The sequence below is a fragment of the Vidua chalybeata genome, chromosome 2 (assembly GCF_026979565.1).
Source record: "Vidua chalybeata isolate OUT-0048 chromosome 2, bVidCha1 merged haplotype, whole genome shotgun sequence".
Classification (NCBI taxonomy): Eukaryota; Metazoa; Chordata; class Aves; order Passeriformes; family Viduidae; genus Vidua; species Vidua chalybeata.
This window is the reverse complement of record NC_071531.1, coordinates 43,172,378-43,316,556: the sequence shown is the minus strand read 5'-3', so window position 1 is coordinate 43,316,556 and position 144,179 is coordinate 43,172,378.

Below are 144,179 nucleotides of genomic sequence, written 5' to 3'. Positions count from 1 at the left end.
TGGAATTTTTATTCTTCTATAGTGCCAAGTTCCTGGTTTTTCACTGTACATTGTTTAGCTTTAGTTGGAACAGTCTGTAACATTTAAAGCGTGAAATGTTCTAAAACATTTTTCATATGATGTCTGTTTTAGAATCACTGGTTGAAGAGGTGAATTGTAGGTAGTAGACAAGCAAATCTTTCAGGTAAATTTACTGCAAGAATCTGGAAGAATTGCAAAATAAAATTCATCAAAAACTGAAAGTACAAATTCCACTAGAAAATGCTACTTAAACTCCTAAATCTCCAGATAAAAATGCATCAGGACTTCGCCTCTAACTGGTCCATATTGGAAAGAACTATGAGGACAAGGAGTCTGATTAATATTATGCTATTATGATAATTAATTTATAATAATTTTAGGTATTTCACTTTATTTTATTATTCACTTTGGAACATTTATATATAATTATTTTCTAAGACAGATATAAGCATATGATTCGTTGGACAGCTCAATTATACAAACATTCCATTCACCTTTAAAAATACTGTCTGAAAACTCATAATTACAACAAAAAACCTGCTAACATCTGTAAGATATCTAATATGAATATACAACCATGACTTGCAGAAGTTAGAAATTCTGACATGTTATTACTAAAAGAATACACATTACTAAAAGAATAAAAGACTTCAGAGTAAACTTTCTCTAAAATCTTGCCTGGCTCTTTGTGGTATTCAAACTTTTAGATTCTCTGCAAAGTATTCTGAAGAAATAAAGGAATCTGGGTTTTTTTAGAAATTAGAAATTTTCCTCTTCATTTTTTCTTAATGTGGTGGGTTGACTCTGGCTGGATGTCAGGTACCCACCAAAGCCTCTCTGTCACTTCCTTCTACAAGTGGACAGGAGACAGAAAATATAACAAACAGTTTATGGGTTCAAGATAAGGACAGAGAGATCACTCACCAGTGTCATGAGCAAAACAAACTCATATTTGGGATATTAATTGAGTCTATTACTAATAAAATCAGAACTCTATAATGAGAAGTAAAATAAATCTTAAAAACACCTTCCCTCCACCCTTCCCTCCCCTGAGGTCTATCTCCACCCCCAGTGGCTCAGGGAGACAGGGTATGGGAGTTATGGTCAGATCATCACATGCTATTCCTTCTGCTGCCCAGGGAGATGAGTCCTTCCCCGATCAAATGTGAGGTGCTTCCCATGGGAGACAGTTTTCCATTAACTTCTCCAGTGTGAGTCCATCTCATGGACAACACTTCTCCACAAACTGTTGCAATGTGGATCACTCTTCCACAGTGTGCTGTGCTTCAAGAACAGGCTGCTCCAGTGTGGGTCCCCCAAAGAATTACAAGTCCTACCAGGGGAACTGCTCCAGTGTGGTCTCCTCTTTTCATGGGTCTGCAGGTCCCTTCTAGGAGCCTGCTCCAGCATGGGTTTCCCATGGGGTCACAGCCTCCTCTCAGGCTCTGAGGAGCATGGGTGTTCTCCATGGGCTGTAGGTGGATCTTTGTATCCTCATGGACTTCCATGGGCTGCAGAGACACAGCTGCCTCACTATGGTTTGCACCATGGGCTGCAAGGGAATTTAGCTCTGACACCTGGAGCACCTCCTGCCCCTCCTTCTGCACTGACCTTGGTGTCTGCAGGGCTCTTCCTCTTACGTATTCTCACTCTGGCCACAATAACAACCATGCAACAACTTTTTTTTATTACTTCTTAATTATGTTATCACAAAGGTATTACTATAATTGATGATTGGCTCAGGCTTGGTCAGCAGTGAGTCCATCCTGGAGTCAGCTGGAATTGGCTCTTCTAGACATGAGGGAAACTTCTGACATCTCACAGAAGCCAGCCCCGTAGTCCCACCTCTACCAAAACCTGGCACACAAACCCAATACACTTAGTAATGACTCAACTAAGATACATTTAATTAAACAAATGTGAAATAAAAAGCAAAGTGACAAAAGACATAATGAACCTAAGATATAATGGTCCTGTGAAAATGAAAAGCAGAGGTTTTTTTTACTACAAAACCTAAAATTTGAAAAGAAAATTCCATATGCTGTGTCTAGTTCTGCCTAGGATTAGGCAGAACATATATATTTTCTTTTTTAAAAATAATTTGTTGCTTAATTATTAAAATATAACAATTCACAGTGCTGTAATACCTGTATCTGTCATCTAACCATAATTTTTTCTAGTTAATAAAGTCTAGCTATTTAAGACTATTATGCAATGTCACGCATATAAAATAAAGAGACTGGGTATTATTGATGATGCATATTAGGCCCTGAGATAATGAATAAAAGACAAATTAAGCTTTTTGCAAATGATAACATATTTCTACTTCAATTTTAGAAAAAATGTTGTTTCCATTTTTTTTGCTATATAAGGTTTAATATATATTCCATTATTAAGTCAGATCACTGTAAATTTTTGAGGTGAAATAAACAGATGATTCAATATGTTCAAGAAAACAGAAAACAAAAGAGACTAACTTCAAAATAAACCATAGTGTAATTGCTGTGTGAGTAAAAGCTCTAGAATGCTGAATCTCTTTATCTACTGAATACATGTTAACTCACAGTATCTCTATGGGAGAATATGTAGGACATACAAGGAAATTAAGATCATGTTAAAGTTTTAAAGAGACACTTCCATAATCAAGCAGTAATGTTAGCAGTTCAAGTTTTTATTTCCTAATTGGTCTGAAACATACAACTTCTGATATTTACTGGAGAATTTTCTCTTTTTTTACATATTATATTGAGATATATTGGGGAATCTATGAGCCATGAATAAAACAATTAAATCAGCCAGCTTACTACAGTGATCTGCTTATAATAAATAAATCAACTCTGTGACTGAGCAAAACTGAAATAGCACTTCTAGGAAAAGTCATAAAAAATATAGAATAAGAATTTGAGTATATCCTTGGAGTCTGTTGACAAGTAACTATATCATAGGAAACATAATTGCACATAAACTTTATTATTTGTTAAAATATGTGAATAGATTGATCATTTAACACTTTCCTTTTTCTTGGATGAAGATGTAAAGAACAGAAACTGAAGCGGAAACTGTGCTTCAGCTTCAGAGATGCAAGATGCCATTAAACCAAACAAGAGTAATATGGAGTGCATGATAAGTTAAACACTGGAAACTCCTTCAGAGATAACCTTGTGCTCTGAGCCTTATTTGCATAGGCTGAATTTGGCTTCCAGGCGGCTGAAGGATAAATACAAGACAGTGTACTTGTGCCTAATATTATCATGTAGAGGGCAAGTTAGAAGACATTTGTATATACCTGTAACTGGTAACTTCATATTTAGTATTTTATAAAAGAAATGCTTCTGAAAACTTCTTGTTCACCTAACATTAATAAGGAGTTATAATTCTTTTAAATTAGGACAGGGAAAAAATCTACTCCATGATTATTTTAATTTTCACTGCTATAATCACAGCAAAAGATCTCTTCTAAGTCTCGTTTTACTACATGAGGATTGTTTTTATTTCCTCTTCCATTTCTCCTTCTCCTTCCTCTCCAATTCTTTATACTTATACTGAATTTCTTTCACATATACCACTAGAACTGGATCAGTTCAAAATATTAGACTGAAATTTTTACTTTTAATATTAAATATTAAGTGAATCACTTGTTTAAGTAAGACTTAATTCTGAATACCAAACAATTGGCTGGAGCGACTATCCCCAGGTTGGCGCAAGGGCAAAATGGTGAATGAACAATGAAAGCATTGGGTTAAATAGGGGGTGGGCGGACAGAGGCAGAAATCCCCCTCGCCCAATAGGGACAGACAACAGGGGAGAGACGTGGATCACAGCAACTTGTGGGAACATAACAGAGATGGGTACAGCGTTCTGGGACAAATAGGATTGTAAAGGTGGGTTGATTGATACAGAACTTTCAAGAAGAACCAGGGAGTGGCTATAAGATTGACACGTAAAAGTTCCCGTGGTAAGTAACTTGGAGCGAACCATTTGTGGGGGAAAATAGGGGTACAGAGGACCAACCTAACTAACATTCATTAAAATCCCTAACTGAACCAACCCGGCATACAACACCCCACCAAGCCAGGCGTACCTCCAGACCTGTCTTGGTTTGGTCTCACCCTGTACCCAGCCCCTGTAAGGAGCCTGATGCCAGGGCTAGACATGCCCTGGTGCTCCCTGGCTGTCCTCCTCCTGGCTGGGTGGTGAAGTGTGAGTCCTGCCTGCCAGTCCCTGCCATGATATTCCAAGGGGACATCCTCACCTCATGGAGCAACCATCCTGTGAGGATTTCTGCAGGTGTGCTTGAGAAGTTGAGTGCTCACAACTGAGGACATAATAAAGCCATCATTTTGTCTCCTTGTGTGCATACCCTGAGGTACTTTCTGTGGAATTATTTCACTACTCAGTACACAGAACGATTTTTTTTCTCAGCATGAATGGAAGGACTGTAGCTGATACACTGCAGAACTTTTCCTAGCATTAAATATAAAAAAGAAGTATTCCATGGTTTTGCTCTAAGGTGATGTCAAGCTGCCTGTTAACAACAGTTTATAAAGTAGCTACTATGTACTTGTCACATTTTAGAAGCTGGATTTAATTCCAGGAAATTTTTCACAAAATGTTAAGTATTACCAGCTGTAAAGAAATTTAAAAGAGCAGGATTTTGAACATGTAAATTACAGTATAATAATACAGACATACCCTAGAGTTATGAAAATCAATGCTTAGAGTTCATGTTATCCATTTGTAACAGATGAATACATATAACTTCTCTTAGATGGGTGTTTCTAATATAAACACATTAATATTTTGAAACATTCTATTAACCATAGGGCAAAGATAACTCTACAAACACATCTGTATGTGGAAATAAGATGTAGATGGTGTGGTAAATGCAACATGGCACTGCATATATTCTATACAATTTATACTTTATATAGACCAAAATGCACATAAGGGATGAGGTATATGTATGTATAAATTGGATATACACAAACTCTTTCTCTCTCTATATATATATATATATATATTCATGTATGAAGAGTTTAGATTGTTTCTCTTTGTGAAAAGTCTGATGCAGATGGGTCCAGAACATGCTAAGAGCATGATTAACCTTTCCCCACAGACCTTTCTCTCTTCCTGCTTCAAATCCACAAGGCTTCTAAATTCGGGAATACATTTGAATAGAAACTTGAAGCAGAAACTTGAACAGAAACTTGAAGCAGTATCTCTCAGCAATACATCAAAATGAAACAGAAATTAAAAATGGCATATAAACAATATCACCACCACTGACCCTTTAGGGTGCAAGACAGTATTCTCTTAGACCTGTTTTCCTAGACTTTTTCATTTGCTCTTAAAAAACAAAAAACAAACAGACAATGTGCATTTGTGAGGATTTTTGTTTTACTGGAATTTCATCTGGCATCTGCCTTAACTTTTTGCTCTTCTTGTCAGAGTTGCTCTCATGTGTTTTACTAAAATCATTATTACATTATAAAGAAAATTAAGAAAATCAGAAGCATATTGAATACATATAATAAAAAGACAGTATTGTATAGATTGATAGATTGATAGATTGCATACAGTTTTATGCAATCATTTTTCTGATTACAAGAGTATTTTACTTTGAAAGATAATGCACAACCTTTAATTCAATTTCTTCTGTCTTTCAAATGGATACATCTTTGCCTCTACAAGACCTATCTCTGTGTAGTATCTTCTAATGATTCCCAACCTTTTCTTTGGAGAAAAGAGATATAATTCTTGGGAATAATTGAGTTGATGTTTTGGCTAGTTGGTCAGAAACAGTAAGCAGATCCTCCATGCCCTACCCATGTCCCTCCTGGCTAGTGCAAAAATTAACCTTCTCCTGGGTGGAAGAAGGATACCTTCATATGATAGATTTTGTCAGTGTTGGAATTCACATCTAAAAAATGAATTAAAATTAATGTCATAATTAAGCATCATTTTTGTTTCACATGAAAAATTTAATTCACATTCAAAAGAATCAAAGAGACCAAGAACTTAACACTATGTGGGAAAAGTGTGGCAAATCTTTTTTCTTAAACAATTTAGAAGCATTAAAAAATCCAGTTCTAATACATTACAGATATTTTCAAATATTCATTGTAATGCCTTTGTTAATATTGTTGTGATGCAGAGAAAATTGTCAGAATTGCAAAATAAAAACAAAAAACTCCAAAAGCTTTGCTGAGGTTTTGAATGTTTCTATAAGTATAAAAGTCCGTGCATAGATGCAGAAAAAAAATAGACATGAGCACAAAAAATAAAAAATAAATAGGAACTTTGATATTCAGTAGTTAAGTTCAGACTACTTTGATCTTTATCAGAAGATTTTTTTAAGTCCTCTGACTCCCATATTTCAGTGATGATGTGACATGTGTTATGATTCCTGGATGGAAGGTGTTGAGTCAATGATCAAAATTTGAGAACACTTGATGTGACTTCTATCATCTTGAGCTGCAGCCTACTAAATAGACTGGAAGAAAAGCTTTTATGTTTTTCACACCTTTTATTCCCCCACTAAGGGGTCAGAAAATGTTTCTGAGTCTGAACAATATGCCAGTGTTTTTTCAGAATCAATCCCAGTTACTGTGTAACAGTCACATCTCCTTTGGGGAATCAATATCTTAAGAGTTACTCAGAGCAAAAGTTAGGTCTATATTATAGGTCAAGCCACGCTGACAGGTTGACAAGGTAGAGAATGTCATTTATCCTTTATGGCAGAACCAGGAACAGAGCTCTGTTCTGATCAATCCACTAACAGGATAAGAAAGTGTCTCAAAGTGACATGCTGTGTCCAATGAACTTAAACAGCACCAATCTGCTGATCATTTAAACCTTGCCTTTGGCAATTTTCTGGAAATGTCTGTTGAACACTTCAGATAATTCTTATATTTCTTTCTGCAAGGGCCTGTCTAGAGTTTTGTCCTTGGAAAAAAGTTTATGTGTCTCACCACTTAAAACGAAGACCCAAATTTTATATCGAAGGACGGTCCAATGGAAAAGCTTTGGTCAAAAAGCAACTGATGCACATCATGTTGTTATATGAATATGATCCTGAAACAGTTCACATTCATTTCAATAACTATTCAAAAGTGTGTGCGTGTGTGTGTCTATGAATGTAGCAATATTTAAATGTGAATTTTCCAGGTAAGTTCAGTATTATTTAATCAGATTTCTTAGTACCAAGTATCTTTAGGATCTAGCATAAGTTACCGTTCTATTTTCATTATTTTATTCCCATTCCTTCATACAAATGTATAAAACATTTGGCAGCATTTACAACACAATAGAATTAGACTTAATTTTCCTGATTCCACAGGTGATGGCTAGACAGAAGAAACTAAAGTACCCCCATTTTAACTTGACATGGTGTCACATGTTTAAAATTATTCCATTATTTTAGGCCATCAACTCCATCTCGATAAATTCAATATTTCAAATACTCCCCTATAGCCAAAAAGTGCATGTATATGTGCAAGTACATGTATGCACACTGGTTTGAGAAGAAAAGAGACTGCAAAAGATAATCATCCTACTTCTCAGGCATGTCTTTGGTTAGTAATTCCTTTTTAAAAACCTTTGGATAACTTGTAAATTACAAATAAATGGTTGGGATAGGAGGATAGAAGGGTGTAAGTGTGCCTACTTGATCTACCTACAGCAAACAAAACCATCTGGAGGGCATTTGTCAAAAACTCATCTTGTTAAAGAGGAAGAAAAACATCAGCCTTAAAATGAATGCTAATCATCAACTGGATTCAACAGTAACCAGGGCATACCAAAGAGACTTTTGAAGCAAAGGAGGAATCAGTCTGGTCAGAAATAGAAAAGATGCATGAACATTTCTAGCACGGAGATAGAGACCTTAGAAAGGAAGAATCTCGGAGCCCTTTCCCTGCTGTCCTGTGTTCCCAGGACATCTGACAACTGTTCAGGCTTGGTAGCACAGCCTTCCCAAGAATCATTGAGAATAGCCTGGTCCCACTTAGCAGAATGATAGGACCCAAGTGTTTCATTGTGCAAAAGCAATGTTATAGTTTGCACGTTTCATTACTAAACTTGAATATATGGTTCACTAACTGTCAGTTAAATAGCCTGTCATTAATAAATTCATTAATCACTTTGGTCAGGAGTTTGCCTTAAAGTATTCTAATTGAGTATTTTCTCCTTGGGATATGAGAAAATTTCTGACATTTTGCTTATCAAGTAATATGGAAATATTGAAAGTCATGTAATTTAATATAGATTGAGAAATGAGATATAAGAGTAGTTCAACTTAAGTCAAAGCAAGGTATGCAAATTAGCACTGATTACCTGAAGTCCCAAATCTTGATGGTAGGAAGCAATAATTAGGGAAGGAGAGTGAATAAAAATTATCCCATGACAGACCATTGTGGGCTGCTTCAATCTTACCTGCTAAACAAGATATCTCTTATTTTAGATCTGGCACATGAAAATGTAATGACCCACTAAAAGTGGAGCAAAAGATGAGGTTTTCCTCCAGATCTATTTGATATATATTCTGTGTCTCAGCAAAGGCAGTGCACGAGATTGGATTGCCCAGAGAAGTGGTGGAGTCACCATCCAATCACCAATGACTGGATGTGGCACTTAACTTTATGGTCTAATTGACAAGGCAGAGGTTGGTGAAAGGCTGGAGTCAGCAATCTTGGACAGGTTTTCCTAACCTCCATGACTCTGGGAATCTGCGATATGAGGAACAACATGTAGCATAAAATCCTAGGGCTGAAATTTTTCTAACTTTAATTCTGTGATAGAACAATGATATTCACAAGATCACCCTACCCAACACCTTTATATGAGAACACACTTTCAGCAGTACATATTCAGAACCCAGTATCCTCTACAAGGCTGCTTTCTCAATGTCTTCACAGACATTGTTCTTTGTCAACCTTCCCATGAAGTAATTATTTGATAGGATATACACTAATGCCAGTTTTAGAGTTAATGCTTTAATGTCTTGTTAAAGCATGTAAAAAAAACAGTAAAAAGCATACACAGGAGAACACAGCATATTTTAAAATATTGATTTATTGATTTAAACATCATGTGGATTTATTCCTATTGACTGTAAAGACAGCCTTAGTGATCTTGTGCCTTTAGTCATACTAATTATTTATGAGTTCTATTTTGAGAATACAGTCTGTTTTAACACTGATTTTTTAATCTGTTATCTCCATCAATCCTTATGTCAATGGCAAGTGTGGGATCAGTAAAAATATTACTGGTAATCACGATAGGAAAAAAAATAAAACAAAATGGAAAACTTTCCTAAGCATCAAAAATATCTATTTAGAATCTGGACAGAAGTTTGTGTTTGTGCTTGTCTGGGCCTGTTACATTCATTTTGAGACTTACTATAGTTTCACTCATCTTCCTTTGAATTCTTGAGCTACTGGATAAAAATGAAGTTGTAAAAGATTATACTTGTTTACATGTGAAAACAGAATATTCCAGGAAAAATATATGTTGCACTACGACACAAAATAATTTACACATGCCTGCTAGATGCAAAAGAGGGAAAATAGAGGAAGTTTATTTCTGACTCCGCAATATATAGAATTCTAAAAGTGATAGTGGATTGGAGGGTGAAATTGCCACCTCTCCAACCACACTGGTTAAACTAACAATTCTATCAATTTTCTTTTCCTACAAAGAAGAATGCAAAACAATCATTGTTTATATGAACAGTGTGTGAGAAACTCTAGTAGAAATATGTAAACATCAGAAGGCATAGAAAACTTTTAGAAGAACTTTAAAACTTTCAAAAGAACAGGATGACAAATACAGAATTTTTTCCCTTCCCTGTATATATGGATAAATATATATATATATATATGTAGCATACTTTAAAAAAGGGTCATGATTTGAGCAAGAACCTACTCTGAACTTAAAACTCCTGTTTCTAATTAATTAAACCATTAAATTAGTGAAATATTTCTTGATAATAATCTGGTATTTTCCCATATTTAACTAGAAGCATGTACAGAATTTACTACTCTTCATTAAAAATATTCAGTTTTCTTTATAAGTGAAATAGTTCTTTTTAAAATTGTATTGCTGGGCTAACTGCTAAGATATCATTAGTTTGCTGTGGGTCACTGTAGTTTTTTCCCTTGATTTCACCATTATATAAGCATTATCACATTAAACGATGAACAGAATAAAGCTCCATTGCTAATATTATTCCTGTTATTTCTTAAATATGCGTATTAACTCCCACAAATTTTATGGATTCGTTTGTGAAGTAAAATTTAAAAACCATTTTGACAAAAAATTACTTCATATAACTCGGTTGCCTGAAATGCTACTTTTCAAATTATACTGGGGAACAGTTTTACTATTAACACTACATGAACAAAAAAGCTAACTTCTTTAGAAAACTTAGTTATCACTTTGTATCTTTGTAAATGGAATTATTTTAAAGGTGAACAAATTAAACTACTGTTTTTTATTCCTCTCTCTTTCTTTTTCTTTCCTGATTTTTATGAATAAAACTGGGAAATTTTTTTTAGGGGAAAATCAATGTGAATTGCATGTCTTTTGTGGTGGAAGGTTTTTCATAGTTTATAATCCGGGACAGTACAGGGCATACATTGACTGTACATTCAAGTATGCATTTTGTATGAACTCTTCAGTGAGTCAGCATTTTCAAAACTAACCAATTAATTGGTCAAGAACATTTGGACAAGATTTTAAAACAACAATTTTTTAAAATTACTAAAAATTGTTGCAAATATTTGTACATTTGAAAATTTGCAATCATAGAAATTATTTTAAAAGCCTATGGATAATCATGTGAAACAGATTAAAACAGCAACTTGGAAAATCTTTGCCAAAAAATGAAGTTTTTCTTTCATAATAGCATAGAGATAATAATTGTGAGAACACAGTAAAGATATTTAAATTTTTAACAAATAAGGGTCGTATGTTCAAGAGCAAATTTGTGTCTTCTAATTCCCAAATGGAGGGACATTTAAAATTCAGTCCCATCAACAATTACAAATCTGGTGTTAACACCCATGAGGGAAAAGCTAATATTTCAATACGCTCAATGTAATTAGGAAAAATTGCCTTTTACTGCAATTCATAGGGAGAAATTGTTCCCTCAAATACAGACAACAGTTTGCCAGATTGCTTGGTATAACTACCACTGTTAATTTCTGGATATTAAGAGACATATGGACTGCACTGTTGAGAAAAGTCAGATGAACTTATAGAAGGGGTCTGGGGCATATTTAAGGACATTAAAAGGGCAAGATATTGCAAGTAAATTCTGCAATAAACATTTACTCGGTTCAACCTCTATTCTTTGTTATCCCAAAATGCTTATTTTATCTTTATTAGGTAGTTAAATATGTAGAAAAATATAAACTATAAATCACCTTGGGAACCATACGTCAAAACATGAGTCATTAAAAAACAGACAGTAGTAGTTTTGAAGCTGATTTTTATGTGTGTGCCTGACTGGAGACACTGCATACCATTCTAAAAATGACATTTCACTGATGTGAGAAAGCATGCTTTGTTTTTCATGAAGCAATTGTGTTTCTTGAACAAATGATGGAGATCTGAGAAAGGTAGAATTCAGTATTAGTTGCTTACAAATATAATATTCAAGTTAATTTAATTGAGTGGTGGAATGCCTCCTATATCCCAGTGTGCAGGACAAGATTCTTTCTCTTCTAAAAAAATTTATCTTAAAAACAATTTTTTCCCTGCTCTGTCAAAGGTGTCATGAAGGATGTGTAAATACATGGTGAAATAGAGTACCAGATTAAAAAGAACTCATAAGGCCTAATTCAGGTTCCCCTGTGTTGTGGTTTGACGTGGAAGTGAATTTTCTCAGGAAGTCGGTAGTCAAACCAATCAGTGGTCGGGACTGGATATTCGCACTTAGAGTGACCACTGAAGATATGGACACGCCTCTGAGAACACAGCGGGTTAAAAGCAGAGAACGACGAGGCGAACTGCCTCTTTGGTTCCAGTCAGAGTGCAATGCAGACCTCCCCTGCCCGGCCACAGAGGGAGAAGGGGGCGGGGGGTGAAGGGAAGGGAATCAGGCTGCTCCCCCGCCTCCCCCTCCCCCCCCCACCACAGGACGGAAGGGTGGAGGAACACTGAGATGTCCCAGGCAGCCCCCCTGGAGAGGAAGAGACAGAGAGCCTGAAGGCACCTGGAAATCGCTGCAGAGAAGACAAGAGAAGACAGAGGTGCGGGGAGAGACAAGTGCCCAGCCGCGGGATTGGCAGCCTGCTGTGAGATCTCAGCTGTCCTGGTCCTGGGAGCCTGAGACTTTTAACCCTTTCCTGGGAAAGGAAAGCTTTGCAAAACACTATTCCTCCTCGATGTGGAAGAGAAAGGAGACAGTCTGGGACTGATGTCAGAAGAAGATGGGGAAAAGAATTCTAGGTGAGAGGAAGGAGATGATGGAGTGGCTTTTAGCTGGACTTTTCTTGTATAGCCATAGACTGAAACAATCTCTCTTGTAACAGAGACACCATTTTTAGGGGGATGCAATGGTTGGAGCCAAGAAAATCCAAAAGTGGCAGTGGCCTACTTCAGCAGCTGCAAGTGCAGGAATGGAGAAGAAGATCTCTGTTCTTGAGACCCTCGGCCCCAGGGGAGGGAAAAATGGGGGGGACTGTGGTCCCAAACCAAGAAACTCAACTTCTGGTTCTTGGCAAAGCTTCCTTAAAGTCTGTCCATGCACAGTGGTGAGAGCCCTGTGACATGGAAAGGAGAGTGTCACACTGGCAGATTTTCTCCGGGCGGTTGCCATGTGTGACATGGAAACACAGGAGATGGCAACTGTGTTTCCTGGGGGGTCTGTGGTGCAAGAGAGACTTCTCTCTCCATGGATGGACTGGGTATTGATTATCTGAAGGGTGGCAACTTGATCAGGAATCCTGGGTAATGTTTCATGGTGGTTGATTTTGGAAATTGGGTGGGGGGGAGGAGGAGTGTTTTGGAGGGTCTTCATCCTGGATTTAGTGTGTGTGTCTTTTATAGTAGTATTAGTAGTTTAATAAAGTTTTGTTTCTTTGTTATTAAGCTTGGGCCTGATCTGCTCTGTTCCTAATAAAATCTTACAGCATTTATGTTGGGAAGGTGTATTTTCATGGGGGCACTGGCATGGTGCCAGTGTCAAACCATGACATCCTGAAATGAGCTGGAAGACAGCCCTACGATATCAGCTGGAAAATGTTTCTGAAGAAGACTAGAATCATTATGACTACATGTTTATAGTGGTTATTTCTAAAGGACTTTTGCTAAAGATCCCCCAAACCTCTACCTGATAGGATTTTCAACTCTTTTAAGAAGATGTTTCATAATGCTAAGCGTTATGTTTAGTGAGGCAAAATAAATATGTCACATTTTAACTCAAAGAAAGTCAGTTCTAACCTAGACCCTTCATGGATAACCTAGAAACCAAGAATAAATAATTTTTATAAAAGCAGGAAAATATAATACTATTGAAATTAAAAATCTAGCTTTTTATTTTTTTTAATTGGACTGTAAATTAATAGCCTAACTATTTTATCCATTTTTTTTTTAACCTGCAGTATAGATTTAGTACAAATGCTAAACTTTGGGGACAAGATCTTATGTTTGTATCCAATCTTTTTTAAATGTGTATTACAAATAATGCCAGGAAAAAAACACAACAAAACAGCCCAACTACAAAGGAATAAAAACCCCAGACAAAACCCACATCACCATAAAAATAAATGTGTAGTAGCTTTGAGGAAAAAGGAAGGATTGTGAACTTAATGAAAATTTGCTATAGTATACTACTCAGAAAGTAGATTTTTCAGTTAATAAGTTACACATCTAAAACCTTAATTACAACTTTCCCTCAATAAGCAAAGAATATTAAAAAGAATTACTGGAAAATGCTCCAAAGGAGTTGTGAAAGGGAACCTAGCTCAAATTCTCCTAAAATAGTCTATCTGCTACAATTACCTTTCTATAAAAAATAGAGAGTCATTCTGAAAACTCTATAAAACTCTTTACTGTCTGTATTTTTATATACTTTTGACTTTCTATACTTCTTGACACTGAACAATGAAAAAGAAACTTACCAAAAAATACTCTGGTAAAACCATTACCACTTTATAATTGAAAATAAATTGATAACTGATGCAATTTTTATGGAAGCGATGACCATTCAACATTCTATGTATTTTTGCTATGGATAGGAAAAAACTATTCTCTAATATGACATATGATATTCTAGAATGCATATGTATGAGCTCCTTTTTCCTAAGAGGCTTTAATTTGATGCAACTTCTTATCTGAAGACACATTGAAGTTGCAATTTTTGTATATTTGTCAATAATTTCTTTTTCTTATCTCCAACCAACCATTTTCTCCTGTCAAAAACTATCGAGATCAAGGTTTTACACTGTGTGAATGTTTGTGTGATATGCCATAAAGTTCTGAAAATGGTCGTACCCTTGATGTTTCACCAGAATATTCTGTTTCCTGGATACTTACTTTAATTTTGACCTCTGTTTCTACTTGTATTGTTTTCTCATCTTTTAAGTGGTGAATAATGTCATTCCTTATCAGGAGACATATAAAAATCTTTCTGATCTCCTTCTCCCCTCTTTCTGATAGATTGAATTGGATGGGTTTGTGAATATAAAAATAGGTGGTCATTATTTCTTATGAGTGAATAAACAAGTGAATACCAACTAAATAATAAAGCACCCTCCATTCCCACTATATTTATACCCAAAACAGAAGCTAGAAATGTGGTATAGCATAAAGAACTATGATGCAGTCATTATTCTCATTTTATAAGTATGGCTCAGAAGTATTTATGGGATCTGAAAGAATATATATGCTAGGGGTACAAATAGTTTTAGGGGATATTCCATTACTCTGGGACTTGAAAAAGTAAAACAGACCTTGGCCTAATGTTTTTCCATTCCTGCTGGCATTTTCCATGCAATTCCTAGGCATGGGTCCATAGTTATTGTGGGTCAGAGACATTTATCAAAATCTAATATTGATGCATTTACTGATGCATCCGTGTCTCAGCATGTTTACCAGTATGGAAATCAGTTATTATGTGACCACACTCAGAGAACAGGCTCAGGGCACTTTTAGTTTAATGGAGCAGGAATAACTCATGCAACCATCTTCTTCTTCAGGCTTCTCCAGGCAGAATCTTAACACTCATTTCACTTTAAAAATGATGCTGTAGCACAGAGGAAATAGATGCAATATTTCATAGAATCATATGCAGCCAAAAGTTATCTTTAGCTCCACTATTTCTAATACAATTGATAATGCAATTTCCTTCCACAACACCAGATGCTTAGTAAGAATTATGTAGCAATTCATATTATTTCCCACTGAAATAAGTCAAATATAGTGGGATTTACCTCATCTACCTTTAAATTTTTATAATGCAGACATCTACATCTGAGCTTGTCAGCTAGAGGTTTTACTCCTTGAATATAAAGGGGCACTTCTAGAACATGTTTTATCACATCTTAGAATAGATACCTAAAAGGGTTAGAAGATCTTTATTTTGGAATTATATAGTGAATCTGGTTAATGAATCAAGATGAAGAGATGTACACAGCTGAAACTGGAAAGATCTTAAAAACAACTTAATGTTACATAAAAATATCCCGACAGAATCCTTACCCCACCTGTCTTATTTGAGTCTTTGCATTTAATTGATCTCATTTTAATTTTAATTTCTCAAAAATAAATACGAAGCCCCAGAATAGCATACTGTCTTTAGCAGAGGCATGTTAGGACTAAATGTAGCAACTTTCTAAATATGTGGTCAATTTATAAGCACTTCTTTTTATCCAGAATGTTGAATCAGCAAAACAACTAATGGAAAATAAAGCTAATATTTATATTGCATAAGTCTTGAATAGAAAAGATTCTTCTATGAATCAAGATTTCAATATACTTAATGTAATATTTTCTCCCCATACTTTTCTTTATTGCATCATGTCAGTTTGAAAAAGCTTCTCTGTTTAATTGATATGGGTTCTTTTAATCCATTCATCTTACAGTGTCTTCTCATACTTGGATGACACAAATTTGTAAAAACCTGTCTGGGAGAAAGGACCAGATAGATGCTCATGTACACATGTAAATCACTGCTGTGTCTGCCAAAAATAATAAAAAAATAAGGTCCATTACCATTTCCATGTATTCTTACATCATCTTAACCTGATTTGCCTTTCTTTTAATACTCATCAGAATCCTCTGCTTTGTGTTAAATAGGATTGAAATTGCAGAGAAGAGAGTTGGCATTTTAAATGAGAATCAGGCCCTCTCTATCCTTGTCATTGTGACAAATATTTATAGGAATGCTATAGTTACAGAACTAGTGATTAGCTCCATTGCTATGCACTCCTGTATCTCTGCAACAGAGAGCGATCATCAAATTCACATTATCTGGGAACTTGGGAGTTAGTAGTAGAAGCTGACCATGCCAGCTGGAAGAGGCTTAAAACATGTGTTATGCTATTAAGTGGTATTACAATGTACCAATAATGGATTACAAAAACACCTCTTACAGACCTTGTTACTCAAAGTATAGATGTGCTGTGCACATTGCATAGCCATGGCAATATAGTTTGCTGAAAGAAAAAGGATGAATTTGTTTTGCATACAATTATGCAGTGGCAAAACTGGATGGAATCGATTTACTCAACAAAAATAAATGCATAAAAACTATAATAACAACAGGACTGTTAAAACCACTACAATTTAAGAATGTGTTTTGGGGGGTTTGTCTCATGTTTTACTGAAAATGAATTTTCACTTCTGGCATTGATGCAGGTCCCACAAATCACTTGTGCATTGTGGCTGCATTTAACACAATTTACTTAAGGACACCCCAGTATGTAATGGGCAGATAGTGGGCAGAAAGAAATCATCATCAAAAATAAAATCTTCCAGTTTAACTTAGGGAACAAGTATGAAAATTATTGAATCTAGAAATTTTGATCTCTTCCATCCCCTAACTGTTTTAAACTACTTTTTGTTGGCATTCTTGTTTCATACCACTATGGAAAACTAAATTTTTAAATCGAAAAAAAAAGTCCTCCTCTCTGGTTAGCATCCATCCAACACTGTTATACTGGTAGAAATAATAAGACTCTTTGCAGTGTAGTTAAATAGCTTTGTAAATGTCACATTTATTCATCTCCCCACAGTTCTAATACACCTGTCATTTTAGTTTTCAGTTTTCATGGGTAGCCAATAACAATAATGAAATTTTCTTCAGGAAAAGCAAGTGTCTCTGCTGTAATTTATGTACATAAATGAACTAGATGTGAGCAGCAAGTGAAGAAATTGCTGATAGTATGGAGTCATTCTACATAATGTGGACATACAGCCAGACCATGCAGAACTGCAGAAAGACCAACAATAGTGTTTATGACATTGCAGCAGCATGGAAAATTAATTTTAATGTAGGCAAGTATAAAGTGGTTGGGAAAAAAATAAACATATAACATGGTCACCCTGAACTGGCTATTATCCCCAAGGTAAAACCTTGCAGGGAAAAACTGGAGCCTGTTGTGTAGTAGTCAAAAAATAAAAGCAAATGAGTAAATTCCTGTTTCAAATGCATCTTGAATATGGCCATGAAGAAAGATGATCAAAGTCACAAAACAATTCTCATTTGAGATATGAATGCTAAAACTTCTCTGATTTGAAAGAGATAAGTGAAGAGAATAAGAAAGAAATCTACAATTCTAAGTCTGATGAAAAGACAATACACATAAGTCAACAGTTCATTCTAATATATTAAATAAGGAACATCAAATTAAAATGGTAGCATCTAAGTGGAGAACTGAAGGCTGATTCTTTCCAGAAAACAAAACTCAATGCCAAAGACTGTAAATGCTTAAAGTTTATATCCACTCAAGGCTTAACAACAAGAAATGGAATCCAGATGGGATAATTGGACTCATAGGTAAATCCATTAAAGCCAACAAAGGTGAAAATAACTCAGACCTAGAAGAGCAATTAAGAAAATCATTGTGTTTGTAGGTAACGTTATCGGTTCTTTGTATGGGTCCTTCCACAACAAAGTAACACTAAGCTGGATTGCAAGTCTAAGACAATATAGATGCCCACATACTTATCTGCATTCACATCTTGCATAAATTCATGGAGGAAAAAATATTCTACTAATATGAAGTCACCACCTCTGAATCACTGAGTGTTTGAAGCACAATTCACAACACCCCGAGAGAGAATGCTGTTCAATACTGGTCCTGATCTTCTCTGTCCTACTGATCTTTCCATCTCTTTATGCTGCTCACCCTCCTAGACAGAATTCTTGTAATTGTGGATCTTTCATCTGAAAGTTCAATATGTTTTTTTTTTTTTAATGTTTGTAAGAAATTACAGAGATGTGAGATAATTGAATAAAAAATGGAAGAATAAATCATATTTTATATAGGTACACAAATTCAAGAGTCTGGAAGATTTTTCAGTGTTCTTGGAAGAGAAAATGTTATTGCTGCCAATGAGAAAATTTATATCCTCTGTGTTTTAAGGAGTTTGCATTTTGGATAATCTTATGTAATGATCTGTCATTGTGATAATTTTGCATTTCCAGACAGTAAATGCAAATCTTCCTCAAAAATTTTCTATTTAAAAACAGGAAAGATTCTAAAGACTTTTTTATTAGTCTCATTTTGTCCTCCAGAATTGCTGCAAGAGATACAAATTTCAATTTATTGTAGCCCTGAAATTTTGGGGACTAAAAATGCAGAGAACAGTTATAATTTTAAGATGGGAAAAGTGATGTCACAGGTCACCTTTATCCTGTGGCAATAATTTAAAATTGTGCACACACATACACATATTTATATATTTATAAAAGAAAAATGGAAATATAAATCAAGTAGGTAGAATCTGTCACTAACGACTACATTTTTTATAAAATCATAGAATGATTAAGGTTGAAAGGGACCTTAAATATCGTCTAAATCCAATCCTCTTGCCATGGTCAGGGAACCTTCAACCAGACCAGGTTACTATGAATCCCATCCAGCCTGGTCTTGGACATTTCCAGAAATGAGGAGTCCATAACCTCTCTGGGCAACAGTGTCTGATGACCTTCACAGTGAAAATTTTCTTCCTAATATCTAATTTGAGCATACCCTCCTTTAGGTTGCAGCTGTTCCTCCTTGTCCTGTTACTAACTGCCCCTGTAAAAAGTCCCTCTACAGCTCTCCTGTAAGTTCCCTATAGATACTGGAAAGCTGCTATAAGATCTCCCCAAAGCATTCTCCTTTCCAGTCAGATTTTTGTTCATGATGAGTAACTTCTATTGGCAGATTTTCCAATGTATCTTTCAGAAACATTTACTCTTTAGTGATACCTAACTTTATGTAGTTGTATATAAAAAAAATATTTCGGCAATAATAGCATACATGTGTACATTTTAATCAGTAAGACAGGTTCCTTCAGAGAGTGGGTCTGAGAGGAGGCACCTGAAGTAAGTTGTGAATGGTCACTGGCAATGAAGGAAGTTCTGGTAACTATGTGGAAGAGATGCTCAGCATGTAGACAGACAAAATTAAGCAGACTTAAAAAACTTTGGGGAAGTCCAGACAAAAAAGACCTTTCTCTGTTAGTTCTACTTTAAAATCAGAACCATATGAATCTTTGTGACATAAACTATTAGCTTTCTGTTCAATTATGAATATGCTTCATTTTCCAAATGTCAGCCTGAGAATAGTTTTGTTTACTTTTATTCCCGTCTCTTTCTATTGCAAACAATAACTTCATGAAATATCTTTCATAAAATCATTATGTTTTGTCTAAAAACTGTTAGTATTCTCTCAAGCCCCCTGTTTCCTTTGGGTTGCTGCTCCAGAATTTCACTTGTGTCATTATTCAATAATTCCTTTTAAATTGCAGTGTATTTGAGATGATGCATATTTTGTGCTCACTGTGTTCTAGAATTAAATTATTATTTTAATCTTAAAATGAGGCTGTTCCAGTGCAGAGCAGAACAGGACAATCCCCTCCCTTGCCCGGCTGGTGATGCTGTGCCTGATGCACCCCAAGACAAGGCTGAAACTTCTGGCTGCCAGGGCACAATGACTCATATTCAGCTTTTCATTTACTAGGACCCCCAGGTCCCTTTCCTCTCTTCTGCTCTCCAGCAAGTCATTCCCCAGTCTGTATATACATCCAGGGTTACTCCATCCCAGCTGCAGAATCCAGCACTTGCCCTTATTAAAGTTAGTATGATTGGTGATTGCCCAGCTCTCTAATTTGAGGTCTCTCTGCAGGGCCTCACTACCCTCCAGGGAGTCAACAGCTCCCCCCAGGTTTGTATCATCTGCAAACTTTCTTAGTATTCGTTCCAGTCCAGTGTCCATGTCATTTGTGAAAATGTTGAAGAGCACAGGGCTGAGGATGGAGCTCTGAGGAACCCCACTAGTGATGTCACCCCCTTCAAGGTAACCCTTTGTGTCCAACCCATAAGTTTATTTAGCTGTTTGCTGGACATTTTGTCCAGAAGGATCCTGTGAGAGATGGTATTGGAAGTTCTACTGAAATTTGAAAAGATTGATTTTCCTTGATCAACTAGGTGGGTTCCCTTGTCATAAAAGGAAGTCAGATTCAAGAAGCATGAATGAAGCCATGCTGGCTATGACCTATGATTACAGTGCTCTTCATGTTTTTTTCAATAATACTTCCCTGCATAATTTTCTCCACAATTTTGCCATCACTGAAGCAACACTGGCAGACCTACACTTTCCAATGCTATCCTTCTTGCCTCTTTTGAAAACTGGAGCAAAAAATTTCCTACTTTCCAATCATCTGGGATCTCTCCAGAGTTCAAAAATCACTGAGGGACACCTCATGCTGGCATTAGCCAGCTCTTTATGTATTCCCATATGTGAATCTTATCAGGACTCATAGATTTATAGGGATCCAGGTGGAGCAGCAGATACACATGAGTTCAAAGTCAACTGTGAATTTATCATTCTCACCACTCATGGCACTCAGGGCACTGAGACCCCCTTAATATGTCATGTGGCATGAAGATGGAGGCAAAGAATGAGCTAAACATCTCCACTTTGTCCCTGTCCCTGTTTCCAAGGTCACCATTCTCATCCTATAACAGGCCAATGTAATTTCTGCTAGGTTGCTAAGCCATTATGCATCATTTTTGAAAAATCACGGCAGTCAGAAAAGGAAGTCTCGATCAATCTTCATTTGTTAAGTACATTGTGATAAGCTAGTTTATTTTTCAAAATTAAATTTAAATTTTTATTTATTTAATTGTTTTATTCTACACAGTAGCCATGATTCTTTCTCATTTTGGGTAATTATATCTGTACACTGACTCTAATTAAGGTCTCACTGATATCTTGCTCAAATGTACTTGTATTTCTGCTTAGCTGGAAGTATTTTGGTTACTGATTTGGGAGACCACAGTTACTGCTTTTACAACTTCATTCCATTATTGATTTACTATCACCCTTATAAATGGATAGATACCTGGGCTTTTTAAAATTAATTTCTTATTTCCAGTTTGTTTGCTGGCCCGACTTCCCTACAGATTCATGTTCTGACTGTCTAAATGAATGGATTTTCACTTTGTTCTCATAAATTCCCCCATGCCCTATTACTTCACTCTCTAAGGCTATTCATTTATTTATGTGTAATATTTCACTTCCCTTCATTCAAAATGACTGCCAACTTTGTGATATCATCTAATTTCATTACCTCACTTTAACCTTTGAGCCAAGGTCAGAATACAAGATTGAGATACTGTGACTGTTCCCAATCCTTAATAAATTCCAAGTATGACTTCTCCACAGTTTAATATTTTCTCTTTAGTACAAAAAAACAGCTATTGTCACATGATACTGTATGCTCTATGTAAGCTCATGTCACGTGTATTTGATTCCTAAAGGCTTTAAGAATTCTTCCTTAAATATTTGTTCTAAAAACTTACATGATTTAAGGACAAGAAAATTCAGAGTTATACATATGTGTATATTTCAATTTTTGTTCTCTTTATACATATTGATATTTATAAAATCACTTTTCAGATTTATAAATACAGTGTGATGCATTGGTTCTCCGGAGTTCCCTAAGGGAGATTATCCTGCTATTTTATCATGGACACATTTTTATTTTAGATGCATTGTTTTCAATTTGTATATCGTTTTATATCACATCCAGGTGGCAATCCTATCTGTTCTCCTTGTCAAATATAACAAAAATATTAAGAAATCTTTATCTACATAGTTTTGAGTAATAGTCAAAGTATATTTAGTTAACATTTTACTCATAAAGTATATTACTACTTCTGCGTGCCTGTTTTTCAAACAAAACTTTAATAGATTATGCTATTATATCTTGTGCATCACTATTTAGCCTTCAAAAAACTTTTATGATCAACTTAGAAACTCCAGATATTTATAACTGAAATCACATCTCAAGTTCTGTATCAGTGTATGATTGCACCATCTTAAGTCTATGTTCTTTCACAATGCTGTAACAACTTGACCCAAAGGGGAAGGGGTTATGGTTCTCAAACACCTCCTCCACACAGAGTAACTGAATGGTGATGCTTTCTCCACCTGAAGTTAGCATTCTGTTACATTTTTACTTCCAGTATATGAAAAAAATTTAGTCTTTTGATGAAGTCCCAGGTTGCTTACTCAGATGCAAAACCAAAGCTCCTCAGGTCTCTAATGTAAATTCTGAAAACCCAATAACTTTGCAAGAAATATAAGGAGATGCCAAGTGAAGGATCTATTTTTAAACTCATCATGCAATTAATTCAAATTTCTTCCAAATCCTAATTTCAAAATCCTGTATAAGATTTTTGCCTTTATATCTTGGACAGCTTCTAATAAAGAATACAACACTGAAATTTCAGGATGTGCTGATCAGATAAAATCACGGAACTAGAAGCACAACATTTTTTACCTTGCACTCCCTAATAAGGATGTTTGTGTTTGATAAAAGATATTTTCTTTTCCATGTTCTGTATAGGAAGATAAAACTCTTTATTTTCCTTTTTTTTAAGATACTAGAATTTTTCATTTCATTACTTAAAAAGAATGTGTTACACTCTATTATATAAGACCTAATAATAATAATAATATATGCATATTAAAGTAAAAATGACTGTGATAATACTGATGGCGAATATCATGAGAAAATATTAAAAATAGTAAAATATACTGAATCAAACTAAGCAAAATGTTCATAAGCATAGAAAATTCAGTGATTAATAGTCAGCAGGATTCTAGTTTTCTATGTCACTGCTTGGATTTTATGTGGTGTTACTAAGCAACAAAGGTTACTCTTCAGCAACACTTAGATGCAGTATTTGCAGCTTCAATCAAATCAGCTGCTAAGTGAACAGTATTTTTGTATAATATGTTTGTTAGTGATAGATCAGCAGTACAAGCAAATCAAATATATGCTAATTTATTTTATCTAGCATAATTGTAACAAGTCTCTTTTTAGTTGGTTAACAGGCTTTTCTAATGTACATTTCTGTATATATAATTTATCTTATGGTGAGCATTCTTGGTAACAGGCATAATTCAGGCAGTATTTTAGTTTTTCTTTCAAGTTCCAAACAGTATTTACTGAAATGTGGCTGAAATGGCTATTAAAGCTCTTATATTGATAGCAAGATAAGAATAGTCCACATAAAATACTGAAGTCAATTTTTTTTTATTGCTGTTACATAATATTTGTTTTAAAAAAACAGAAGCCCATAAGATATTGTGCATCACTTTTTAATTTTATCTTCTACTTCTCCTTGCAATACTAACAGAGAATACTAGACTAAGTGATATGACAGGTTGTTGAAAGATCCGTCAGTTCTGCTGCTTTTGAATTCCGGTTGTTTTAAAAGGAAAAAGAGCTACCCTATTCCAGGCAGCATAGACTGCAAAACTATAATTTGTATCACCGACTTGCTAATAGAACAAAGTTTGCTTCAGATAAAGCATGATGCCTTTAAATTTGAAAGATCATAGGGGTGAACATTTTTTATTAAACTGTATGCCACCATATGGATGGTTTTGCTCTCATAATGATTATGCAGAGATAATTGTGGAATTCCCATTAAAAAAAAAAAAAACTCCTTACATATAGATTCTAAAACTGCATCAATTTAAACTTTATTCTGTGATAGATTCTATGAAATGTCCAATAGCTGAAAAAAACTGTACAAGAACAGGAAGATATGAGGAACAAAGAAGTTCTATGTGCCATGCTTATATGTTTAAAATAGTAAAGGTGGTAAATTAATTTTCCCTGCTTTTGGAAGTTAGGTTTTTTCATAGAATAGGAGCAATAGTAATTGTATCACTGCTATTGTTGTTAGGCTAATTGTTTAGAGAACTTCCCATTTAAAAATTCCTTAGTCTTTACCTTCCTGATATAATTTAAATAATCTACATTGTTTTAAGGAAAGAGGGAAAGGGGAAGGAATGCAGAAGAATACAGTTCTATCATATTTGCATACAGATTCCATTTGAAATACATGTCAGTCCATGAAGCTCAAAATCCAAGCCTTTAAAATATTGTCCCATGAGAATCTTGATTTAGCCCTTCATGTACTGCAGACAGTAAGACTGTACTTGAACATGTAAGTGAATGTAATCTATTTTCTACTTAAAGGATATGTTGCTGGTTTGTATTTTTATGGCATTACTTAGGGATGTCATTTGTGTCCTTATTGATCCTGAGGTTGTGTGCTGCAATTTATTGCAGAAGAGAGAAAGTAGTTTTAGTAGTGTGAGCTTGATGACTTATTTTCTTGCACAGGCCTATCTCACTTTATTGAGACAGAGTCTCTAATCACACTATAAAAACTACAAATAGTTTAATGCAATTTTCTAAATGCAGTGGAATAAGATTGGTATGATTTCATTGGAATAAAAAGGTTCTGAAGCTCATATTCTGAAACCCATATTCTGAAATATGGACCCCTTCACATAACTTGTGTATGTACCTGTCAATTTAATGAATGCATGAAATTAGTGATAAAAGGATCTAATCTCAATCCCAGTGGATCTGGTGAAATTTTTGTTGTTATGAGCATTCTCAGTCTCCAGAAAATATCTTGGGCTTTGAATATTGCATTAACATTACCATTTGGACGCTTACATTTTTTCAGCCCTGGAAATAATTTTCAAGCTGTGGTCAATTACCACAAAGAAATCCTAATAATTTTTTTTCCACTTGCAAGTAATAAATCATATTTTAAAAACTATTTTGCTAGTATTATACCTCCCTCTACTGGTAAAATATTATTTTCGTTATGATTAATAAGGAAAGCAGACCATAATTAAAAAAATAATGGAATATGGTACCTCTTTTCAAAAACAATTCCTATGATGAATATTTTAAAGAGAAAAACAATAATTAGGTCTACGTATTGCTTCAAATTTGGGTAAAGCAGGAATTCAGGCAAGGGTTATTGATTTATTCTAGGGAGATGGATCTAAGGGGAAAATAGAATGATATTTTCAGTGCAGGGGTCAACTGGAGTACTCACAGTAATTTCTCTTAAAAACAGAACAGAAAATACGTAAATACGTTAGCAGCCTAAAAAGGTTAATACTTTATTACAATAAAGGAAAATCCCAGGAAGCACGGGTTATCTCCTGGTGCCCCTTAACAATGTGACACGATTAAAACTTGTGAAATAATATTAGAAATACTGATTATTAAAAATAAATTATGTCTGTCAAAATAGAAAACATTCACCCCTCTGTTAAAACTATTAGAAAACCTCTAAACCGATGCAGCATGGATAATAGGTATAGTAAATGTGTATTCAGAAAAGAAACCCTCAACATTCTAAAACAGATTTAAATCAGACAGATCAAGAATACATTATTGACTAGTAAAATTAAACTCAAAAAGGAGTTTTCATTCTCCCTATAGTTTTGCTCTAGTTCACCTAATACATACAAGAGAAAAACTGTAGTGCAGGCTTCTTATGTTATTTTAGAGCATAGAAGAGCCCATTTTCTGTATAAAATTTTCCAGCTAAATCAGTGGAAAGTAAGTACCTGAAATCCTGACTAAGTTTTTCTTAGGATTTGCAGCAGAGAGACTGCTATAGGTGACACATTTTGCCCTTGTTTAAAGCGTATATAGAGGAATTGTTTGGTAACTATCTAGCTTACATATAATATCTTCAGGATGACAGAACTCATTCTGAAACCAGTAAGTTTCATTTCTTTAATACAAATATTTCTCCCTTCCAGGAGAGTGCTGTAAAAAGCAGAAACCACACAGAAGGATGATCCAAGTTCCATTTTAGGTCAATTTATATTTTGGCAATTTTGAGTAAATATTTTGGTCATCACAGTGCATGAATTAAGCCATTTGTGACAGAATGTTCTCATTCTTCAGAATTTCTCTGTGTCATGGTAGTGAAGATGTGATGAAGATGATGTGACAAGGAATATGTTTCACTCTGTGTTTTTCCAGAAATGTATCAAAATAAAATAAAAGCTTAATAATTATGCAAAGGCAGTGAAATTATTCTAAAAAAAATTTAAGACCCCCCCAGAAAGTGCAAGTAAGCATAAGGAAGTGAAAGATTGAGAATAAAAGAAAGGAAGGAAAGTGAGGTGGAAGGGAGAGAAAGAAAGGGACAGAGGCAATAGGCCCAAACATAAACACAGAATGTTCCATATGAATATCAGAAAACTCCTTGATTTTTTTTTTTTTTTTTTTTTTTTTTTTTTTTTTTTTTTTTTTTTTTTTTTCAACTGGGGATGTCCAAGCACTGGCACAGGTTGTCCGGGGGGAGTCACCATCCTCAGAGATCTTCTTGTGGCTTTTGTTCTTCTTGCCCCAGCCTCAGGCAGCTGGAGCACCCATCTAGGCTCTGCCTTTCAGTGAGACCAGGGCTGCTGTGTGCGCTGAGGCTCTAGAGCTGAGCCTTCGGCGTGGGTTTACCGCTTTCCTAGTCATATACTGAGAGGAGACAAAGGGACAAGAGAAGGCACACCTTGCCTCTGTAGCTGGAAAACGTTTATTTCCCACGTGGCCGCTGTGATGGCTGGAGCGGCTGTCTGCTAGCGCATGCGTGGACAAAATGGCGATTGAACAAAGGACGCATGGGGTTAAATAGGGGGCGGGCAGAGAGGGGTGGAAGCCCCCCTCCCCCAATGGGGACAGACGACAGGGGAGTGACGTGGACCATGGCAGCCTACAGGAACATAACAGAGGTGGGTGCAGGGTTCTGGGACAAATAGGATTACAAGGGTGGGGTGACTGACACATAACTTTCAGGAATTAACAGGGGGTGGCTATAAGATGGACATCGGAAAGCTCCTATGGAAGACAACCTGTGAGAGGAAAATGGGGGTACAAGGAACCGACTAACTAACATTTATTAAAACCCCTAAGTGAACCAACCCAGCATGCAACAAAAGCTGTCTGCACAGGGTCTTCAGCAAATACCCCAAGGTGACCCTGCTTTGAGCTTATGATTGATCAAGAAGATTCTGAAGATCTCTCACAACTTCAGCTATTCTTTGCTTCTGTGAAAAGAAGAGGAAGGAAAAAGGAGGAAGGGAGGAAGGGAGGAAGTTGCGGAAGGGAGGAAGTTGCAGAAGGGAGGAAGGAAGGAAGGAAGGAAGGAAGGGAGGGTGGAAGGAAGGAAAGGCGGAAGGAAGGAAGTTGCGGAAGGAAGTTGCGGAAGGAGGGAAGGAAGGAGGGAAGGAAGGAGGGAAGGAGGGAAGGAGGGAAGGAAGGAAGGAAGGAAGGAAGGAAGGAAGGAAGGAAGGAAGGAAGGAAGGAAGGAAGGAAGGAAGGAAGGAAGGAAGGAAGGAAGGAAGGAAGGAAGGAAGGAAGGAAGGAAGGAAGGAAGGAAGGAAGGAAGGAAGGAAGGAAGGAAGGAAGGAAGGAAGGAAGGAAGGAAGGAAGGAAGGAAGGAAGGAAGGAAGGAAGGAAGGAAGGAAGGAAGGAAGGAAGGAAGGAAGGAAGGAAGGAAGGAAGGAAGGAAGGAAGGAAGGAAGGAAGGAAGGAAGGAAGGAAGGAAGGAAGGAAGGAAGGAAGGAAGGAAGGAAGGGAGGGAGGGAGGAAGGGAGGAAGGGAGGAAGGGAGGAAGGGAGGAAGGAAGGGAGGAAGGAAGGGAGGAAGGGAGGAAGGGAGGGAGGGAGGAAGTTGCGGAAGGAAGTTGCGGAAGGAAGGAAGTTGCGGAAGTTGCGGAAGTTGCGGAAGTTGCGGAAGTTGCGGAAGTTGCGGAAGTTGCGGAAGTTGCGGAAGTTGCGGAAGGAAGGAAGGAAGGAAGGAAGGAAGGAAGGAAGGAAGGAAGGAAGGAAGGAAAATGGTTTTCACATAAAAAAAGATTCAGGTGCTGCCTCACCTTTGGATGAATATAATGTGGTATTTAACCATGTGATCAGATGAATGTCCTTTCTATACTATCAGTGTCAAGGTAAATTGATTCACTGCTATTGTTATCTTTTATTTTCTTGCTTGTCACTTAGATTAATAACATTAGTGGTTCTATGTGCGAGCAGCTTTCTTTCCCATGTCAGTCATAGAGGAATTTGCTCTGCACAGGTAATTTATCTTCTGTGGATTTCTTTGTAGTACTTCTTCCTGTAGTCTAATTTGGCAGTAAGAGCATATTGTATCTCCTTCTGATTACTTGCATGAGTTCAATATTTGTAAAGGCATGATGATACAGTCACTGAATACATGTAATTTCTTTCATTTCCACTGTTTTTCTGTTTGTGCTTTTTTTTCGTTCAAACTTGAAAGAATGTAGTTGACAGCTAATTGAAAACCCCAGAAAAAGAAAGAATACTTTTTTATGTACAACACTGAATGAAACTTTTTTTTTACTTCAATATTAAATTGCAATTAACCAAACACAATTAGGGAAAATAAAACAAATTGCTACCGCAAATAAAGCCTACATATTAGAAATTATGATATCATACTAAAAACAGAGCCAGAAAAGATGACAACTGATTTTAATGCAGTGGAATCAGGTTGGAGACACGGATAGTAGACTAGTGCTTCTGTTGTTAATATTTTAATTCATTACACTGAAATCCAGAACTTGCTAACAAAATGTCAGATAATGTAAATCTTCAAGATATTGTTAAAACAGAAGAGGATTGGAATCCTATGGAGTATGAACTGTATGAACAGTGATTTAAAGCAAATGGGAAAAATACCATAATAGAAAGTGCAAGATAATGAATTTAGGGGCTAAGAAGCAGAATTTCTCCTATCAGCTAGAAGCTCAGCAGCTGCAGATATCGTTGAAGCATAAACCTGCATGGGTGAGTTTATTCACAAAGAGAAAGAATAATGTGACCTCAGATAACAAGTTGCTTCCATTTGAAAGAGAAAAATATTAAAGCCTTACTACAAAAGACCACTGGGCTTGTCTCCGTTATACTCTGTGAAGTACTGTGTTTAATTCTAGTAGTACAAGTTTAAAAAAAAAAAAACAAACTAGAAAATAGAAGGCAGTGATGTAAAATTATTTTTAATAATAGAGGAAATTATTTGTAATGTACTGAAAATAATAGCTATATTAAGTACATTCTGGGCTTGTTTACCATTTTTTAACCCAGAACAACTAGTCAGTTAAATTTCCAGTCAGATAAAAGGATGTAGGCAGAAGTTGATTAATTACCACGATCAATACCTGAATTTGTGGGTATTGTCATCACCAGGGCTTACAGTTGCTAGACTTTTTTTTATGCATGCAGCCTAGCTCAGATCTGCATATCTAGAAAAGGCAGGTCAATTTTTACTAGTAAATTGACCAACAGTTTTCTTACCTATGCAAAAGTCTAAAGAACAATTTATTAAGTCCAGCCACCTCAAGAGCATATATACCAATGCAGTTATTCTGGACTACAAATAGGAGGAAGTGGAACTCTATGCTCTGTCTGAGTGTTACAATGTTGTAAGATTAAGAAAAACCTGTTGGGGAAACTCACATTACTGGAAGATCACAACAGATAGCTACAAAGTGTTTTAGAAGGATAGAAAAGGAAGAGAAGGTGGAATTGCATTTTATGTAAAACAGAAAATAGAATGTATGAAGTTGAGCTATGGAGACCACAGAAGTTCTATTCCTGTTAAGATTAGAGGGATCATCATGAAGCTGGAATCTTATAACCTTCTAGTCAGGATGATGAGGCCAATAAAACCTTAATTTGGCCATGTGAAGAAGTTTTGTGTCAATAGAACATGCTTCTCATTGATGGAGAACTTTTATTACTTTTACTTGATGAGAAAACAACACAGTGTTGCACAGCTTGCCCATCAGGTTTCTTCAAGTCACTGAGGACTGCTGCTTCCTGTTGCAGATGCAGGACATTCCAGCTAGGAACAACACATTGCTAGATTTACTATTCACAAACTGAGACAACTTGACAACAAATTTAACATTGATAGTTATGGATATACCTATCATAACATGGTGGAGTTTAAGATTCTGCAGAACACACTTGACATCAAGAGTAGGATAAAGACCCTGAATTTTGGAAGAGCCAAATTCAATATGTTCAGAGCCCAGCCACAAGGAATTACTAAGGAGACAACTATGTGGGGCAAACAAGTTTGTGAGTGCTGTGAGTTTTTCAAAAACAACCTTCTGAATGGCTGAAGAGGGGCAAGAACAGTCCATCCCTCAAAAAAAGGAAAAGAAGAAAGCAGAACAAAAGACTACCCAGGCTTAACTATGAAATTTTGGTTGTGCTTAAAAGCAAAAAAACAAGCATGCTAGCTATGGAAAGGAAGCTGAATAGACAAGAAGGACTAAAAGAGCCTTGATAGAACATGTAGCAGTGCAATCAGGAAGGCTAAAGTTCAGCTAGAAATGAAACTGGACAAGAGAGAAGGGGTTCCTCAGGCACATGAACAATTAGCAGAAGCACTGGGAAGATGTAGAGCCCACTGTTACACAGGGCAGGGAGACTATTTATTAATGCTTATGAGTCAGTTCTCTGTACCTTTTTTGCTTGTCTTTACTGTAACAGGGTCAAGTAGCTATGACAACATGTGTTGACCTTCCAGTAGTGGTGGAAGGGTTGATCTTCAGCTTCTTCCAAGGTCTCAGCCTACATAAATCTATGGGCATGGATGTAATCCACTCCAAGGCATTAACAGAAATATCTGACAAAGTTGCAAAGCCACTATCTATAATATTTGAAAAGCAGAGGAGAATAGCGGTGGAAAGGGTATATCCCTTATAAGTGGAAGAGGCAAAATGTCACACTCAGCTTCAAGCAGGGCCCTAAAGAGGATCCAGGAAACTACTGGACTACTAGTCTTACTCCAGTCCTTGGTAAAGTAATGGGATGAGTCCTCCTAGAAAGTAGTACAAACCAAATGAAGCAGGTGGCTGGGAAAAATCAGAACAGTCATTTTCTGTTTAGATGGAGGTGATTTACCTGTTCTTCAGCAAAGCATTTGACCACAGTCTTCTCCTGAACGAAATGGCAAGATGCAGGTCGGATGGATGTCAGATGGGTAGGAAATTAGCTAACAGGCAGCATTCAGAGGGTAGTTTTTACTCAGACTGGCAGCCTATCACATATGCAGTCCCACAGAAATCCATACTGGGCCTCTTGGTGTTCAACATGTTCATAAAATGTCGAGATGATACAACTGAAACCATCCTCAACAGCTTTTCTGGCAACACTAAACTGAGTGATGATCTGGACAAATTTGAAGGGAGAGCTGTGGTTACAGAGAGACCTGAATGGGCTGGAAGAATGGACTAGCAAGCATTGTATGAGGCTTAATGAAGACAAATCCCTGCGCTTGAAGGCTACGTTCCAGGTAGCTGGGAAGCAGTTACATGAAAAGAACCTGGAAGTCCAAGAGGACAACAAACTTAATCCAATTGAACAAGATACTAGAGATTCTCATCTAACTTCCATTTCCCATGGAAGTTTGGGTTAGGTGTTGTTTTGAGGTCCCTTCCAACCTGTTCTGTGGTTCTTTATCTATAAGGTCAGTCCACAGTAACACAGATGAGAAATAACTTCTGAGAGATGTAGAGTTATTTGTGATTTAGGTAACAAATTGACCTAATTGATGTCCCTGGAAGGCTCCAGAAAAGACTGCATAAAAACAACTACTTTTCAAATTAATATAGTTCAGTGAAATTAATATGTGGTGTTGCACATGTAGATTTTTTGTATGAAATTAATTTGTCAGAAATGTTTAGAGTATGGATATATTTATGTGATTCAGTTTCTCTAGGATGTCTTTGTAGTCAATGAAAAACAGGAACAAAACAAAGAAACAAACAAAAAACATTACAAGGATAGAACTCATTTGCATATTATAAGCAAAATATAAACAGAAGTAAATTTGCTTAATGGTATGTTCAGCAATATATTGGTTTCTGTCAAATCACAGAAATAATAGAAAACTGAACATCTAGGAGGCCTGTCAAAATAAAGCATAAGCTAAATTATTCCAGTCAGTAACAGATAATCTATTACAGTTCTGTAAATTCTTCTGTGAGGAAGACAGCTGTCTAAATTAACCTAATTTATCTAGCTTTTTGCAGCATATTTCCAGAGAGCTAATATATAGAAGATGAGGAAAAAGCATAAAAGATATAAACCAAGCATTATGAAAGGATGCAAATGAATGTGAAAGGATATAAATGAAAAAACCCCGCCAAATCATCAAGCAAATAAAGCCCAATCTAAAGTCAAGCAAAAAAAAGCAAACAAAAAATTTAAAAAAGCCAACCAAAAAATAAGAAAACCAAAATAACAACAAACGAACAAAACCCAAAGAAACAAAACAAACAGAACAAAAATCAAAACAAAATCAAAACCAAAACAAAAACCAAAGCAAAAACAAAAAGAAAGAAAACCCAACAAAGAACCTGAACAAATCCCCAAAAACTATTGCTTCATTTTCCTTACAGTGAAATCCCAAGTCTTAGGAGTGCTACAACACTCCCTAATTGCACTAATTCTTTGTCTTAAATTTTTAAGAGTTCTGTTGAGGAGTTTGGACAGATAAGTTTCATAAATTGAAGGTGACAAAATTACATATTTTTTGAAACATAGGAGTTAAGAGGTGCTAGAGGGGTATTTTGAATTACATGGCAAATAGACTTTGATCAGTCTTCCTAATTTACAGAAATAATCTGTTCTCACTTGAATAACTGCAACAGTTTAAAGAACTTCAAAGGAGAAGTTTATTTTTATAATTTATTTAGATCAACTTGAAGATTTACAATTCTTTCAAAAATTATGATTTTATACCAATGATAGTGGTATATGTTATCAGAATTACAGTTTCTTGAAGTAAAACTTTACCAGCTCAAGCTGAATGACAACTATTCTGAAAATATAGTTATAGTAAAAGTCAATAAACATTTATAATCAGATTTTTTACAGACCATATTAAAATCAATAAAAGAGAAAGACAGTATAAGGTGTACTGTGACCCTGAACCCATTATTATGATCATCTCCTTTTCAGTGTAACAGTTTTGAAAAGCAGTTCAAGAGAGACCTATCAGACTTGTTAACTAATATCACTTTTGCACTGACTTCCAAAACCAGTAATGAAACACTAAGAAAACCACCACAGATTGCTTAATTGCTGCAAAAATGAGCATTAAAGGTTATGGAACTAATTCTAAAACATTCACAATGAAAATAAAAATATAAACAGTTTGATATTGTTATTTCACATTCACTAGAAATATGCAATAACACTTAAATTTTGTATTACTATACTATAATATTATATCAGATTGCAATTCTCTGATATTATATAACATAATTATAATTCAATGTTTTAACATTATAATTATAATAAAAAAGCTCATGGGCTTGTCACTTCAGACTAAAAGAAAAAAAAAAAACACTTAGGAAATTAGAAAACTAGGTCCATTCCATAAAGTAAACATTAATTCTTTATTACAACCTTAACTCTACACGCAGAGTACAGGCAAAGTTAGGCCCTTCAGAGAGAGGTATCACAACAAAGCTAAACAAAATCTGCCTAAAATAAATCAGCAAAAAATCATTGAGATTAGGAGAAAATATTTATCTCAGGCTTACTTAAATTTGCAATAACTAATCCTGAACATTCTATGATTAAGTAATTTGTGTAGAACTGTTTTACCCCATCAATGTATGTTCAGCCTAGCTGATCAAGTTGCTCAAGGGATTAGATGAGACTTAAAATCACCATCAAGCTTAATAATCTGTTGATAATTGAATTTCTCAATGCTTCAAATTGAAATGTTACTGTACACTTGTAGGCATAAAAATTTTAGACATTTTAAAGTCACATAATTCATTGTCTTGGAATTTAGGTGATGATTTATTTATATAAAAATTCATATTTATAACTGAAAAAAATAATAGCAACATTAACTCACTGTTGCATTCCTTCCTACATTTAACAGAGGGAATGAAGCAATTGATACTATGCAGTAAGGATAACATTAGACACATTTAACATTTAAGAAAGAAAGACAAGTAATAAATTTTATAGATTTGAACTTACATTAAAAAATATTTCCATGAATCCCAAACTTTGTGTAATTCCACTGATACTAATTGTTACATTAAAAAGTATTTTAAATAGTGATGTTAGTGTTTTGATGATTGCACTGAAATACATTCTCTAAGCTATAGGAAAGGAGAGGATTTTTTTCTGTTAAAAATTAAATCAATGTCATAAAACTTTTATGGTGTCAAGGAATGTGTTGACTTTTATTGGACAATCTCTAAAGGCCTTGCATTGGTTTTGATTCCCTCTTTAATTATTAAATGAGCATAGGTATTTGCTAATTAAAGATGTCTGGTCATTTACTGAGGTTAGTGGGAGTCAGTCTAGATTCAGACATCATGGAACAACATAGTTCTTAAATTTAGCTCAGCTAGAGAAGGACTGCTCAGTGCTAGGAATAGCAGCTGTTCACTGACTTTACTTCAAGATAATGCATTTATCATAAATAGCATGTCTGTATAGCAGTATAACTACAAACATTCACTAGATACTTGAAAAATATGCCCAGGAGTTATTTTTTATAATTTAGGGAGTTTCCAATATTTTAAGAAAGACGAAGGTATAAATAAAAATAAAATTTGCTCATTCTCACTCAGAATATTCTATACAGTATTCTGAATTATTAAAGAGATTTTTATTCATTATAATTGTAGAATACCTCAAGATTAAATTCTGAATTTCTTCCAATGACATGCACATTTGATAGCATTAGGAGTTTGAGATTTAATGGTCTTGGGAAGTTTAAATTTTTTTAAACTTGTATTAACCAAGGTTTTTCTCAGTACAGTTGAATAATTGAAAACACTTGAAGCTTTTCTGGATTAACAGAGATTAAAACCATGTCATAAATTGAAAAATAAGTTAATAATTGAAATTAGATTTCATTTTAAAATATTTTAACTTGAAATAAAACAAAACTAGTATTGACAGTTTATATTTACTTGTCCAACAGTATATTCTTCCCATCTTCAGCTCAGTTTTTTCTGCAAAAATATTTATAGGAGATATTAGGCTTAGCCCAGAGTTTTTGTGCTACAGTTTTGTTTCCAGTGTCCATAAACCAGCACTTTTTCAATAAGAAATGGACCTCTAAATCATACAAATTGATGTGCTAGCAGTATCCTAATATCACTATGTTTAGCAAATATTCTCCTACCTGTTACAGTAAAAATAAAAAATAAGGTACTCTCAGCAAGTTAGAGATCTTTTTTTTTAAGGTTGTTTTTCTCCCTCAGCAAGTATTGTGGTTTAACCCCTGTTGGTAGCTAAGCACCACACAGTTGTTTGCTCAGTCTCCTCTTGTGAGATGGGAGAGAGAATGGGAAGGGTAGAAGTTAGAAAACTCATGAGTTAAAATAAAGAAAGTGTAATAAGTAAATCAAAAGCCACACATGCAAGCAAGGCAGATCATGGAATCCATCCACCGCTTTCCATGGGCACACGTGTTCAGCCATCTCCAGAATAGTCAGGCTACATCACATGTAATGGTGACTTGGGAGGAAAAACACCATCACTCCAAATGTTCTCCCTTCCTTCTTCTTTCCCCTGCTTTATATCCAGAGCATGATACAATGTTATGGAATATCTCTTTGGTCAGTTGGGGTCAGCTGTCCTCTCCGTGACCTTTCTAAAATTCTTGTGGAACCCCAGCCTATTCTCAAGTGGAGTTTACATGTATCATTCTATTATACAAATGTTGCAGCTTGTGAAAAGGCTAAATTATTTACTAATGTGATTAGGTCTAATACAATGTCCTTTGAAAACAAAGACTACATCTTCACAAATATCTATCTGCCATTCAGTGCAATGTGTTGCTTACCAATAACATATGTGAAAGATAATTTCAGACTTTAGAAATAAATATGCTTCTTTTCAGCTTTTTCAGTACACAATTAACAAAGAAACACTCTATACAATCTGCAAGTCATGGAGAGTTCCAATGTTCTTTATTTTTTATTTTACCAGATCCACCAAGCAGATCTACACTAACAATTTGTAGCCTGTGCGAGTATCACAGTTTAGAAAGTGTAAAAAAAATTGTTTACTGTGATGAGATTCCTCAAAAGTAAGGAAAGAAATACTTAATTTGAAGAATATATATTTAATTTGTTCCAATCTTTAGACTAATTTCTGTTGGTTTGTGGCAATTCTTATGGTGAGCATCAGAAGTTTTTAAGTAGGCTTTTACCCTGGACTGCAAAAAAAAACCCACTGAAACCTTTGAAAAAGGTTAGACTTGTACTGAAGTAATTTATTCTCAGTTGAAATGGGTAGGTTTCAGATTCTTCTCTTTTTCTACTCTATAATTCACTCATCAGAGTGTTCATGATGAATCTCAGAAAATTTCATACTGAAAATAACTTCAGAATCAACATGTGTGTACTTGTTCTAGCTTTGTCAGAGCAGAAATGTCTCAGCAGGAAAAAGCTTACAAAGAAGTGGCATTATCCACTCTGGTTCCTCCATATCACAGTAATTAACTTCAAATGTTATAGCTATAAAAGATTTATAGACTTTAAACTTGTGACTGTTGGCCCATCGTGAAAAAGTAATTGCTACCATAAGTCACAAAGCTGACTAAGGATGCACTGATCTGCCATAGAGTGTTTCTCTGGGCTTAGTAAATGGACATCTGAGATACATGAAACATTCCAAAAACTGAATATCAGCCTGAGAATGGCTGGTTTCTTTCCAGAGAATTCCTGGAGTAATGTCCCTATTTTTCTAAGAACAAATTACAGATGTAGTTGTTGAAATTACTTCAAAACAGTATTACCACCAGGAGTCACAAATAGAACACTGAAGTTCTTCTTTTGCTCAGAGATGTAGAAATTTTTGTCTGCTGGGAAGAAAAAAAAAATGAAAAGAGTGTCAGGCATATAGATATAGTCAAATAGATATTTATAAAAAATTTGTTGAAAAAAATTGAGTATATTCACAAATATGTTTGTATGTATATCATTATTTTTTGAGTGAACTATTCATAGACCTTAGGACATTAATGTATTTGTGACTATTCAGTCAGTCTAAATCAGTAAGATGTATGACTATGTTGTGGTAGTAAAACATTAAACTGTGCCATCAAGAGGACACAATTTAAAGGCTACTAAAAACATCTAAAAATAAAACCAATCCAAACCTAAAATAAAGCAAAGGAAAAACCACAAAACCACAGCAAATCTGAAAAAAATGTCACCTCCTCTTGGAAAACCTTGCTATTTTAGTAGCAAGGATCTCATCCTTGTTATATCTGGGCTCCTGGCAAATTAGTGTCTGGTTGACAGGTATATACTATGAATACGTGAGTTTCAGAGTTTCAAAATATCTGCAATATGGACTATAAGACTAACTGTAAATCATATTAGAAACAGTTCCCAATACAAATCAGTCTACTCTATATTTATAAAATAGGGTGTTTGGTTTACTACTAGCAGATTTATTTCACGAGAAACTTGGAAAATTTAGTAAAAATAATTTCACTGTCAAACACCAACCAATTTTTATCAATAAGAAGTTAATCTTCTTTCAGTCAATCATTACATTGCTACAATTCTGATTTGTATACACACAGACACATATATATATGTCTTCTTTTGTATTAATATGCAGTATTTAGCAATAACACAAACATGGCAACATGTTTTAAAAAAAGAGGATAGGTCAAAATTATGGTTATAAACAACCAGCTGAGTAGAAAAGAAATTAAATTTATTGTATTGCTTAAGTGCTCCTCTGCTTTTCTCTTTCTGCTTTTATCAATTGCCTCTGCATGCTGTTCCAGCAGTGCAATTGCTGGCAAGTTGTTTGTCATATTACTTAACCTAGAAATTAAGGCACTTTATAATACCAGAAAAACCCCAACAGGAGCCACCTTATAAATATTTTGTGAAGCCTGAACAATTTTTATTACCATAAATGCCATAGTGGTGTCACTAAGAAACCCTGGTAACAAGCACAGGATAAAGGAAAAACTGTTTTTACGGCTTGCTTGCAGGAATTAGAACACAACTAATTGTAAATTCCCTTGGGTTATGAATAAATCTCTTTAGCAATTTTAGTGAAGATCAGTGATATTTCCTTGCAACATATTTTTTTAACGGAAAAGAGAATTTAGGCAAAAATAATAATAATTTAATAATAATTCTGATTATAATTTTAAAAATCACTTTCTATATAAATGAAAGACCAAAATACTCAAATACTAACTTCACAAAGAAATATGAAAACCAAGTAAATAATGGAATTAATTTCTTGCAAATGTCTAAAAGTAATATCTAGCTATTTAACTATTCCTAAAGTAACATTTTAAAGTTTCTGATACCACTAAAAAAATCAGCATTTGAAAAAACTACCGCATTTAACAACTTTTAAAATATCAGAATTTTTCCAACTTGAAAAGAGAATTCAGTTTTCAATGCTCTCTGATAGCACAATTTATATCTATTAATAAGGTATATACCATCTTCTGAAATATGAAGTATGATCTGATTTACTGAAGCCTTTGTCTATCACAAAGGGAGTTGAGTTCTATTTTATCACTGTATTTTTCAGTTCACACTAACACTGTAATTCATTTAAAGTTAAATGGTTCTACTGTGTATATTTGTCAAAAAGTACTTGCTTTAACATCATCATTAGTTTACAAATTTCTGTCAAATCAAACGTATGTAAAATTAAGATTCTACATTATGAAGCCAAAAGCTTGTCTGTTTTCATGAAAAACCTCTGTGAACAAACGTTCAATTTGTTTGTTCACAATTTCATGAAGATCAAATATGCTATGTTTGAAAGAATTGCTTAAGAAGCTATTTGCCATACTCAATCTGTGACAAACTAAATTTTCTGTAAATGTTTATAAGGATGATATTTTCTCTTCCTTTGAGCAACTGTACCTGTTCAGCAGGAAGAAATTCATGCCATGTCAGGACCAAGAGGGAGCAAGCATGAAACTGTCAGTGTGTACAGACTTTTGGAGGTTCCCACAGAATGACAGCTCTGCCTTTGGCAAGTTCTGAAGCCAACCCTCAATAGTGACAGTAGGGCTGTGCTGAAATCCAGGAAAACACTGAACTTGCTGAAAAAGGAGCTAGGCTAGACTGAGGACTGTATCAATTACTGGTTAAGAAAACATTTTCAAATATTTAGTTTAAGCTGTTGCACACAGATCTGAGATTTTCTTACATAAATGTGAGGCATTCCATAATGAAATGCATTACATACACCTACTCTGCTCAGGTTACCCAGCTATCATCTCCAGACTTTCAGGGAGACATGGGAGGGTAGATGCTTTTAGTTCTCTGGATAATTCTGAGTAGCTTTTAGCTGAACTTCCTTGAACTCTTCACAGATCTGTGCTTTGCTGTTGAGGGCAGGAAGACTGAGCTCTTTATGAGATATGTGGCATCAGGTCACCACACGCTTTAGCTCACACAGAATCCCTTCCTAACAGTTCCTCTCTGCCTCTCCTTCCTCTTCACACTTTTCCCATGTTCCAGCATGGATCTTCTTCATGTCCTTCAGGAACAGTCTGCTCCAGCATAGCTCCTCCATGGTCCACAGTTCTATTAGAAAAGCTACCCCTGTATGGTTTTCTCTCCATGGTTAACAGCTCCTGAAAGGAATCTGCTACAGCATGGGCTGGAACACTGGCTGCAGTGTGGATATCAGCTCTATTGTGAGTTCTCCAAAAGCTTCAGGGGAGTCACTGTCTCAGTGCCTGGAGCAACTAATTTTTTCATTTACCTGCACTGGTATCTTGTATTTATTGTGATCTTAGTGACTCAGGAATTACAGGGTTGCTGGCTAGAAACATACGTACACTTTGTGTGAGGAGGATACACACACACCCTTCTTCAAAAGCTGGAAACATCCAGTTAAGTATATTATTTATTGGGGTTAAACTTAATTATGTAAATCAGTTAAATAATGTGGCAAATAGACTGCTGGAATATGGGGAACAGAAAAGGATGTCTGCAACAGGAATTGCAACTAATCCATTAGCCTTCACAGAGGAAGGGAAAGGCAGATGAATATCATCTATGGAAAACTGAGTAGTTCCCTGGGGCAAGATATGGAGAAAATTATCTGTAGTAAAATTAGTACCTCTGATGAGCCTATAAATATGACCATGTTCTTAATATTGTAGAACTTTATTTTAAATATGTAGGCATTGGTAAAAAGAAAGAGAGAAAGCTTTCCTAGTTCCCATATTAAACAAAGTGGTGCTGATGCTGATATTTAAGGCATGTTAGAATAAAGTGACACAGAATACTGGATTTCTTTTAAAAGTGAATATTTCTACCTTTTGTTCCCTCAAATCTTCTTTGCTCTAATCTCTAATAATCCAAATTTCATTGTTCCATTCTTTTCAGACACTTTAGTGCAAGAAGTTGATTTATCAGCTGTGAATGTAGTTTCTATGTATGACAAGTGAATGTCTGCATAGTGAGCTATAACGTACAATAACATACAAAAATCAATAAATATGTAGTACTCCAAGTCTGTCTATTAATTGCCAGCAGAGTGACAGATTGATGCTTGTTAAAATATATTCAATTCATGCTGTAAGATCTCAAAGTGCTGAGTAGAAAAAATGCCAGCTAGAAATACCCAAGTCAGCATAAAAGATTATCAGTAAGTTTTCAGAAAGATAGAAATACTAGTCAGCAGAACAAAAACTACATTTCTGTATGGTTTTGATCTTTTTAAGCTAAGAATACTCCAGTGCAATTTAATAGGACACTGTATAAAATATCATCAGTAGTTAACCTGTCTACAAAGTGTACAGTTTAAGCCCTACAAACTTCCATTAAGTAGTAAAACTGGTATCAGCCATCCAGTGCCAGGTCTCATAAGAGGAGCAGAAGAAAGTGGGGCAGTGCTTTTGGTCCCTGCAGGGAGTTCAAACTGAAAGTGGCCAAGTATTACCAGGTTGCTGCCTGTTTTGCCCACCCACAGGTTTATGCTGCAAACCTGGTGGTTGTCCCAGCCAGGAAGTGGCCATGCAAACCTACCTGGAAGCTTGAGATCTCCAGGGAATTAGAAGTATAACATCTTTCAAAAGGATTACCTTAACATCTTCCAAAAGGATTTATATTTTATAAAAGTACAAGTTGACAGTGGTCTGTTGAAAGAAAAGCTATGGTGTAATTTCACCCAAACTGACCTCAAAAAGACTGGAATATCTATCCAGATTTCAGGTGGCATAGAGTTCTAGCATCAGGAAGCCCCTCTAACATGTGAACACAGTGGTGGATGTCATAGTGTCAAGTGTGCCTAGCTAGAAGTACTTTTCAAGCAAGTGGCCATGTTACAAGAGACACACAACAGGCAGCACAGTATCTCAGAATGTGAGTGATAGATCAATACTATTGACTGTGTGTTGTCCCAGGCTGAGCAATGGCCTGGCCTTAAGACCATGTAAGGGGAAGATAAATCTGAACTCAACCTTGAGCTGGCTGACACAAGTAACCCACAAGTTACTAGTTGGGCAGAAGGAAGAACCTTCCCCTAAGGAATGACTACATAAAATATACAATGCTCTGAGGTTGAAGAATGAAGACCTGAGTAACAGAGGAGGATTCAGGAGAAGCTGGCCATGAGAACTACCCACCTACATTAAAACCAGTGCCACCAAAATTTGTAAAGTAATCAGAGATTTCTTGTTGCAACCCACCAAATGCACCCATTACCATTCAGGCAATATCTGTAGAGAATTTTTTTCATTCCTACTAGTTCATGTAGGGTCAAATTATACTGTGATGGAGAAATTTAGTGTCAGAAGTATTGATTAATATTTTCAGTTTGAGATTATGAAGTCAAATTCAGTAACTCTTTATCTTGTTTGTCATTTCAAAAAAGCTTGTGCTAACAATAATAATAATAATAAAAACATATATCACTGGAATGTTAGAAGCTTTCCAACCATGTATGCAGACACATTTTTTACCTAGGAGACCTTCCATATAACCATAAATTGATAATTTTATGTGTTTGGATCATTTGATTCTTTAATGTATATTGATACATGTGAAAATAATGATAAAATAATAGGATGGTTTGGGTTGAAAGGGACACTAAAGATAATCTTCTTGCAGTCCCCCTGCTTAGTGGAATGGCAGGGATACATTCCAATAGACCATTCTGTTGCATCCCAGGTTTGGGTTTAGATTAGGGGTTCTAATCTATGTCAGCTAGCCGAGTCCTGTGTACCCCCATGCACCCCCCGTGTTTCCCCCGCCACAGTGGCTCGCTCCAGGCTGCCTGTTATTGGAACGTCCCCCCTGCCACTCCTGCGACCACTCCCCCGTTCAGTCCCAGGTGTTCTGTGTCTGTCACCCTGATCCCACAATCCCACTCGCCCCGAAGCCCCGTGTCTGCCCCTGCCGCATTCCTGTTGGTCACCGTGGCTTACGTCATTGCCACGGCGCCTGCCCTCCCTGCCCCTGATAAAAACCCCACGCCTCCCGGGTCCCGGCATCATTTCCCCCACGCGGGTGCTGGAAGTGCAGGGTGTGCCCCCCCCCCGCCACAGCTCTCCGTGACCATTAAAATCTTCCCGCCTCCCTCATGGGTGATTTGGACATTCCTTCCCTCTTCACCTCGGGCCCTTGCACGGGTGACAGAACCTGGCAAGCCCCGGCCAGCGCGCCGTGGCAACGGCACGTGGGGGAGAAGCAGCGAGCCCGAGCTCCGGAGGGAGGTGGTGCCGAAAGGCACCGGGGCTGCCCAGAGCCGGGAGGAACAATGCACCGCCGCACCATTCTGCTCAAAGCCTCATCCAAACTGGCCTTAAAATCAACTAAACTTCATAATTTTAAAATTCTTTCTGTCTTCCTTCAAATATAGTGGGACACCTCATCTTTGTTAAGAATCACAATATTCACACTGCTTTTGGTATTGTTTTATATGAAAGTGAATGAATAAATAAGAAATGGTAACAAAAACTTAGTGATATCTATATTACATCTTTATGGAATATATGTTTCTTATGTGATGGACCAGACTAATGTATCACCAGATGGTCAGCTCTTATCATAGCTGCTCTGTTGATGTATTAATGTAGCATATCATCATAGTGCTGTCACTCTGATAATTTAGTAGTGTACTACATCATCAGATTGATGAGGAAAAAAACCTGTGTCCAAGACAGAAGTCAATGAGAAGTTTTGTTGAATTCTCCCGATCTCTGTTTGCATGTACACTTGAATAGGTCTATGGAGACAAGTGTTATAATAGTTTAATGCTACCCTACTCTACCTGCTTTCTATTTCTATCTTCTCTTTTAGTCTCTTTCATTTCCACTCCATTTATTCTTCCAGATTATCTTTCCTTTTGAAGTTTTCAGCCTCTATTACTTCCGCCTATTGCCCTTTCCCTCTTTATCCTGATATAGGATAACACAGGTCTAGGGTAGGCTATGGTCTTCCCTGCTATCCACCTGTCTCCTGTCCTTTCCTGTTCTGCTTTTCCATCATTATTTACATTATATTTATTACTCCAGCTCTCCTCCTTCTGTCATGCTAGGTAATCCCTGTGGCACCTCTACCTTTCTGAAAATGGTGACCTCTGGCTTAAAAATGTATATTTCATTTGGATTCTGTAATTGCCACAACATGTGGATTTTAGTGTCTTTTCCTTCTTTATTTCCTACATATTTTCAAATTAGGTGAGATGAGGCACAGTGAGATGAGGCAGAGAGGAAAAGCAAGACAAGGCAAGACAAGGCATCTAGATGTTCTTACAGTTGGCCACTAATAGAAACAGGATATGAGCTGAGAAAAATATGTTCCGTGGAAGGACAGCTTGTGCCCTTGTATTTTCTTTTGATTTGTCTTGTCAATGAACACCAATTTTACTGCCATCCTTATTAAGAGCTCACAGTTCTCTAAACAGAAAGCTACAGGTCTGGAATAACAAGTTGAAATATTGTCCCATGCCTCGGATACCATGTAATAGTCACAAATCAAGAAGTTTGTTTTAATTTGTTTGTTTGTTTGTTTGTTTATTTAAAATATTTCATCTTGATCTCTTAAACATTAAGAATATCCTCAAATTTAATTTGTTTTGTAAACACAAAATTAGGTGACATGACAAAATCCTGATGCTACCACTGTCAACATAGACTTTTCTCATATTCCTAGCCAAGTCTTTCACCCTAGGAGAAAAAACAATATGTCCCACAAATGCTTTAGGAGGTGAGTATCTCAACACTCCTGTGTAGAGCAAATAATGTTCTCAAGCACAATCTTACAAAGGATCTCCAGGGGCAAGTACTGTAGTGGATATAAAATGGAATTATGACTTACTAAGTTTTTTTGTCATTTCTATAAACTCTTCATTGGAAGATTTCAAGTGATATGGTGGTGACTGCATTTGCTGGGTGGTTTAGGGGGTTTTGGGTTTTTATCCCTCCATTTTAAGTATACACTTTTGTAAGATTTTCTACATTCCATTGCTCATGGGGAAATAAATTTCTCTATTTTATTATTACGCTGGTTTTGGCTGGGATAATTTTCTTCATGGTACCTAGTATGGGGATATGTTTTGAATTTGTGCTGACAACAGAACAGATGATGCAGGAATGTTTTAGTTGTTGCTAAGCAGTGTTTACACAGTGTCAAGACATTTTGAGCCCCTCACCTCATTCCACCAGTGGGGAGGCTGAAGGTGCAGAAAGAGTTGGGAGGGGACACAGCCAGGACAGCTGACCCCAACTGACCAAGTAGATATTCCACAATATATGGCATCATGAGCACCAATAAAAGCTGATGGAAGAAGTTTCAAGGTGACTTCTTCTTTAAACACAGTTTGCTAGCTCTTTCCTGCAGATGAATGCCTGGAGAGGTTCTGGACCACCCTGGCAGGTGATGACAGGAGCACTATACATGCACAGAGGTCCTGGTGTGCAGATATACCACAGTTATAACAAAATGACTATCAGTCGTGCATAAATTAAGTGCCATAATTCTTGCCAGTGTCCTGGACTGCAGAAAATATGGAATCTGTCCTTTCAAATAAGACTGGACTAAATCTTTTGTGCCTCACTCTCTTAATTATTTAAAAGAAATAGTAATTGTAGCAGGGAAATACAGAATATCCAGACTAAAAAATATAATGCCAAAAGACTTTGAAATAAATTTCATTATTCTTAATAACTGCATCAAGACTGTCATACAAAACTAGATGAAAATGTCTCTTTTTTCCATTCTTAAAATGTGTATTTTAAGAAACATGGCATACTGACACAAGTAATTTTCATAAGATCAGTTTTAAGTTGTATAGAAATGTAGATGTTGATCATAATCATGATCTCATGAAAAATCTTCTTTTTGAACAGCAATAGTTTAATTTTTAGATAGAATGCTTCTTCACAGTTTAATTTTTCATGGAAAAAAAGTTTAATTTTTCATAGATATTCAACATCAGTGACAAAGTGATCAAACATAAAGGACAGGCAAATCTCCTTCTTTTCTCTTAGACATCTGCTTATTCTTTACTAAAGGCAAAATTTTCTATTTCTTATATTCCTCTCCTCTTTCCTCTCTCTCTTTTAATAATATGGCAAATGATTTTCTCTGTAAACTCAAACCAGTAGGGTAATTTTGCAGAATAAGCTATTGAAAATACAGCACAAATCACAGAACTGAGGAACAAACTCTAAGTTCAACTTGATTATCTTTTAATCCAGATTTGCCATGAAAAATAAGAAGGTACAAAATAAAATCAAGCATTCAGTTCAGCTAGGCAGAAATGTCTTTTGGTTATGCTACTATTTCTTACTATTTCTTAACTATTTCCTTACAGCCTGAACTAAAACTTGCTGCAGCCAATGAAAATTTCTAGTGAGAATCAGACCATAGGATGGCAAACTAATATTTTCCTATTTTCCTAACTAGTTTTGGTATTTCTTTGGAATTTGCAGTCTTTCTGTTTGCCAAATATTCTTAAACCTGGTCCAGCTATATTGTCATTTGTATTTCAAAAGTAGGAGGAGAGAAGCAATAGCATAGAAAATGTAAGTATATATAACATTTCACCTATAAAACAAAACCAATATGAGAACAAAAAGTGCATAAAACCTAGGTGCAGTCTTTTGGGTATTGCTTGATAAGGCATGAACTGTTCACTGATATTAAAGATTTTATTGAGGAAAGCTGTAAATAACAATGTAGTACAACTTAATGTCTTTCTCTAATGATCTTGCTCATTCTCTGCATTCTGTGCCCAAACTGATGTGTAGGGGAAGTTAAAACCTGAAAACATACACTCAGGTCACAGTGGGTCAAGTCACAGCAAATGTTCCCTTTGGCTTCCTTTAAAAGGTTTCAATAAAGTGGAGTAATAATTTTTAGAATATTTTAAGCTTGTTGGTTCTGTACCAGACATTTTTAAGAACAAAAAGTTGACAAGATTTCTCTTTGCCTTGAAGTACTGCTCCTAAAGATAGCATAATGTTGTCTGCATTGCCAGAAATTTGAAACTTGAATACATTCTTTACATCCTTTAATTTTCCAGGGAGCCTTTCCTGAAATGATTCTCCTGAATATTTCTGAGCTGTTGTTTGACCTCTGATTACCACCTGATATATTACCCAATATTAAGTAGTGAGCTCAGAAATGATCAGAAGAGGAAAAAAAACCAGTTTATCCTTCAAGGCATGAAAGTGCAAAACTGTTTTTTGAATGGTAGTGTTTAGGCACAAATTCATTACATTTGTCTCTAGAAATGAAAATGTGCAAGAGTTAAGGTATCATATTATCTATATGCTTATATGCCTTTAGGTTTTTTTTTTTTTAATCTTCTTTTTCCTTTTCCTTTGATAATGTGGGCAGATTTACAGAGATTGCAGAAGCCTAAATAAATTAATTCTATTGTTTCTTTTCACTGCAGTAAAGGAAGCACTAATAATAGTCTATTAAGTTTTACATTATTCCCGTTATTCTTTTAGAACATACTGTGCTATTCTAGGAAATGTTTTTTTATTTTTTTATTTCTTTTATGAGCTTAGATTTGTAACCGTTTTTTACTTCACTGTGTAACAACATATTAGTCATAAACAGTCAACAGGAAGACTTCAAAAAAGAGTATATTAGTAGATTCAAAATTAAACATAAGCTTTTTATAAGGGGAAAAGACAATAAATATTAAAGTTTATTGTTCTAGAAAAAAGCAGAAAGAAAATTACATTAGCTTATGCTTTCGTTTGAAATGGTGTAAATGAAAATGTAAGTCACCATACAGGATATATAAATAGAATCAAATTCTGGTTGTGGTACTTTTCCTGGTAGTTCTATGTCCAATAGCATTGATGTGAAACACCAGGGGGCACATCTTAACAGAAAATATAGAGTATTCTAAGATGATGCAGACTTAATACATGTAGTTAAGCACCAATTAGGGAATTCAGTGTAATTAAACTACTTCCACTGTGAAGCTGAGAATACAAACAGGAAGACTTGAACTAACTGCATTTTACATTGGGATTTTGGAATCCCAAATGGCTGTTCAGAGCAGTCAGCCTGCTGAAACCTTCAGTGGTCAGTCAGCAAATTTAGTATATGGCTGAATGAAGATACTGATTTAAAAATGCTAAGGAAAAGGACAAGATGCAAATTATGCTTCTTGAGCACTATATCAAGAACTGCAGAGGAATTTCTTTTTGTTTTTAATTTACAAGTCTAAAAGTAGATCTATATTTTCTTAGAATTTTATTTTACAGATATCTTAATTGAATATACATAGAAACATAATATCCAAGCAGTGAGAAAAGGATTGTAGACAGTCAATAATTTTCTTTATTTTAGAGAATTTAAAACTCTTCTTTTACCCTGGTTTAAAAACAAAGAAGCAAAAAAAAAAAAAACCAAGAAAACAATACTTGTAGAAATCAGGACAATAATCAAAATCACTCTGTTCAGTGAGATAGGTTCTTCCAGTTGAGTTTGCTTGCTCCTAGAATAAGTTAAGCTTTTTTATAGTTGCTCTCCTGAATGTGTACTCCAAAGCACAGAGATCATGCTTCAAATGAATGCTCAATGAATTAGGAAGAGCATCTTTACTGTGCAGGTGATGGAGCACTGGAACAGACTACCCAGAGAGGTTGTGGAGTGTCACTCACTGAGGATACTCAAGAACCATCTAGCCACAATCCTGTACAACATAGTCTCCCTGCTTGAGCAGAGAGGTCAGATGAGATGACACGCTCTATTCCCTTCCAAATTGATCCAGGTTGTGGTTCTGTGCTTCTGTGATTCTGCATGATTGCCCATAACTACTGCCCGGAGGGAGTGGAAACATAAACCTTGGTCTTGAGAAGAACCAAGGAATATTTTTTTTTTGCTCAGGGACAGTAGACACACATCTGTTACATGAAGGTTTGTCATGCTGCTGCTTGCTCTAAGCATCTGTCTGCTGAAAGATGTAAATCCTGCCAAGATGAGAGTTATATGATTGAGTGAGTGAGATCTTAATTCAGCTAAGCATCAATTTTTTAAAGGAGCATATCTGGTTTGATGGCAGGTATTTAGGGTGGGGGATTACTTTCAAATAATTTACTTGTCAAAGGGAGGTATATATTATAAAAGTAGAAAGGGGTGCCCGCAGAATATTACTAATTTCCTCCTTTTTAATGCTTCTTTTTTGGGTCTGACTGGGAAGGAGTTAACTTTCTCTACATCTGCCCTCACAGTGCTGTGCTTTGTGTTTGTAGCTAAAACAACTAAAATAAGACACCACAATTTTGGCTATTGCTGCAAAGCATCAAGGCTATCTCTCCAACTTGCTAGCAGCACCAAAGGCCAGCAGAGCTGGGGTGGGCAGGCAGGTTTAAGGAGTGGCTGTGGGGGAGGTCTGGTAGTAGTGTCAGTCTTGAAGAGTTGACCCAGACTGACCAAAGGGATATTCCATGCCATATGATGTCATGTTCAGCAATAAAAAAGCAGTTGCCATGTGTACTGTGGCCCTACTTCCCAGGTGCGGCGTGGGTTTTCGCTCTCCCCGGCTGCACGCAGCTCTTGGGAGCCCAGCTGTGGCACAGCTTCCACGTGCTGCTGGGGTTTGCTGCCGCGGGTTCCCGGACACGGCTTCGTGTCTCGGGCACGTGGGCTGGCCAGCCTCTGTTACCGTGCACTAGGGATCCGGTAAAGAGGTAAGGAATTTGTCCATTTACTCCGTGCTTGGCAGGAACGGTTTATTGGTCACGTGGCGCGGTTCGATGGAAAGACGCAACTGCTCTCAGCACTCGCATGGGAGAAAATGGCGCCTGGGTGCTGGCGGGGTAGGATTTTATGGAGGGGCGGGGTGAGAGGATCCACGGCCTGCCGCCCCAATAGGGGCGGCTGCCGTGGTGGTGACACCAGCAACAGCGACCAACCAGAGCACCCCGCAGGGGCGGGCACCGAGCCTCGGGCTGAGTGGGATCGTGTGGATTGGGGTGGCAGGCACGGGGTTTCCCGGGGCTGGACGGTGGAGGAAACGACACGGAGGTGCACAGGATTACAGAACTTGACTTATTTTAACATAAATTAAAAACCCTAATCTAAACCCGAACTCCAGGATGCAACACCCAGGAAGTGGCTGGACATCACCATCTGATAGGAAGCAGAGAACACGTTTACTTTTTTTTTGCTTACTTCTTCATACAGCCTTTCCTTCTCTTCATTGAACTTTTTTTATCTACATTGAAGATTTTTTGATCTTATTTTCTTCACCTGCCCTGATAAAGTCAAGGTCAATCCACTACAGTGTCTTAAGGTAAACTGCAACTCAAATATTCTATTTCTCTCTATTGGCTATGAGAGAGAGTTAGGATGATATAGTCAGCTATGATATACATATATATATATATGATATTTCACCAGATTAATACTTCATTTTTTTTTTCTTTAAAATTTAAAATATTTTTAAAAGAGGAGAAATACTTGAGCCTTCTTGCTTTCTTTTTTAAAACTAAATGATAAGGGGAAAAAAAAACAAAGCCAAACAAGAAGAACCAATTTAACGATGAAAATGAAGTTATTAGGATAATTACTTTTAAGTTCTAGATCTTACATCAAACAATATTGATTCTTGCTATTTTTATTAGGACAGATCAACTTACGTATCTCATTGGGACTGATACAGTTTTTCAGTAATAGAGGCTGTTGCTATATATACAGTAGCAAAATCCTTTTAGGAAAGAGTTAAGACATAAATGCTCCCAAAATATTTTTCTATCCATCATTATGCAAGGCTTTTCTTGAAAAAGTTATCATCTACAGAAAACTCATCAATATTTTCCATGTTTTTCCAAGTGATTTCTGCATGATAGGACATTACTCACGTTTATGTTTGTATGTCTATTTTTTTTTCTCATGCAAGGTATTTTCAAACAAGGACAGCACCTATCACAATTGATTTAATGAAATAATTAAACAGCTTAGAAGAAAATGAAGAAAATGTTTTTATTTATTCCTCAAATGAATTACATGCTATATAAAAACATTGGGGGATGTTGTTTAGTGTTTAAAGTAATTTCATTTGATAAAATAGAGTATGTTCTACAAGAGAAAATTTTAAGGATTTTAAATTATAATGATGTACATCCTTGTAAAGCCATTTTTCTTGTATCCTTACATTTCTTTTCTTTTTTTGTTCTGTAGGAGAATAAAGAAAACACCAATGTGTACCAGTTTTGTCTGGATGGAGTTATTTCTTCTTAGCAGACGCTATGGTGCTGTGGTTTGGATTGTTCTGAGAACAGTACTGAGAGCACACTGATGTTCTACTCATTACTGAGCAGCACCTGCACAGAGTCAAGACTGTCTCTGTTTCCCACACATCCCTGACAATGAAGATCCTGAAGATGCTCCAAAAGCCTGGAGGGGACACAGCGAGGACAGCTGACCCTAAATGATCCAAGGAATATTGCATACCATGCAGCGCCATGCTCAGCAGTGAAAGGCAGGGGAAGAAGGAGGAAGGGGGGACGTTGGGAGTCTTGGTGTTTGTCTTCCCAAGTAACATTGCATGTGATGGGGCCCCGCTTTCCTGGAGGTAGCTGAGTACCTGTCTGCCCAAGGGAAGCAGTGAATGAGTTCCTTGCTTGTGGACCCAACTTTTGTTTTGCCTATTAAAGTGCCTTTATTTCAACCATATTTATTGTATTTATCTTTGTCATTCTCTTCTCCATCTAGTGTTGTACACTTGAATCACTGTCATGTTAATGTTTTAGATTTCCTCTTTCACTTCATATGTTTTGAGGATTTGGGCCTAAATACCTAAAACTGTCAATGTAGCTATAAGAGGAGCTCTTCATTTCATATTCAGCTGAATTTAATGGTCTTAACTTGCATGGTTTTAAGCCATTTATTATTTGCTAGCCTATAGGGTACCTCTGTCTGAGTTGCCAGATAAAGCACCTATAAAATAATCATGCCTTCCTATAGCAATAGGTAGAGTTCAGATATGAAACACCTGAAGATTTCAAATTATGCTGACATCAAGATTTAAGCACCTTCATTTCAACACTAGATTGTATTTAGACATTTAAATTACAAAAACTTGAAATTCATTGCCACAATTTGTATTTGGTTTCTTCTTCTGAAAAATAATAATTGGGTGGTTCTTCCCACCTTATCTCCAAGCAATAATTTGAATTGAAGAATAAATACATGTGTATGAAAATATTCACCTGTGAGATCTTCAGAATTCAGCAATAAATAAATATTCATGGTATTGCTCTCTCTTTTCTAAAGGATGACACCACAAACTAAAACACATTTATTTTTAATGGAATGCATGCTCTAAATTATTCTAGTTCAAGAAATTGAGCTTTCATGAGTACGGTTGTTATCTTTAAGACTCTAATTGCTCAAGGTTATGACATTATAGTAATTATTTTGTAATTATCTTTTTTCCAGTATTCTAGGCACTGCCATTGAAAAACTGCTTGTTTTCCTTGTTTTCATGAACTTATTCAGATAGAGGCTTATGTGAACCATTTTAATTGAAAATAAATTATAATTAGAATATATTTGCTTAGAAATAGGAAGTCATATAGCAGTGTTAATGCTTCATTGTTTATTGAATATAAGAAACAAATGATAGCTCTTACATGCGAAAAAATGGAAATAATTTTGATGTAAATCCATGTTTATTTCTCATGGCAATGTGATAACGTAATTTGATAGATATCTTTACTGTTGAAAAGTTTTAGACCATCTGTGTTTTAGGAACATTGTTTGGCAGCGCTTGGCCTTCTAAAGATAATTTGAAAATTACTTTATTATTAAATATGATGTTTAGATCTTTAGAAAAATATGTATTGTCCAGTAGCTCTTTTTAAAAGTTTAACTTTGTTGTCTCACATTCCTGCTTATATACTGAAAAGTACTGAAAAGTTGCTCATTACATACAAAACATTCCAAGACATAATTAAGACCAATTTTTCTTTTTTAAATTTGAAGTACTTTAATGTTTTATAAATTAAATTTCAATCCGAAGAATTTATATAGATAGTACACAAGCTCTTGTCTCTTAACTACATTGTTGTGAATCCTGACCATTTCACAGCTTCAACAACAGATTGTTCACTTTTGGTTTTTTTAAGAATGCTTTGTGTTTCTCTCCATGTAAGATAAGATAACAATATTTTAAAGTCTTAAATGGTGATTCTGCAAAGTGCTTATGTGACGTGGTAGTAGAAAATTATTACAAGTAATTTAGTTGCTAAGTTATGATTCTCAAATGCTTTTCAAGATGCATTAAGACTCCCATCTTTTTTGAAACATGTGGCATCAAGGCTACTATCAAATGCTGTAAAAAAAAAAAAAAAAAAAACAAACACTTTCAAGCACTTTGAGGAGAGATGTGAAAGCAATAAAGGAAAACTACTATGCCAAACAAAAGCAACCTGCATTTATTCCTTTTCAAAAATTTATAGGATTCTGCATTAAGTCCCTAATAAAAAAACTTTCCAGAAGTATAAAGGAAACGTTTTACAATTTATTCAAACAAGTGGAAATACGTTTTGCAAATTTGGCAAGTCATTTAACACTGATAAGATTGCAGAATGTGTCTGAAACTAGAACTTTGCTGCATTCTTGTATGTTTCTTGAATTGAGATTGTTTGTGGCTTCCCTTCTCCATTTTTCTTTTAAAAATGTCTATGTATCTTTACATAGTAATTTCTTTAGCATAATCCTTTCTTAAAGAAATTTAAACCTCTTGTCTTTTAACAGCAGATAACTTGGATTCAAGCTCAAGTTCCTCTCTTTCTTTTACATAACATAAATGTATTTGCCCTTTCTTAATTATACTTTTTGTATAAATTCCGATTCGATCTGAAAAACTGAGTTGAGATAAACTTTCTAAATATTTTTATTTATATTAAAATGTGCTTAAAATTACTAAAAATCAGTAGTAATATAACCACTACAGATTAAAAGAGCAGCAAGGAACAAAATAGCATTGAGAGGAGGAATTAAATTAATATTGTTTAAGGGAAAGTATTTCGGGTAATTCTTTTTTCTACCTTTTAATTTTTAAAATTAATTTTGGAATTACTTTTATCTTAATACCATTACACATTATTTTACAAAGATCAAATATTGCTAATAGATTCTGCATTTTTATTTGTTTCTGTCAAAATATTACAAAGTACTTTCACATTGTGTTTCTTGTAGTCTGTCTATTAAAGCATTTTGAGTAACTAGTAGTCAGTGATTCTATCAAAGCAGAGGACTAAATCTTCAAACTACAGCAATCCTAATGTCTAGAATAAGATAATAAAATAAAATGTCAATAGTAGGACAGATTAAATATTTCTTACAGATGATAAAATTGAGAAAAATAATACACTGTATTGTAAATGACAAAAAATTCTCAAGTTAGAATATTGCTTTGAAATCAAATGTTTAATATGCAATATTGTTAGAGGAAAGTACACCACTCAGGACTTGACAGCCCAAGAAAGATGAGGCTCCATAGCCGCAGGTCCCAGCCACAGAGAGGTTAAAAAAGTCCAGCAGACACAAGTACACAAGCCACACACACATACGCACACAGACAGAGGTATATACACACGTACTTAATGCATACATGGGCAACAGCCCCAGTCCTCACACAGTCATTTCAGTGGCATGAAAACAAACAGCACCAGTGGTCTCAGCCATTCGACCTGACCTTCACTTCAGCTGCAGACTCTCTGACTCGCCTGCTCTTACTCCAGCTGCTGGCAACCCAGACTCCCATAAATGCACATATATATGAGAGGCCCTTACCGGGAAACAGCTGAAAGCAGAGATCAGCTCTGCTGATCTTGGTCCCTCATACACACAGGACCAAGAGTCTTCACCCAGATGATGGAGAATTTAATAGAAAGGAATTTAATGAGAAGACATGACAGATGTCTCTGATGAGGCACAGGGCATAACCAGGCAAGCACATGAACCAGCTCCCCTCTTTTATTCCCTTATCCTTCTGTTTCCCACAATTGTTAGTCTCCAAATCATCTAACCTTCTCCCTTTTACTGCCATTGGTACCTCCTCTAAGTATCCCAAAATGAGTCTTGTGCAATGTCAAAATGCTGTTCCACTGTATCTTCTAATGGTCCCTAGCCCCTGAGCAGCAACCCCCATCAGTCTGAAAAGTGTTCTGGAGAATCTCTCTCCTTGGCTCCTCCTGATGGGTTTCACACTTGGATACTTAGACTGAGGCTATTATGTTAGGTTTCCATCTTGCCATTGTGTTTCCCTGTGTTCTCTGGACTTGTGAAGATAGACCTTTGGTGGGCTGATGATCCCTGTGACAGGCCTGGGAAAAGCCAGGCAGAGTATGTTTGGGGCTTCTCATCTGCTATAGTTTATCTGTGTTCCTTTGTGGGGGTGGAGACAAGATTTTTTTAACCACAAATCTACCGAATACCTTTCTAGAAAATTTAATTTTCAATTTTAGTTTAAATAAATAAAATAATAAAAATATGAATGTCTTTTGACCAATTCTGGATATTAATGGATATTTTGGAATATTTTACAAAAGTTGGATTTATTCTGAAGATTCCTTTGGGCACTAAAGTGAATGACAGCAGAGACAGTAACTAATAGACAGTATACCATCGCTTTTGACAGTCTGAAGCATGACTCAAACATTGCTAGAAGCCTCTAGGACTGTGAGAAATAAATCACATCAAGTAAAAGAAAAGCCAATGGAAGCAGCTGTGGAAAAAATATGTGTTAAGGCTTATTTCAATTAGAGTCACACAGATGAAAGTGAGAAAGGTTGGATTGATTGCAATTCAAAGAGATAGGAACTTAAACAACTTCAGTCTCCAGTGAAGCATTAAAAGATATCTGAAAAGCATGTTTTTAAGAGAAACATCTGTGGTAGAACCACCATGGATTCAATTTCAGCACTTCAGCCTGTATTTCTAAGGTGATAAAATGAATATAACCTTAGAAAACTAAACTAAGTTTAAAAACTTCACAGAAAATATGTGGTTTGACACAGATTGATCTGATAGGTGAAGGATGCCTATAGCTCTATCTTAGTGTGCTCATTGGACGATAATTGCATCAGAAGTAGATCCCAAACAGCAGTTTTTTGGCTCCATATTTTATTTTATGGAGCACATTTGAGAAAGTATTGATGCCCATAGAAAAAATGAGTTAGAAAAATATCTGGGATCAAAATGTTAGTACAGTCAAGGACATTTTATGATCATGAACAGAAAGCACTATTTTTTCGCATTTAATTAATTAGACACTTATATGCTAGAAGTCATGATAATGAACAGACTTAACTCTGTTCTGCTCTGTTTATAAAATAAGTACACATGAAACAAATCCCATTGAGAGCTATGCCTGTAGCAACCCAAGGCTTGCTTCTTTCTATGGCATGATTACTTATTCCTAGCTACTTATTCTACTTATTGAAGGAAGCCTTTAAAACCTGAGAGCTTCTTTTCCTTTAGGGAAGAAAAGGGAAAAAAAAAAAGTTAAAGAAAGAAGGAAGACATCTTTCCAAAGGCATCACAAATGCAAAGCATATCAAGTAGGTCTGAGGATAGGTATAAATTTACATGGGACCTGTTGAAGAAAAATGACAGCATAAAACTTTTGTGACACAATATTACGTTTTAGTCACTACCCAATCTGATCTGGCATTTTTTTAAATGTGTATTTAATGTTTAGGTAATTCTTAAAAAGGGATTAAACACACAAATAATGCCATTAACCCAAAGGAAATAGGTCTTACCTACAGTCACCTTTGTCCAATATTGATGCCACACGTCAGGTCTGACACCCTGAGCATGCACAGAACACATTGGCCAGCATGGGAAAGATGTAGACATGAGGCTGCATATGCAAAGAGACTGTGGGACTGACTGTACCATTGCCGGTCTTTATCATTAAAGGGTGTGTTTAGAATGATTTTCTAAAAAGGCTGTCTAGCAGTCAAGTCAGAAAGTTGCTGGGCCTGCATTTCCAGTTGTCAGTCAAACTTTTCAGCTGAGACTGGTGACTGGCCATGTTAGTATTTCAATCTATTTCAAATAAAATCAGATTCATTTAAACTGCCAGAGAAATTACTTGCAACTCTACTTGAGAGAATCCAAACCAGCATATGCGTATGTCTTTTACGGCGAGCATCAGATAGGATAAGATACGAGAGGAAAATAGTCTCCTTTAATATTCCACTTATCCTAACTTATTTGTCTAGTGCTTAAGGTGCTTACCAGAGAGAAAGATAATCTTTGGCATGTATATTTCATTCAATATCTGTCAAGAATAGAAAATTAACAAACAAGCAAAAAATTGGTATAACAATTCTGGTTTATTTAAGAATATTCCAGGAAAACAGACTTCTTTGTCCGAGTGAATATCCTGAACATATGTTTGAAGAGTTTCACTCTCCAAGGACTTTTTTTCCAAGGATTATTTTTTAATCTTTGCCACAGGTGTGACTCTTAATCACTTGGATGGGAGAAAGTGAAGTTCTTTGTACTGTCATATTTAATTAGAGTGAGCTGCAGATTAATATTTAAAGTAAGGTGCTAAGGGGAGCCTGGAGATGTGAAAAGATTTAGCAGGTTTTTTTTGGTTTTTTTTTTTTTAATGAATTCTTTTACTTCTGAGGCACTTCATAAAAGAAATAAATATTACTGGTTCTTTGTTTAGTTTGTTTGTTGAAAAAATGAAAAGTCCTTCTTTTGGAAAAATAAACTTAAGAAGAAAATTTTAAATGAGGATAAAGTACAAACTGGCCAGATTTATGAGTTTTTAACTAGATTTAGCAGGGGGTGGAGTTTTGAGTAACAAAGACCCAAGCCCTCCTGATATTCTAGGAATCAACAGGGAGAAACTATTGTTCAATGCTTCAAAGGAATTAGGATATGTTCCTCTAAGAAGGTGACATGTGATTCCCAACTCTATATCAATGCATGGCTAACGACCAGGAGATGATAGCTTCTGCTATCAATGATTTGTCTGCTATCAATGAAAAAGTGCCAGAATTAACTGAATTACTGAAACACTGCAATGGGCAGCTATAAACCATTCAGAAGAGACAGGGAAGTAAGGTGAGGCAGGAGAGTTTTTCTCTTTGAAGAAAAATGGACTGACTGACACAGAGTAGTATTTTAAAAACAGTAATGAACAGGTTGAGAGATTATGGCTGAAAATTAGGGGCCAAGACAGCAAAGGAAACCTCACATTTGGGATTTGCTTCAGGCCACTCAGCAAAAGGGGTCTGATAGATGAAGAGGTTCTTACTTCAGTTACTTAGAACAAAACAATTACATTACCTTCATGTAGTTTTTTTTTTTAAAAGCACACTGTCAATAGCTGTCAATATAATATCAAACATATGGTCTTGAAGATAAAGGAAAGCTGTAAATCTAAGAGCTAAATGTCTAGTGTTGAAAACAACAGCAAGTGTTCCTAGACCTGCCATTCTTTCTAAGTGTATGTGGAGTTTTGATAGAAGTAACACAGAAAACTTCAAAGATTGAAAATATGTGGCTTAGATGTAAGTAAATCATGCACAGAACAGTAGAATTCTCTGTGGTTTGGAACAAAAGTGAAATTTTAATGGGAAAACATATGAATTCTTATCCTTTTCTTAAAATGTAGCTACTTGTAATATTTTTTTCTGAACTGACGAGAGTTTAATTGATAATGTAATGGCAAATCAGAACAATTGTATCTGACAGAGAGCAGAAGATCTTACTTAGAATCTAGTTCTCTTGCTTCCAATAGCAAAATGGAAAAAATATCCTAAACATTTAATTTGCACAGTGATCCAAATATGCAAGGGATAAATGAAGCAGATTACTTGTTACTATCCTTCATCTGTATTAATTTGATAGAGGTTTTACAGTATGAGACTGGAAAGTGGCCTTATGGGGTTTTGCAGGACCAGGAAGCAAAGATAGATGATAACAAAATGACATGATAAAAAGTTGCAGCTTTTGCTAATGTCATATCTACAGATTCTTTCTTTAACATTAAGGGAAATTAATCACCACAGGACATGGTATTTCTGATTCCCTACTAGGCAACAGTAGTATCTCAGGAGGAAATAAAATGGTAAAAATGGGGGTTAGATAGATAGCAGAGACCTACTTTATGGTGATTTATATAAAGCATTCAGTCACATTTTTCTCTTCCTTTTGTATAGTACTGAAAATAAATATACTTTAGAGTCTCATAATCTTTTAGTGTTGTGGCGTTTCTGTGAGGGCTTTCTCTTTTATTTTTTTTTTTTTTTTTTTTTTTTTTTTTCTGAGCATCTGCTGGACTTCAATCTCTGATGCTCAGAAACAGAAAAATCAGGTAATGCATGGTATAATGAAGTGTCATTCAACAGTACAAAAACCAGTTCACCAGGAGGCTATAATCATGTAAAATATGTAATATAACTTATGGGACTTTCAGCCAAATTCATCATGAGCACCAACATTCTTATAGTACTTTTTACACTCCCTGCCTGACTGGAACAAAAAAAAATTCATTTAAGGATCTTCAGAATGGAAGTCACAGAAGACTGAGAATTCCAATTTGCATCACTGTGTACTAGGTGGTTTTGGTAAATGTAGTCATGATGGAAAACATTTTAAAACAACCCATGAAACACTGTAAGTGGCAAATAAAAGAGAACTCACAAGCAGGAAAGTGTCTTGCTGCAACTTGAATTACACTGGTCTATTTGGGAATAATTGAATACATGTTTGTCACAAGTGCCTTTTTAAAATTTTATTTGGAAAAAAATATACATCTGAACTTACACTATGTGGCTGCCAGCAATTTCAAGAATATCTATTAATTCAAGTGTAACATTCACATCAATATCTGCAGAATAATCCCGTCTGTTCATTTCCATGGAACAAGCAGTGTAGGAATAAATACCAGCATCAAGTGCTGGATGTTAGGTTAATGTCTCTAACCAACCTTTACACTTATAAATGAATAGGAAGGTTTTTGCCAAAACGAAAAATATCCCTTATTTGTCTGTATCGTTCAACTAATTCATCAAGAACATTAGGAATTTTTCATTTGATTGCTTTGAGTGCTATTTTCTCTCCATTCATTTCTGTATTAGGTGTTCTGATATAGGTCTGTGCATTCAAGATATTTAAATAATCCATATGCTTGGTACCCTAAATATCTGTTCTATGATGAATTTGCAGTATTTCTTCTTGAAATTCAAGCTGAGAAATTGTTCTTTGTATTCAGCTGAATGCATGCTGACTGGTGAAGTGGACATAAGACTTGGTTGACTTGTTGGATTCCTCCAGGCTATAATGTTCATTTTTCACTTGTAAAAGATACCCTTGCTTCTATAGAAAGGACCCTTACTATACTGTTCTTTGTAGCCTTACTTCTGTGTTAATAAGAAGAAAGCATACAGACATACAATCTGTGAACCACAGTGCCATAAGATACTTCTGCAAGGGGGAATATTTCATTCCTCATAGAATTCTGTTCTATTTCATAGCAATAGATAATGGGTAGATTCATAAAACATGTAAGCAGGAGCAAAAAATCTCAGTTCCTAAACTTTTACAGTTTTTCAAGGTTGAGTCAGAATTAAAATGTTTAATTAATATAAAGCACTGAAGAGTTGGTTATACTGTACCAACACCCCAAAATATTCTACCTGTGTTGTTGCTGCCAAAATCCTATATACTTAGAATAAAACACTGAGCAAGTCAAATGCATGTGTGAACCTGTTTTATGAGTTTTTTACATTTACATGTTACTAGCCTCACTTTTCTTCAAGAAATTACCAAGAACGAATCTCAGACAACAATAGTTTTACAGCTCTCACTGTGTATATGCATAGATGCAAAGTCTTATTTCTGTACTCTCATCCTGCATAATACTATTTATATAAATACTGCCTCTTCAGAAGTTATTTTTGTAACCTAATTATTGCAATTTCTCACAGGAAAAGTTCATCTGCCAATGCAGTTGCTCAAACTGACTTTCAAATCAGAGGTTGTCATACATGCAAATCTCCTTTCCGTACTTAATTGGGAATTCTTAAGTCTATGCTTTTATAGTTTGCAGAAAAAAATGGTTTCTCCTATCTTCTATTTTCCCAGAACAAGTCTGCATATGTATTTCAATACTTTTTTTCATGCTATAAATAACAGTTCTACCTCTGTTTCCCAGTATCACCTGTCAAAAATGAATGCTTTTGTAGTCCATTGTAGACACAAACAACTTATTGAAAATGGGTTTTTAAAATTTTATTATTCCACTTTTCATTACAGTTAATACCATTTTAATATAAATTCTATGTTTTCTCAGCATGACTAATAAGGAGAGAAAAATTCTGTCAGAAAATAGCATATTTTGTACCATTAACAGAAATTTCTAAAGCCTTTATTATCTTTCCTTTATTAGTATGGAAAAATCTTCCTCAATGTTGTTGTGTTTAGACTTGAGCTTCTCAGACATTGAAATGTTTTCAAAGTTTTTCAGCTTCTGTGTTTGGGGGGTTTTTTGAGAGCCCTTGAAATTGCTTAGATTTTGAAATACTTATTCTGTCTCCTCAGTTAGCTGGGTCTTCTTAGATGCTAGAGATGACTCACAGAAGGCAATATTTTTTAGTAGCCAGAATAAATCTTAGATATTGACTTATATCCTGAAGAAATCATGTGTGTGTTCCTTCAGATTTTGAAAAGCAATTCAGTTAAAAACTTGTTATACCCAAGGCAACAAACAAATCAAACCAAAACAAACGTAACCCATATAAAACCCAGACATAAATTTACTAATCCAAAAAGATTGGTGGGGGAGGAATCTTTCACATGTCTGGAGTCTGGAGACAAATTGGTATAAATGTCTCTAATGTCTACATGTATTCTTAAGGTCAAAATCTAGTCTTTATTTAGAGTCAGTAGAGAGCAAACAAGTATTTTTAGCTACAATTAATCTTTTCTTTAAAGCAGACTTTAAATAAGTCAGATGACTCATGGTCTAAAGTGTCTATTTTTTCCTCTTGAGAGGGAAAGCTTTTCTCAGAACATCTCTACTTCTTACTATTGCCCTCTGAGGACACACTTTTTGTCTCTTTGTGTGTGTGGTCTATTTTTCTTAATAAAAATATTATTAAATATTTTTTCATAATATTAATTCATAATATGAATATTATTTTTCATAATAGAAATATTTCATGTAATTTACTTTTATATAATACTATAAAAATATAAAGTGTTTGTCTTGGTCAGTTGTTTTGGACTGATTGCATGAAGAATTCCTCCTAGTCATAAATTAATATATTTATTAAGTTTATGTCCTGGTTCTGGCCAGGACAGGGCTAATTTTTGCAGTATCTGCTAAGGAGGGGGCATGGCTAGGACACAGAGGCTACTCCATACCACTTCATGTCTTTGCTAGAGGTGGGAGGAACAGAGTCTCTTTCCTGGAGAAGGAATTCTGGTTGTGTACATGTGGTGGAAAAAGAGATCAGGGTAACCATGGTTCTGAGCATTTTGCATGTGCATCACTCCCCTCTCTTGTACATTTTTGTTATTAATAGTGTTGTTTTTACTGTTTGTTTTCTGATCTTATTGCTGTTTCTGTAAATTGTTGCTATCTCAGGCTGAGATCTTTGCTTTTTGTGCCTCCAATTCTCTCCTCCATCCCACCGCGGGTGGCAAGGGGAGGGCAGGAGTGAACACGTAGCAGTGTGGTTTGGAAAGTACCATTCCTGAACCATGACAGCTCATTTAAATATGGGACACAGACTCAATAACTTTATATTAAAAAAGAACTACTGAAATGAAATAAAACTTTCTGATATACATAGTAATAGTTTGGGTTTTTTTGGGTTTTGTTTTGTTTTTTGTTTTTTTTGTTTGTTTGTTTGTTTGTTTTTTTGCATCAGCTGTCGAAATGTTTCCATCTTAAGAACTCAGTTTTATGATGAAATGAAAAAAACCCCAGAAGTCTCAACTTTTTAGATTTAAACGAGAAAAACATTTTTGCAGAAACAGTTCAAGTGATACCTTTTTAATATTTACTTTTGTATATTTCTTCCTGAATCTGTGCAATAGATCCATGTTTTCAAGAAAAAATAAACCACAGAAAGTTACAAATTCCTATGCAGGATGAAAGGGAAAATCTTTCCAAATGTAGTTCTTCTCCCTATAGAGCTGTTTTCATTTTGCCTGAAAATCAAAGCATAGATTAACAATATTCGTAAGTTTCCATTTGCTCTCCCTCATAAGCTTGGTTTGATAAAAAAAAAAAAAAAAAAAGGCTCACTAGCTTAGGTTTACAACAAGCTTTAAGTTAAGCAGTTATTAAATCAGCTTTGTTAATAGGGTTTAATAAAGTGTTGATTGCAGTATATTTTAAAATACAGTCTAGATTCACTTGTATAACTCTAGCTTTTATATCAACATATCTCTCTGAAATCTGTGTAGTACTTTGGGCATGAGTCATTGCTTCATTATTCAGCCTAAAAAAACACAACAAAAAGCTGCTGATTTTGGGCCCTCCTTGTAACAAATCAGATTTATTTAACAAAATTTTAGTTTTCTTTCTGCAGTCATTGATACGGGAAGCTTTTTTCCAAGAGCATACAGCCTCTTTTTCCCTAGAAAATTCATGAATTACAACATTGTTTCCATCTGGAATTCGTGGTAGTAAACATTGTTACACAACTGTTACAGCTCAGAGCAAATAATACTCTGTCTCTATATACACTTATCTTTACATTTTATTTCAGCTTCTGTGCAACATGAGAGATGTTAAACGTCCCTTGCTTTTATAGCCGTAGAAAGAAACAATAACTATAAAACATGCCACTATTTCAAATATCGAACTGAATTCCTCTGGTAGTAAATTTTAAGTGAGAAAAGACATTACTCACCAGATAAATCTTCACTGAAATTATTTTAATAAATACAGAATCTCATGCTTCACACATTTGGGGTGGCTGTGTGTGAACATTTCCCTTAGATCTTAACTCCCGAAGCAAAGGATGATCATTATATCATGTTGTGAGGACAAAAGACAATACCTAGGGATAAAGTAATATACTAAATTGGATTTGTATTTCCAAGACTGACAAGTTCTCCATAATGAGGATTTTGCAGAAGCATACTAGGATTGCTACTGATGAAGAACATCAGTAATAATATTCCATTGAAATAGAAACAATAAACTTATCGTAAGATAATTTACATCTCCAGATTCCATCAACAATATTGAATAGAGGTGAAACATAACTGTGTAAAAGCCTGTCTAGTGGCTAGGTATCTGAAGCCCTCTTGTAAGCCTGAAGAGTCTGACAGAGATTTTAGAGGAAACTAGAGTCTTTTGGTATCACTAGCACAGGTGATCACAAGCAGCCAGGTGACTTACTCTAATGAGCTTCAAGTATTACGAGAGCCCTATAATGAAACCAGTGAACTTTGGGTTTGTTTTAATTTGAGTATTCTGACAGTGTAGACTTATAACCAACAGGCACCATATCTAGACACTTCAATTTAGGATTATATGACCTGGAATTGAATTCCATCCTTGATTTCTGTAAACTTAAAAACTGTTTTTTCCAAATGTTATCTGTTGCATCCCGGGTTGCGTTCAGATTAGGGGTTCTGATGTGTGTTAGTTAGCCGGTTCTGTGTACCCCCACGCACCCACCGTGTTTCCCCCCCCCTGCGGTGGCCCACTCCGAGTTACTTACCATTGGAGCTCACCATGCCAGTCCTGTAACCACCCCCCTGTCCACTCCAGAGAGTTCTGTGCCCATCACCCCGTTCCCACGTCCCCATTTGCCCCAGAGCCCTGTGTCTGCCCCTATCGCGTTCCTGTTGGTCGCCGTGGTCCATGTCACTGCCATGGCGCCTGTCCCCATCAGGAGGGAGGGCTTCTGCTCTCCTTGTCCTGCCCCCTATAAAATCCCGCGCCTCCCCAGTCCCAGTGCCATTTTCGTCCATGCGGAGTTGGGAGCGGTTCACAGCTTCTCCGCCACAGCAACCCGTGGCCATTAAAGCTTTCCAGCCATCCATGTGGATGAAGTGGACAATTCCTTCACCTCTTTGTCTCGTCCTTCGTGCCGACGGCAGAACGCAGCCAGCCCGCCCTGGTGCGCGGCAGCAGAAGCGCCTGGGAATTGTGACAAGCCTCAGTCCCGCCAAGAAGCAGCACCCGAGCTGGGCCCTCTGGAGCTGCCCAGGACCAGGAAAAATAACATCACAATTATCCACCCTTGTGTGTTCAGAAGTTTTTAATGTTATTCATGTGCTTGTATCCAAAGTAGCCTCCAGGGGATGTTCTAATTAAGTTGTCTAATGCCATCAAGTTTGCACAATTAGGTGTATGACCAAGTCTAAAGATTAATGTAGTTTCAGATGAGCACTTCTGAGGATTATATTGGCTGACAGTCATCTTCATCTTAGCCTGACCCCCTGTGCCAACCTGACCTTCCTACACCAAGGTGGCATTTAAAAGTAATAATCACAGCCACTGAGTAAATTACACCCACAAAGTAATTCTAGTTTTTCTTTTCCTGTAACATAAGCAGAATTACCAACTGAAGCAAACAATAGGTTACTTTCCTAAAAACAAGCTTTCCAAAAAGCTTTCCAAAAGTTTCATCTAAATGCTTTGATAAAATACCTTTCCCCAGGACTCGCAGACCCTGATCTATCATGATTAAGCATTTCCTTGAGATTTTTTGTGAAGTCTAATAAGCTCTCTTCACTTTGATACTAAAGACATTTCATGGACATGAGGGAAAATAATGTAGTTTAAAATATGTCAAGATTGAATATTCAGTCCTTGTTTGTTTCTTTGAGATGGCAAGCAATATAATCAAATGTGCTATGCCTTGCTGGCATCTGAACACACTCTTTTTATCTGGAAGTGCACCTGTGATATTAAGTTAACCATAGACAATACTCATCCCTTTCTTTTCTAAGTGCCAACTTATTAGTTACAAGCCTACTGCCATATGGTGAAGCAGTACTGACTGAGAAAGAACAAGAAGAAAGAAAAAAAAGCAATTAAAGCAAGCTTCTAAAGAAAGATCTTTCAGAAGAAAAGTTTATGTGATGTTGGGTAACAAATACTGGCATTCAAGTTTGGTATTTAAGTTAAAAAAAAGACATTATTGTGAATGGGAAAAAGATTAATAAGCAAACAAAATCAAGGAATAATTATACACCTCTCATGGTGTCCCATTCTCACAGTTTGCAATACAGTAACAAATATTTTCCTCCATAAATTGAATGCCAGAAATGCCATTGTATTTGAATGAGACATAACTGCCAATTGGATTAGTCTGCTCAGCTTGACCAAACCATTATGGTAACATTCAAATTTCATATTAATCCCTACTTAGGTGTCATGGTTTAAATTGAGATCCTTGCAGATATGTTCTGAAACAAGTAATCACTGAAACATATTTTACTTGTTTAGAGTTACAATTGTATTGATTAGTTAGCTTACTTGCACCTGTACAGAGATTATTTAGGATACCTACATCTTCAATCTAAATTAGGTGGAAAATCTAGAACTGAACTGCATAGGTCAGTGAGGCCATGCACACTAAGTAGCTTCAAGTTGCACTTAAGTTACCAAATTTGATTGAAGGCTACTGTCTGTATTACAGTGCCAGTAACATATGCTACTGAGAAATACTGAGGTATTTCTCAGCTCGAAAATACCTAGCTAGGATGTCTATTTAAAAATGAATAGTTGAACAACAACACACTTGCCCAATAGATGCAATGCTTCTGTCTGGTGAATTGGGCAAAGTAATGTAGCTTGGCTAAAAATATAAAAAATCAGCAGAAAGTCTGTTTCTTCTCTTGTCAATAGCAACAGCTACACAATTTGGAGGAAAATAATTTGTTTCTATTGAAACAAATGAGTTGAGAGTTACCAGCTTCTATATTGTTTTGTATATATTTTATTTCTTATTTTTGTTAATTTACATGGGTCTTAATTCCAAGCATACTAAACTTGATAAAACATTTAAAAAACACGCTATTGAGCTGGTTTCTTACATTTGTTCCAAGTAATTATAGAAATCTTAGAAGTCATAGATAGGTTTGAGTTGGAAGGGAACTTAAAAATCATCTAGTTTCAACCCCACCATCTCAGGAAGGGATGCTCCCCACTAGAACAGGTTGCAGTCCTTGTTTCATGAGAGCACAATCCTCTGGCATATCACCTACTCCTCTCAGTTTGGTGTCATCTGTCAACTTGTGGGGGGTAGAGTCTGTCCCACCACCCAGATCGTTAATGAAGATGATGAATAGAACCACACCCAGTACCTCTAGGGTACAGTGCTGGTTACTGGCCTTCAGCTATTCCTTGTGTTGCTGGTCACCATCCTCTGGGCACAGCCACTCAGACAGTTTTCAATCTCCCTCCCTGTCTGCTCACCCACCCTGTATACCAACAGCTTGGCTATGAGAATCCTATGAAACCTGGAGTCAAAGACCTCAGTGAAGTTTGGGTAGTCTATTCACTCTCTTCTCTCATCTATCAGGTCAGCTATTTCATTATGTAAGTTCATCAAGTCAAGCCTGATTTCCCCGTGGTGAATATATGTCAGCTATTCCTGATGATTTTCTTGGTATTCATGTGCCTGGAACCGATTTCCAGGGTTAGTTGCTCCCAGGGACTGAGGTGGGATTAATTGAGCTGCATTTCTCCAGTTCTTTCTTCTTCACTTTCTTTAAGGTAAGAGTTAAATTTCCTTTCCTTCAGTCCACAGGCACTTCTCCCAGTCACCATGATTGATCAAATATTATTGAGGTTGTCCTTGCAATGTCATCAACCACCTTCCTCAGCACTCACGTGCGCTTCCCATAAGGGTCTATGTATTTATGCATGTCCAGGTTGCTTCGGTTAACAAATATTCTATTTAAATATGAATCCACTCTAATTTTTCATTCTCAGTGCTCAGAAGAAATCTGAAAGGATTGATACAGAAGTAATATTGAATTTTTATTAAACATGAAAACATGAAGATTTTTTTTTCTCTCAGGGAGGAGAATTTAGAAAACTTTTTTTTTTTGAGAAGTATTGACTTGCTAGGCAACCTGTTAATTTACCTGTAAATCTTCCGAATACCTGATTATCTTTCCCTGTCTAATGAAACTGCACATAAATTATAAAAATAATACTATCTAAATTTTGATATTATAAAAAGGAGCAAACAGAGAAGTATAAAATTTGGTCTTTGCATCAAGAAACTTCTGTTGGGTTCCTGTGGTTCTATGCATTAAGAGAAAATTAGAAAGTTCAGAAGTGAGGGATAAAAAAAGTATTTCAGATTCCCTGTGATCTGAATAAAATAAAGGCAATACAGAGTTGAAAGAGGAAATTATTTATCTGTTGTGATGTGTCAGCTATTCTCTCCTGGATCTCTATACAGTCAGTGGAAAGAAACAAATATTTTAAGGGTGTAAGTGATCTAACCTACTTTTAGATATATCCCTTGAGATAAATCATGACCTTTGAGAAGTTTTTTTCTCTCAAATGGTTATAAAAAGATTCAAGGATGGCTAGCTTAGGTCTGGAGGTATTTTTCTTGTACTTTTAAAGTTAGATAACTAATCCCATCTGGTTTTTTTACTTCCATTGAGAAAACTACCAAGCTGAGATAAAGACAGCTTAATAACTGGAGCAAAAACCTTGCATGCAAGCAAAAAAAGGAATTCATGCATCATTTCCCATATGCAAGCAGGTGTTCAGCCACCTCCAGAAAAGCATGGAAAAAAGAATCCTGTGGGGGAACCCTCATTGCAGCCATCCACCACTTAGGAGGATTATAAAAAAAGAGAAAGTCACTTTTTACATGGGCAGATAGTGACAGGACAAGGGGGAAGGGTTTTAATCTAAAAGAGGGTAAATTCAGATTAGAGATTAAGAAGTAATACTTTCTCTAATTTAGATTATAGGTTAGTGAGGTAGTGGAGCAGGTTATCCAGAGAAATGTTGTATGCCTCATCCTTGCAAGTGTTCAAGGCCAAGCTGGATGGGGCCCCAATCTAGTGAGTGGCATCCTTGCCCATGGCAAGTGTTTTGGAACTAGATGACGTCTGGGCATTACTGCACTGATTTTAGCTTAATCTGCTAATGGAAAACACTGTACAGGGAAACAGATTTAAATACTATAGTATCTTCTAGTCTAGTTCCACACACCATAGCTGCAGATAAGCACTGAACCTGTAATTCATTATTCCAGACTTTATTTCATAATCAGTGAAACTAGACCGTTGCTAACCCACTGCATATTTTATTTTGATTTTATTCTTGCCTCCAAAATGCCTAAGCAATCTGATTAAAAGCTGAAGAAAAGAAAACAAACAGATAACTCTTCCTTTAAATTTAATATTTTTTGTGCAGGTAAAAAGTCAAGAACAGCATCTCATATTAAAAAAAAAAAAAAGAAAAAAGAAGAAAAAAGGTTTATATTTAACTCAAATAGGGATATTTGTTTGGAGTTCTACAGTATGGAAATCTCAGTCTTCCTTCAAATAAAAAGAGGTAAACTTTTTAGATGAACCATCACTCTTGTTTTTGAGATAGAATTACCTCTTTTATCTTTTAATGAACCAAAGATAAATTAAGACATTATTTTAGACCATAAATGTGACTTACGGCAACTGAACTCCTATGAAATGTACCTACCTTCAAGTTACCTAAGGAATTTTGACTATAGAATTTAGTGCTTTCTTTTAAACTCATGCTGAACCCTTGATTTCCTATCCTATTTACCTGTCATTTCAGTCCCTGTTTGTACTCTTTACCACATGAATTACTTTTTTCCATGACAGAGTCACTACAAAGGGAGAAGCCAACCCAATTTAGATAAAAGCTGTTCGGTGTCACTTAGCATCAGATTACAAGTGGTGCTTTATCAGCATTTATATATGGATATAGATGATTCATGTTCACAAATACTTTAAGACAGGGCTTTTTAACATTGATGTCTTGACTTTATATATTCATCTCACCAAGTTGCCCTTAATAGACTAAAATATTGTTTTATGTTTAGTATGGATTGCCTACAATAAGGCATTTTCTACATCTAGATTTAAAAGTCTTTTCAATAGATTGGAAAATAGATAAGATGGGAATATCAGAAGAGGTAAAATCAGGTGTGCTAAGACTGTGGCAAGCCACACTTAGTGTTTTTTTTTTTTTTTTTTCTTGTTGTGCTCTTTGTCTTGTTTAAATGATCTTATTTTGGCCAACTCATTCGTTATGATGACAGACAAATCACATCTCTTTATACTTGCATGGAGTTATCTCATTTAACAAAAATTATATAAAATGTGTGTGTACAGTCAGCTGATCCATTTAGATTTATAATAAAGTTTTTATGTGTATGTGTTATGCATATACGTTTGTTTCAGCTAAGTCATTAAGCTTCTCCTCTAGGAAAAAGCTGAAAATTAATTACCTTCACCTCAAATAACACAGTCAATTTGATAAGTGTATAAGGACACAAAAATTGTCTTCTAACCAAGAGGGCAAGAACAGAGAGTTTTCATAATTTAAATGTAGTCAATGATCAAATATATAAAAAATCTGCTGTTTGGTAATCTTTTGTTTTTGTTTTTGTATTTGTTTTGTTTCCTTGAATTATCCTCTACTTCCATAAAAGAAGAACAATGGACAGATTTTATCCCTGGCCTAGGAAATTTTCATGATTTTCATATTCCTGCCTTATACAGTCTGCCAAGGAAATAATACAGGAATCTAAATCCCACATGCTGCAATAAGCTATTCATCAGACCCTTCAACCAGAGACTAATCTCACTTTTTTTTTACAGGGGACAACTAGTCACTAAAGGGTAAAAAATCTCTGCTGTTCTGCTGTATGAAACAGAGTGGGATTACCAGGAATTGTGAAAACAAACTATACTTCTAAATAATAAGGGTCAATCTGTATAGTACTCTTTCATAATCTTTTTTTGTCTGAACAGCTTTTAGTGGTCTTCCTCAAAATCATCCTTACAGTTTAGAATCACAGAATCTGTTGAGTTGGAAGGGACACACAAGGATTATTGAGTCCAACTCCTGGTCTTGCACAGCACCATCCCCAGGAATCACACCATGTGCCTGAGAGCATTGTCTAAACATTTATTGAACTCTGCTAGTCTGGTGCTGTGACCATTTTCCTGGGGAGCCTGTTCCAGTGCCCAAGCACCTTCTAAGTGAAGATCGTTTTTCTAATATGCACCCTATACCTCCCCTGACACAGCTTCAGGCCATTCCCTCAGTCCTGTCACTGGTCAGGAGAGTGAAGAGATCAGTGCCTGCCTTTCCCCTTGCCCTTATGAGGAAGTTGTAACTGCAATGAGGTCTCCCCTCAGTCTTCTCTTCTCCAGGCTGATCAGACCAAGTGACCTCAGCCACTCCTCATACAGCTTCCCCTCAAGGTCCTTCTCCATCCTTGCTTCCCTCCTTTGAACACTTTCTAACAGCTTTATACTTTTCTTATACTGTGACACCCAAAACTGCCCCCAACACTCGAGGTGAGACTACCCCAGTGCCGAGCACAGCAGGACAATCCCCTCCCTTGCCTGGCTGGCGATGCTGTGCCTGATGCCCCCAGGACAGGGTTCCTGGATGCCAAGGCACTGCTGACTCATGTTCAACTTGCTATCAACCAGGACTCCCAGGTCCCTTTTAGCAGCACTTCTTTCCAGCATCTCATTCCCCGGTCTGTACATCCAGGGTTGCCCTACCCCAGGTGCAAAATCTGGCACTTTGCCTTGTTGTAGTTCATATGGTTGCTTTGACTGAAGTGATATTTGGTTATCAGTAGTACTTTACATGCTAGCATTTTTTTCTCTTGACTGGATCTATATATTTTAAGCAAACTGTCAGATAAAATCAATAACATATAGAACAGCCAGATGATAGAAATTAAAATAAATGACAATAAAATAATAGTATATTGAACACTCAATTACAGTTCCGGGATCTGAGTATTTGTCTCTCCATTACATTTTGATGTTAAAAATGAATTCTTATATTTAATAGATATGTTGTAATTATCAGAACATGAATTAAAACTAGAATTTAATATTTTTTTTCTTGGAACTAAAGTTGAAATTTGATCACAGGATGACTCAGTAGTTCAATTAGCTATTAAGTCCAAAATTTTATTATAATAACTCTTCTGTTAACAGAAAGAAAATTAGTGTCCTACCATCATGGAAATATGTTAGATTATAATAAATTTGGCTAATGAACTGGGCCAATAACAGCAGGCTATCAAAAGTTATAAAAATAATTTTCAGACTATTGGTAATATTTTACTAAATTTTGTTATATATTTTCTACTTATAGCCCATAAGTTTGTTTGATACTGTATCATTTTGAAAATATGACTTTATAAAAAGTAGGGGGAAAAAAGTAGATGAGACCATTAGATCATATGAAAGGAACAGCAGAAATGTGAATATACAGGACAATAATTTCTAAAAAAGCTCTATGAAATTATTTTCTAAAACTGCAAGGGAAAAAAAATCTCATTCACAATTCATGTGTACATCTCAGCTTTCACTACTAAATGAAAGCTATTGATTATGCTGTATCTTTCTAAGTCAGAAAAATATTTATATTTTAAAAAATATTTTCCTATGAAATTAAAATCCTGACAGCTGCCTTTCTCCATCTTGGCAGTTTTTCTTGCAGGTGCAGGGATTTCTAAAAGCTTTATTTAGGGAATAGAACTTGAGGAAAAAAATCTGTGGAAGTTTTGAAATTATGCATTTTTTACTTACTATAAATATTAATAAATATTCATATGTGCTAAAATGTTTAAAAAAATACCATTTTGTGAGTGTCTTCTATTCCTCACAAAGAGACCTTTGGAGAGAGATTTATCAGTGAATTTAAAAATATTTTTATTTCCCTCACATTTGCAGTGAAATGCACTGAGCTGATACTGTAACTCAGCTCTGTGGAAGCAACACATGAATCTGAATCTCTGGTACACATTCACAAATCCCTTTTTTCTAAAATAGAAAGAAGGCCAGAGATTTGTGCTTAAAAGGTAAAGTGGGAAACAGGCTTTACCGCAATATCACAGTTGAAAATAAATTAGTGTTCCCTATGAAATGAAAAGAGCGTAGACACATGGAGAACTGGCCATTAAGAGTTCACATCTATGGCTGATTTTTTCGTATTTCAAATGGCAATGCCTGTGATATGCCATATGTTAAGGAGGAAGAATACAGAGCACATGCAAAATAATGAGAAGAAATGTATCAGGTGACAATTTCCTTCACAGTTGAAGTATGAGCCCATCTTGCTTGAATGAGAAATCCCACACATATAAAGAAAAAGTCCTTTGTAGTATTCTTTAAGGTTATTTCTGATATCTTTGGGCAGAATGAACAATTTTATGTAAATAATACTTCTCATTGTTGACTACAGAGGGCTCCTAAGTGACTAGCTTTACATGAATATGAGTCCCAGCAGTTTGGAAAATTCTTATTCTGCCAAAATAAGTAGCAGTGTAAAAACTGACAGTGACTTGAAAATAAACTACTGGTAATTTTGCCTTTGCTGTAAAAAAGTCCACCACTGCATTTGACTGATTTAAAATTTGAGGAAAACATTGCTGAGTAAAGGTCAGGAAATAATTTAATTCTAATGTCAAGGAAAGCAACTACTTTTAAGATTTCTGAAATCGGCCTTGGTAAAACTAAAAACAGGCAAAACATCTTTTCTTCTTATAATTTTATGACTGATCTTGAGCAATTAACTTGAGAAATTGCTGCTAAAAAATACAAGTTCTAAGTTATTCCTGGAAAATTAACATAAATTGAGATTATTGCTGAAGAAGCCATTTCTCTGTGATGTTAAAGGTATGAGACTATTTTTTTTTAATTTAAATGGAAGATAAGCCAACAAATAAATAGAATAATTTAATTTCACAAAGGAACTTTTAACTTTCTGGGAAATGAAGACATATTTTCTTTTTCCAAGAGTCAATAACTATGAATGTTTAGAGAAAGTTTTTTGATTATTCCTTACCAGAGATTTGTGTCTACCATACATGAATCTCCATTATCATCCCTATTATATTGGTTAAATTACACTTTTCTTTATTAACTTGGTAAGTTTTGAATGAATGAAATCTTTATACACCACATGTGTTTTTTCTGCTATCATCATATATCAAACACCTTTTACAGTAAGTTAAGGAACAAAGCATTTTGTTCGGTTGCTATAGCAATATATTGCAAAACGATTCACTTATATGTTCACTTACATAATTAAAGTGGATTTTCCTTAACATTTTATAACATTTTCACTTTATATGAATAAAAATAGTTTCAAAATACCATAAATAATTTCCAAGATACCTCAGCTTCAGACATCAACAGAGTAAGTATAAATTCAATTTTTATCCACAAAAATCCAGGAGAGCTTTGAAAATAATTTCAGTTTTGCAAAAGTTCAGTAGTATATGGCAAGAGAGGATTTAAATTTACTGCTTGGTTAAAAACTAACAAATAAAATCAAGAAAAAAGCATCTGAAACCATCTGAAAAGACACAATATTTTGTGTTCATTCTACTGAACAAAGTTTCCTTCCTAGACAACAGCAAATCTGGTTTGAAGTCTCTTTTGTTCTACTGTAATGTCACATACATAGATAATATATTAGTAATAAGTATAACTAGTAGCAATAAAGAAATAAATATAATTAGCAATTAGTAAGATAGCCATTATATTTAAAAGTAGTTCAACACAACAGAACCTCTTTATAATATATTTATGAAATAAATTCTCAGTTCATCAAGGGAGAGTGGAGTCTCTCCTGTACCATAGACCCCCCAGGAAACACAATTGCAATCTCCTGTGTTTCCATGTCACACATGGCAACCGCCCAGAGAAAATCTGCCAGTGTGACACTCTCCTTTCCATGTCACAGTGCTCTCACCACTGTGCATGGACAGACGGCTCATAGGGCTCCTTTAAGGATGCTTTGCCAAAGACCAAAAGAAACAACAGTTCAGTTTCTCATTTTGGGACCACAGTCCTTCCCATTTCCTTCCTTCCCTGAGGCCGAAGGTCTCAAGAACAGAGATCTTCTTCTTCCTGAAGACAGAGGGCATCACCACACCCTCCTCAACTCTTCTCTGTTCATTCCATTCCTGTGCTTGCAGTTGCTGCAGCAGGTCACTGCCACTCCTGCACTCTCTTGGCCCAAGTTATTGCATCCCCCTAAATGCAGTCTCTGATGCAGGAGAAATTGGTTCAGTCTATGGCTAACAAGAAAAGTCCAGCCAAAAGCCACTCCATCATCTCCTTCCACCTAGAATTTCTTCTTCTAACATCTCAGGTCCCCAACTGTCTCTCTTCTCTTTCAAATTGAGGAGGAGTAATATTTCACAAAGCTTTCCTTTCCCAGGAAAGGGTTAAAAGTCTCGGACTCCCAGAATGGCTGAACTCTCGGCCCAGAATTCCAACTCCCATGGCTGGGCACCTTCCCCCCACCTTGTCCTTCTCCTTCTCCTCTGCTGGCAAATTCCAGGTTCCGTCAGGCTCTCTGTCTCTTTCCCTCTGAGGGGGGGAACAAAGGCATCTCAGTTAAGGCATCTCAGTTTTTCTCCACCCTTCCATCCACAGGGGCTGGCCCAGTTCTAGTCCCTTCACCCCCTGGCCTACCTCTCACAGGCCTCATGGCTTCCCCATCCCCACCCAGCCTGTGGCTGGGCAGAGGAGAGTCTGCACTCTCCGATGACTGGAACCAAAGAGACAGCTCTCCTGGGAGTCCTTGCTTTTAACCCCCTGTGTTCTCAGAGGTGTGTCCATGCCTTTAGTGGTCAGTCCAAATGCCAGTATCCAACCTCGACCACTGATTGGTTTGACCCTAACTTCCTGAGAAAATTCACTTCCGTGTCAAACCATGACAGAAAGTTATAGTTTCTGAGCAGATTCATGTAAGTATTCAAGTACACAAGGCAATACTCTCTCTGTGGGTTTATGGTTAAATAAACCATAAATTTATCTCTAGATACACTGAGTAATTGTGCAATAACTATACCTGCATTATTAAATATAATATTGATTAGATACACTGAGATTAAGTAGTAGTCACATGGTATCCATCATACAGAGATGTAAACCTGGATTAATCTTTATATGCATCACTAACTTAATGCAATGTAGTCTTTCTGGCTGACAACTACACAGGTTCTGAAGGGTGAATGGTTTTGGTATTCAAGAAAGTATAAGAAACATTTTTACCCTAGGTAAGCATTTGTAAGATGTTTCCTGTACAGATCATCTAGTTTCTTCTAAGAGGTAAATCTAAACTGTGATTAATTTCTTAAACTAGGTATAAGTCAACTACTCATGTAATGCCTGTAGTCACAATTTTTTTTAGCAACACAATACTAAAATGTACTATAACTCTGATGGTATGGGTAGTCACTTTTGTACTTTGTAATAAGGGAAATGATTGGCAAAGAAAAAATCAAATCCTGTACAACCACTCTGAGGTTGCATCAGTTCACTAAATAATATAATGCAATATTCTAATTGCACTTATCTACACAATAAACTGAGTAACTGGAAGAAAAATGAAAAGAAAAAACATTTAAGCAATATTAATAGAATATCTAAAAGTGAAGCCAAGCAGACCCAAAATAAAGGAAGAAAAAAGCATAAACAATATGTTATTCACATCAGAGAGAAAGAAATACCCTATGAATATAAAATAAAATACAAGAGGTCAGGTAAAAAAAAAGTAGCATCAATAAGATATAAAAAAGGAGCAGAGATATCTGGTAAATGCCAAATGATCCTGCAGAGAAGACTGAAAAAGTGTCTAGTAAAACATAATACTTTTGCAAAAATAAGGAAAACCAGACCAAGTTTTGGTCCTCAAAAGAAGGTATTAATTGCATATGAGATCACCTGTTTTTATTTTGGGTACTGGCAGTGAAAAAATGAAACAGGGAGGAAGTTTTTACTTTTGTATCTCTTTGTTGCCCAGTTCTCAAGTTGGAAAACCTTAACCCCTGGGTCTAGAAACTGTCAAGGGAGCAAGGGAGGAAGTCTTTACTTTTGCATCTCTTTGTCGCCCAGTTCTCAAGTTGGAAAACCTTAACCTCTGGGGCTAGGAACTGTCAAGGATCATAGCCATCACTGCTAAGCCAACATAATTTCCATAAGAAAAGCTAATATATTGCTCATCAGGAATAATTGTTTGCATATGCAATTACAATGTTTAATAATGATTAAGAACTAAGCACCAGAAATATTGATAATTCTGATTTTCTGTCTTGAACACGGTCACACTAAATTTCCAGTTTCCTAAGTATAGATACATCTGTACATTCATTAGCAACACAGATCAAGTCCTGCAAGTGTTCTGCAAGGTAGATAACACAATTCAATAATCAATCTTAAACTAAACTATACAGCCAGCAAAAAAGAGAACTTGACATAAGTTTCAAAAAACTTTTCCCATCAGGAGGATTTAAAATGATTTTTTTTGGTCAGAATTACATGAATATAGAATGAGTAAGATCATAACAGTGGATGTTTACCACATTTCACATTATTAACAGTTTAATAATTCTAAATGACAGAATGTTAACAATAGTAAAACACAAATTTGTAAGTGGGACAAGTTAGATGAAGATGTAATGCAAGGAAAAAAATCAAATTAGAAAGCGAAATTCCCCCCACAAAAGCAAAAGTTTTAAATGATTTTAAGATGGTTTATGTTAAATTAGTCATTATCAGGCACCGCTTGTTGAAATGGCAGGAGATGTTATGGTTACTTTCACTTTATTACTGAAATAGCTACATAAGTTGTACAGAGATAACTTGGATGTGCCATCTTCTATATTGACAAGGTCACCAGTGTTTAAAGCACAAACCTTATATATATACCTCACAATATATCAAATTATATTGCTTTATATATATACCTCACAATATATCAAATAACTGTTCAGTGCAGCATGTAGTCATATGTCAGTAAAAAAGTGTGATGCCCTATTTCCATCCATTTAAAAATCAGACATTAAGTAAGTTTCAAACATTTTTCAGTGCATGGGTTTTTTTTCAATAAGAAAAAAGCCATGTCATACAACTCACCCTTTTATCTTCAAATAATTCTTCAGTATAATTTTCTACTTGCACATTTCTAGAGCAGATGGCAGATTACAACACCCAGGGTTGTTCTTGCATGATAATATCCTTCTGTAGAACTTTGATAATAAAAACTATTTGTTCACAATTGTAAACATTGCAGAACTCATTGTCACTATATACTAAATCATTTTTTGAGATTATGTTGTAGCTATTAAATTATGACATTACTTATGAAAGAAGTCATATGCTATTTATTTCTAACATAAATACTGAAATTTAAATTAACAGTTTTGCTTAAAACACAGGATGGTTGAGAAAGGGAAATTTCTAAGGGGTTACACATTTTCTAACAGTTTTTGATAAATTCTATTGATGTTCAGCTTGAAGATTTTGTTTTCTAGATTTTTTTGGTAAATCTGTTAGTACTGTAGAGCTATTCTGAAATAACTACAAAATTTAAAATTGATTCTTTAATTACTGTTTCTGAAAGAGAGAATAGTACTTTTCAGTACCTTTCCTTCATCTATTTAATTTATTGATATATTTTAATATATATGATTATTTTATGTATATTTTAATGTATCAGTAGTTGTTTTCTATTAGATATTAAGTAGCAACAGTTGTATTTATCACCTGTACTGTTGCAGTCAAAATTATATATAAATAGAATTCATGTCTAGAGCAAGGTAAATATTGTTTGCCTAATGAAATTCTAAGTTACCAAATTGAAATGGATCAAAGAGTCCATTAGTCCAAAGTCCATTAGTCAAAGACCATTAGTCCAGTTGCAGTACTGGACTTATACTACACTTATACTTTAAATCAATACAGAAAAAGCTTTTTTATAATAGACTAAAAAGTGTTAAAAAAAAGTCCTTATTGCACTGGCCCCTCTGCCACAGGGTTGTGCTCATTCTCTGTGATGCTCCCTGGGTCTTCAGATCGACAGTGGTGATTTCCACTGAGCAAAGAGTGCTGAAGCCCCATCATGAATCACTTCCATCTTTCCCTCTTTGCTGGGATGTGGTCAACAATGCAGAGAGACCACAATCATTCCCAAAGTCCTGTAGTCCCTTTGGGATAATTTTTCAGTCTTTTCTTTTTGCAGTCTCTAGAATTCACTGGCTGTGTCTGCTTGCCTTGACCATCTGTCATGATTTAGCCACAAAAGAACCATACAGATATTCGCTCCTACCCCCACTCCCCTACACCCCCTCCCTGCCCTCAATGTGGAAGAGAATCAAGGGAAAAAAAATAAACCTTATGTCTTCAGACAAAAAGAGTTTTATAATTGAAACAAACTATAATACAATAATGATATTCATGAAAATGACAGAGAGAACCAGCACCCAAGAGAAGTGATGCACAATGCAATTGCTCACCACCAGCTCATTGATGCCATGCCTGCTCCAAAGCAGCAAAGTGATTCCTGGCCAAATGTCCCCAGTTTATGTGCAGAGCATGACATTCTGGGATATAGAATATCCCTTTGTCCAGGTTGGGTCAGCTGTCCTGGCTGTCCGCCTCCTGGCTTCTTATGCACATGCACACTGGCAGAGCATGAGAAACTGAGAAGTCCTTGATTTAGGGTAAACACTACTTAAACCCACCTAAAATGGTGTGTTTTATTCTCATCCTAAATCCAGAACAAAGCACTGTACCAGCTACTATGAAGGAATTTACCTCTATCCCAGCCGAAAACATCACTGTTTTCTGCCCTCACTGTTTTCTGTTTTCTGAGGGTTTGTCTGCCCTCAGATTCCCACTTGCAAAGTCCCTGGACCTGGCCCAGCTCCCTCACAGCCACACTTCTGCCCCTATTTCCTATGCTGGACTAGCTTTCTAGTTGACCTTCAGCCTGGCCTCATGCCCACAGCCCTCTCCAGCCATTCTGGGGCTGTGTGACTCTGGTATCCCCCACTAGGCCTGATCCAAACAACCTCTCGCAGGCTAATGCCCTGTCCTGACCTAATGAGGCATCTGATGCCCTGTGCCCATCCCAACAGAGGTGCCTGACAATACCCTGGGCTGTGGTAGCCTGTAACAACAGACTGCTGTTTGCTGAATAGTGACAGCTGTGGTGTGTCATTAACCTTATTCATAGATGTGAAGCCAGAACATACTAAATCATAATCAACAGATAATTTAAAAAAAAAATACTAAAGCTGGTTTAGAGTGAAAAAAACCAAACCTACATTTACAATTCCTAGTATCTACTAATATTTGAAATTGGATTATTTAAATAATATAAACACATTTTCTAGGTCTTAGAGAAGTATGGCTATGATACAATTGCCATGGGTTTATATTTTATATATTCATGATTACTATATACATATTCCTATATCTCTTTGTTTTCTTCTCAACAGAATTCTAATCATTTTAAGAGAAAATAAAAGCCTACAATTTTTCGTGACCCAGAACATCTTGCATGTTTCAGTACAAGTCATTAATTCTCATTATTGCATTACTTCCTCTTAGTGAGCATAATAATACTGCACTAGCTAAGTTGCCTTGAAATAAAGGTTCAAGTCTGTTTCATTCAGGTTATCTTAAAAGAGCACATTTAAAAACACCCCTTTCTTCTTCCCAGGCTCTACTTTCATTCCCCTCAGCAGCACTCTGAGACGGGAATGGGGGTCATGGTCATGTTTTTTCTCTTGCTGCTCAGAAAAAGGAGTCCTTCCCCTACTACAACATAGGGTCCCTCCCATGGGATACAGTTCTCCACAAACTACTCCAATGTGGAAGGATGGATTGTAAGAGAATAGAGATAGTGCTGAATGCAATCTTGCCCCTGAGCAGTTGCAGTTGTACTAATTACCAAAGAGTAGGAACAGCCCTGCCCTCAATAGGACGCAGCTATGTCCAATAAGGATGGTCCAATAAGGATGGGTATTATAAAAGAGTGGATTAGTGGATTGAGAAGAGAGTTGGAATCTGTTGGTGGTGTTGCTGTAAGGAACAGGGGTTAGGTGGTTGTGCTTGGGACAGTAAGGGTTAGTATGTGCTGATAGGGACATAAAGGCTTAGGTGGTTGTGCTAGGGACAGGTAGAAGTCAGCTGGCTGTGTGGAAGAGAGAGAAAAGGAGTCAGTGGTGTGAGGAGCTGCCTGTGAGAACTTACAGAGAGAAGGTATGAATGTTTTACAGTAATATAACAAACTGGTGATGATAGTCAGTTTCCATCCACTATTGATTGGTGCCAAGCACTGCTGCCAACAATTAGTGGCCTGTATGAGGATGGGATCCCAACACTCCAATGTGAGTCCAAGCTGCAAACTGCTGCAGTATGGGTCACTCTTCCATGGGGTGCAGTCCTTCAGGCACAGTCTGGTCCGAAGTCGGTCACCCACACGGTCACAAATCCTACCAAGAAATCTGTTCCAGTATGGGCTCCTCTCTGTATGGGTCTGCAGGTCCCTTCCAGTAATCTGCTCCAGCACAGATTTCTCATAAGTTTACAGCCCTCTTTTGACCACCTACTTGCACTTGGTGGCTCTCTATGGATCTCCATGGGCTCCAGGGGTACAGCTGCTTCCCCACGTGCTGCATCATTGTTGTAGAGGGAACTCAGCTCAGGTGCTCGTAGAATCTTGCCCTCCTTCACTGACCTTGGTGTCTGCAGAGTTGTTCCTCTGACATATTCTTACCTCATTCTTCTCTGGCTATAATTACACCTGCACAGTGAGGTTTGTTTTTTTTTTTTATATTGTCCCATGGCTAACAGGTCAATCCTAATAAAATGAACCATCTGGCAATCAAGTAATAAAAGAGATCATATGGTTCAATCATCACCCAGAAAAGTTAAGAGAATACATCCTAATATAAGCAAACACAACAATAACTTGATCTTGTATGTACTGAAATAGTTTTTCCATTTATTGATCTTGAGAGTTTTTAGAGAATTTAAATTTGATTGGATTATGCTAGTCTTTGTTCATTGTTGCTGTAGCAGTTTAGCAGGTAGCTGCTTGCTGTTGCTTGACACAACGTTGACTGATAGCTTTTGATACCGTTTCCTTTGTTCCTTCATCTTCTCTGTGGTGTGCTCTCTCTCTTGCTTTCTTCCAACCTGGCTGTGTTCAGCTTTTTCTGTTTGTTCTGGATTTTTATCATTTTGCCTGGCAGTACTGTGGTAGAAACACTTGGCCTTTCAACTAATCTGCTGTTTGGGCCATGCACTGCTGCCATCTCAGTACTCCAGGAAAGAAATTGTGGAGATTTAACTCTTTGAATTGTCTCTTCTTTCCCACCAGAAGTCAATTAATGGGGCAATATAACAATGGCACTTCTCCCTTCTCCTCTGGGATATGTATTTCCTGCCTTGTTGCAATCACCCTTCAGTTCTTGAATTTTCCTGAGTAACCAGAATGCTTGTATTGGTGTGTTCTATGATTTTGGTTTTGTGTTTAGCCAACGACTTGATAATGCTACACAGGGACATGCACTAGACAGACCAGTGTGGCAAGGCGTGAGGAGTTTGGAGAGGTGCTTATAGTGTTTTTCCCCTCTGAAGGTCTGGGGCTTTGTGGCAAAACCAGTGTGATAATCTGTTGAAATGGCAAACCATATGAAGAAAGGGTGCCTTACCCACACCAAAGAGACAGAAATACTAGTGCTGTGTTAGAACATATGCTGCACCTACTGAGCCTGTGTTCTGCACCCTCAATGGGGCAAGAGGCTCTCTGCATCTAAGGCCATACAAATGAACACTCTGGTTAAACCAGAGACTCAAGCCTCAACTGCAACTTTTCTGGAGTCAAGAAGAAACAGTGGAAGAAGAGGTTAACTTGGTTAGCAAGGGGGGAGTAGTTCTTCATGTGAGGGAGAATGAAGAAGAATCAGAGGAGACACCATTCTCTGCAGCTGAAGCAAAAAAAAAATCATAAAAATATGTATATATACCTTTGCTTTTCATCAGTGGATTACTGAGAAGATACTGTATTTTTCTCTTCCAACAACTCAGAATTCCAACAGAACAGATTAGGGATATATGAAAGTGGCAGTGGAAGAACTCCAGGAATCCTTACTTCATTTTTATTTGGTTTTACTTTTTTTAATACTTGAAAATATGTCATAATTTTAATACAGAAAAAGTATTTCTTATTTCTTAAAATATATTACATATAACAAATAAGTAGAATTTGCTTACCATGTGATAGTCAAGTTCAAAATAGTTTAACTCTAGAAATTTATTGTCAACTATTAAATCAATATTAACCTTTAAATAAACTCCTTCTAGATGTCAGAACAAAATTAGCAGGAAACTATGCCCATATACAGAAAGAACACCAATAATTCTGTTCTTTCTGAGGATCCAGTTTATTTTCTATAATCTAATTAACAATAAAATCAGGCATAATGCAAAATTAACAATTAAAGCAACTAAAGATTTATTTTTCACTTAACTGAATTGTATGGAGTCCTCAATTGAAGAATAGAGAGATTAAATTTTTATATATGAGTTTTTTGGCATTTTGGTTTGGTTAGCTTTTTTTGCTGAGACTGTTTTGAGCTGCCTACAACCTCAGAAGCTAAACAGTGTTGAGTAAAATAGTCTTATTTCTGAGAGTTGTAGTATTTGCTGTAACTGTTGACTGTAGATTACCTTCAAGTCTTCACTTCTAGTACTCCTAGTCAGTCATATTGATCTTTTCAGGGGAACTAAGTCTTCATGTTCTTGTGAAATATCAGATCAATTGGGACTACCTATCATTCCTCAGTGCTGCTTCTACAGCTTTTCTTTCAAACACACTCCTAACATGCAGTTGCAGAACACCTATGAGGGTTTTATCCTGTCTCAGTCATGCTGGGAAGTACTATCCTCCAAGAGTCTCATCTCTATTACCAGTTAGAGTAACAAGATCTGAATGACACAATTCTGAAAGCTAAAGCCTGAGAATGGTAGTTCTGAGAATAAGTGGATGTATCTGCCAGTCTTGGGCTAGGGATGTAACTGTAGTTTATACCAAGGAAGGCCAAGAAATAAATCTCTGTGTAACAGCCTACTTGATTTTTTTTTTTTTTTCCATCAAATGAGCAAGAATTTATGGAGGAACCTGGATGGGACAGCTGACTCAAAATTGACCCCTAGTAGTAGATTAAAAAGCAGTGGCACTGTCCTCTGAGGTGGCTGGATCTCCGAGTCTGCTTTTGAAAGGTGGTGAACAATTGGCTTTGTATCACCTGTAATTTTCCTCTTTCTAACCTGTCTCTATGTTGACCCATCATTTTTTTTAGGTTTTGCTTTACTTCTGTCTTCCATCCTGCTTAAGAGGAGAGTGAGAGACACTGTGTAGATATTTAGATACTGGATGGGGACAACTCATCATGTCAGGAAAATTTTCAAAATTGTTACTGATAATATTAGCCTTTGAATTTTTTTTTTTGTTGTTGCAGATTTGGTCACTGGAATATGTAACTGATTGGAATTTTTTATTTAGTATAATTCTTGCTATGTTATATCTGAAATTTATAACAATCAAATATTTTTTTTTTAAAGGCAAGCTCATTAATGTCTTGATTGTAGTAGAAGCAAAAATTAGCATTTTTTTGTGAATTCTATAAGCAAGGAGGTTACAGCCAAATGTTATCATTAATTTTAGATGGCTTAGGTTTCAACCCTGTTTTTATTTTCCTGTTTTGTTATAAAAATTCTATTTGTTATTTTATTAATCTGAATAATATTAGATGCTGATTTTACTATTTGCTTAAGAAATTGAGATTTATGAGTTATAGATCAGTTCTTCCATTCAATTTGCACTCCAATTGCATTATTTAGAAATGCAGCAAAATTTGTTGATCAACTGAACAACAAAATATGGGAATCAGTTTAATTAAAGGTGATGGAAATAGAAATATCAAGGTTTGAGAAAACTGAAAATATGTATTTTTCTGACAGTATTAGCAAACTGGCTGGTAGGGAGATTGGGGGATTTTTGTTACTGTTATTTCTTATATCTGCATCATAATTGGTTGTAGACTTTTCATTCCTTTAGGATCTCTTATATGAACAGAAACCTTTTATATAAAACATTTTTTTCTGTGAAATTAATGCATTTCTTCAGTAATTTGATATGTCAAGTATGAAAAAATGGAAGAAAATGAAATGAAAATCCCCAACGAAAAATAATGCTAGAATATGTCTGTTCGGTGTAAGAAAGAAGACCTGGCAGGGTAAATTCTAAACAAAGCAGAGCACAGCACTTATATACCTGGGCTCCGCTGCAGAGTCTGAGTTCATGTATTCAGCCCATGCATAGAAATGAAGCAACACAGCTGGAGCCACTGCCTGGAAAAACCCTGTTATCAGAAACCTGGTATAAGTGATGGAATGTCACAAGCAAGGAGCATGTGTTTTTCATTTTAATGACAGTGACTTGTGTAGTAAGAGCATCTGGTGCCTGAAAATATGGCTTTGCATATGTGTCAGTCTGTCCTTTGTTTTTTTGCTCATTCAGGTAATTTAGTACACCACTAATATGGACTACATTTCACTAGACAGGATTTTTTAAGTATTTCAGAAGTCAGAAAAGGATCTCTTAAAAATTTAATTCTCAGTGTTGAAATTATACTTATTGTAGAATATCCTAAGGTGGAAGGGACCCTCTAGAATCATCAAAGTCCTGACCCTGCACAGGACTGACCCAAGAATCACACTATGTACCTGAGAGCATTCCCCAAAGGTTTCTTAATGTGGTGGTGTGACCACTTCCCTGGGGACTCTATTCCAGTGCCCAACAACCCTCTGGGTGAAGAACATTTTCCTAATATCTAACTTAACCTAATGTGACTCAGCTGCATGTTGTTTCCTTAAGTCCTGTCACTGGACAGGAGAGAGGAGATCAGCATCTGTCCCTCCTCTTCCCCTCATGAGGAAGTTGGAGGCTGCAACAAGGTCTCCCTTCAGTCTCCTCCAGGCTAAATAAGGTAAAGTGACCTCAGCTGTTCTTCCTGTGTCTTCCCCTCTAAGCTACACTATTTCAAATACTTACAGTCAGCCCTCTGCTGCAATTAAAGTTGGGTAAGCTGACAATACCCTTCCAGATTTTAAAAGGATGTATATTTCTTGCCTGTTAAAATCATGTTTTTAAAAGCTGTAGATTACTTCTGTTAGTGTTATACTCAGCTCCTTTACCTAACCAGCAGAACAGACCTTCCACTGCTCAGCTTGATTCTAGTCAAAGAGACTGTTGTCTGCTTGGCAAAGGAAGAACTCAAGGAGAAATATAAAGAAAGTTAAATTTTGGTCTAAACAAGAAAACTTCGAAGTAATTATTTGACTGAAGGGAATATTTTACCTGTGGAAACTTTTCATCAAACTTTAAGAAATGAAACAAAGCAACTGTTTATATATGTTGGTGACTACTAGTTTGCATAATTAAATATTTATTTCTACCAATACAAAGGAGCACAGGGGAGGAATGGCAGGTGGGAGAGCAACACCCCTGTTGGAAATCTGAGCTGCTGGTCTGGCCCTCCCAGAGCTGATCCTGGATATTCTCATCCAGCTGATCCTGGATATTCTCATCCCCATGGGCCCAGGGGGGACAACCATCACCCTTCAAGGCTGGGGGAGGTTAACTTATTTACAATGTTTAGGTGAGGAAGTAGAGACAGGGAAAGTGGGAATCAAATGGGACTTTGAAGAAATCAATGTGGAAAAGTAAAGGGATAAGAAGTGTATTTCGGGCCAGAAGTTGGGCTCTGTGATCCTTGAGGATCCCTTCCAAATCAGAATAGTCTTTGATTCTATGATAAGAAGTAAAAAAAGGACCAGTCTATTTGAAGCCCTTGGTTGTTTATCCTTAGTATTACCTGCATACTTGCATACTTCTCAGTTTTTTAAATTTCTGAGGACTTTGATGTATTCACAAATCATGTTCATTGGATACTGACACTCTCTCTGTTCCATCTTGCATTCACCTAAAGAAAGGTGGAGGGAGATGTTTTACAAGAACATTTTTAGTGACAGGACAAGGGTGAATGGCTTTAAAATGAAAGAGTAGATTGAGATTAAGTATTAGAAAGAAGTTATTTACTATGAGGGTGGTAATGCACTGGCATAGATTGCCAGAGAAGCTGTGGCTGCCCCTTTCCTGGCAGCTTTCAAGGCCAGTTTGGGTGGGGCTATGAGCAACCTGGTGTAGTGAAAGGTGTCCTTTACCATGGCAAGGGACTTGGAACTGGATGTTCTTTAAAGTCCCTTCCAACTCCAGCCATTCTATGATTTTATGATGACATATTCTTAGCTTTCATGTGACAACCATGACTATTATATATCTTTATATAACTTATATAATATATATAGCTTTATACAGCTTATATAGCTTTCATGTGATAACCAGTTGTATATCTTTAAACACCAAAATATTTTTCTTCAACTGTAGCAGCAAAAAAAAAAAAAAAAAAGACAGGTAACGTTTCTTGAACTATATAAGCAGCTGTTCTTAGAAACACCATTAGTTTCTTTATTTCCATCAGTTGCATGATCTGAAATAAAGACCTGAATGATCTGAAATAAAGATCAATGTTTATAATATTGTTGCCAGTTTGTGGAGAAGAGACTGTAAGTATGAAATTCACTGTTAAAATTTTTAATTCTTATAAAAATGCTTTATTCTTTTTATTTCTCTCTTGTTTTCTAAATGTTTATTTTATTTACAGAAAAATACTGGAAAAACTGTCCACATAATTCATGTCTTGAATTGCATAAAAGTGTCTTCTGTTTCTAAAGAGACATCAGGGTAATGGCTAGATACTATTTTCTTGATGGAAGAAATGGATGTTGCTAAATGTATTTTATCACTCATTGAATAATTTAACTTAACAACTACTTCTGTTAGCATGACTAACTTCATAACTTATGACTGCAGTCTTTGTTAAGGAGTGGACAAATTAATTCTCTACATCAAATTAGTTGTTTTTTCAGGTATTGCAGTGGCTTAAAACATTTTCTGTGTGATCAAAATAAAAGATCTTGTGTAAATGAATATTTATGTTTATACACTCATAAAGTGATCCATAAATCAAGCCAGACAACAACAAATACTTGAAAAACAAAGCAAGAAAACAATGTGTATGTATATTTTTCATATGTATATTTTTCACATGCTCCTAGGAGGAAGGATAAAAGCAGTGAAGAAACAGAGGACATAAGATTAAAGAACTGGTCCTGTAATTTTTCTACAGTTTAGTTTATGTCTTGTCTAAATTTGTTTGAGAGTTCTAACATATCATTGAAATCTGTTACTCATGAATTTTTTCATTCTTAATATACACAACTAATCCCTGTTAAATTTTATATAGATTCCTCTTGTACATTCGAACTCTTCATGTCATCATTTAATCCCAGTTGGCAACTAAACACCACACAGCTGCTCATTCACTCCCCTTCAGCAGGATGAGAGGAAGAGAATTGGAAGGATAAAAGTGAGAAAATTTGTGGGTTGAGATAAGAACAATCTGTTAATTGAAATAGGAGAAAATAAAATAGTAAAAATTATTATAATTTAAAATATTGTAGTGAAAAGGAAAATAAGAGACAGAGATAAAAAAACTAGAAAGACAAGTGATGCCCAGCCAGTTCCTGAGAAGCAGCCTCACAGCCAAAAATCCCCCTGGTTTATTGCAGACCATGATGCCATATGGTCTGGAATATCCCTTTGGCTGGTTAAGGTCAGCTCTCCCCATCTGTGTCACCTCACAACTTTTTGAGCACTCCTTCAGCCTCTTTGCTGGTGGGGTCATGTGAGGCACTGAAAGCGCTGTGCAAGTGAAATAACAAAAACATCTTTGTGTTTTCAACATTGTTTTCAGCACACATCCAAAACTTAGCCCTGTATTAACTACTTTGACAAAAATTAATTCTACCCTGACAAAAACCAGAACCCTTGTCTCCCCTTTTATGTCTGTTTTGAAGGAATTTCAGATGGAGGCATTAATTCCTGAGATTCTTTAGGAAGCCTGTAGCTTCAAAAGAGAAAGTCTCTTCAGCAAGGACACATAGTTTGTCTTTATTTCTTGCTCATATAAAAGAGTTTAAAGATTTTCACTTTTTTTCAGCTTCAGCATGGCAAGGGAAAGAGAATGGAAAAAAAAAAAAAAAACTTGATATGAGACTGCAAGAACATAACCTAATTTCTGTCTTCACATACACTCTAATCTTTCACATGAAAATGTCATTATTCTTCAATAAAAGAAATGGGAGTAGTAGGTGGGGGAATCAGTGGAATATGTACAATGAGAAGAACCTTTCAAATTTCACCTCTTCTAGATCTTGTGAGGACAGTTGTAGCTACCAGGCATTCAAGGACTTCACCTATCTCTGTTCTACTCCTAAAGTATTTTAGACAAGTTCACAATAAGGTAGTAGCAAGTCTTTCTGCTCAACTTATGTTACCATGTCTGTCACCAAACTCACTTTTACTTTAAGATTTATCCTAAGGGTAAGCTGTTAGACTCTTAATAATATTGATTTTGATATTTTCCCTTTTTTAAAGACTAACAGTAAATAATCAATCTAGATGTTATATTAATGTAGGAAATTTCACATTAACTTACATCAATCCAAACTTTTTAAAAACTGCTGTGCAGCTAACATAACAGATAACTTTGGGAATGTATTATCTATGTTTAGATTTAGCTCATATTTATTTGGTTGCTTGGGGTTTTTGTAGACACTGGATGCATTATACTAAAACTGCTTCCTAGCTTTATTCTATATGACCAGCTAAGCTATATACCAGAGTTGTAATGGAGAAAACTTTACAGTGTATACACAGATATAAGTAGGAAATTATTTGATTTATGTTGATGATAACTAACTATTGATACTATAACAAGAAAATGGAGTTGCTGGGCTTAAAACCAGTGATGAGGAAATAAAGTGTCATTTCCTATGGCAAACTCTATTACTAAAGGACAGAAGATAAATATTATCTTGCAAATAATTTCAGAAACAAGTAATTTGAAAGGATTCAAAACTGAAATCCTAAAACAGTCAAGTGCCTGAAGTTTACTTCCTAGTTTAAAGCTCGCAAGATGATGCAGACAATGGAATTAATAAAATTGTAAAAGTCAAAATATGTTATGAATAACATTTATCTTGTAGATCACTAGATAATGCACTAATTGCTGACAGCAGGTCATATTCATTTGTATCAGTCAGAAACAGAAAATGGAGCTACACATAAAAATAAGAAACATCTCAAAGTCTAGCAATAACACATTGCCTTTTCTGCTCAATTTTAGAAGGACAAAAAAAAAGTGATTTGAATTTCAGAAACAACAATAAGAGAGCAGAAACCACATTTTTATAGAAGAGACCATAAATTATTGCAATCTACTAAATGTACATAGATTTACACCAATAAAAAATTAATCATACACTTCCAGTGCCAGATAAGGTGACATTTGAAAATTAGAGAAAACAAGCTGTGAATGAAGAGATAACAAGGCCAGTCTTTTTTTTTAAGAAAAAAAACAAACAAACAAACAAACAAAAAAAACCAAAAAAACCTGCTTTATTTTCTTTCTGCAAATGGTTGATGAATAAGAGTGAATCCTGAATATAGCTTTAGAGTAACTAAAGAACAACTAATAAACTATAAAAAAGATAAACTGAACATCCAAGTATTCCTTCAGGAGTTTGATAAATAGTCTAGCAAGCAATATATATGCAAGATTTGGCTTTTCTGTGAGGTTCTATTTCTTTATTCAGAGAATAAGCAACCCAAATTGAATGAATTTTTCTTGATTGGAACTGTATTTTCAATACATTCATATTAAATTTTCACAATCAACAAATAAAACCCCATTTAATTGTTGCTCTGGTTCTCTTTTTTCATTTTTATTTTATTGGTTTTTAATGAAAGAAATTGATCGAGAAAGACTAGGCTCTTGAGTTTTGGGGAGGCAGAGGAGGGGGGCTAGGGACCTTGTATTTTCAGAGCTCTTTATATCAGATATTGTTTTTCTCTTCAGTGTATCAAAAGACATTTTATAATAGTGATACTGCCTAATTATTAAGAAATTTAATTATATTCTGCATTCAGATACTTAGATGACACATCTTTGTTACAAAATATCTTTTCTATGTCTACAACCAAAATTTTACATCTATCGTTTTAAATACAAAGCTGGAAAGAACATGCCCAAGAGACTGTGGCTCCATCCAAAGGCATATACACGTCTATAATTTTTCTGGCTTAATATCTGTCTCTGTGCTTTGAAATCCTTATTATTCATCTTACTGGTCACCCCACCTATACACTATTGTTAACAATTTAACTCATTTAATAATAGAATTAGTTAGAGAAAGCTTTACAGTTACATAATTGCATCAAGGCAATAGTATTAATTTTCTTTGTTTGATATTTGGCATAAGCACCACATTCTTTCTTGATGACTTTTATCTGGAAATTACTGTTGAAAAGAAAAACTAGCATGTCAATGTTATATTTCTTTCTACTTTTCATTTTTTCTTCTTTTTATTTCCTCTGAGTAATTAATTCTGTTTCTACTTCTGTTCTTAGGAAATTAGTTCCAGTAAGCTGCCCATCATAGGTCTTTAAATGTCATTCCATAGAATGATTTTATGGTATTCACCTAAATGTCTGTTTTTATACTTGATCTTCTACCCTCTCAATGTAGGTCAAGTGCAATTGTTTTTCCAAAGGTTTATTGATGACGGTGGAATTGAACCAGACTCCAGTGGCCTGATTCACAGTCATAGCAAAGGTAGGTGTAAATTTCAGTCATAAAGATTAATGTACAGTTGCAAATTTAATTGTTTCACCTGTGATTAATTATGTATTTGAATGTGTAATTTTTTGCACTCATGTCTTTGAAAATACTGTGGGGCATTAAGCTCTGTAAGAAAATCAGTAGGTATAGCATACATACAGGCAAAGTGCTCTGTTGGATTTGAAACACTGACCATATGAGTTATCACCAGTACTTGACACTTTATCATCTGTACACAATAGTCAGATTTATAACATGGACTCTTAAAAAATCTGTCTGAAGATTTGGTAATAAAGTTCTCTTTGTAGAAATGGTGATATCCCCCTTCCCCATCCTTCTATCTCCCAAAGTTACTATAAGCTTCACCTTATTAATGAGAATCCATCTATTTTGACAGCTCAAAACTTTAAAAAATAGCCTTCCAAACATAAGATTCATTTTGGATATTAATGTTATTTTGGATATTAATTTTAACATATTAATACTTGGGAAATTGGAGCCAAATCTCTGCTACAAACCCAAAAATGCTCTTGAGTGATTATGAAGTTTTCTCCACAAAATCACTTGCTCAGTTTGGCAATAAAAGAAACTGGAGACAGCTGTGAGTCATAATACTCACTAGCTGAGTGCAATAAGAGCATGTGGAAGCAATGTGTCTGCTCTTAACTTTACCTGGCTAAAGGATAAACAAACCAGAACATACAAATCTGACCAACACAATGATAAGGGAGGTAGTGATAGTAACAAATCTGTTAAGTGGCATGAATTAATAAGGATATGCTATGTACAATAATACTTTTATGGTTTTGATTACTTGATTTTTTTATGTTTTACAAAATATTATCACTGGAGGAAACAACAATAACACCAAAGACAACACCAAACACTACCCCAGCAAATCAAAATAAACTGAAAAGTTCCCACCAATAAAAAATATAGAAGACTAAAGAGCAGAATTTCTAATATCTCATACCTCACCTCTGTAACCATAAATGGGAACATAATCTACCCATTTTTATGGCTTCAGAATGTTGTTGGTTTTGGTAATCCTGTATCTTTAATAAGTACAATGAAAATTATTCTTCCACTTGTCAGTGTTTTATCTTGCAGTAAGAAACTTTTCTAGGATGGGAGAGCTGTGGATTATAATTAAGAGTGAGAACTCAGTTCTCCTACTTAATGAATGACTGGCCTGATCATTAAGCTGCTTTGCAAAGAGCGTGTACAATCCTCATCGTTACAGTCTGAGCATTTATATCTAAATCTGTCTCGAACTTAGGAGCTACAAATGCTCAATGCCAAATGATATTAGTCAGAAAATGAGTGCCCAGGGAATTACATGGGAATAGACAGGAGTGCAGCAGACAATTGAACATTTACAATAACACAGCTGTTAGACCCCCAAAAAGGTGTATGTATTTGGTGGTTTGGTTTTGTTTGTTTTACTGTTTTTCCTTCTTGGTATAATGTCTATTTATCTGTAAAAAGTAGATTGAGTTTTTTATATTTTTTTTTTTCTTGAGCTCAGGCATCTGTGTCTACATTTTTTCTACATATTTGCCTGTTCATGAGAGAAAAATGTTATTGAATAATCAATCTTTTCTACAGTTTTCTCACAAGAGGGTTAATTCTTAAAATTAGGTGATATGAACACCACTAAAATGTCATCCAGGATGTTTCTCAGGGAAAGTACATAGATTCACATGGGTTATTTTTCCCTAACATGACAAGATTTTAATTTCTTTGCAAGTCATTTGTAGAGACAAACTACAACATACATGGTGATTATGGTTGATAAAGCCTCCCCACCCTGCCCTCCCCACCCTGCCCTCCCCTAAGTGTATGCTCAGTACAGGAAAAATAAGCACACAAATTAAACACATTGTGTGAACATTCAAATTACACATAATTATTTTTGCAGTCAAAATTTAAATGTACAACATGGGCTGTTATCTATTTTTCATATATTTAAGAAGTGATTTTGAGGTGATAGAAATGTTATTGTCTCGTTCCCCCAGTTGCTAAACTTAGTGGGATACTAAGCCAAAATATAGTAAGGTCAACTAGAAATTATAAGAACTGTGTTAAGAACTGACCCTTCCCCTTTTAGCTTTCCATTAAGGTAAATACAGAATCCTTGAAAGAATCAGGTTATGGTCTATTATTTTTTTGTCCTTTGTGTTCTTTCAAGAATGTTCTCTTATTCCTAAAGCATGTTCATTGTAGAAAGAATTTTGTCTCTCAGTCTTGAGTTCTGTTAGATATGAGCATTGCTGGGGCAGGTTATTATTTTAAATGCTGCTCTAGAATTTAACCACATCCCAGAAACAACCCAAGACCTGGAAAGTCATTCAAAGACCATGCTTTTAACACCTGCAGTCCTTGTCAGAGCTCCTTCAAAAAAAAACCAAAACATACAGTTTTTTGATAGATGGTCTTTTCAGAGGAAAAACCAAAAAGTTAATTAGGAACATATTGAAATCTAGATTATATCAGTATTTGAGAGTGCTACAAAAATGGTAGAATTATTTTACTAGGACTATCTAGAAAGTACGGAATTTATCACAGTGACTGAATGAAAAAAAAAAAAAAAATTGCTGGATTCGTTGGTTCAGTTCTCTCTCCTGAATAACATTCTGTTTTGCAGTACTTACATTTCTGTATTTCAATTTCCACAATTATAGTTCAGAATGACCCTATATATTTTATATATATACAATTTACAGTGATTGCATGAAACTATTTTCTGGTTCCAGTATGAATACATACCATCTCTCTACTCTTCTCTACATCTCCAAGCTGTTTGTCCAGCTTTGCAAGGTTTCAGCATTTACTAGAGTGACATTTATATTGGTTTTGCATTTGAAAACCTCTAGAATTTTAAAGCCAGATTAATCAGATGTAATTATGAGGATAAAAAAAAAAATGGAAACTACATGAGCAACAGTTATATCAATCACTTCTGAAGTGCCTGAAAAAATACTTTGAGATATTACCTAAGAGTAAGTACATCAAGTACTGTTTTGCTGATTAGTTGTCAGAGCTGTGCTGCTAGGTCAGGAGAGGAGTAGATGAGAAAGATGGTAAGGAATATCCCCAAGCTCAGTTTCCAGCTAGGACCTGAGATCAGATATAAAATCATTAAAGTTCACCAATACAATTGGATATCATTCTTTGGGTTGTTTTTTTTTTTTTTTTTCCTAGGTTAACCTCTGTATACGCATAGTGTAGATTTTTAAAATTTTCTCTTTTTCTCCAGATTTCAGTTACATTCAGTTACATTCAGTTACATTCCAGCTGGGACCAAAACTAAACACTGTAGCATCTGACTGACTTTACAACTACATGATGGAATCTGGAGATCTTCATCCAGAGTTATAAATATCAAACATAAAATTTGAATATATTTGGATCAACACTCTTGTTTTGATTTTCAAAGCTTACTGATCAAAAATTACTCTGCTGGCTTACCATATATTTAGGAAGAGAAGTTTCTTTTTGTCAACAAAACTGAACTTTCTGTGTTATTCTGGTCCGCATAATATGATGGAGTGTTGCCCTATAGCTGAATAGAAACAGATGTATATGGAGAAAATAACAAAAACAGACACAGATGGTGTATCACATGTATAACTTCTTAATTTATCCCTCATTGTGTGATACAATTATCCCGGCAAGTAGGCTGTATTCATCCCCTTTTCAGAGATTCTGCCAGTTCCTGCAGGGACACTTTTCTGGATTGTGCTATAAACTGCCAGGGCATCACAAAAAGATTACTCAGTCTTTCATTGCACCCTCTCTAGGTCCTTTCACTGTCCATTTTTCTTTTTGTTTGTTTATTTACTAATTTCTTTTTGAGTAACTGAGAGTACATTGAAAGGGCTGTTTCAGTTAATTTTTCCATGGGAATAGTGATGTGGTCTTCCTTAGGCATAAAAACACAAAACCCAAAACCAACAAAACTCATGCCATTTCCTATATAATATTTGCAATGATAGGATCCTCTTTTCTAAACGATAATGCATTATTTTAACTTTTTGCTTAGAATTAATATTCATCTCATGAAATGTATAAACTTAGTCTCAACAATAATGGGTTAAGCCTGAACCTTGCATAATGAATATTAAATTGTGACTTTGGTTTGAATCCCAAGCTTCTCAAGAGTTTCCCCATCAATTTGTTAAAAGTGATTTCCTGTCATAGCCTTAAAGATGTCTTAAAGCTTATGGAAATTGTGAGTATAGAAATATTATTCATGTAAGTATGGAAATAAAAAGGTCTTCATGAATGTAGTAATTCAACTTCAGTGGCAGATGCCTATAATAAAATAAAGATGTGTCACCAAAAGAATTATTGGAAAGGAGGATACACTGAAACAAATTATGTTTGTTGTTTTATCTGTGATTTTCTTCAGATCTTCTCTTTTTTCCTCTTTTTTTTCTTTATCTTTTTCTTCTTCTTCTTCTTCTTCCTCTTTTTTTTCCTCTTCTTCTTCCTCCTTCTTTTTAATAAGGATTAAAAAGATAAGATTCTTGACTATTCCTGGTTCCATTAACAGTACAGAACTATATTCTTTGCTGCATTACTTTAGGTCAGCTTTGCATAAGTCCATGGCTTTATGATACTTTTTGCCCAGTAAAGACATGACCAGGAAGAAAACAAGATCAGAAAGAAAGCATTGAATTAGTTTTATGCAAGCAGACAAGAAGCAACTCTTGAACAAGTTTTCTGAGAAGGTGGTAGATGCCCCATCCCTAGAAATATTCAAGGCCTGTTTGGACTGGCCTCTGACCAACCCACTCTATTTGAAGATGTCCCTCTTCATACAGCAAGGGGGTTAGACTGGAGGGACTTTAAAGGTCTCTTCCATACCAAACCATTCTCTGATTCTAAGACTTCAAGAAATGTCTAAATATGCTGTTCTTATTTAGTGTTCTTAACAAGCAAAATTATCTGTTCTGTTTAACAATTGTCTTAAATTTTGTATATAGTTTCTTTAACACTAAACTGTAGGCATGTTATTAAATGGAAAAAGAAAAAAAAAAGCCCTGTTGAGATGAAGCTGAGATATGGACATATTTGTAGCAGTGCAGGATAAAAAGCCTCCATACCTTGGATGAAATTTGGAGAAATGCTTGAAAACGTCTTATTGCACTCAAAAATCAAATAAAGAAACAAAAGCTATTATTAAAATATTCATCAGAAAAAAAATTATCTATGTTAACTGTGACCCTTTTTTTTTTCTCTGTGGTCAAGGTTCTGTATACAGGCAGGAATACCTCTCATACTAAGTGAAAGGAAAACGCCAACCTTTATTATTGTCTGGTTTTGAGTTCCCTCTACCTCAGTTATTCCACAGTTTTTTACTCTGCTGCTTTCTGTTTCTGTGAAGGTCTCCCACAAGGTCCTAGGCAAGGTTCCGGCTGGATCATTTTCCTCTGATTCTGCCAAAGGCAGTAACAAAACTCTGTGAGGAATCCTTAACTGTTCATAATCCACCTTCTCCAGCAACCCTCATTTCCCTCTACCCTGAGCTAAAATTGGCCACAAAGCACACATATGTAAATTAAGCATTCCCATATTTGCATGAGATGGACAAGCTTTACTGACTCTACTACATGCAATTCTTCTGACTTTAGTTTTTTTTGGGATGGAGAAGACCAGGTCCATGTTTGTGTTTGGATGACAAAAAGCTAATTAATAAAATGGACTGGATTTACTAAAAAATTGCACATTTCTTCATCTAAGATTTTTACTGTGACTATTAAGATGTCAAATAACAGAAATGTAATGTACTTTTCTTTTTTTTTTTTTTTTTTTTTCTGAAAAGCTCCAGATTTCTTTTCATTATTTATGGTACAGTAAAAGAGACAAATATATTATGCCATTTGCCTTTTTCGTTCCAAAGAAAGCAGTGTAGAAAAAAAGTATTTGTGTCAGCACTGAGAAGCATGCAATGGAGCTGTTATGATTTCTGGTGGTGACAAAACCAAACAGAAAACTGTTAGTTCCCTATGACTTATCACAAATCCTTTCAGCTAGTAATATTCATGTTTTGTACTTGTTAAATAATAAATGAAAGCACTATGATGTGAGAAAATATATTTAGCTGCTATTACTTTTAAGAAATATTGGGAGAAAATTTGCTCAGCTAACTTAAACTGGTGAATTAAAATTCCACAGCTGTATCAGTCAGTAACTACGGTCCTTTTTCTGATGGCAGTAGTCCTACAGAGTATTTCACAGGTGTAAAATCCTAGAGCTGGAAAGGAAAATGACTGATGAGATATTTGATCCCATGTTTGCTAGCAAGGGTCATTTTGAATACTGGAGTCTAGATTAATGCTTAGCAAATTCTAAGCTGCATTCACGTGCCCTGATGCATATGCTGCATATCAGATTCAACACTAAGAAAATACAGCTGTGCTGCAATGAATTTCTGTCCTGAGAAACTGGAGAACCAGGATTCAAGGCCTTGCATACCACACTTTCTTCGACAATTCAGGCTGTACAAAGCTTTAGATCAGAGAGATGTATTATCTATGGCAGCTATTTCTTACAATAGCAGCAATGGTTTTTTCCTAGACCTTTTCTAGGTCATGTTTTCTGTATGTTCCTTCTCTGTTCTCTGAATGAGGGAATTACTTCAACAACGGATAAGAAACGTTCAGATTTTCTGTTCCTGTTCCTGCAATTCTTCAAATCTGTTTTCATTGAAATAGAGAGGTTTTCTTTCCTAGCACTAACTGGATTATGTCTCAAGATCTGACTTTAAAATATTGCCACTATAATTTATTTAATTTTGATTCACCTTATTGAAGCAACACATTTTTCTGATCTGCCCTTGAATTAAGCATGTTACTAGAATACATGCTTTTGTTTCCTGTGTCATGGAATGCTATCCTTTAGTTTAAACAATTTTCTTTTTCTGAAGTATTTTTCTCACAACATATGAACTTCAGTACAATACAGCATTATTTATTTTCTTCTAGAATATCATGTAATCATATCATTATAGATATACCAAAAAAACTCCTATGTCATTAATTTCTTGGCTTCAGGTACCTTTCTATATGTTTTGAATTAATTTATTTCAGTCTAGGAGGACATTTCATCACACTTTGCTAACTAAGAAACACTGGCTTTTTCTCTGCATAGAAACAAACTTTATTCTGCTAATCAATAGAAAATAATTTTTTGTATTGATTAATTTAATTGATGCCTTTATAAAGAATTGAAAGAAATTCTGCTCGTATATATGTAAATTCAGAGAATCATATTCAAAAGTGTTTTTATATAATAAACACCAAATTAAAATTTTGGGTTTTTCCTAAATAGTATCAAGTAAATTTAATTAAGTTCTCCTAGATTTCACAAACTATTTCTTTAATAAATTGAAAATGTATATGCTATTTTACCACAAAGACTAATACTTAGAAGTAATTAACAACAGCTCTAGGCCTACTTCTTCCATTACTCCTACTCTTTCTACTTATATGCAAACGCCATAACTGATTACATAATTTCATTCAGGATTTCCAGTTAAGTCACATTACCAATCCAGTTAGAAACATAATTGTGTAGATAATATATTCAAGAATACCAGGTATATGAAATGAAAATGTCAATGTTACTTTAAAAAGGTAGTGTGGGATAAATAATGAAATGTGTTTCATGTTTATGTAATCTTGATCTGCCAGAGTCTGGAGGGCATATAAACTATCATCAAAAGTAATGTAGAATTGTGTAATAGATTTTCTGCTCATCAAATGGGAAAAATGTAAAGAAAGTCTATAGATTGAGATAATTTTAAGACCAGTTAAAAATAGCCGAGGCATATTAGTTTATCCTATGAAGATTAGATAACAAACAGATACAAACATACGTTTATACTCCAAAGTATGAAAGTGTATCTTTTTTTATTCTGGTAATGAAGTTCCAGTGACATTTTACAAGGAATGGGTAAATATGGTGTGCAGTTCTTGTGACTTAACATTAGGGAAAGTTTCTGCAGATATGTAAAATTCATAAATGTTCAGGGAAAGAAGAACCTACCAAACAAGACAAGACAAAAATTTAGCATAAAACCATAAAATCTTAGGAGACATAATTTTTTTTTTCACCTCTATAAATAACCAAATAATTAAGAACTGTCAGCACTGACAAAAGAAGAAATAGGTATAAATTAATCAGGCTCTGAGAGGTCAGTTGGAAAACCCAGAGAATTTACAATATATTCTTCCATGGTAAGAAATCAGGAAGATTCAAGTGTCTGTAATATAGGAGACATTCAATTTATACAGACATTAGTAGTAAGGTCAGCAGAGGAGGTTAAAGACCTGATTCCCCTCAGATATACTCCCTTCAGACCTGATTCCCTTCAGGTTAAAGACCTGATTCCCTTCCCTTTTTTCTGAAACTTGTATTTGTTTTAAGGCTTAATTACTTCATGCATAAATTACTACTTGGCTTGAGCCAAGTTATTTGTTATTTTAACTCAGCAATGTATTGAGCTACTTTTAATGGTAATAAAACATGGTTAAATAATCACTTAATTTCACATGAAGGAAAGCACATGTCTTTAAAGTCTATAGGCATAGCTGTCAGACACCTAGATTGAATTACTAATGTACATATTGTATCCTTCATATGTGTAAAACTTTGCAGTAGCAAAATCTTCAGCAGCTTTTAAAATTTTTTCAATGCATTAGTGGCAAAGAGTTAAAGAAGGAGAAACAGTTGTTAAGAGAGAAGAGAGAATAAAAAGTAAAATACATTGTATGCCAAATACAGTGCAGTCCCTACTTGACTAAGTCCTTTTCACTCAACAGACTGTTCTCATATGTGAATAAAGGTTATTGTGCTAGGAGCTTTCTCCATCTGTCCTTCATATCCAAACAGGGATGCAAATAATTGCACTTTTTTTCCTGTATTTTTTGTTGGTTTTTTTTTTCCCTGGGAGATTTGACACAGAGACATGTTTCTAGTACAGTGAGAATGAGCATTACAAGATGATCTCGTCACTCACATATTTCTTGGCGGCATACATTAAAGAAAAAAAATTTGCAGGACAAATGCCTGCATCATTAAACACACATATTCTGCAGATATTTTTGTGCATGTATATGCATATATAGGCTCCACTGTCTCATTACCTTAGAAAATGCACCAAAATGCAATATGTGTCTGTGTTCCAGTTTAATGAGCCTCCAACTCACATGCCATGTACATCCGCTGGTCTGCACAAGCAAGGTGGTCACCAGCAGGACCAGGATTATGATACTTCCCCTTTGCGCAGCACATCTGGAGTGAAATATGCAGTTTGGCATTGCCCAAGAAGAAATGCATTTTTACCTGCTGGAACAACTGGAGGTCATCAAGATAGTAATGGTTAGACCATGTTCTACAATCAGATGACAAGACTGATGGATCAGTCCTCAGCCTTGCCTCCAGAATCTTGGTTGCTGTCCACAATTATCTCATCCAAGGACAGAGAGAAGATGGAGTCTAGATTTTCCAGGTTTATCTGAAGCTGTCAAATGGTCTGAGGAACTGACAGATAATCTACTGGTTTCGTGTAACACTCAGATTGGGAGCTAAGGATAGCATAATCTAATTTGTTTCATCTGCTTTCAACTGTGATTTGCTCCCTGTTTTTTCCCTTTGGTAAAGCAATTGGTCATGTTTATCTGGGGAGATAATTCATTACTGCAATATCAGAACAGCTCTCATCAATCACTTCTTCACATTCTCCAATTCCCTGGTCACAATATCAAGAAATCCTTTGGCAAATTTATGGAGTCATTAATTTGAAGTGACCCATTTGGTTCTAAGAAGGTTAAATGAAAGGTAGCAGTGCCAAATGTAGAACATTGAACTTGATATTTCATATACAGACATGCACAGCAAAATTTGATAATGTATTTGCTGTCAAAGTTTCTGGTAGATGTTGGGAAACACTGATGTGTGTTTATCCAAGGTGAACTTGGGACCAAAGTTCATAATGTAAATAAAAATCACCAAATTGTTAAGGTTTCAGATACTGATAGGGATTTTAGTAAAGAAAAAATTATTATCTAAACTGCTACATAGTTCCCTAATTGTCAAAATAAATTTGCTTTGTTTATAAATAGCGCATATAGGTATGGATTAATTGCATTCAAAAAATGATAGTTCTAGATATCTTATTGGGGTGACTGAAAACATCTGTCATGCTAAAAACAGGATTCGGAGTGGTGATCCACTGCATTTTATGTAAAATTACACTTGTCTCTGGAAGGCTGCTTTTTTATCAATTGCAGAGCTCTTAAATATTAATATGGATATATTAACTTTAGCAAAAAAAAAAAAAGGAGCAATGCAAGAAGGAAATTAAAATTGTCTAAAAAAATAAAACTAATCTAAGAAGAATGATGTTTGCAACTCAGTTAAGCAAAGGAGGTTTTCAGATTCACAGAATATTTTGAGTTTGAAGTGAGTTGTTTTTTTTTTTTTTCATTAAACAATATTTCATTTTCTTTTAGGAAGAAATTTAGGGTTATCATATTAACAGTCTTATATAATTTCACTGCATAAGACCATTACCATTAGTCATTGTGTATGTCTTTTCCATATCTCGGAAAGTCATTCAGCTGTATTTACTTGGAAAATTGTTTCATTATCGACTTCTTGGAAAATATATACATACATACATACATGTACATATATATGTATATATACACATATATATATTTTTTTAATTGTTTTTGAAATGTTGTAGACAGAAAAATTGAAAAATTAATGCTGAAGAAGAATTAAAGGGATATTACTCTAAAGAAACTGGAAACCTGCCAGTAGTAATGAATAGCTTCAGAATACTGAAAGTTAAAGGGAATTTATATGATTTTTTTTGAAGTCTATGCTGTGTATCAAAAAATACATCACCAAATTCCACCTGTAAAATAAAGTTACTCTTTTATTTTTCCATATTTCTCTCCATCACTCAGCTGGTATCTCATTAATCTAGTGGTTTGATCTTTAGCTGTAGCTGACCAGCCTTCTCAAAAATAAGGAAAAGGAAAACACTCGTTAGAAGAAAGAATGATATTTTTATACAATTATGCTTATACAAAGTTCCTAGGACATTTTGACTGATATCTTGACTTTGCCTGTACTTTACTCACGCACTCCAGAAACTTATGTATATTGTATAAGGACTGGGAATGGTGTTTGTTAGAAAGACATAGATCTTTCTTTATATCTTACAAGATATTCTTTAACTCAGGAAAACTCTCCACCAAAGGTATTCTTTGTCTTCACATCACCAAAAGAGCACTTTCACAGTGACCTCCTGGTTAAGTAAAAAAGTATAATAGCTTGTGTAAAGTAGTGGTTTCATGTACTGCATTCAACTGCAGAAATAAAAGAAATATCCCCCCCCCTACCTTCACAAAAAAAAAAAAAAAAAAAAAAAAAAAAAAAAAAAAAAAAAAATCAGTGTTGCTTTAATAGTTTTTGACCTTTCAGGAAAAGATAGATTCCACTTCCCTGCTGGATGCTAGACTCAGTGACACAGAAGATACCTGCCAGGCTTCACAGTTTCCTAAGATTCAATATAGCAAATGAAAGATAATGTGAAGAATAAAGCATCCTTAAGAAAGATATCAAATATAGGTATATTGAACCAAACTAACACTTGCAAAGTCCTGGTAGACTTTATCAAAAATCAATGTTATATTACTTCTGTTTCCTACCCTATATAGATTAAGCACTTAATTTGTTAACTTTCTGTATGTTTACAAGATGGTAGAAGCCCTTTGTAATGGAATTTGTTAGTCCAGAGGCAAGAAATCAGATTGTGATCTCTGTTATTTCAATGTAAATATGAAATAGCGTACATAGGTTTTTAAAATTGAAAGCATTTCAAATACAGTTATGTATGTCCTATAACTTTGGAGTTCTCTGCTTTTATTTACTTAATTAAATCTTTCAGTTATCTCCGTAAACAATAAATGATTAGATAATGCTTTGTGACTTTAATTTAATTAGAGCTTTTGTACAAAATTATGCTACTGTTTTGGAGACCACTGTATTCATGACAGCTAACAACAAAACACTGATGCAGCTGCACACTTCCTCCTGTCTCCCATGGAACAGCATAAAAATGGAATGAGAGTCTTGCCTTGGAAGTGAGAAGTCTTGTGGATCATGTCAGGTCTTTCAGGTCTGCCCCCTCCCAGTCTCTTGCCCACCCAGCCTGTTCTCTGGGGAAGTGCAGAGTGAGGAAAAAGAGAAAGCCTGAGTGACATGCAAGCACTGGTGATGACACCTCTGGAATGCTGCACTGAGATTTTGGATCCCTCACTCAAGAAGGATTTTGAGATATGAAAGAGATACATGATAAAGCTACCCAAATCATCCATTGTCTAGATTGTATGTTCTACATGACACAGGGAGAGGGAGCTGAGGGTGCTTAGTCTCCTAAAGAGGAGGCTAAGGGGTTATTTCACAGCAGTCTATTAGTTGCAAACATGAAAATGAACAGATGATACAGTGAAGATAAATGGCTACAACCTGGGTCTTGAGAGGCCCATGTGAGGCATTAGGAAAATAATTGTAAATAAAAGGGTAGTGCAATACTTAAATGGGTTGCCCTGAACAGTCCTGGTCTCTGCACCTCTGGAGGTCTATGAGACTCAGCCAAAGTCACAGCCAACCTGATCTCATGTTGGCAAACAGATCTGCTTCAAACAAAACGTAACAAAATAGCCCGTAGAACTATCTTTAAAACAACTCTTTTTATAATTCTATGACTATCTGTTTCTTGGGTTTATACTATAAACATCAAGAATTGTTCATTGCTGCTCACAGTAGCTTGGAATCTGTTCGTCCAAAATTTACTTTGAAAATAAATTACCAATTTCCAAAGAGTAAGGTGTCTAAACAAAGATATATTTGAAGCTTCCAAACTACAGCCCTGAATGTATCTAACCACAGTCAAGAATTGGAAATTTTATCTACCATTTCAGTTTCAGAATGCTTTGATATGTTAAAGTCAAGATATGCTGTCAGCATAGAGCAGGATCACCAATGCTGTCTAAACAGTCTGCATTATCTGCTGTGTCAATACAAAAGGAATTTCAGCTCCTGGGGCTCCTAAACAGGATCTTTCAGAAGTGCAAATGAATAAAAAATAATTTTTAAAAATATATAAAAAAGAAGGAAAATTGTTCAATGTCGTGTTTGTCACTGTCACATTCGTTTAAAGCTGATTTATTTTTTTTCATTAACAGATCATATGAGAGGCTAATTCTTTTTCTGGATGCTTTTTGAATGGAATCAACTTGAACCAGAACTTGAGTTGAAATAAACAAAAACCTATAAGCAATTTGTTGAATCTTGATGTTTGTTTATTTAAACAGGCTGATGATCCTTAATTAAAACTTTCTTCAAATTAAGGTAACAAAACTTTTCAAGAATGTGTAAACAGTTTTTTTATAAAACATTTCTAAACAGCACTGAGGATCTAAGGACAGAAATCAAATATGCCACTATTGCAACCTATTTCTCATTTTAAAGATTTATTAGGCTGTATCTTGCTAAGGAAAACTGTGAGGTTTATTAAAAAAAAAAAAAAAACAAAAAAGAAAAAACTTGCAATGTTTCCCAAATGATGGAAAAAAAATACACAAAATGCTTCAAGCACTTTTCTGATTCACATCACTTACTTTTGATTAATTTGAATGGATTAAATGTAACCCTTAAAAGCAGAAGTCTTCTAGCTATATGAGCATCTGTTCTCCAGCAATGAGGTCTTCTGTACCCCAGGTAGATGCAGATGGCTAACATGGATAGGAAGGCATGGTGCAGTGGAACTGAGCCACATGCTTATCATCAGAGAGATCTGAGGGAACACTGATACTGTTCTGCTACCACTGTTTTCAATTTACTAGCTAAGACCAATTATCTGTTTGCATACAGAAAGCCAAATGGCTATGAAAGTCATATTGGCTTCCTATAAACAGGAAAGAGACCTCTGAGTCAGGTAGTCTTAAACACTTGAAATGGTGTAAGATACCTAAATGCCCATTTTCAGACTTCTGAATTACCCAGTAATTGCAATGCTTACACTTAGCTCTGAGATCTGAACCTGACTTCTAATGGCCAATCTGAAAAACTGATGCAGTTAACTCGTTCTAGAATTAGAGCATTTGATTGTGAAAAAAGAGGATTTAAAAAAAAAAAAAAAAAGGTCTGTGAATTTAGACTAGCACAGCTGCTGCTGTTGTTAATGAGGAAAAGAACATGAAATGCAAAAGAGGATGGTGAGTTAGTTTCACTGACAGGGCATTCAAGCTGATTTCCAGTTGTTCTGCCCTGAATAAACGTACTCATACTGCAGTAAAGACTTCACAATGATTTCCATGTCTCATACTTGTCTTTGTCACCCATACACGTCAGCTGAATGCTGGAAATAGAACTAATTAAAATCTTGCCCCTTTTCACAGTAAGAAAAGATTTCAAACAACCATTGCAGTCTTAAGCGAAAGTAATTATAAAATACAAACCTGTATCAGATATATTGGTACCCTGAAGTTATTAATGTTTATAGCCAATAGAAACTTAAGTTCAAAAATCACAGTTTCTTCTATATTAGTTGCACTTTCCAAAAAGAATATCTTTCATGTGGAAGTCCTAGCTTTCAAACTTTTCAAGCCTTGCAAGCCTGACATTATCATGCTTCCTGCAGACTTATGCTCCTATTGTAGTAACATGGAGATGAAAAAGACTTAATGGATTACTGAGTCTGGTCCCCTGCTGTGTATATAATCCTGAGCCCACTGAAATCAGTGGGAGTTTTAGCTTTTTCTTCAATGGTAGCATGATTAGGCCTAGAGTATCTCAAAAATGTTCAAATTAAAGTCGGGCATTTTGTTACACATTTTTCTAATGACTTGTAAAAGATAGTATGAAAAGGTCTTAAATTCCAAAGGTAATTGGTTCAGTGTAGTTGCAATTTGTTTCTAAATTCCTTATTCTATGAAGAAAATATGAAAATAACACTAAAGAATTTATTATTGTTCATGTCTACTCATGAAAAGTCATACTGAGCTTGTATGTCTCAACCAAAGGACAGACTAGAGGCAAAGGCCTACAGCCTTTAAGCTGATTTAACTCTTCATAACCATAATGATCCAGGGAATTGGAGTAACAACAGTTACAGATGATATTCATAGGGGAAATAAATGCTTACTGTCCTTGAAGAACTGTATTTATCCTGTTCTGTTTTCTTAATAAGGTTAAAGACAAAAGATTAGTCCACTGGATGAATCTTCCAGATCCATATTTTCACAGTGAAGAGGATATATCTCAGGTACTATCTCACATCTTCAACCTGCATTAGGAAAGACAGCAAAGTAGAGTCAAAACATATGTTAGCTTACAAAACCTACTGAAGCAGTTTAGTTTTTCCCAGTTTATCTAAAACTAAAATAAATTTGAGCCAACATCAGTTATCCAAAATTACTTGTCTGGTCAGATGAAGTGAATTTTCCTTTATATGATCAGCAGAGAGAAGTGGAGCACCTAGGGAATACAAATCAACATAAGCACCTGTATTAGATTGCAAGGATTCATCCTACGAGAGTAAAAAAAGGAAAACAACCAAAAAATTGAACAACCAAATATTCAAAACCAACAAAAAAGCCAAGCATCAGATTTTATTAAATTTCCTTTTTTTAAAGAATGCAAAACAACTGAACTGATGAAATATATTATCTTGTAGAATTACTTTAATTATGATTTTATATTATGCCATTATATTTAGGACATCAACATCTTTAAAGATTTTATAAAAAACCTAATATAAACTCCCAACAAATGTGTGTCATTATTCTGAAAAACAGAAAAAAAAATATGTAGAAATAATATGTAGAAATATAGCTAGTTGAGATGTCTTTAGTATGAGAACAACTGTAGGTTAATAGCCACTAATGATACCTTAACCAGCATGAAAACTGATTTACTACAGTTTGTAAGTAAGCAGTTTACAGAGGAGTGAAAGTAGCAGCTTTAACTTAGAAACAGACTTCAGAGAAGTGCTGTGAGAATTTAATGTATAAAAGGTTTTTCACTAATACATATTCACATTCTTCTAACCTCAGTAAAAAATTGTGCTTGAATTACATGAGGTTCAGAAAACTAAATGCAATGAGATTTACTCCATTACGGTGTTCATGTAAAACAATTGTGAGGTTTTATATCAAAACAGATAATGCAATTGTTATTATAGTCATAAATATAAACTCCACAGATTTCTAATCATTATAATTTCTAGATTGTTAATTTAAAATATTTTCTTAAAAATCAAAAATCAAGTTTTGCTGTATTTTTTTCTGTTGAGAATCCATAAACTCATAATATATTTCCTTATTCTATGAATTTTGCATCTTAACTAGGCATGTTCAATGATTCCAGGATTTTTGTCTTAAAGTGAATCACAGTTGAATACAGGGTTTCTTGATCCTGGGTTTTGCCTTTGTTTTCTTTTGTTGCTATAACCACTATGAAAAGTTGATGGTGATACAGTCACTCTGGGATGAACCCATTAATAAAAGCAATAAGAATCTAGGTACAAGTTTGCCTTCTAAATTAGATTTATTTCATGGTACTGTTTAGTAAGTTGTGAAGAGGGTTACTCCAGGAGCATACAGTGCAAAAGAAAAGGAAAAAAAAATCCAAACAAACACACAAACACAAAGTTGAAACAGATACTAAAACACAAAATCTCATCTTGTTTCATATCCCATTACAAGTCAATTTTCATTTACATGATAGATCCTTTAAATAATTTTTTAGAAGCAGAAAAAAAAAAAGATGCGTTTTTCTGTGGCGAGTCATCATAAGGGTTGTTTTTAATGATGAAAATATAATATACCACAATGAATATATTGATGGAACTAACACGAATATTTTCTGACTTCTGCAGCTGGATGAAACTTGCATAAATCTTTTCTCTGCTCACAGATAAATTCAAATGCTTGCTTCTAATCAATAACAAATAACACAAAATCCAAGTTCAAATTTATGCCAGCTAATACCTATGGATACCCATATAAAGAAATTATTTTTTTATATTTTGGGTTTCATTTAAACATCTGCTGTAGAGATGAATATGAGGAGAACAAGATAAAAACCATAAACTACTTATCTGAAGTTCCAGTTAATAACACATCTTTGTCTATATCATTTTGAGGAAAATATTCTGTTGTTTCCTTTCCACAATAATGCAGTCCTGGAGGCAAAGATAAACCAAACAAGACTCAAAATAAAATTGCAAATCTACATATCACAGAAAGAAAACAAAACTGAATAGAACCAGGAATTGACATTCATTAACGACTCAAATATGTGAAAGGCAGCAGTTTATGAAAGCTGTTCTTTTGCACTGGAATTTGACTAGCACACAACATATTTATCTATCTGAGTTCCTAGCTGCCATTGCCCTTCATATTTGACATTAAAAGAATTTTTTAAAAGTGTTCCTGAACTACAACACTAAGTTGTGAATTGGAAGCAGATTATATTGAAGAAGTTTTATTTAAATCAATGGTTTTGTCTCTCCTAATCGCATTTTCATATCTAACTTTTTTGTAAAGGTATTGGATCTGATGGCAATAATTTTACACCTTTAGACTCATAACTTTTTAACATTTTGGCTATTTTTTATGGCATGTGTTTTCTTCTATAGTTTGTTTTAGACAAGTGGATATTTATCTAAATTGCATTTTATCTTTTTCAAAAGCATACACTCTATACAGACAATAAGCCATCCTGAAAATGGATCATACTGAATGATAATGAAATTTAGGCAGTAGGGACATGAAAACTGTCTCAGCTGGGTGTTGCAATCCACACCTCCCAGTGGATACTTTCCTTAAACCCTATCAGTAGACTGAGACCTGAAAATAAAAGGGATTAGCAAACGCTAGAACTATCTTCAAGCCTATCAAGAACTATCTTCAAGACTGTCTAATCTTAAACCCTTCAAGTCTAATTATCTGTATGTCTTCTAGAGACCTCTTAAAACATAAGCAAATTAGACTTTTTTCTTTAAATACAGATCTCATTTCCACCAGCTCCCTTTATTTACTCCTCTCTCTGCACTCACATTATAGCCTGTAACAACTTATTAATTAGAAGTTACCGAAAATGATGTTAGAATTAAGCACTCTTCCTATGAGAGAGAAATTTATTTATATATTTACATTTTTTTATTTATTTATTAGTGTTGCATGAAATATTTTTCAGAAAAGAGGAGCAGGCAGGTTTTATAAATCTCACACTATAATACAATATGGATCCTCAAATTAGGCATGATAAATTTAAGTCAAACTTCACCAGCAGTTTCTTAATGTGAGAATTAAGAAATTTGCTCACACCTGGTCTGTCCCATCTTTCAAAAAGTCCACTGGAAATTTTGTAGTACAAAACTTCTAGCTGTTACCCATAGTGGGTTTGCAGCTGAAACCACGACTCAGTGTCTGTTTCTTTATTTCTATTTCCTGTCATTTTGGGAATATTCATTTTGGGAATATGTTTTTATAGTCAATTCTAATTTTTAATACCATTAAAAATATTTAAATGTACAACACTGTGTGTTTCTGAAAGTAATTCCAGCAGTTTCTGCATTGATTAAGGAAAAGGGAAAATTATATTTCAAAAAGCATATAAAATTTGACCCATTGCTTTACATTTGTTTTCTTTCAGCAAGTGGTTTCAAATTATGTAAAAGAGCTCAAAGGAAAAACTGTAATAAGATAATAAATTCATTCAGGTATATTTAATTCTTTCTAATAAAATGCCAGAGTAATTAAATAAAAAATATTCCTGGTCTAATTACAGAGTTTTCACGATTGACACAAATCCATATGATCACTTTGAAATATAACACCTTTATTTGAGTAAATTAGAACAAAATCTAAAGCACTTAAGTATATGCAAATCCAGAGTTAAAAATGGATTAAGTACCACTTACAACTCCCATGAAAAATTACAATTTTACCATGCTGTAGGAAGATTTTACTTTGTATAGATCAACATTTGTATTTTTCATATTGTTGGAAAAGGAACTAGTTTCTCCTCCAAACATTACTGTAATTTCTTTTGCTAATTGTGACTGACCATTTGCAATGTTGCTTCCGTTCTTTAACACAAATATTTTTCTCTTTTCTTTTATAAGTAGTGGTTCTTTAGTAAGTAAGTGTTGCCACTCTAATGTTAATAGTACCAGAAGATTGCTTCATGTTTTCCTTTCTTTTGATAGAAAATGTCTTATGTTGTTTTTTAAATGTTGTCTTATGTTTTCTTCAGATCTTTTTATTTTGCCTTTACAGAATCACACAACTATTTAGATTGCAAAAGACCCTTAATATCATCAAATCCAACAATTAACCCAGCACTGCCAAGTCCACCACTAAACCACATCCCCAGGTGCCACATCTACGATATCTTTTTAATGCCTCCAGGAATGGTGACTCAATCCTTCAATAGACTTCCTTCAGCAGTCTATTCTAATGCTTGACAATTTTTCCAGTGAAAACTTATTTCCTGATATCCAATCTAAATCTTCCTTGACACAATTTGAGCCCATCTTCTCTTGTTTCTCTCTCTCTTCCTATATGGGAGAAGGGACTGACCCCCACCTTGCTACAGCCTCCTGTCTTGTAGGGCAGTAAGATCCCCCATGAGCCTCCTTTTTCCAGGCTAAACAACCCCAGCTCTCTCAGCCACTCCTCACAAAACTTGTGCTCTTATCCTTTTACCAACTTTGCTGCACTTCCTTATTATATAGATATGTCTTGATCAGCAAAATTATTGCAGGTATGTTTTAAAGGCAAATGATAAATAAAATGAATTATTTTGATAGATAGTTGCTAAGAAGATTTGTTTCTTTGATACCTGAATTTGATTTCTTTCAGAGCTCACACGAGTCACCAGGAATTACCAATATTACATCTGTGGTATCTGTATTATTTTTAACCTACTGGTAGTTTGCACCAACATATGTAAATTGCATAGCATTGTGTGATTTAGACATATACAGAAAACCTCAGGAAGGGAACTACAGCAAGCAATACTTGCGCAGAAATTATCACTTCACTCAGACCATTTACAATGTCTTGATTTGAGCTCTTAATATGGGGATATGCTGAAAATCTTCCCAGACCAGAAAGCATTCCTGATGTGACATCTAGATTACTTTAGAAAGCATTGTGTTAATGGAGCCATCTTCTTTTTATGTATTTATAAGACACTCAGATTCAACTCATTGCACTTCTTTAAAAGATTCAAACTTACTTTTCTGGCATGAAAAATGTTTTAATCATCAAGCTGTAGGTGGGGTTAAATTTAAAATAATGTTAGTTGTTTCCAGAGTACTCAGACTTACCATCTAAGGAGTTACTTCAGAGACCTCAGTGTAGTTCTAAACTAATAAATGGAAAAGAACTAAGATCTCAATGTATTCTCATTTTCTGCACTTATTAATTGTTAGATCACTACCAACAACTGGCTGTCTCTAGGACAAGCTTATAAGGAATGCTAGCCTTAAACAGTGTGAGTGTGAGGTAATCAATATAATTTGGCTTCAGGTTCTTTTTTATTTGCTAGCACTAAGCCAGCTCAAGTACAAACAAATTATGCAACGCAGACATGCTGTTGCACAGAATCTGAATGAAGATTTCCACAGTTAGGGAATACATTACTGCATATTACAATAGAAATAATATTCCCTTTCCACTTGGAGTTTTCGTTTGCAACAAAGCCCCTAACATAATAAGTCATATGCAATTTCTGGATTTTTAGAGGTAGAAAGCATAAATCATAAACCAGAAAAATTTGTTTCCTTGGATTACCTATTGCACTCATGGCAGTAATCCCAGTTCTGCAAAAAAAATTCCCTGTAATAATTAAAAGGAGATTTAAATTATCTGAGATTTGACTATCTTATTTACAAGCCATGAGCAACTGTGGTGCAGATCCACAAAGGAACACAGGGAACTTTGTGGATGTTGAGTTTAAAGATCACAGTACAAGGAAATACCTGATTTTTAGGAGTCCTGCTATTTGATATTGTCCTAAATTACTTACCTAGGCTACTCTTGCACTCATGCTGAGGGAGGATTAAGTGCCCAAGTACAAGAGTCAAAATTAGTAGTTGAGTATGAGTCACATACAATAGATTACAGGGTAAATCATAAGCTATTCTCTCTTCAAGGTTTAATTATGTAGCTGTAGGAATGCACTTATCTTCAATCAGGATCCCCAACAGAGTTTATGTAGTCCTTAGCTGCTGAGGCTTAATGGTAAAAATTATGAAAGGTCTCTGACTATACAGAAGCTGAATAAAAAAAGGTATTTGCCATTTAACATCTTGTCTTTTTTTCATATGCAACTGCCTACAGGGACAATTAATCAGGATTTAAGTGCCTTATTTCTTTGCAGACCAAGTTCTTATTATGTGATATCTAAAAAACAATGGAGAAAATAAAGTGTAGAAAGGCACTATAAAATCTAACAGTCTTGAACATTACTGTTTTAATTGTATAATAATGCTCCATGAGATGGAACAGGGTCATTTCTCTGACACGCGTTTCAACTCCACAAGACTGCAGTAATTCAGATAAAATAAAAGCTGGTCAGTTTCCTCTTCTGATTCCATTAAATGTTTCTGATAAAAAGATATATGTCTCTATATCTATGTATGTCTCTATGTGTAATAAATATTAAAAAAACCCAAACATAAAACTGTTGCTACCAGGCTGAAAACCACTGTAAGATATGCAATAGAGCCTCTTGCAAGATTCTGAGGTGAATAAGAGAGAGAAGTATGGATAAAACACCTGACCTTACATGTTGCAAAACACAAAAAAATCCCTTTCAGAGTAAAGAAATAATTTTTTTTCTAGCCAGAATATCTTTTCATAAACAACCAGATACTAAGTTTTTTAAGTGATCAAGTAAACATATCCAAGATTTATTTTTTGCACCCCATGTACTTCATTTTCATCTTGGAATGAAGCACATTTTAAAAATAAATGGTCCTCGAAAAACTTCAGTATTATATCCATAGGAGTTATGTACAGCAAAAAACTTGTCAGTAAAAATTACAATGGTATTTTTAAAACCACTAATTTGTCCCTCTTCAGAATATAGGCATTTGCACTATTCAAATACAGTGTAATACAGTGTGATATAATTACATCATTACGTCTCCTGACTTTTTCTCTGCCTTTCATTTTTTTTAAAAATTAAGATTTAAAAAAAAATTATAACCTATAGAAAACCCACAGAAATGTGAAAGAAATGTGTGTACACTTGTCTGCTCATGGGAAGCAATGAAATAATTGCTTATTTCATTTTGCTTGTGTGCATGGTTTTTCTTTTCCCTGCTAAACTCCTTACCTCAACTCACAGATTTTCTAGCTTTTAGCCTTCCAATTCTCTCCACCATATTCCACTGGTGGGGGAATGAGTGAATGGTTCTGTTGCGCTTGGTTGATGGCTCAGGTTAAACCATGACACTCACTTTTTATCTACCATGTAGTATGGACTCACAAATCACAGAACGGGTCAGGTTGGAAGGGACCACAGTGGATCATATGATCCAACCTCTCTGCTCAAGCAGGGCTATCCTAGATCACATTGCACAAGCTTGCACCCAGGATGTTCTTGAATAACTCCAGCAAGTGGGAATCCACATCTCTGGACGATCTGTTCCAGTGCATGGTCACCTGCACAGTAAAGAAGTTCTTCCTCATGTTCAAGTTCCTGTGAATCAGTTTCTGCCCATTGTCTCTTGTAATATTGCTTGGTACCATTGAGAAGAACATGGAAATCCCTTGTCACCCACCCTTCAGATACTGATAGACATTGATGAGGTCCCTTCTCAGTCATCTCTTTTTGAGTCTAAACAGGCTCAGCTCCCACAGCCTTTCCTCAAAAGAGAGATGTTTCAGCCCCTAATAGTCACCATAGCCCTCCACTGGACCTGCTACAGGAGTTCCATGTGTCTCTTGTACTGAGAAGCCCAGAAACGGACGTAGCACTCCAGATGTGGCCTCACCAGGGCTGAGCAGTGTGGCAGGATCACCTCCCTCATCATGCTGACAATGCTCTTCCTAATGCACCCCAGGACATCATTGTCCTTCTTGGCCACAAGGGCACTGCTGCCACATGGACAGCTTGTTGTCCAGAAACTCAACTAGGTCCTTCTCTATAGAGCTGCTGTCCAGCAGGTCAGGCCCCAGCCTGTGCTGTTGCATAGGGTTATTCTTCCCCAGATGTAGGACTCTGCATTTGTCTTTGTTGAATTTCAGATGGTTCTCCTCTGCCCATCTCTGCTGACTGTTGAGGTCCCTCTGAAAGGCTGCACAGTGCTCTGGGGTATGAGCCACTCCTCACAGGTTTGTGTCATCAATGAACTTGTGGAGGACACATCTCCCTTCATCCAAGTCATTGATGGATAAATTAAACAATACTGGATCTGGTATAGAGCCCTGGGGGACACCACTAGTGACAGGCCTTCAGTTAGACCCTGTGTTACTGATTGCAGCCCTCTGGGATCTTCTGTTTAGGCAATTCTAGATGCATCGCTCTGTCCGCTCATCTAATCCACGTTTCCTGAGCTTGCCTATGAGTATATTGTCAGAGACAGTGTCAAAAAAAGCCCAATCCCACAACAAAAACAAAACCCAAAAAACTCCATTCAACAAACACCTTCTGAGTGAAAATGAAATGACAATGCTTCAAAATACACCAATGGAAGGCAGTGAGAATAATAATACATTGCCTAAACTCTGTCACAAAGCTTCAGATTGCGTGGGCTGTAAGAAAAAAAGGCAGATTAAAACTGCAAATATCTTTAACAATATTAAAGCATTTGACATGCAGTATGGAAAGTCTTCTGTTTTGATCTTCATAAAAGCCCAGGCTCAATATCTCACTGAGCCTTCATGCAAACCTTCATGCAAATTTCTTCATGCAAGAATATTTAACTCTGTGCATGAAACAACTTTGTCACACTTGCTAATTCTCCAGGCCTTGAAAAAGTAGAGTTAGGCCAAATAGCAAAGACAATAACTAACACTAGGCAGAAATTTCTTTGATTTGATCAGTCTGAAGCCAGAAAAAAAAACTGGGCATGCTGACATATTTTCTCACAGTAATGTGAATTTTTGTAAAAACAGTAAATGAATTTTTAAAGACAAATACCCTTAATAATATAAATGGAAAAAATATCTATTTTTTTTAAATTTTAATAAGATAATTGTCTCTTTCTCTCTGTCTCTCTCTGAGTAGTGTCCTTAAAATAAAAGTATCTCAAGATAAGTAGAAAGGAGATAGAGAAATGTAAAGACAGTATAGAAAAAACATATGCCTTTCTACCAGAAACTCATTTTCTTAGTAGATATTTCTTTGCTCTCGTGTTTCATTAAGATTATTTTAGAGCAGGGGAAATGAAGTCTTGTATTTTGTTAATAATCCATAATAAAAGAAACAGGAGGAAGGTGTTTTCTCCTTTTCCCATTAAAGTTAAGTATAATGTTTCAGGCTAGCATACTTTTTCATTATAATGGATTTTTTTTCCCTGCAAACAAATGGAATATCTCATTCGCTCAGACAGATCTGTGATGATGCACATACAGCTCTACATATCTATTGTGTAGGTGTTTGCAACTGAATATAGCAGCTAAAGCCAGTAAACCAGAGCCAGAATGTTTTATGGAATTGACTCAGGGAGGAAAGGTCAGCACAAAGGGACACCCCACACCATTGCCCCCATGTTTCATCCACCACTTTGAATTTTTACCATATTTCTAATTTATAATTACATTCTATACCCTTAAAATTTGGTTAAGCAGGAAATTGTTTTTTTGGCTGGAATAATATGGGTACATTGTTGTTTCATAATGCTCAGAGTCTGCATCTGGATGATCTGAGTCATATTATTTGGTTGGTATTATTTATACCAAAGATGTTAATGGTTTTAAGAGCTTTAGAACAAGGGGGGGGGGGGGGGGGGGGAGAGGGACAGTGGTCCATTCCTTCATATGGACATGGGTGATTTTATTAGACTGTACATGCATTCAGGTTTTCTTTTGCATGATACTAGTATTAGCATAAGGTTATTGCTTCAGCTTTAGTGAAGCTAGATTTGGATTTATCACTCCATGGTATTTTTATCTCAGCAAATTTTATTTTTTATATGAGTATCAGTCTTGCTGTAGCCATAGGCATAAAGGATTAGAAGCAAAAAAGAGCAACAAAGAACATACACACGCAGACTCATTTGCTGAGTTCCAGCAAGAGCTTACCTGTATTCAGTCACTTCAGCCAAACTGCTTGTCTGCCAGGCTCTTCTTCCAGTTTTGGTGTTACTATCTCATAACACCACCCTAAATACATTAAAATACTGTTGTAAGATTACATATTTGATTTGTCACTCAGTCATGTGAGTTGTGGTGTTGAAGTGCGTGTGTTGCCTCTGGATACATTTGTTGTATCAATACATGCAAAGTTATTTCATTACCCATTTTAGACCCTAATATTTGAAAGGAACTCTACTTATGTAGATAACAGCACATGTTCTAGTCAGCATTGTTTAAATTAGGTGCAGAAACCTCAAAGGATAAAAGTTTTAAAAAACTTAGAAAGAAGATCCTTGGATCATGTTAACTGCCCACTTATAGCCTATAGCTAAGATTGTTTTATTTGAGAAAATAAATTAATGTCAGGGAAAGGAAAATGAAACAGACATTAAAACACAAAAAAATAACAAATAGAGTTCAAACTTAAAGCCATTTTTACAGGTTTGTTTTGGATATTTTTTTTTATGCAGAAAATTCATTTGGACTACAATATGAAATAACCAGGTTCTTTATGTAATCTCATTTTAAAGTTTACAGTGTTCAAACAAGATGAATCCAAGATGATGATATTCTCAAAACCCAACAGGTATTCTCAGAATTAAAATGTGCAAAAGTTTGAAATCAAACTCCTCAAATCCTCATGTAAGAGATTTTACATACATAGCTTATGAGGTTAGGTGTTATTCAACTATCTCAACAGTTTATTAGATGAGGTTATTGAGAAAGCTATTTGTCAGTAAATATTTTGAATGCCTTCCTTTTAAATCCCACATTCTCAAATCCATTGAGGACATCAATGTCTGTAGACACTGTCAATGATGAAGTCTGGTGCAGAAAGTGGAACAGCTACTGTAATTTAAAATAAATTTTTTCTTATGCCACAAGACACTTACATTTCTTACTCATCCCCAGAGTTTGCCATATCTATTGTAAACAGATGTAACTAAGGTTTTCTGCTTCTTCTCAGGCACATTTCTGAGCTTTTATAAATAGAAAACATTTTTGGAAACATATTTTTGGAAACTTATGAACATAGATTATGTAGCAGAGTATTTGAGGGAAGGTTCTCAGCCAGGTATGAGAAATAGGACACAATGATTACATGGATGATTATGATTAGGTGTTTGCTAATGCTGATACAGTATCAAATATTGCTGATACAGTATTGAAATAACTCCATCATCTGTTATATCAGATTATAGTACCATCAGATCTTCATCCCTCCTGTTGTGTCCCAAGCTTCAGTGGGACTCCCTTGCTTTCTGGACTTATCAGAGAATGAGGCCCAGCTAGGTCCACTGAGTCTCAGATTTGGTCTATGACCCTTAGGGCTAATGAGTTATAATATAAGCAGGTTCAGCTAGAAACAATTTCATCGTCTTTGGTCTTGCACAATGCACAATTACAAAGCAGCAAAACTCCTGTGTAACTATTTTAGGATTTTATCTCTGTATTTGACCAGTTCTTAATGCTTTTTTTCAGTCATTCAAAAGTGAGTGTTCCCCATCTTTGTGGTGGACACATCCTGCAGGCATCCCTCTGGGAGTGGGTACCTACCCAGAAGCTGCCTTCAGCCTCAGTAGGCCAGTTTGCCCAGCTAGCCCAATCTCTAGAAATATTTTGTACACTTTTGCAGGCTAAAGTGCACCAAAGTCACATCTCAGCCCTCCAAATCTCTGGAATACATAAATTATGGCAGGATTCACACAGCTTCTCCTGAAATACCCGCCTGGTATTCTTGTTTTAGGTGATGGCCCATCCAAGATAGTAGAAATGGACAGGGGTGTGTGGAGGGGGTGGAGGTGGGGGGTGCATGTAAAGGACACACTTGAAGACTCAGGTCTCTTTTCCCACCAACACATACTACTACTCTAATGACATTGGTCAGGAATTTATAACATATTTTTGCTATTTCATCTGAAATAGTGGTACTGTATGTGTTCCTAATAGCATGTTTATCAGTCCAAAAATGTTTCCATAGCAAGAGGATTAGAAGCAGTCCTCAAGAAAGCTGTCAAAAATCACAGTCTACCAACTGAAATTTGCTGAGTTAATGTTAATTTAGCAGTACCTAAATGGCTAAGTTCCTAATACCTAATTATGTTAATAAATATTTATTAAAAATAAAAACAAACAAACAAACAAAACCCCTTTAAGATCTTCAAATGTTTTACAAGGGTTTTTAAAGAGCTATACTAAAAAGCCTTTATCAAGTTTTAGAAATCTAAAAGCACTTACTACAAAAGTATTTTTTAATGTGTATTTCAATGGTGATTAAATGTCCCATGGGACTTAAGAATTTATCATACAGGCACTAGTATACTCATAGTATTTTTTAAATTTTTTTTTAAAGTTTGTATTTTTTGTCATTCCCAACAAGAAATCTGCTTGTGCTGAAAAATGTGATAGCAGATTCTTCTGTTCATCTTCTCAAAATAACTGTTATCTCTGTAATAGCAGCATAGTTCCTCCAAAGGCTGGTTGATGAGCTCTTTAAATCTTAATCTACTTTATGTTAAACAAAAACAAGTGCAGAAGTACACACAATCTCTTCTTAAGCCCAATATGTCATCTCTACTTTTCAAAATCACTATTTGCCAAAGAGACATGGGCAATTAGTTGCTCCCTCCTGATTTGCCTTAAATGACCAGAAGCTGGAAGTACTGTCAAGACCTTAAGTCTTATGTTCCTTGCACCTGAAGACAGCTTGGTTTTGATCCTCTCTGGCTTTGCAGCAGGAAGCATAGGGGACATTCCCAAGAAAGACATGGATCTTCTTCACTTGCCTATTGCCACACCTCGCAGACACATAGACAGAGCCAAGACAAGACCAGTTCTCAACACTGGGATAATGATGTCCTGTTGTGCACAGGGTATACCCTCTTCCCCAACATCTTGGTCTGCTTGTCATTCAAGAGATAAAAATGGTAGACACTTGATGGAAATAATTTGTAAGGTCAATAAAGATGTTGCAGTTTCTGTTATAGTATCTGATTGTTCAATCAGTTCACTTACTAATACAAGGTTGATAATGAGTATTCTTCCTGCATATGAGAATTATTAAAAATTATAATTATTTATTATACCCTTATGTTTTACAACTGTTCACTCAGACCACAGCAGTTACAATTGTACTGGATATTCGCCTCGCAAGTAGGTCTAACCCCTACTATTATAGACAATTATTTAGTTATGTTCTGTTCTGTAAAGATTAACAGAGAGCAAGATCTGTGAACAAACTCACAGTTTAACAAATATGGATAACAGTATTAAATAAGTTCTATTTTTGATCATCATTGTGATAGATCAAAGAGTTAAAAATACTGTTTTCAACAGTCATTCTTATCAAAGATTAACAAGTAATTTTTTAAATAGGCACACTCAGATTAATTTTAAGTATCGTCTTTGAGGAAAGCTACAACAGTAGCTGTCCTTTTTTCTGTGTCATCTGAAAATCATTTAATCTAATTTAAATAGTACAGAGAAAACAGAAATCAAAGGGCACTTATTTTGTCTGGGGATCAACTGATGTGTTTTAAGATTTTGTAAGGATGACACCGTGAGAAGAAAAGCCAACAAATATTAATCCAAATTTAGAAATGACACTGTCATTGATCAATTAACATTCCTAGTCACAGAAACATGTCAATATCTCTTTATAGAAAAAAAAGAAAACAAATTAAAACTCCAGCTGATGCTTATTAATAAATGTATGTTTAAATTAGGTTTCTGTTTGCTTATTTAGTTTTCTAGATTTAGCACTACTAATGGTGGGATTTAGGCAATAATTCTGGTCATATTTTTAAGCCCCAGGCAGTTTAATTTTAAATGTCTGCTATATTCTTTGTTCACACTTGCAGAGCTGTTTGGCATCATAATCAGATAGAATCAAATTCTCTGAAGGCATATACAACTATAGCTATAACTCTACTTAAGTCCAGTCAGTTTTTTTGTTTGAGTTTAAGAATTTCTTGTATTTGCTTTCTTTGTTAATGTAAATATTTAAGATAGAAGAATAATCAAATGGGAATAATTTGGAATTTTTTTTTTGGTGATTAATTTTCTGTTTATTTTGGAGGTCTTTCTAGATTAACAAACATAAAATCCTTATTTAAACATGTAAATTGGAAGCAACATCTTTGTTTTTCAATTATACTGTATTAGTCCATATCTTACTGTTGAAGAATAGAATATGCACTAAATTTTTGAAAATATATTGTAAAAAAAAAGTATAACAATGATACTTTGCCACAAAATCTGGAGGATTTCGGAGGACTGCACTTTAAATATACTTTTATGGGGGTAGGGGACAGCCTTTTCTCCCAGGCAATGAGTGATACAACAAGGGGAAATAGCCTTAAGCTGCATCAGGGTAGGTTCAGCTTAAATATTAGGAAAACTTGACTCACTGAAAGAGAGGCTAAGTAGTAGAATAGGTTTCTCAGGGAAGTGGTAGAGTTACCATTCCTGGAAGTGCTATAAGAATGAGCGGAAGTGGCACTTCACAATATGGTTTAGTGGGTATGGTGGCAAGTCAGAGGTTGGATTTGATGGTCTTGGAGGTCTTTTCTAAATTCAATGATTTTATAATTCTACTGAATATTGTATCTGCAGTTGTGAATGGAAAAATGTCCACACACTGTTATTAGCAACAAATTTTCTCAGCCTGGACATAGTTAAGCATGTGCTACTTAAATATTTCTAGAACTCAGCAATAACAAACATAATAATTATTGAGCACATTTAGGATCTTGAAGTCAGGATATTAAAGTCTAAAGTTGTTGTTTGTTTTCTTTTTTTTTTTTTTCTTTTTTTTTTTTTTTTTTCCATTTGAATAGTTGCTATCATCTTGTTTCATGTCATGGACCACCATATCCCAGTATTGCAACAGCCCGGCCACCAGTGGCTCTCCTGACTGGTGACCAAAATATTTTCACATATCTCTCAGCTCACCCAGGGATAAGGATCTTTAGGTAGAAACCTTGAAAGTATTAAGGAAGATAGAACTATTCTTGCTATGGGTATTTGCACTGGTAATGAATATTTCTCTTTTATTTATATCTACCAGACTCTCTTTTCCAATTTCAGAGAGTTCAGGGTTACAAAATATTTATTTGGATCATATTAATTGTTTAATAGCCTAAATTCATGCTTATTAATATTTTTGTACATATTTTCTCTCCTTTTTATTTAAGATGAACATGGATGCTGCCAAGTGTATTGAAATGTTTTCCTTGAGACACAGACAAAATAAATTGAAAAAATTAATAACTGGGTTTTTTTCCTGTCTCACTTCCTATTTCTTTTTCAATAACAGAAAAGTTAAATATTCCATTCTATGCATGTATTCCTTCACCTCCATCTCTCATCACCTTATTAAGCAGAAATTAAATACTTATTTGGAGACATTTAATTTAAATGGCTGTCCCTTTACTTGTTCTAATTGAGTTCCCAGATGCCAAATATAATTAAAAATCAAAGTCTGTACTTTGGCAGGGTGCTGCACAATAAGCTTATTTTTATTTTCATATAAAATTATTTTCTATTTTAATTCATTATTCTCGTATTCATTAAATTTATTTTCATGGCAAGAGACAGCAATTTCTGTTTGTTCAGAGATCATCATGGCAGCCTCTAATGGAAGAAAGCAAAGAGACCCATGAGAATTGGTTGATCTTTAAGGAAATCCTTCTCAATATTAAGGAAAAAAAAAAGTTACACTCTATTGAGGGGGGAAATCAAGGGAACATCTCACTGGGGCAACATGGATGTGCAGAGAATGTACAGGTATATTCAGCATGTATGAGCTTTCTAGCAGAGAAAATCTGCTCAATTCATAGTACAGACGTGGTTTACTACTCTATTAACAGTCATAGTTCAGAATGAATGCAGCATAAACAAAGAAATTCTGACTTCCATACATGCACTTTCCATATGTACACCTTTGCACAGTTGTGTGTGCATTTAACCACCCCTTCCAACCAGTCAGGTAACCACTGTCACATTGCCCCACACCTGGGAGTGCAGGGTCCCTTGTGTGCACAGCCTTTCTCTTGGCACTGTGGGTGTGCCAGCTGAAAGTATAAATCTGATTTCCTACCATGGAAGAGATGGTAGGCATCATCTTAGTAGGTCTGCCTATATGACAGCAAGTAGCTGTCCCAGGCTGTGTCCTCTGCACCCCAAGGTGGAACTCCCAATGTGCAGACCCCCTGGGATGGCTGCTTCTACCACCATCTCTCCTCACTGTCACAAATATTCATGCTTTTTTTAATTTTCTTTTCCTGTTGACTTTTTTTTTATTGTCCCAACAATCTCTTGGTCATTCTCTAATCACTGTCTTCTTAGTGCACCTGATAAACAATATTGTTTTTTCTTGGAAAAACTGTTTCCAGTATTTAACTCACATAACTGTCCACACCTTTGTTTCTATAACAGGTGCTGTTTGTTGGGCCATTTCTTTATCATCTTCAAGAGAAAGGCAAACTTTAAACATGTCTTCAACAAGGCAAGTTAGAGGATTTAAAGAACTACAGGCTAGAGTGCTACACCCAAGAAGAACACGAAGTAATTTTTCCTGAAAATCATTTCCATGCACATGAAGGGCATTAAGTTGATAGGAACATCTAGAATGGATTATCTTTTTCTTTTTAATGTTAAAATATTTATCTCAACAAGCAGAGAGACATAATTATAACTAATAAAAAGTGACAAATATATTTTATGCTGCAGAATGGATTTGTTTAAGGCAGCTTTCAAACTGTGTCTTGAGTGTCTGGCTCTACAGATAAAGAAGATTTGCTGAAAGAAATCGCATAAGTTTTATTGAACTGAAGGCTTATAACCACTGATATGATATTTCTCAATTTATAACAGACTAACATAAAAGAATGATTTTCAGGCACCTTGGTCATACCTCACTTAAGTCTTGGACATATTCAGTTTATCTACTCATCTATTTTTCAGGAAGAAGGAATTAATACTAATCTAACCAGATATATAACAATTAAACCATGATCATTTAACCGCGTAAAAGTGAATAAATTATGATTTTTTTTTCAGACAGCTGATAGACTTTGCCTGATTGAAGTCACGTAAGCTACATTGTACTGTTTTGCTATTTTCTGATTTAGGTAAGAAATGAAATTTCTTTATTGAATCATCTGCATAATTGAAGGATCTGTCATCAGACAAACTTTTGGGTATCCCTATCTTTTCCTCCATGCATTATGCTTTCTATGTAAGGTAGGGTGATGAGTCCAATCTTGAATCTGACATTTTATTAATTAACTAGAACAAGAGAATTTGAAATAAAGAATAAATGAAAACTTAAATTACATTGGTCTAATTCCCTAGATGAGTGTCACCCTATTCAGAAATACTTATTTCATGATAATTTGTAAGAAGACAGCAAGAAGAGTTTCTGTGGTGTCCCAAGTAGACTGGTCTTATAGGCATATGAGTTGTTTGAAACAATTGAGTGCTGTTGTGGGTGTCTTTGAATACAATGCTGTACGTATACTACATCTCTGACTTTCCTCAGAAACACTGGCATGTATCATTAAAGTTAATGTTGACTTCTCTCTGTCATTGGATGGATATATTTTATGTTTTTGTAGCAGAGTGTAATGCAAGATGATCGGTATTAAAATACATTTTATACTTACATCTTTCAAAATACAATATAAATTCAGCTTCTTCATGTTCACTACATTTTGCATGTTGGTTCATGTTACATTTTAACGTGACTCAGGAAACCCTGTTTTATGAAAAAATATCTGCACCATTGATGTAAATGGGAGCAGTGAATACAATTGGACTAGTCTTCCTAGAAATCTGAGCATCAGATTTTTAGTTCTTTAACTCTGCAACACTTCTTCTGAGGTGTCTGTTTTTTTAGACTTTTGGGGCTTTTTGACAACTGTGAAGACTGACTGCATATTTGCATATCATCTGCAATTATAATATATATTCTAGCCTGGCTTCATCTAATGTAGTAATTTCACAGTGACTGTCAGGGGCTTTATTTACCTTGCAGTGCAACGCTATCTTAACAAAAGCTAAGCTAGCCCTGAATAAGGCCTTCTACCAGGCAGCAAGAAGTTTTGTTGCTTGCTTCTACAAGGTAGAGTAAGTTAAAAACAAAGTTAGTTGTGCATGTGGAAAGCATATACTTTGTCAACACATCATTATGCCCAGAGTGATGAGCCTTGACTTCTCAGTTTAGATCTTGTTTCATTATCTTCGTATGGCTTACACTGTGTATGTAATGACAGTAAGAAAACTGAGGAGCAAGTACATCTTGTAGCACAGCATGTTCTGAGGTTACCAATCCATGTCTCTCCAATCACAACAGATGATTAATGCATGGAATAGAGGTATTGAACTAAACAGGACTCTTAACATAACTATTCTAGTGGAAATTAAGTAGGAGAGGGCATAGAACTACTCCAGATATGCCTGTTGGACAGCTTCTGCACCATCAGAGTAGACCAATCTCTAGTCTGTTAGTATTTCAGTCATCATTTGATTTTGAACTTTTATTATGATGTCTAAGTCTTTTAGGGGATAACAAAAAGAATGAGGCAGTTATGGAAAGAATGTATTTTTTTATTCCATTCTTAATTAAAAAGTGCTCTAATTTCACTGTATTTTAAACAAAGGCTTCAACACCATGACCAGTCTCACTGTTTGCACCTTGAAGCTGAGCCTAACGATATCAAAACTAGCACATGGCATGTTCTCATTGACAACAATCAGGGTCAGGCCTTGGAAATCAGTTTATAAAGCAACTTTTTTCTTTTTTTCTTTTTAATATATATTTCATTATATGTATCCACTTTCACTGTTGGGGATTTTTTTTTTCAGTAAAAACTTTGTACGGAAAAAAAATGCACATTTTGGTGAACTCCCCAAAGATTTGGTTTTCATATAAAATATACTTTCTTTTCATTTTATTGAAAGTATATTAAATATATGTATATGTAAAGGGGCTCACCTGTTCTCTGAAGTTAGACAAGTTGCTTCTAACATCACCACTTTTCATGTTACTCAATAAGTATATTGTCTTTATAATTCCTTCAAGATTTATTGGCTTGCAATTTCTATTTAAATTTAATTTTATTGTAGTTATTTCCAGTGCTAATTGATCTTCCTCTTGTGCTTATTTATATGTCACATCCTTCCATAATCCTTTCACATTTTTAATAATAATAATCCTTTTCCAAAAGTTGTACAAATATCACTAATATGAAGTGGATGCAATGTGCAACACTGGAAAACGTCAAATCCTCTCATCCACAACAGAAGGACATCACATTTTCACAGAAAAGAAAAATCTATTTTTTTCACCTAAAGCCCATGTTGTAATTATTAATTTACTGCACTTCAGGACTTATTTTCTGATTAAAGGGTTGTGAACAGTTGTTGAAATTATATTTTGGATGGAAAGATATTTCATGAACAGGACAACATGAGATGACATCAAAAATAGAGTTCCAGCATTTTAATTTACTCCATACAAGCAGGACCTTGTAGAGAAATGTCCGGCTTCAGTGAAGCACTGTATGGCTGTGAAAGAGCTTAAACATTCAGAACACTGTTGAATCCATGATGAAAAATTCAGCCTACCATAACTATCAGGGAATTCCACAATGCAAGTGAGACAGTTGGCTTACAGAGCATTTATCATGTGCAACATTGCAGATCCAGAGCTGAACATTAATTCTCCAGTTCAAAATGTTTAATCCTGTAAGAGGACCAATTGCCCCAGCACAAAAAATTGTGAGAAGCCAACTGTGCAACTCAATATAATCTTCATATATGGCTACTCATGTGGAACAATCTCAATTTTTAAGATATTAAATGTCTAAACATATGGTCACTTATGTAGATACTAGTTGTACAATGCAACAGTATTGCAAACTTTAGGTATTGGGAAGTTTGTTTGTTATCTTTAACAGAACAGTATTTTTTTGTTGTTGTTGTTAGTTATGAAGAGGCATGGATTTTATTTTTCTGTGCTTTATAATTAAGTATAAGCCTCAAAGCATCAAGAACTATACACTAAATTCTGATATGCTTTGAAATTAATAGTATATTAATGTGTTAAAATAGTCTCTTTTACTGAATTGAACTAAGCCATTCATTGCAGTTCTCTATTTTAAAGCACACTGCTTTAATTAAATTATGCGCGGTTTCCCCTTTTTCAGCTTTGGTTACAGCAATAGAATAAAAAATGTGTGCTGTGTTTCTATTTTGAAATATATGAAGATCAAATATGGCAGAAAATTATCATCTAAGTGATCAGTGGTATTTGCTGTTCAAATATTGAGTTTAAACAATTAATTTGTTGTCAAGTGCCCTACACAGCATTAGTCTAAGCATGCATTTCCCAGCTCACTAAGTGAACTAGATGAGAAACAGGCATTCTTCTCTTCCTCCGGTATGCAGTACAGACTACAAGCTGTAAAACTGGCTGATAAAGTGGCAAACCTTCAGGGTTGCACGGGAGAGCACATGGGCATGACAGCACTGTTGCTACTTCTCCTGACTGCTGTCCATAGCATATCAAAAGTAAAAAGCATAGGAGAGATAGTTTTCCACTTCCAGAAAGATATAAAATGACCTGTACTTCCTGATAGAAGCTTGAAAAAAATTTTTGACTTGTCACTGTAATTCAAGACTTTGTTTGTTAGGTTAACATAAATTTTCATTGCAAGTTAGGATCCCAAAAACTTTCTATTTATGGTTTCATTTACTGCTAAGCTCTTAAAGGGATGCAGGAAATACTTATGTGAAAAAATATTTTTACTAGAAATCTTTCTCTGTATCTTAAGTTCCTCTAGAATTTAATTAAATGTTACCACCTATTACACACTTGTCAGATGAAGTCATTAATTTTCATGTAATCTTTTTACCTAATATCAATTTGTAAGCATAGAAAATGTCCTAGCTTCAAAATATTTCTATTCAAGAAGACAATTCAAGTAAAATTAAATGGACTTTATCATAAATAAGTGTTTCAACATTTTAAATAATAAATAATTGCATATATTTCTATTAGTTTCCCATGGAACACATATTTTAGCTGTCATATTTTTTCCAGTGATCAGTACTAATAACTATATGTTGGTGTCCTAATCAAAACTGAAACTTAATAAAAATAACTCTTTTGGTACCTGCTAAGATTTTTTTAATAAAAAGAAAAATAAATTTGAACTCACTGGTTGTATAAATTTTAGTGTGTTTTTGAAAAACTACTTATGTTAAAATTTAAAGGATTTGGATCAGTCTGGTTTTTAACTATTTTTCATTAGTTTTGGCACATGTTTGCCTTTCAGGATGTGATCTTCTACATAATTTTTAGTTATGGGAACAATGGGGAAGACAACAGAGTGAGGAAAAGACCAAAACCTTTTTCATTTTTTTTTATTATTGAAATACAGTACAACTAACCACCTGAAAAACTGAGATAAAATGAGGCATTTTACAGAGTGGATGCTGTTCTTTTTTTCTTGTTCAGAAAGAGGGTTACTAAAAAAGTCAATTATGGTCTTGGGTGATCTCTGATCTTCAAGCGAAGAGACCATCTATGCTTCAGTAATTTAAAGACCCTAACTTGATATCACAAACCAAGAGTGAGATACAGAGTTATTAAGATGTGTGATATTGTAATTGCTAAATTTCATCTCCCAAGCGTAAAGATTTAGGAAAAAAATTTAATTATATTTTCCTTAAAAATAAATATAACCTAAAGTAACCAGGCATAATTCACCAAAAAAAGACGTGCATCATATACAAAAAGCATTATAAATTCAATTATTGCATTCTATTTTTATATTATGATTACAAGAGAATTTAGGGAGTTACCTAAAATTATTTTTGCACTAACAAGAGCTGCACAGCTGAACTTCTTGTTTGTTATATCCATGGGGAAATCTTTGGCAGCAGGAGTAGTGAGTGTTCCACAACATGAAACAGAGATACTTGACTGGGTCAACAAAGAAAACGTGCTTCCATTGTAAAGGTTCTGTATCCAGGCTAATTAACCCTGTTCTTCTACAATTACCTGTACAGGATAATTAGAGCTTCAGAGTTAGCTAATTTATTGCTAGCCTAGATATCTCTGCTCCCATGATTCATAGTTTAGAGAAGAAATGTTTATTAGCATAACTATGCTTTAAAATGTGTTTTAATTTAGCTAATTAAAGGACTTCCAATATCTGTACCTTTAAAAAAGTCAGCTCTTAAATCAAAAAGATGATACCATTGTCCATAAAATATTTTAATGAGTTTGTTATAGATCTCACAATAGAATGTTTTAACATATAACTTTTTGAATATACTTAGACTATATCAAAATGTTTGAAACTCCTAAGGTTTCTATAAAGTGTTCAATGCATTTAATTGGAAGCTATAAATATATTATAATTGCTATACTTAAGGGAAGTTTTGTACACAGTCATTAAAGAAGCACTGTCATTCAGGACCAAAAACAGGAGCATTCAGGACCAAAAACCAGATAAAAAATAGTTACATTCAGCCTGTGTGTTTTGAGTGCTATACTTTAGCTTTGAGAAAAGACTGTAAAGAAGATTCCAGGCACCCAGAAACCCTGGAAAAATACCTGTCTTGATAAGCAGTGAAAGGATGACAGCAGTTGGTTTGTTTTCTTTGATCTGTGTAGTCATGAAACGAATATGTTTTTCACTTACAAAATATTATGTGAAGAAAGGACTTATTAAATAACTCACTGAATTGAGCAAGAAGTACTCTCTCCTCTCCTTTGTTCTCCTTCCTCACCACAGTGGGTTCATCACAGACTATCTTTTTCTTTTCTATAAGCAGTTGCAATCTGACAGGTCAACAGAAAAAAGAATAAAGGAAATTATAATGATCATAAAGAAAAACAACCTCCTAGACCTGACAAGTAGATATTCAGCACTTACTGGAAAAGAAAAAAAAAAAACCCAAACCATTAATCTGATCGGTAAAAGCAGGCAACCTTGAGGACTCTAAACAGGCTAAAATGTCACAGGTCAGAGTGCATACTCAGACACTTTGGAATAATGTAATTCACATCTTGTTCACATCTGTGAGCTCAAGAATGCAGCTGTACTGTCTCCTGGTGAGCCACTGTCCAACCGCTCACTAAAAGAAGAAGGACAAAATTGAGTATCTCACAGTAGTTCCCTAAAGGTTCATATGCTACACAAGATACCATTCTTTACTCTTTCTTATGGTTCTTGGCCATCTTACCTCTCTTAACCTGTTTACAGAAATAAAAAATAAAATGCCACCAGTTTAGTCTTGAGGTGCTTCTTAATGCTCATGCTTTTTTTTCCACAAATGGAAGGTAAAAAAAAGAAATCTTTCCAGATGGGCAGAAAAGACTACATTGACTACATTAATATAATTCCTCTGTTTTGATTTTCATCCTCCTTATTCAGATCCCTGAAGAAAAAAGTCTGAATTTTTTATTTTTTAATTAAGAAAAAAGAGTAAACATTGGGGAAGAAAACAGTATAGTTGGTTATAGAAGAAAAGAGATGTGAAGAACGGGTATGATTTTCTATGTTAAAGAGAAAGAAGCATCTTGGAACCAAAGGAAAAATAAAAGACACTGGAGTAAGTGGAATTTTTCCCTTCTGAACTTTGGTAACCGTTACATCAAAGTGGTAACTGCTCCATTTGCATATTCTTAAAATTCTTTGCCTAAATTTTATGTCACTTTTAAGTTTTAATTATAACAAATGTGAATGCATCTTTGTAAGTAAGATACATTCTAAGTTTATGCATACAGAACTATAATATTAAAATTAAATTTTAAAGGGATTTTAGCTTCCTACCTAAATCCAGATTAAATGATAAATAGGTTTAATCTACTCAGCAAGTACATTTTTCTCTTTAACCTGCATTGGGAAACCCATAGTTTTTACATCTTCAAAGAATGTCATAATCTTAGTTTGGTTTCCAATAGACCTACCAACTAACTTATTTTAAATGCGGAAGTGATGATTATGAAAAGAAATTTTGCATCCAGAAAATATTTGGGCTAAATTAAGAGTGTATAGTGATGTTTGAGATTTAGAATAGACAATGCAAATTGCCTAAGTTTTTATGTACTTAATCCAGTTTCTATTCTGTGCTGTTTACTTCAAGAAACAACAGAAAATCCAAGTGATTGACTGGTTGTGGACTGCAGATATTTCACCTTTATTTCTCAATTGACTCTGACTCTGCTCCCCAGAATGAATGACTATGTCATCTAGAACCAGATTATTGAGGAATTAAGCAATTTACACCATTGGGTGTGACGCACCTCAACTCTGTTCTTTTTGTTCACTTCATATTCACTCCTTCCCTTAGGAAATTAATTACTGTTATAGTTTCTCTCTGTCTTTTTTTCCCCTCAATACCCTCTACATGAAACTGGTACTAATGATCTTTTACATCACAGACAATCTACTTGACATTTGCTGTCCTGGAGGAATTGATCTCAACCTGGATAGGTAAAAACCTGGGAAGGTAAAAACCTGGAGAAATTTTTCACAATTTATAATGACTTCTGTCCATTTTCCCTAAAAGTGTCACTTTGCCTAATATAAAAATATTAACCTTAATGTACAACAATGGATTACCTCACTCATTACATTATTCTGGGTTCTGAGAATCGCATTTTAAGGTGCCTAATCTTCCCACTTACAATATAAAGAATTTAAATTCCCCATCTGAGACTTCTAACCACCAAAATGAAACAGAAGTTGTTACAATGGTCAGAAATACTTTCAAACCTAGAAGGGTTTGAGAATCTTCGTCTCAATTTAATAGTTAAGGGTAAAAAGATAGAAGGTTATCTTATATAAAATGCAAATGCTTTTTAGTGTACAGAATAAAAATACAAAGGCATGGATTTTCATATGCAAAACTAAGGAAAAAAATGTTGCAGGGATTAACAGAGGGATTATTTGAAATTAACAGCCAGAGTCTGAGAAAGCTTACAAAATAATATGAAAACTTTTGTGATCAACTACTATATGTTATCTACTAAATGCTGTATTTAAAAAAATGTAAAGACAATCCACAAATAGCAATGAATTTTACATGTCTTATAAATTCTGCTTATGAAAATAAAAATTATAATATGTACAGAAGAATATAAAAATAACCAAAAAAAAATCACCTCATCCATATTAAAAATGTTTGCATGCTTACATAATATTTAGTTCCTGGTGCTGTATTTTTATTATATCTATTATGGAGAGTAACTTCTGTTTTTGTATCAGAAGGGGAAAACATATGATATAAATACTTAAGATCAAAGTACAGCATCAGAAAAACATGCCAAAATCAAATGAACAGAAATGCACATAAATACTCGAAGGCAGATTGTTTCTCTGATGAATTGCATCTCACAGACTAAAAAAAAAAAACCTTAGTGAGATAATTAAACATCAACCAAATGCTCTACTTTTCTCAAGACTGATGTCTAACAAAGCTACGGTTATGAATAGACTGCTGAAGGCCACACTTCTGGCTCCAGCAGACTTCTCCCACTTCTGTCAGCCTTCTGCCCCATGACACAAATGGCTCTGGCTGTCCCCACCCTGAGTCTACAGGGCTGTTGTGCCCGTCTGCTTGGTGGGGACCCTGAGCCAGCAGCAGCTCCTAAGGGCTAGTGACAGGCACAGGAATGTGGGGGAAGAAAACTGTTTTCAATGGGTTTCAACAGTCTCCAACAAGCCAAGGCCACTCCAAACCTCCAAGAGAGATGTAGAGACCTGCCCTGTCCCTGCTACCACAGGTGTTTAGCACTTGCTATATTTGGTGATCAGAATTATCTGATAAACTGCAGAACTACATCATAAAATAGTTATGCATCTCTGAACAACTTTTACCTGTAAATAAACATGTGATTTGTTTTCACAAACCATAATTCTTAGATGCTCTTTACCTCCCACAAGAAACAGGGGCTACACAGAAGTTTGTTTCTTATCCTCTGAAATCTGACACTGGGGCTGTCAGAAAAAAGCCCTTCACTTCCAAAGGCGTAACACTGTTACAGAGTGTTATTTCTACTCACAGAAAAGAATAAAATTAATGTCCTAACATCTGATTTTATAAGGGCTCAGGTTATGGTGCCTTTCTGTGCCCCTTATCTCTCCTAATAATTAGGGTTCCTTGCTTTGAAAATGCAGAGCGGGGAAAAAAACCCCAGGGCAAAAGAGCTGCAAGGATACAGAAATTGATGCCGTGGCTTGTGAAATGAATTCTCCTTTCAACACCTCTTCAGGATGAACTGCTCACATACAATATGAGCCAAAAAGCCCACAGAGATTGTGATGCCAGATCAAATAATGTACTTGCTTCAGAACCTTAGCTGAATACTGCTATTTTTATCTGGTGCTGACATGCTAGAAATGGTGGGAAGAGAAGGGAGAAGTGTTCTTCAGATTCAACCATTATATTTATGAATAAGAATATTTTTTTCTTTCCTTGGATTAAGTATCTGATATTGGCAATTTCTAAGAGATGTGTGTTCTAAGTAAATTCTTGTCATGAATAAAACCTGTTGTGAATGATTCCTTTATTTTCAGTATCATCTGATAAACCTACAACCAATGCGATCTAGTAAGAGCTCACTCTAGAAATGGTGAGAGGAATATTTTTTTGTACACGTGTTGAAAAAAGACTCAATATTCACTAAGTCCATTCCAAAAGCTTCCTTTTAGTTTTATGGTAAAACACTCGGACCTAAATTCTTGAAGACACTAAGGGCAATGACATTATTTTGCAGTGCAGTGACTGAAGGGCAGGCTAATGACCCAGACCTCAGTAAAGGACATAAATTCTCCATGCAATATAAGGGAAGAATATGAAATAAATAAAGGAATAAATACACAAAATCTCAGCAGAATGATGAAAAAATGAGTGCAGTACAGTGGAAAGAGAAAGCTGTAACCATTGCAAATATAGAATACAACTAGTGATTTGATTTTCACATGCATTCACACTGCATGACTTTTGATACTTCATTTGGTCATTTTTGTTAGGAATAGAACTGTTTGTGCAGGCAATACAAATTTCTCTGAAGATTTAGGTAAAGGAAGATCTCCATCCAAACATAACATACAAAGGATCTTACATGCTTTTTTGGTTCTTGATGTGAAATGTGGAATTTTCAAAGCAAGTGGGAAATCTGCTTGTGAAACTCCAAGGCTAAGACTTGTGGGAAAAAGCATGATACAGGCTGTAATCCTAGGCATTAAAGTCAATTTATGTATCAAAAATTTTAGTTTCAGGAGACTACTTTGTTTCCCTGTGTTCTAAGAGAAGGCTTTCAGCTTGCCCAGATGTCTAGTGAGTTCAGCTAGTCAACTGAACTGCCTACTTAAATAAGCGAGAAAATATTCTTTTGAAGAGATGACATCATTAGAGTTATTAGGATATAAAATAAGTCTCTGCATTTATGAGTTGTACAGTGTGTGATTAGGATTTTATTCTAATGCAATTTATAGAAGTATTTCTATTTTAGTATTATATTGCAAGCATAGGAGGTCTAACAAGAGATGTACTAGAGACAGTTTAAATAATTTCATGGGCTTCTACCTACAATTCTCACACATAGTAAGTAAGAGCTCTGAAAAGAAGGCTTAGGCAGTAGACAGTTATGAAGCAGGTCACCCACGCAGAAGGACAGTGTGATCCCCTTCCTTCCCTCTCAACCTGACCCCTATTTCCCGTGACTCTGCTCAAGGGATAACCCCCAGTGGCAGTCTTAATGGGTGTGTCTAGTCATAATGGCTGCATCCATCCCACAGTAAATTCAGGAGAGACAGATATAAATGGAGTACCCATGGGCTAATTTGGGCAATGAATCCATCTAATTGTATTCCTGGTAGAGATCTGTCTCTCTAGCAAGTTTAGAACAACCTTATATTTGTAGTCAGCATGCAAATGTGACAATAAGCTCATTGTATTACCCCATACATACTGAAAAGCCAAAGGTGCATTGAGGTCTCCTGCACAGTAGGACGTTTCTTGAGAAGTTATGAATCCCAAGGTTACTCCTTGAGTTTGAAAAGATTCTTATCATGTTAGATACTCATTAAGTGATTTTGGAATAAGTACACTGGCACTTTGAAATTTAGTTAAGTGATTATAAGGTATTGATTGTGCACACATTATCCTTCAGACATAAAGCATTGAACAAGTCTGGCACTAAATATGGATCCAGATGCACCTATACTCACCTCTGAGGAGTTTAGAATATAAGGGGTGCTTTTGTGAATCTCATGGCTCAACAGGCTCCCTGACAATTTTGTCTGATCCTGTCCTCTATGCAGTAAATAACCTAGTGTACCTGGCCATTACCACCAACACATTTACTATCAAACTTTTTAAAACTGCTGCTTTATATCAATAAACATATTGCAATTTCTCTGGAGTGGGTCACTTCACTACTTTTGCAACAATTATTTTGTAAGCTGAAGAGAGAGAGAGAAAAGAAGGATGCTAGTTGTCTTCCAATGAACAAATCAGTATGTCAAACTTCAAAATTAGAGGATGACTGGAAAATAAACTTTAGTCTTCTGTGTATTCCCCCCTTGATGTATCAGGATATATAAATTCTCTCAGTACCTTTGTAGTGGTACTGTACAATTAATGAGTAATTGCTATTTCAAGCTGTAGCCTCTGCTTTTCTAAGCATGCCTGCAAGAAATTGTCAATACTTTAGAGATTTAATAATTCTAGTTATACTAGAATTATTATATCTAGTAAATACTTCCTGATTTAATAATTCTAGTTCAGCCCTTCAGAAGCTGAATCTTGACCAAGAGTTCCAAGGTGTTTGTGAGTAGATCAGTTTCATTTATTAGATAGCTTCATACACAAGATTATGAAGGAATGTAAAAGATAAGGAATGCAATAGGTTAATATTAGGTTTAAGAACATCAACAATGTTTAAGCTAGGGATTTATCAAAAGAAGCAAGGAGAAGGAACATATAATTTTAAAAAGTATCATGCATTTCAGATAAGAACAGATTGCATTTCATATTGGGTAAATTTGTAACCCTCTAGTTTCTGAATTATTACTTAAGATATAATTATTGTAGCAAGCTATGTATACTACTCAAAACACCACTTGTCTTAATTAAGATATTCCCATTCAACCTACCATCTGTACTGAAGTCTCCATCAGTTCCATCTGTGTGTAAGCATCAGACATCTCAGGAGCTTTCTCTGTAGAAGCACTGCTTTAATTCTCAGCTGAGTGCCCACATTAATAGAAGCAATCTCTCATTCAATATATTACATATTTCATAGAAAATTTGCAATTGTTTGTGGAAATTGACACAGCTAGCTACAAAAAAATGAGCATGACAATAAAATATTTAAAAGAAATTTTCTATCCTATACTTCAGTTATGGATTTTCCTCCTCCTGAAGACAAGATATGTCACAATGCCATTACTTCACAATGAGATAGATCTTCAGAATTCCTGGCAGGTCACACTCATAGTCTCCACTGACATGAAAACATAAAGCTGTGGCTGTAACTAAAGATGTTAAGTGCTGTCCCTCAAAGGAGAGACACAGCCACCAAATTATTTACAGAACTACTGTCTCTTGTGTTGCCCTCAGAATCACTGAATTCTTTCTACATAAACTGCCCTGTTTACTTTTCCCAGAATATGACAGGAAGTTGCAGACAGACAGCCTCAGAGGCTACCTTGTTTCCTACTTAGTCCTGGATTTGTGCATTTGTCAGATCTATTCAGGGTTAAATTATTCTTCATATCATCAATCAATTATCATTTCATCAATCTCTGAAAGTAGCCTGGTAGACATTACTGTATTTTTTTTTACACTGGAAGTAGCTAGGAGGAAACAGGTTATGTATGCAATTCTTAATTGTTTGTCTCTTTTAAAATACACTGAAATGCATATTTTACTGCTAAAGAAGTCTGATACTTGAACACCACAAAGCACATATGGTAAATAGTACACAGCAGAAAGTATGTTTGATTTATGATGCTGATTAAATTGATGTAGAAAGCCTGCTGGGATCCCTTCCAGCCTGTGAGATGTACCTGACATCATGCTGTGGGTGTTATACTTCATTTGCTGTGATAAGTTTAGTTTTCAAATGACAGTAAGAAGAAATATTGGCGTGAGGGAACACACAATAAATTCAATAATTTTAAAGGCAGATTCACTGCATCTAGCATTTCCAGCCAAAATCAGTGCTCAGTCTAAGAATGCTTAGTTAGTAAAATTCAACTTCTTGGTCTTTCTAGATTATTTGAGGCTTGATCATGGTATTTTACCAAGACATATTTGACAAGTCATACTTGGAGAGCTGGATACAGGAGGGATTATAAAAGTATGTAAAGTGTGTATAAACAATACAGAAGAAAATAGAACTGTGCAGAAATAACAGTTTATTGAATTCTTCTCCCTGACATATTCTGAATCAATAAATACATAATCAAAGTAAGGCATCAACTAAACCAATCTGTTTGACAAGATCACAGTTTTTTATGTTGATGCTTGATTACGTTGCTTCCATACTGGCTGGCATTCATCGGAGATTTAAAACCAGTGCTTCTACAGAAAAAGCCCTGAACATGTCTAATGCTTCTGCACAAATGGAACTGGTAAGGAAAGAGACTACTATTATAGATGGCATGTTGCAACCAGTGTCCAGACCCTTCTTGTGGAGACAAGGTAAGTACCTGCAAAAGATGTGCACAGGTTAATGATCTGTTGATGAAAACCAAGACCCACTGTCAGTGAAGGAAGAGTTGGTTTGTGAAATGTTACAGGGATTTGTTTCCAACAAAACAATTGGCCCTAATAATATCCACCCAAGGGTGTTAACAGAGCTGGCTGATGTCACTGCAAGGCTGCTTTTCCTAACATTTGAGAACTTGTGGAGATCTTTGAGAGAAGTTGTGGATATCAAGAGACTTCCTAGAAGAGTGGATGTAGCATAAACCACTGGTTTAGACAGTCAATAAGGCTAATGTCAGCCTTATCAGAAGGGCATAAAGGAGGGTTCAGGAAATTATAGGCTCATCAGTCTTCCGTTCCCATGAACAAAACCTCCTGAGAGCTATCACATGTTAAATGAAGCGCATGACTGGGGAAACCAGCATGGACTCAACAGCAAATTGTTCTTGACAAAGCTGACCACCTTTTATGACAAAGTAACCCACTCAGTTGATATAGGGCAACTGGTGGACATTGCCTCCTGTATCATCTCTCTTTTGATACTGTAGTCCAGAGACTTCTCCTAGAGAAATTGATGTATTTGAGTTTAGATAAGTGGTCTGTGTGGCAGGTGGGGACATGGCTGACAGGCAGCACCCTGAAGTGGTGATAAACCACTTCTATTCAAACCCTCAGCCTGTGATATGTGAGATCCCCAGAGACTAAAATTGGACCCAACACTATCTAATATCTTTCTAAGTGACCTGGATGATGGGATCAAGCATATCCTGATGGAGTTTGCTGATAATGCCAAACTGAGTGGGAAAGTAGGCGCTTTGAAAGGGAGAGCCACCCTGCAGGTAGACCTGAATAGACCTGAAAGGTGGGCTAACAAGAGCCTTGTGAATCTCAACAAGTGTAAGGCCTCACACCAAGGAAAATAATCCAAAATTGTCGCACAGGCTGGGGGTGATAACCAGTTTGGAGCAGCAGTGTGGAAAAGGATCTGGGGGTTCCAGTGGGCATCAAGCTCAATATAAGCAAATAGTGTGAAGCTGCTGTGGCAAAGAAAGGCAACAGGATGCTGGGGTGTAACAATAACAGCATCACCAGCAGAGATAAAAAAGCCATTGTCAGTGCTTGTCAGGTCATATGTGAAATATCGTGCTCAGTTTTGGTCCCTGCCATAAAACAGATGAGGACAGGCTGAGAGTCCACAGAAGGGCCACAAAGATGATCAAACGACAGGAAGAAAAATGAGGAAAAGCTCAAAGAACTGGGTTTGTTCAGCCTTGAGAAAAGAAAGCTTAGGGGAGTCTGTATCATCATGCATCACTATATACAGGTTGCCTACAAAAAAGATGGAGACATCTTTTTTTCAGGAAGCAACTTGGAAAAGACATAGGGTAATGGGTACAAGTTACTTCTGGTGAGATTTTGATTGGACATAAACTTACAATTTTTCTACAATGAGAACAATCATCCATTGGGATAATGTCACCAAGGAAGTGGTGGATTCTCCAAAAATAAGATTTTTTTAGGATTCGCCTGGACAGATTGCTACCCTCTTGTCTAGACCATGTTTTTGCTAGGAAAATTAGGACCAGATGGTGCATGAAGTCCTTTCCAACTGGTATTCTATTATTCTATGATAGAAGTATTGGGGTGCATTTCTGATGACAGATATTATGCTTGAACTATTGATCTCTAGATCCCCACTGACTGCATTTGAAGCTTATATACCTAGCTGGTATGATTATGCCAACATTCACTCTTCAGAATTCAGTTTCTACAGCCTAAAATCACACACTTCTTTAACTTTTGTTCAGTTGCCTGAAGACATCTGAGATTCTATCAGCCATCTAAGACATTGAAACAGATGGCTGTCAGATATGATGTGATCAGTGGGAAAGCCAGACACTTCTGCAGCAGCAGTTAGAGGCCAGGTGACCCTGAAAAGCATCTCAAATTTCTTTAAATAGCTACGTTCAATCAGCAATGAATCAAGGGCACAGTGCATTTGTTTGTGGATGACAAACAGTGGGAACAATCTGGAAACTGATGGATATTGTACAACAGTTCTAATTATAAGCATACAGATGAGTAAAGCCTGTGTACATAAAATCTTTTCAGTCCCATTATTTACAGACAGACTAGACTTAGAAGAACTTCGTAATATTTTTTTAGTAAGAGCTATTCTCTCTCTGACTTCACACAACTATTATACTCTTGCAGTACTGACCTCAAAGAAACCATTGTTCAGTTCATATCTGTGAGTTATATTCTCATGAGAAGAAAGAAGAAAAACTGATGGACTCTTATTCCTAAATGCATACATGATATGTATGTTAAGTAGAGAAATATTCTGCCAAACTCTACTGTGTTACAGAGTGAAACCAACAGCTCTTTAAATGGCAGAAATGTACAACTGGGAGGCCAATACCACATCCCAAGACTGCCTGCTGCAATACTAAATTCTGACAAATCCAGGATATCCTATTACTAGAATATCTACACTGTTGTCATTTATTTTCTTCTTTAATATTTCAAAATTTTAAGCAAAAGAGCTTATTTAATGCAACCTGTCAGGTAATTTTTCATAATTTGCATCACTAAAATCATATGATATCTTGAGCTGTAAGAGACATACAGAGACATACAGAGACATACAGCTATTTGCAGGACTACATAAAAATGGACCACGTGACTAATACGTCTAGATGTTCCTTGAACTCTGGCTCACTTCTTGCCATGATCACCTCCTTGTGGAGCCTGTTGCAGTACCTCATCACCACCCCAGGGAAGAGCCTTTTTCCTAATGTCCAGTCTGAACTACCCTGACAGCTCTCCAGAGAAGAGATCAACTCTCCACTCCACTGCCCATGTTGGGGAAGTTTTAGGCTGTGATGAGGTCACACCTTAGCCTTCTCTTCACCAAGCTAAATAAGCCAAGGAACTTCAGCTGTTACTTACAGGTCTTGCCCTCGAGACCTTTAACCATCTTGACTGACCTCCTCTGGACACACTATGAGATAATGTCCTTCTTATTTTGAGACACCCAAAACAGTGGGTGCCAATGTACTCAATGTCAGGCCATACCAGCACAGAGGAGAGCAGCACAACCACCTCCGTTGACCAGCTGGTGATGGTGTGCTTCATGCACAGGACGCAGATCACACTTTTAGTTGCCAAGGGCACATTGTTGGCTCATATTAAACTTGCTGTTCACCCAATTGCACAGATATTTTTCTGTAAGGGTCCTCTCAAGCTCATCATCCCCTAGTTTGTATATATAATCAGGATTACCCCATCCTAGGTGGAGAACCGTTAGCTGATATAAAAGTTTGGATTGGAAGGGATGGTTAAAGGTCATCTAGTCCAACTCCTCTGCAATGAGCAGAATCTGGTACTTGCATTTGTTAAAGTTCATACGATTGGTGAATACGCAGTTCTCATGTCTACCCAGATCTCTCTGTAAGGCCTCTGTGCCCTTGAGGGAAGCCATCACTCCTTCTTAGTTTAGTATCATAAGCAAATTTCCTTCTTGTACTTTTGATTCCTACCCCTAAATTAATTATAAAAACATTAAAGAGTACTGGCCCAAGACAACCAATAACCTCTTCATCCATGAGTTCTTCTCTGTTCATAAACAACAAATCTGGAAGGGTTTCTTTACTAGTTGTCTTCTCCATGAAGTTATCTTCAACATGGTTCAGGAATTCCCTGAACCTGTTCGTGTCTGCTGTATTATATCCCTAGGTGATATCTAGGAGGTTAAAATCACCCATAATGACAAGACAGCTGATCTAGAGATATTCCTTAATTCCTTGACAAAATATTCAGGGCCAATTCAGCAAAATAAAACCATTATACTTTTGAGATATTATTTGCAAAACTGCATTTATAAGTAATTTTTCTGTGTTAATATTGTCACAGACATTACAGATTACAAGAAACTGCTTGTAGTTCAGAATTTATAAGAGGATTTTTTATGTGAAAATAAGTGTGAGTCTCCCTTTCCTAGAAAAGTTAGATTTAGGTAAGATAAAATGTCTATTGACATCTCTGATCAAACTTTATATTCAAATAGTAATAGCACCATGCTAAATTGGACCAATTATCTACTTAATTCATAGTTACTGTGATTTCCATCACTGATTTTGTATTATTTTATCACTTTATTCACTGGCTTCTCCCTACTGGAATTTTCCCTGGTTTCTTTTCAAAGGTGGCTTTTAAACATTTGGGGTTTTTTTAGGTCAGGGGGATAAAACTTTTCCTATCCTGTTCTTAACAGTGATAAGTAAGGGAAAAGTTGGTAACAGGTGAGATAATAAATGGACCATCAGAAAAGGCAGCTACTAACAATCATAGGGATAGTCATCTTAACCTTATTTTATATTAGTTTTGATGACTTTAAAAAAACCTTTTTTCATTTATTTAACTTTAGAAACTCAACAGAGTTTGTGATTTTGTCAAAAGATCTCTGCATCAGACTTATTTTGGCTCAAAAAGATCAGTATTTGACCACTATTTGCAAAACTACATCTTACTTGGCCTGCTACCTTCTGTGATTTTAATAACTCGGTACAATAGAAATACAAAGTTGTTAATACAACTTTGGGCAAGAGGCAAATCAAAAGGCAAAGCAAGAGATAAGAGAAAAACAAGCAAGGCAAAGAACCCTTTGGTTGTAAATCCCAACTAGTAGTGGTAAAATGGAAAACACACTGTGTGTATATATATATTTATATATACAGATATACACCTATGTATATATATAAAATTAAAATTCTGTAACTCTCTAGAGAAGCTTGTATCTGTACAGCTATTCTTATGCTAATTTTGGAAAAAAACTTTTGGTTTTACATTTCTACATATGACTACTGTATAACCTTAGGAATTAATTATGTTGTAGCACTGAAAATTGGATATAAAGTATTTGTTATCTCTCTTTTCTCATCTTAATAATTTATTTTTTCAAAATTTTTCAGTGTTTCCAATGAAGCCATTATCAACATGACTTACTAATTGAAAATTTAAAATAAAAATATATTCCATATTTTGTCTTCATGTTTATGTATTCACTTAAAATGTTCTTAATGAGGTCAACAAAAGTAGTCCCCAGGCACTCTAAGCTGGCACTTTCTGGACTCTTAGTCATAATTGCCAGGCAATTTACATTTGACCTGTACCTCCAAGTCAGAATGTTAATGCGATTTGCAAGGTGAATTCAAACCTGTCCTTAATTAGGGTGCCAAATAAGAAGAGTTATATTTTATCTGGAATGTAACCTCAGCATTTCTGAATAATGGAATTAATGTGCAGGATCATAAAATATGCATTGGTAAGCACTTCCTCTGTTATAGAATAATAATGAATTGATTTTTGAAAAATTGAAGAATTTCTGTTGCATCATCAACTATTGTTTTTTTCTTTTACTTTGGAAAGAAAGAGACATGCATATATATAAATGTGACTACACATATACCTAGATATTACAGACATACTAGGAACAAAAAATATGAAGATGGACTGAAATTCTGTTGTTTCAGAATGCTAATTTTTATTTTCCATACTTCATGTTCATCCCTCATTCATGTATATCCAAAAATCTCAGTACCTGGAATTGCCACAGAAAGTACTAAAAATGGTTGCCCAAAAAGTCAAAAAGAAATTGAATTACTTTCTTACACTTAAGGAATTTAATTTATTTATTCTGAAGTATGTTTCTATGTATCCATTAAATTGCTTGACCACAAATTTACAAAAAAATTGAGAGCATAAAATATCATAACTAATCAAATGCCTACAACAAATGGCCCTACAATTTGAGTGTAATCCAGTAATTGGGTAATTCATTTATTCAAGATGCTGTTATCTGTCTAGCCTTTCACTCAGCATCTTTCTTCCAGTGATTATAATCTCCCTGCAGGATTTATGAACAGCAAAGTTTCCACTTATTTAAGTGCTTCTTTTACTCTGCATCCTGACCAAACACAGAACTGAACTGGTGATTTTCCCTCACTTTAAATAATTTATCCTGTTACTATTTGTAAAGCAATTGTCATACTCCATAGTAAATTATGGTTT